This window comes from Cyprinus carpio, chromosome A12, assembly GCF_018340385.1.
Source record: "Cyprinus carpio isolate SPL01 chromosome A12, ASM1834038v1, whole genome shotgun sequence".
Lineage (NCBI taxonomy): Eukaryota > Metazoa > Chordata > Actinopteri > Cypriniformes > Cyprinidae > Cyprinus > Cyprinus carpio.
Window position 1 is genome coordinate 20,178,173 of NC_056583.1, and position 144,179 is coordinate 20,322,351.

At 36.1% G+C, this 144,179-nt stretch overlaps 5 protein-coding genes across 11 annotated transcripts in view; all 5 read left to right on the forward strand.

Annotated features, from left to right (window-relative positions):
* Positions 1–15,584: 15,584 nt before the first annotated feature.
* Positions 15,585–18,116, forward strand: LOC109086069 (60S ribosomal protein L38). Of its 2 annotated transcripts, none has more exons than XM_019100555.2 (5): positions 15,585–15,664; positions 15,844–15,869; positions 16,230–16,290; positions 17,342–17,464; positions 18,050–18,116. In XM_019100555.2, the coding sequence occupies exons 2-5, from the start codon at positions 15,867–15,869 to the stop codon at positions 18,073–18,075; spliced, it is 213 nt and encodes a 70-aa protein (XP_018956100.1). In that variant the 5' UTR covers positions 15,585–15,664; positions 15,844–15,866; the 3' UTR covers positions 18,076–18,116. The 2 variants fall into 2 exon arrangements, with proteins under 2 accessions (XP_018956100.1, XP_018956099.1); XM_019100554.2 differs by having other exon boundaries at positions 15,645–15,748.
* A 1,401-nt stretch (positions 18,117–19,517) lies between these two features.
* Positions 19,518–70,101, forward strand: LOC109065833 (protein tweety homolog 2-like). Of its 5 annotated transcripts, XM_042768025.1 has the most exons (16): positions 19,518–19,677; positions 19,759–19,983; positions 35,919–36,094; positions 48,420–48,531; positions 55,666–55,887; positions 57,109–57,203; positions 58,131–58,203; positions 60,764–60,833; positions 61,442–61,497; positions 63,303–63,407; positions 64,517–64,609; positions 64,731–64,873; positions 66,206–66,391; positions 66,664–66,742; positions 67,809–67,835; positions 68,429–70,101. In XM_042768025.1, exons 2-16 carry the CDS (start codon positions 19,855–19,857, stop codon positions 68,507–68,509), a joined length of 1,647 nt encoding a protein of 548 aa, XP_042623959.1. In that variant the 5' UTR covers positions 19,518–19,677; positions 19,759–19,854; the 3' UTR covers positions 68,510–70,101. The 5 variants fall into 5 exon arrangements, with proteins under 5 accessions (XP_042623959.1, XP_042623961.1, XP_042623960.1 ...); XM_042768027.1 differs by having other exon boundaries at positions 19,518–19,983; positions 67,821–67,835; XM_042768026.1 differs by having other exon boundaries at positions 19,519–19,983; positions 63,315–63,407.
* Positions 70,102–71,002: 901 nt separating this feature from the next.
* On the forward strand, positions 71,003–84,619 carry dnai2b (dynein, axonemal, intermediate chain 2b). The gene is made up of 13 exons (XM_042768031.1): positions 71,003–71,290; positions 78,618–78,805; positions 78,982–79,143; positions 80,298–80,425; positions 80,979–81,121; positions 81,204–81,317; positions 81,676–81,815; positions 81,928–82,050; positions 82,162–82,385; positions 82,478–82,613; positions 82,720–82,866; positions 83,344–83,568; positions 84,128–84,619. Exons 2-13 carry the CDS (start codon positions 78,623–78,625, stop codon positions 84,215–84,217), a joined length of 1,815 nt encoding a protein of 604 aa, XP_042623965.1. The 5' UTR covers positions 71,003–71,290; positions 78,618–78,622; the 3' UTR covers positions 84,218–84,619.
* Positions 84,620–85,269: 650 nt separating this feature from the next.
* LOC109071023 (kinesin-like protein KIF19) lies at positions 85,270–119,564 on the forward strand. The gene is made up of 20 exons (XM_042768032.1): positions 85,270–85,637; positions 87,668–87,748; positions 105,674–105,784; positions 105,991–106,078; positions 108,114–108,250; positions 110,342–110,467; positions 111,126–111,320; positions 111,979–112,112; positions 112,184–112,325; positions 112,544–112,700; positions 113,426–113,591; positions 113,834–114,032; positions 114,626–114,896; positions 115,087–115,208; positions 115,459–115,622; positions 115,890–115,983; positions 116,602–116,725; positions 116,958–117,343; positions 118,615–118,780; positions 118,959–119,564. The coding sequence occupies exons 1-20, from the start codon at positions 85,599–85,601 to the stop codon at positions 119,090–119,092; spliced, it is 3,036 nt and encodes a 1,011-aa protein (XP_042623966.1). The 5' UTR covers positions 85,270–85,598; the 3' UTR covers positions 119,093–119,564.
* Positions 119,565–121,396: 1,832 nt separating this feature from the next.
* LOC109071024 (cholesterol transporter ABCA5-like) overlaps positions 121,397–144,179 on the forward strand; it is a 27,494-nt gene continuing 4,711 nt past the window's right edge. Inside the window, exons 1-33 of one of the 2 annotated variants that reach the window (XM_042768033.1) lie at positions 121,397–121,567; positions 122,758–122,906; positions 127,189–127,378; positions 127,598–127,765; positions 127,946–128,043; positions 131,859–132,085; positions 132,184–132,325; positions 132,942–133,130; positions 134,256–134,403; positions 134,947–135,124; positions 135,497–135,555; positions 135,757–135,867; positions 136,009–136,184; positions 136,779–136,898; positions 136,982–137,120; positions 137,204–137,294; positions 137,442–137,581; positions 138,157–138,276; positions 138,441–138,660; positions 138,905–139,071; positions 139,171–139,298; positions 139,495–139,632; positions 139,731–139,844; positions 140,359–140,529; positions 140,660–140,773; positions 141,017–141,154; positions 141,258–141,326; positions 141,410–141,501; positions 142,159–142,282; positions 142,382–142,499; positions 142,576–142,667; positions 142,768–142,943; positions 144,177–144,179. The exon at positions 144,177–144,179 is cut by the window's right edge and continues 73 nt beyond it. In XM_042768033.1, the coding sequence (XP_042623967.1) occupies positions 121,555–121,567; positions 122,758–122,906; positions 127,189–127,378; positions 127,598–127,765; positions 127,946–128,043; positions 131,859–132,085; positions 132,184–132,325; positions 132,942–133,130; positions 134,256–134,403; positions 134,947–135,124; positions 135,497–135,555; positions 135,757–135,867; positions 136,009–136,184; positions 136,779–136,898; positions 136,982–137,120; positions 137,204–137,294; positions 137,442–137,581; positions 138,157–138,276; positions 138,441–138,660; positions 138,905–139,071; positions 139,171–139,298; positions 139,495–139,632; positions 139,731–139,844; positions 140,359–140,529; positions 140,660–140,773; positions 141,017–141,154; positions 141,258–141,326; positions 141,410–141,501; positions 142,159–142,282; positions 142,382–142,499; positions 142,576–142,667; positions 142,768–142,943; positions 144,177–144,179 (4,322 nt within the window). In that variant the 5' untranslated portion in view covers positions 121,397–121,554. The remainder of the gene's footprint in view (positions 121,568–122,757; positions 122,907–127,188; positions 127,379–127,597; positions 127,766–127,945; positions 128,044–131,858; positions 132,086–132,183; positions 132,326–132,941; positions 133,131–134,255; positions 134,404–134,946; positions 135,125–135,496; positions 135,556–135,756; positions 135,868–136,008; positions 136,185–136,778; positions 136,899–136,981; positions 137,121–137,203; positions 137,295–137,441; positions 137,582–138,156; positions 138,277–138,440; positions 138,661–138,904; positions 139,072–139,170; positions 139,299–139,494; positions 139,633–139,730; positions 139,845–140,358; positions 140,530–140,659; positions 140,774–141,016; positions 141,155–141,257; positions 141,327–141,409; positions 141,502–142,158; positions 142,283–142,381; positions 142,500–142,575; positions 142,668–142,767; positions 142,944–144,176) is intronic. The other variant, XM_042768034.1, reaches the window with a different exon arrangement.

Below are 144,179 nucleotides of genomic sequence, written 5' to 3' on the forward strand. Positions count from 1 at the left end.
AAGTGTGTGTGAGAGAGAACAAGAGAAGCTCATAGGTAAAGGAGGCATCAGTTCCACACAGTCACACCATCATCTGTTTCACAAACACAATTTCTCTGTAACAATTAAATTAAAATGATCTGCAGCATGTGCATTCCCCCCATCAAAAACTTGCAATTGGACCAATCTATTTTCTGTCGTGACTAATGCAGTTAGTAATTAATGAGTGTGAAGACAAAGTGGGCAAAGGCAGGTGTAGAATGGATGAAAGAAAATATACAAGAATATGAAATGAGACTATAAAGTTGTTCCATAATTATTATGATGCCTTTCCAAATTCCAAGGCAGCACTGTATGTATCCTTCAAAGAGATTCCCTGCATGCATTGCAACAATCTTGGAGAGATTTTTAGGTGAAATTGTCCTTTAAGGGAATAGTTCACACAATAATAATAATAATCCTGAAAATGCTCTCACCCTCAGGCCATCCAAGATAAAGAGAAGTTTGTTTCTTCATCAGAACAGATTTGGAGAAATTTAGCATTACATCACATGTTCACCAGTATATCCTGTGCAGTGAATGGGTGCCGCCAGTCCATCAATTAATGTCTTGTGTAGAGAAAATCTGTGTGTTTGTAATAAACAATTGTGATTATTGGGATGATTTTATGAGCTGTTTGGAATCTCATTCTGACGGCACCCATTCACTGCATTGGATCCATTAGTTTTGTAGTGTTAAATTTCTACAAACTCATCTACATCTTGGATGGCCTCAGAGTGAGCATATTTTCAACAAATTTTATTTTTTGAGTGCACAGCACACAAGTTTTCGAACACAGCCACACACTGACATCTAGGGTTTTACAGCTTCACTTCCAGAAGTTATGACATGACAATGAATCAGTAGTTAAAAATCCTTGAAACATTTATATTTTATAAGGCCTTTTGATTCTTCAGATAGGCATGTCTCATTGCTCTTCCTTGTGACAGGTAATATCAGAAGCCCATGCCATCCTGGGTGAAGAGTCATTTTTTGATATGTGGTTGCTTGGAGGTCAATGACAGGCTTTTGTGTTTTTACATCAAACATTGTGTCATGACCACAGAACGGCATGACTTCTGTACTAAGAGATTAATAGCCTTTACAGAGAGAGCTATTGAGCCTGTTCACCTCAGCCATGACACGACCATGACATGAGAGTCCTTCTTCATAATAGTTTCTTTTTTCTCTTTTACAAAACAGATATCACAGCAATCAGGAAACTCATTTTCTGCAGATTGGATCTGACATTTGACACGAGTATGACAAATCTAATAAATACGCTCTCTATGCATGTGACAATTTCACTTGTGCATTCAGAGCATCCAGAGGTCAGTCAGAAGAGGATGGGGAAGAAATTGATTGTGCAATGTTTCGAGAGACTTCAATGAGGCACATCACCAAAATATATATATATATATATATATATATATATATATATATATATATATATATATATATAATTTTTATGTGCTGAATTAATTGAAAAGGGAAGTGTCAGATGTGTAATAATATCATTATTTTGTTTTTGTACTGGCAGTTTGTTGCCAACATTATATATATATATATATATATATATATATATATATATATATATACATAAATTATTAGAAATAAATATATAAATGAAGAACAATATTCAGACATTTTTGATAGGATTCTAAGATTTCTATTAGATATTTAAAACATCAGTAATAGATTAAGTAAAAATTACAGTACTTTTTAATAGATATAGTCCAAATTATAAAATAGTCAAGTTTAATGTAACAATATATTTACTTTTCTGTGATTTGTAAAATGTTTTTTATTAGTTACACATGTAACTAAATAAATGCTACCTTATTCTGGTTAGAAACTATGTTTCTAGTTGGATAGTGTTGGCTGTGGTTGTTCTACAGCTTTTATTCAAGAGGTTAACCTTGATTATAAAGAACTTACGCCAAACGAGCTCCTCTCTACCGCTTAGCTTTGCCTCAAGCCAAAATCTTTTTTCTTCTCATTTCTTTTTTGGGTTGCTTTCATTTCATTTTCACAGTTTGCTGCCTCCAAGTCAGTCAGATTTCAAAATGCAGGGTATGCAAAAGCCCATGGGTTAAGCAAATAATATAAAAAATTATTTACACTTGCAATCATAGAGTTACAGTTTGCAAAAAAAAACATATAGATTGCGATGCTAAAGGAAGTCTATTAAGTCTGCTGTTGTAACACAGTGAGCTGTAGGTATATTACCAGCAGTCTTCAGAGAGACCTCGCTGTTATCAAGCCCTTTTCTCATTAAGAAAGTGATGAAAGCATAATGGCTGTTCCGTGCACACACTCCAGTGTGTGAAGAGAGGTGAGGAATATCAGATTCAGGAGCCGATGGGAATGTGAGCTGCAATGTGGCCTTTCTCTGGCTCGTTATACATAGCTAACATTCCTCCTGTTATATCTCTGTTTTCTTTTCCCCAGAACAGGACAGAAGCCATTATGTTGACACTCTCAATGGAGGTTTAATGATCGTTTGATCCTACATCGCTATGTTTTGAAATGAGAGGCCATACGGAGTGACGCTCTTTAGTACCGACCCATTGCACCATGGTGTCTTTGAGTCTATGAAAAGTAAAACACATTCAAAGACCCAGGGGAGCACTGATAAGGGAAGGGAATGTGAAAAAAAATAAAATAAATAAATAAATACAACATTCAATGTTTTTTTTTTTTTCATTTTTTTGGGCGCAGATACAGTACAGTTTTGTATGTTTGAATAAACACTGAAACTTTAGAATGTCAATCTGCCGAAAAATGTTAAGTATTGCATTTGCAACTAACTAAAAATACTATGTACTAAATTAGCAAAAAATAAAAAATAAATTCTAATAAAAATGACAAAAGCACATAAGAAAATCACTAAACCTTAAAATTAAATTAAAATAAAACTTGAGATATAAAAATAAAGAATAATAAAATTTTGTAATAAATTATATAATGTATAAATAATACTAAAACAGCACTGACTGGACTAATGAAAGTAAAGACATTTGTACATTTCCAAGTTTCTATTCTAAGAAGATATTTTGAAGAATGTTGGTAACCTATCAGTTTAGGCTAGCCACTGACTTCCATAGTGTGGAGAAGAAAAAAAAAAGAAAAACAATGGAAGTCAATGGCTACCATCAACTGATTGTTTACCAACATTCTTCTAAATATCTTCTTTTGTGTTCAACAGCTGAAAGAAATTATACAGGTTTGGAACAACTGTGTGCTAGTACGGTATGAAAATGACCTGCAAAAGGAATTGAGATCATATTGTTTTAGCTTCTGTAAAAGTCAACCAGGAAGTTAAGCATACAATATTTGAAGTGGACAGAAAAGTCAATATGATATCAGTGATTTATGAAGAAACTTTCCGAAACTCTCAGAGGTCAGTTGGAGGGGCAGGCCTATTTTGAGTGTGTTTTTACACTTCAAACATACAAAAACCACCTGCTTTCATATGCAAGCAGCGAGGTCTACAATATTGAGTTGAACATCAGTGAGCCACAGCTCCCATAATGCTCCACAACACGTTATGATTTCACACCAAAACCCTGCGGATGATTTGAGAAATGGCTCCCTCTTGCTTCTCTCCCTGAATCCACGAATGAGTTTATCACACATTAGTCAGCCTCGCTCTCACAAAACCACTGATATTTGCCTAGAAAATGCCATGCTGTGGTAATCCCTCCCTGTGTATGTAGCTGGGTAATAATCATACAGAGCCTACTAATCTGGATTTACCGTTTGAAACACTGCCACTTGTGGCGAGTCCAATCCGCGGCTGTTATTTTTCACCCAAAGCTCCTCAGAAGATATTCACCTGGCAAAGAGGGGGACAAGACAACTAAAGGGTTGCAAGCCGAGAAATGTCTGGCAGATCAGACTTTCCTGGATTGAGACGGATGGCAGGATTTAGTGAAACCTGCTCAAGGAATTATACTATTTATCCCAGCAGGTAGAGTGATGGTTTTGTGGGATAGCTACATATGACTTGCATTTCTTATAAAAATGCAATTTGCACCTTCTAAATGTGAAGTATTGGTGAAACATGCAGTAAATTTGTTTTCTTTCTATCACAGGAAGACAGCAAAATTATTAAAGTTAATTTCTTCACAAACAAGCAGAATAATGACTCTCACCATATGCTCAATTAAAATCTAATCATTTTACTTAATAGAAACTTTTAACAAAAAAAAAAAAAAATATATATATATATATATATATATAGACATCATTTTATAATGGTACTACTATTCTCTTATCAAAAGTAAGGATGTGTTTGGATTGCTAAATCAAAAAAAAAAAAAAAAATTGTGCAAGTATGTGAACAGACCAACAAGCAGTCCCTTTTGAATATACTTGAAGGTTAAGTTGCCAATTTATAATTAGCTTTGCTTTTGTATCACCAGACAGGCATCACCAAAATCAAAAGTGTTCAAGTTTTGCAAAAAATGGAAAGCCACAGCCCGTTTTCTCTTTTCTCTAGACGTGGCACCAGTTGATTTTTTTCCCCACATTTCTACTGCATAGAAAGCCAAGTTTTATTAAAAGCCCATCTTGCCAGCAGTGAGTTACCTTTTTAACATGTGGTCTTGCATCATTCTGGTAACAATTGCATTAGAAACGAACCTCAAGGGGGCGATAGAGTTACATTTAAATGTTCTTGCCTTTATTCAGGTGTTTTTTTATAAACAAACTGACTTGACTGACTAATATTGTTATGCAAGAATGAGAAATTCTTAAAAATTTCGAAAAGCAACAATACACAAAATTGAGTAGCTAGATGTACATTGATGTACATAGACTATACTTTGGGACTTATATTATTACAGGTATGTTAAGAAATAGAAATGGTTTGTCTGAACTGAAAGATATGTAGATGTTTTGTTTACAGCAATTTTTTCCCATCATCGAATCTGATGAGTCAAGTTGTGTTTCAAGAGCGCTGAAAAAACAGCGATGAGACTTTTTTCTGTATCACATCTATTGTCTGTGTTTGCACGTTCCAGTGCATTCAGTGACTCTGTATAAAGGTTACATTAACAAGAGACTGTCTTTACAAGTTATTTGAATCACTTCCTACACCAAAAACACTGTAATTCAATGTGCTGTGTCTTAGTTTGAAACAATTTTTGTTGTAACATTCTGACATTTTGTGTTTAATTCAATAGTGATTTAATACATAAATATATCAATGGTACTGTTACTTTTGGCACATATAAATGTTTCTAATACCAAAATATAACAGTTCGATTTGTAGTAGTCTGTGAGTTATGAAGCACAGTGTAAAAATTGCTTCGCCAGTCTCCTAGTTTTTTCGATCACTGTCAATGATGTGCCTGAAAAGTTTATTATCTGCCAGATAGGATATGTATCACAAATAAATAACCTCTCCTGCCTAAATCACTTCTGACTAGATTATTTCAATGTCCCTATAGTTCTGAAATCTTACCAAATTGATAGTTTGCAATAACTTACACAAGCTCAGATCTGCAGTTCAGACTTCCAACCTTCCCTCTAAACTTTCTCATCCATTTAATTCCGTTCAGATAGGTCAGGAAACCTTGCAAACTGACACATACAGGTTTGATTTCAATCACTGTACAGTGGAATGAGGAAGTTTGAAGGCTGTAGGATACAGAAGCATGGATCTCGGGGAATTAAATCAAAGTTAGAAATGAGGAAGGAAATTGAATTAGATACTTCAATTAATTTTCCATTTCTGCACTCTGTATCCTCTTACATTTAAAGTCTGCTAATGGAGTGATGGACAGATGGAGGAGACATGCACTTTCATTTGTTTCTTCTCTCCTCTTCATCCTCAATTATCTAGTATTAATGATAGAGCCGATAAAGATGTATTTAAAAAATCTTTAATTAAACTAATGTAGAATAAGATGTAGCTGATATGTATGTAATGAGGCCTGGAACCAAAAGCAGAAATATGAAATTAACAGTAAAAACGTCATCTAATTTTACTGTAATTAGAAATGACAAAAATCTCATTATCGTACAACCAACGTTGGCAGTGGCGAGTGAAGTTCTGTAAGTGTTATTTAATCAATCTATTAGATTTGCATACATTTGCAATTACATTTCCCATCCACCAATAGAATAGGCAAAAGGACATTTATATAATTCGAACTGACTTCAGATCTAAACTTTGTAAGGTTGTCTCATTTTAAAGATGATTTATCAATGAATGCATAACCAGCTGATGCAATGAATGTTGGAAAAATGTCAAATTTGCTTTGTTAAAGGCGGGGTTGACGATGTCTTTGAGATTTATTATAGAAACCAATGGAAAAAAAAAAAAAAAATTTAATAATATGTTCTAAGAAGACTTCATCACTTGCCTTACCTTTTTGAAAACATATTCTCAGTCTGTACAGTATATGCAATTGCACACAAGAGTATATGAATTCATTTAATTCACTTCTACCAAATAAATCATCACTTTCTGTTAGATTACTTGCACATATGTTCTTTAAAAAAAAAAAAAACAATCAGAAAGTTGCATATAGACAAACTCTTTCAGAGGATCTTCCCATTTCAAATTTCCACACACAGATTATTAACCATAACAATTCAAGTCCAAAACTGATATGCTGCTCTTGATAAAAGAAAGACTTACATTTTTCATTATTTTCTGTTTCAGTATTCTGAGAGAAACAGCGATACAAATAAATTCAGACACAAGAATAATCAATTGCGGAGGATTTGCCTGTTTTAAGGAAGACAGAATATTTCTGCTAGGCGCATTCTCAGAAGGGCAATCCTGCATAATATCTTCATCTAATAACTGCCATTTCTTTAATGTGTGCTCTTCCATATTAGGCTTCTCAAAAAGGGTTTGAATAACTACCTTTCGAATTACCTGAGAGAGTCGTTTCAGTAATGGCTTTTTAATCACCTTGAAAATCACTATTCCATCACAAAACTTTCTCACATGGTGCTGAAAAAAAAGGTTTCCTTTGGATTCAGTGCTCTTGGCAAAATGTCTGCCTCGTCTTTTTCTCTCAATCCCTCACTTACAGTCTTTCTCTCCCTCTTCCACCATCAATCTTCAATTTTACTCACAGACCAATCTTTTTCATTTTTGACAAATTATACTGCAACCTCATTAAAGACAAAAGTAATGAAGAGCAGGATAGATATAGTCATTTGGCGTGTGTTTTTGTTTATGGCCGTCTAACACACAATGCAAATTGAGTTAAATCCATAAATAGATGTTATTAGTCTCAGGGATCTCTAAACTTGGTGATGTGGATCCTCAGCTAAGAGAAACTAATAGCCAGTGCTCTACGCTTCACAGATCTCTCTTCTCAATTTCTTTTGTTGATAAACACTCACAATGCACAAGCACTTTAAACAGCCCACGGATAAAGAAATAAAGGGAAGAATGCTATCACTTTAGCTCACTTCCTATTTGTTATTCAGTGATTTTCGTAAGGACTAGCCATTTAATGCGGAGCTCCTGAAATTTGTGCAGATCTGAGGTTCATTTTCAATGCTCATTTGCAGTCTTTAGACTCATCAGCAGTTTTATCATGTTATGATCAAATATGCCCTCAATATCTTGCAACTATACATATTTAACAACGCAAACTCTACTAGATTCTAAAAATGCAACAACTGTGGAATGTAAATTGCTTGTTTACTCTGCGTATCTGCATAGTGAAGCACCATTAACCCTGTTCCTAGCATCTCGAAGATGATCGCAGTGCTTCTGTTTTTTAAATGAAATTCTGAAACTGAATAATTTAGTGACATTAAAGGAATAGTTTAACCAACAGGCCATCCAAGATGTAGATAAGTTTGTTTCTTCATGGGAACAGATTTGGAGAAATTTAGCATCACTTGCTCACCAGTGTACCCTCTGGAGCGAATGGGTGCCGTCAGAATGAGAGTCCACACAGCTGAAAAAAAAAAATCACAATAATCCACAAATATTTCATGACTCCAGTCCATCAGTTAACATCTAGTGAACTGTACTGTATGCTTGTAAGGAACAAAACCTTTATTAATGCCATCTATAATCCATAATAACGCTTCCACCAGTAAAAAATCCATCCCCCCTTTGTCAGCTCACATCAAAACCCACCAACAAATTTGTTTATAACTGTTTTGGACTGTTTTCAATTTTAAACAGGTCTTGATTTGTTCATATTTCTCTTCTCCTCAACACAAAGCTTTTTGCTTCACAAGATGTCAACTGATGGACTAGAGTGCGGATTACTTGTGGGTTATTGTGATGCTTTTATCAGCCGTTTGGACTCTCATTCTGACGGCACCCATTCACTGCAGAGGATCTACTGGTGAGCAAGTGATGTAATGCTAAATTTATTCAAATCTCTCTAAAGTATTTTTGGGTGAACTGTTCCTTTAACAGTTGTTCAAGATCTGCATTTTTTTATTTAAAAAAAATGATGGAACACTGTTACACTGTAACAACATTTGAAGGTTATGAACTGTAATCTGAATGAAATTTGATGAGAGAGAAATAGTTAAATAGACATCAATCATGAATCAGACTTAAGGGCCTCTTGAAATTGATTGCAATGTTATGTGTAGAGAATATTGCGAACTAATATTCCAAGCAATTAAGATTACTCATTATTGACAATATTTCAGCTGATGTTGAGATCAGTGCCTGAAGTGAACATTTTATTCCTTATAAAAGAGTTCACAAACTTAATGTTAACAGGAAAAGAATTTTGCATCTCACTTTTTTTTTGAATCCTCCCAAGTCACTGTTCACAGGATAACCTTTGAAGAATTCTTAAAGAAAATGATGCCGCCCCAGGCTCCAGCCCTCAGACCTTTGTGCAGGTGCAATTAAATTCTCAATTTTCTAAAAGTTAAATGTGTAATATATGCTCCCCCTGTGACAGTCCCCTAGTTTATTATTGTTATTTTTTAAAATAAATTAATACTTTTATGCAGCAAGAAGGTATTAAACTAAAAAGCGACAGTAAAGAAATTTACGTTTACCTTTCTTTCCAAATAAAGGCAGTTCTTTTGCATGGATTTCACGCGGGCCAGATGTGGGCCGGATCTGGGCCGAAACTGCTTGCTGTCTGGGTTTGGACTTTTCTATTAATAAAATAATTCTTTAACAATGACAATGAAGACTGCTGTAATGGCTGCTGAAAATTCAGCTTTGCCAAATTAAACTTATCATTCTAGATCACAAGTCAGCTAGCTTTGCGTACCACTAGCCGATTAGTCTGCTAATGTATCACAATGCCAATTTATTGACCTTGTATGAAACCAGGCCAAACAGATTGCAGTTCGTTTTATGCCACTAGTGGCACTGAAATTGCATTATTCTATTTGAAACAGTTCAAAGTAACTCAAATCAAGGCGTTCTCATTGGAATACTTATAGAGTTGCCAATTCAAACTACTTTTCAAACCCACGGTCATTGCTCCAGGTTGTCTTATGGAGTGCAATTCACCAAGCACTAGAAGTCAGAGACTGTGGGACTGAACATAAATATTTAATATGTTGTGCAGTAGAGTAAAACAGGGTAAAGGTTCAGCTGGGTTTGGAGATGATGTGGAGACAGAGCTCTGGATGGCTCAAAACAGCATGCAACAGCAGAATGCAGAATTACCCCATGTGTGATACGGGACACTATATCAGAGTGTCAGTGTCCACCACATCATAAGGCTGTTTTATTTACTGCAGTCCTGTCCTTCTGAACTAAACGATAAGCTTTAATAAATTGTGGATATGGTGTATTATTTTGTGTATGAGGAGACATTAATAGCAAATGTGAATCTTGACTTTTAGGGTATATGCCACATTTTATTGACAGAGATTAGTAGAGTGGACACTATTCGAGCAGACAGAGGTGTAATGGAATTAGGACATGACATGGTCTGCATTCAGATCTGCATCTGAAACACTTGAGCACAAAGGTTTAGCTTGGAGTTGTGCATTTACTACTAAGCCACAGCTCAGCTCAAATGAAAATTAATCTTTTTATTTCCCCAAACAGAGAGTAAAGAAGGCAAATTTGGACACTTTCATTTAGCATTTACCAATAATCATCAGCAGAAATATTTAAGAATTGTACAATGGCTCCAAATACTTTACTATATTTTTTTATATTATAACAGGCACAGTTGACATTAATTTTAATGCAAAATATTTTATAATAAAAACAATAATATAATATTTTAACATCTTAGGGCAAATAATAATAAAAATGACTGAACTGTCACACTCGACAGTAATTTTAATGTAATGTATATACTGTATATATAATATATATATATATATATATATATATATATATATATATATATATATATATATATATAGCATTCATTCATTTAATATTTTAACATTTTAGTGCACATAATAAAAATATCTGAACTGGCACACTTGACTGTAATTTTAATGATATATATTTTTATAATAAAAATGTTAATATAATATTAACATTTTAGGTCACATAAGAATAAAAATAAAAAAATAAAAAATGAATGAACTGTCCTCCATTTTTAAAATTATAAATATATTAATTAATATATTAGGCTCAGTTAGAGTGTTAAAATGTGATAATTATAAATTTTTCATTTGAATATCCTTGTCTTCGAAACAATGCAATTCTGAGCCCTGATATAGAACATTACATTGTGCATGTTATTACAAGGAGTAATGATCCACTATATGCTATAATGTGAATGATGGCAAATAAGAATATGTAAATATAAAAGTCTGATTAGCTAAATGGAAACCTGCTGGCTCAGCTCCTTGGTTCAGGTAATAAGAAAAACACTTAGATGGGAGACAGTGATTCAGAGAGGCAGTCAGAGAAAATTCAGGTGCCTGAATCCATTAAAGCTGCAGTTTCTCATCGGAGAACAATAACCCCAACACTTTTCATCTTTTGAAGCTCTGACTCAGCCAAATGGATGATAAAGGTGGTAAATGTGCCAAAGTCTATCATCAAATGTCTCTGCATATGTCAGTCCAGTGTGTCAGGTGTACTAATACAGTATATATTCTAGAGAGCATACTATTCAGCAGCTCAAGCAGTCCTTTTTACATTAAGTGGTGCAGGCAACAGAACGCTGCTTTCCAGCCAAGAACGGTTACAGACAGCTGAAATAGTCCGGCTGTCGACCAGGACTGACAAAGTGGGTAGAAAGCGTGGTTCTCAAAGGCTGACAGGCACATGGATGGCAGGAAAAGCCGGCAGGTGCCAGATCGGCTTCATCAGGCTGGCAAAGGGTAGACAGCTATAGCAACTTTGAGAAAAGGATGCTGACTTTCAGAAAATACTAATTTATGAAGAAGTTATGTAGGTGAAAGGAACTTTTTTTTTTCTTAAGTGAGCTGGTGCAATATGCTTTAACTTCATATCTTTCATGTCTTCATGGTTAACATTAATACCATAAAACCAAACCCCAAACGGGCATGTAACATATTATTTAGGTATATTACTCCACAAGAATGCAATCTCCACCTGTTAATATGCTGAAACCAAAAGCATCAGGGGTGGGGGGGGGGGGGGGTATTTACTTATAAAAGATTTATAAAAATAAATATAGAGGGAGAAAGATGCTTTTTGCCTTAATAATGGTTTAGTTAACTTCTAGTAATGAGGGCTAACTTTCTGAAGTCAATAACAAATTTGAATCACACAAAATTAAATGCAAACTGTCATTCTGAAGTTTGGGGTTGGTATGATTTTTTAAATGTTTTTGAAAGAAGTCTCTTTGCTCACCAAGGCTGCATTTATATGAACAAAATTATAGTAAAAACATGAAAATTCTAAAATAATATTACAAATTAAAAGAACATTCCATATCTTTTAAAATGCAATTTATTCTCATAATGGCAAAGCAGCCATTACTCAAGTCTTCGGTGTCACATGATCGTTCAGAAATCATGCTGCTTGATATTTTTGTGGAAACAGTATTTTTTTTATTTAATTATTTATTTTGTCATTTTTCGTCAGTTTAATGCATCCTTGCTGAATAAAAGTATTAATTTCTTTCTAATTTCTATTTATTTATTTACTGACTTACTTACTCACTCAATCCAATGCATATCCAGGTAAATAAATTGGATCCGGCAGTGGTTGACCAGTAATGTTCTTTAAATGGCCATTTATAATAAAGCATTGCTAAAATGATGTCCTTCACCCTGTGAAGTCAGTATGATTGCTTTCAGATAACATCTTATAATCCAGGATATAAGAATCAGTACTAGCCGATCAATGTGTGCATATAAAGATGAGGGAAAATCCCTAGTCAAAAGCAGTGTATGAATTCACCCCAGCTGTGTGACGGTTTAAATATGTTCTTGTGGAAAGAAAATGTCTGTGTGGGCCTTCGCGCTCTTTTACTTTTGGTTCAATTCCATATTCAAATGTAAAATCCTCATCAGATCCTTTGCAAACCTAACTGAAAATTTAATTTCACGTTATTTCACCAGTGCTATTTCCACTTGGGGGCTCTTGTCTTATTCCAGTTCCAGATATATACATTGCCATCCCAGTGTAGCCCTACAGGGCTACAGGTTTGAAATTAAGGATGAAATTAAGTTGAGCAAAACTAATGATGATTGGATGAACCCTGCTTCTTATTCCCATTTATGGTTCCAGCAGAATCCAAACCATGATTGATGCCGGGCCAGGACCGCACATTACTTCTGGCTATACACACAGTGAAGCTTGTGTTTGTCTCACCTGAATGGCTGAGTGATGGACTGCTTGTCATTACCCACGATGTACATTAGTCAAAATGGAGCCTGAAGACTTGGCACGCATCTATTCTAATGGCTCATAGATGGTATGTAAGGAAAGCCCTGTGCTGATGTCGTAGTCAATTGTAAAGATTGCCTACGGAGATTATTATAATTTTTTATTTTTTTTAATGTAATGATTCATTTTTGGAAATAGATTATTATTTGTATTATCATAATATATTTTTTAATAAGTCTATATAGTTTTTTATTTAGTTTTAGGTTTTAGTTGTATTTGTATTTGTTTAGTTTAAGTTATTTTAGTACATCAATTTAAATGAAACAAAAATAAGAAATATGTTGCCATGGCAACTGTTTCAGTTAATGTTTATTTCATTTAAAGTGTTTTTTTTAAATCTGTCTAATTTCTATTCGTTTTAGATTTTAGTTTTATTTACTTAGTTTTAGTTATTTTAGTACTTAAGTTTAAACTAAACAAAAATGAGAAATGTAGCCCTGGTAACTAGCTGAAATGAAATGTGAATAAATAAATATATATATATATTATAAAAAAAAAAATATATATATATATATATATATATATATATATATATATAATATATATATATATATGTATATATATATATATATAATATATATATATATATATATATATATATATATATATATATATATATATATATATATATATATATAAGTTTGTATATATATATATATATATATATATATATATATATATAGATATATATATTATATATATATATATATATAGTTCATTCATTTTTCATTTTTTTATTTTTTCCTTAATGTCCATTTTTCAAGTATTTTTTTAAATGTCTATATATTCTATTTTTAAGTTTGAGTTTTTAATTGTATTTATTTAGTACTTCAATTTAAATTCATTAATTATAACATAATTAGTCTGATTGAAAGGGTTAAGGTTAGATCATTAAAACAAGCAACTGCAACTGAAATAATGGAAATGCTGACAAATAGCTTTCTCCAGGTATTGTAATATAGCTCTCCTTTCATACTAACATATTTTATAGTTTCATGCCTTTTGAACTGAGGAATGAAGTCAGAGGACTGAAGTCAATTGCACAAAAATATAGGCTCAGTAACTGGTCAGATACTGCCCTCTCTCCTCTTTGGTGCCATGCAGTGTTTGTTTCATGTGCGTAATCTGCCATCTAGTGCCACTGCAGCGACTGCAAGTGACTGCAATAAATATGTGGAATCCTAATGTGGATTAATAAAATATAGTATGATAAAAGTCTGCCTGCACTGTAATGTAGGAGAGATGGATAGATTCGCGCCTCATCAACCATCTGAAATATGCATTTTTTAGATTTTAAGTTTTAATGCACAGCCTGCACCAAACCCACCTTCGTAACCATGTGACTGAGGTTGGACAGGCTTTGATAAATTCCCTGAAAGCTGCAAATACACAGAGCCAAATGAAGCTAATCAGCATTCTGCTCAGTGGAGGGAAGCGAGTTGTGGGATCTGCCCTATGCCTTCTACGTGGGCCGAAACGAATATGAGCCAATGAGACAGTAATTAGAGTGAGGAGGGCAGTGGTGGTGTCTACCTTTATTAGTTAAGAGCAGAGAAGCTGCAGATGTCACTCAAGAAGCCAGCAGATGAGATATACTTAATAAGAGCCAGATGTGTGAATTATTGATGAGCATGTGCGTGCTAGACAGATGTGCATATCTCGTTTGGACAAAAAAAAACAAATATCTCACAGATGCTGTCGTAAGCATCATGTATGCAAGCCTATATGGCTATTTTTCTGGAATTAGATAAAACAAATCAATGTCTTTTCATGAATGAATCACTCTTATAAATTTTCTTTTCACAGGAATAGTCAACCGGGTTATCTCTCTCTCTCTCTCTCTCTCTCTCTCTCTCTCTCTCTGTGTGTGTGCTTTTACTGGCACAGTAAGATATCATAAAGCTATATTACAGTAATGAAACTTACAGTTTAATAAGTGAGTTACGATGGTCCAGCCACTCTGATTGGTTCATTTGATTGATTGATTGATTGATTGATTTATTGATTGATTGATTGATTGATCGATCGTTTGTGCAATCAGTGCCTTGCATTATATGATTCTTCTGTGTAATAGGAGACAGGATATGCTGACAGGATATAATGATTATATTGATATAATGATCAATAATTTAAGGTTCCAATTTACATATAAGTATATGGATAAGTCATAATTTCTTTTAAACTTTTCTACCATTTTAATAATCATTTGTGTCTTTTTCTAAGTTTTTTTTTTCATTTGTCAAATGTTATAAAGATAATAAAATGTACCAATAATAACAACAATATAAAAGCAACAATAATGTCTTCACTTCTGCTGTGCTAATTATTTAAAAGTAAATATATTCGGTACCACTTTGCAATAAGGTTCATTAATTAACAGTATGTATTAGTAAACATGAACTAAGCATTTATTGATCTTAGTTAATTTCAACATTTACTAATACATTATCAAAATCAAAACATGTATTTGTAAACATCAGTTAATGCACTGTGAACTAACATGACCAAACAATGAATAACTGTATTTTCATTAACTAACATTAATTAATTAATAAATAGTAACAAACGTAGGCCTATTGTTCATTGATAGTTCATGTTAGTTAATACAATAACTAATGTTAACAAAAGTCACCTTATTGTAAAGTGTTCCCATATATTCCATAAAGCCTCCCGATTAAAATATTAATGAATGACATAATATATCCATGCCGCACCAGTAGATGTCACTGTGAGTTTAGTTTTTTTTTTCTAGCCCGGAGAGCCTCTCTTGAGCCACCGTAGCCGGTTTATATTACGCATTCACGCGGAAGTCCCGCCCCTTTTCCCCCCTCGCTCGCAGGACGTGTAAGTGTTAGCACTTTAGCTCTGTCAAACGAATCCATGTAAATCTGCATCAATCCATCAACATCCACATTTCATACATATACGGTGTGAAAGAAGAAGTATAAATGTGTCACTAATCGAAATATATGCTAGAAGCGGTGTAGAATAGCGTGGTAATAAAGTGTTTTTCTGCATTGCAGGGTCAAGTCGCTCCTGAAACAGAATGGTGAGAATGTTTATATATCTTACGTTCGCGTTTTTTATTAAATGGAGAAATATAGTGTACATCAGTCTTAGTCACGTTTGTTCTAAAACGTTAAGCTAAAAGCTACTTTAAAGTGAAATCAGGGGATAGCAGAAGGTGGCTAATGGCGGTTGAAATAGTGGATTGTCACGTTGATGGATAACCTGTTTTTATGAATAAGCTATTAGTGAATTGGTCTAAATTTGAAAATATTAAAGTCTTGACTGATAATCATAAAGAAGCAGTCTAGAAACGGTTATTTTACGATCCTGAATAAACCAGGTAACGTTACTAACGTGTAACCTCATTGTAGTGTATCTAATGTGCCGTTCGTCTTCACAGCCACGCAAGATTGAAGAAATCAAAGATTTCCTGCTTACAGCAAGGAGGAAGGATGCCAAGTGTAAGTTTGACTTCTAATAAACCAGTTATGGTTCATTTATGACTTCTTCGTGAGGTTTTTCCTTTTTAGGTTTCTCCTGTAGTGCTGTATGCTGCTTTTTATTGTGACGTGGATTGCACGCTCTTATGTGGCTTGTTTTGATTCTGTTAACTATTAAATATCAATGAAACTATTCACATTACTAAAAGCAGTGCATCTCAATCCTAGAGGACTGCACGTTTTGGATGTCTTTCATATTGGAGACACACTTCCGGTTCAGAGACTAGAAATGAGCTGATCTGTTGATGCATTCAAGTCCTCCAGGGAAGTTGGTATTTACGAGTTGACAAGTCGTAATTGCATCACCAGGTGCGTTCAAGTCACTTTGGTCAGAAGAAAATAGTGATTTCTCTTTTCAACATAATTCAACGATTATTTTAAACTCTACGTCTAAAAAATTACGAATGACGAGTGTGTGTCATTGTTTTTTTGCTTTTTTTTTCTGTTTTAATTCCGTTTATGAAGGTGATGCTGACTATTCTATGGAAATTATACAATAATATTTTGTATATGTAATTTATGTAGTTTTATTTTACACACCAAAAAAAAAAATAATAATAATAATTTAATCATGTGAGCAAATTTACCTTGAATACAGATCTCACTGACATGCCCCCAACTCGGAAACTCAAGTTTTCCACTCATAATAAACACTTTGTGATGCCGTTTATGTGCGTTTAACTCGTAAATACGATCTGTCCAACATGACTTGAACGTACCATGAGTCATGTTAAACAAGACATCCAGAATGTGTAGTATTGGGGTTTAACAGGACCAGGGTTGACGAGTCCTGGCTTAAGTTTGAACAGATTTTGTACTTTTGGTCTGACAGAATGGAATGTAGAGTATGGACTACATTGAATTGCTGAAAAATGCTACTAATGACGTTGACACATTCAGCATGTCACAAATTACAATGTTCTAAGCGTATTTAGCATCTGCATTGGCTACTGGAAAAATGTTTGCTAGTTTTGATGGAGGTTCTCCAAATTCATGCGTTGTGTTCCAACAGCTGTCAAGATCAAGAAGAACAAGGACAATGTGAAGTTCAAGGTCCGCTGCAGCAGATACCTGTACACATTGGTCATCACAGACAAAGAGAAGGCTGAGAAGCTCAAGCAGTCCCTGCCACCAGGTGAGTCCTCAAAAACACCACATGAAACGGCCGAGATTGTAACAACACAAGTGATAGTGTTATTATAAATGGCGAGAGAGAATCAAATACATGAACTGGTTGTGCATCATAATGCTTTTGCAGAAATTGTATCAACCTCAAGGATTTGTGCTAAACGTTTGGCTGTAAAAATGATGTTTTGGTTTGATTAAAAACGAAACCATCACAGATCTTGTGACGTGAAAGTAAAAAGAAATGTTAAAATTTCCATTCCTGTGAAATTGTTTTATTGATGAGGGAATAAAAAGCTTTTTTGGAGTCCTTATAAAGTGCTTACAACTGATATGAAAGTCATGGAAATACTGTGATTTTTGTGAAGTGTGCAAGATGTCCAAACACTTTGGGCCTGTCCTGTGCCCACGGTGCATTTACACGCTTGCTAGAATAATGATGGACCAAGTGCTGGGTTTCGCATCACACAGAGACTTCAGTTCCACCGGTTCACTAACACTTACAGCTGTGTCAGACCTGGACTCTGTGTCTTCAAGGATTACTGTAAATATGACCCATCTCTCTCTCTCTCTCTCTCTCTCTCTCTCGTTTCAGGTCTGGCTGTGAAGGAGCTGAAGTAGATGTCTCTCTTGTACAAAATGGAATAAAATTGGGAAAATTACGAATTGTGTTTTGTTTGTTTTTATGCTTTTTGCTATTTAGGTCCATCTCTGTGCTTATTTAGGTTAAGGTAAACACTACCTTTCAAAAGTTTGGGGTCAGTACTTTTTATGAAGTTCATTTTTTATTCAGCAAGGATGCGTGAAATTGATCAGTGAAGATTTACATGGTTTCAAAAGACTATTTCAAATGTTACATTTACTTATCTTTTCTGTTTTGAAATTAAGTGGTTCTAGAGAACTGAGGACTAGGGTAATGGCTGCTGAAAGTTCACTCTTGGCATCATAGGAATGTTACATTTTTACAATGTTAAAATAGAAAATTATTATTTTCAATTGTAATGTTTCACAATATTGTGTACTTTTTGTGAAATTTTCCTTGACCTCAAAGTTGGCTTTTTGGCCAAAATGTTTAATTTAAGAGCTTTAATGAAGTGTGTCAAAGCATTTAGTTTGCACCATATCAAATAATATCATCATAAACGTACAATTCGTGCAGAATTACTGTAGTTTTACTTGTTTAGAAAGGCCGTGATATTTATATCATAGTTTGGCAAATGTGGTATTTGGTATGAAGCCAGTCTAAACACATTTATGAAAAGTAGATGTAATAACTAATACATAATCTTATGCCTCTAATGGAGTATTTAGTATGTCTACCTTTGAAATGTAGCATTTTATCAGGTTCATTTTTCATTGGAGGGTCATTGCATGCAAATGGATGATATTCTCATTTTGTAAATTTAAAACTTCTCAAACAATGTTTAGAAATTGCTTTATGTAATCTCAAGCTAAATGAAAAATAATACTGACATTTACCAATTACTGGCATTCTGTTCAAGATCATGAAACTTAACTAAGGTGGTAGTTAAGAATTTAATGCTAATATTTCAAAGTTAGGAGAAAAAGTTTACTGTGCAAAACCATGACAACAGGATTGACAATTGAAAATCTTACAAACCTAACAAAATCAGCATGAAACCATGATCTTAAATCTAAAATAACCTCACTGTGAAAATTAATGGAGCATTTTTAAAATTAATGCAGTCTATTTTTGTTGATTTGCTAGTAAAAGTTTTAGTCAGCGTTTTTTTTTTTTTTTTTGCAGTATTTTGAAATGTTCTTTGTGCCTGTCGATCTTTTGTTGCAGTGTCTGCGTTTACTCGAGTTGCCCAATAGATGGCAGCATTGCGTTATATATTTTCATATAAATGTATGAATATTTTATTGAAACAAGTAATTTTAAGATAATTTCCAAAACCATTAATGTATATTATTTTAAATATCTGCTGAATTTCCTTTTTAATAGAACTAGGCCACCATAAAAAAAAAAAATTAATAAATAATAAAAAAAAAAAACCTGCAACTGCCCCTCATATAAACTCATTCTTCTATTCATGCGCGACCCCGTGTCCCATTCGTGCGCTCATTCAAGCTCGCTCCCGAGTTCCTCAGAGCGCACAACGCGCAGAAATGGCTGCGGCACGAGACCAGGAATTAATGCAATAATTCAACATTTCCCGTGAATTCCCACCGGCGGCGGTTTGGTGGAAGTATTCAGAGGTCTTCTTATGTCCCTTCCAGCACTTTTATTTGAGTACTCCGTCTCTCTAGTTTCTAAATCCATGGCTTTTGTTTGAGAAGACAGGACAGCGGAGAGTAACCGGGAAAGAAACACCCAAATTGTCCGACCGTCTCTATCCGGGAAAGTGATTTATTCGTCTCCTCGACTGCTGAAGGATGTCGTCTGCACGGGTTGATTATATCGCTCCTTGGTGGACCTACTGGCTTCATCAGTTTCCTCATGTGACTCTACGGTTTCAGCCGTTGGAACACACGTTTAAACCGCAAGACGAGAACTACCAGCAGGTCAGACCTCTGTTTTTGCGTTCATACAGCGGTTCATGATTCAAACACGGTCAAGACTGGCCTCGTGTACTGTACTGTCACTCTTATTTTCTGTTTGGGATTACAGGTCGTAGGTCAAAAATATAGTAAGTCGATAAAATGTTTCAGATGTCCTCAATGAGATCGTTTTCAATTTGTTTTTGGCGTACATTTTCATCATAAAGACACACTCTAGTTAGTATACTTAGATTAGTTAAATTATTTTATTGTTATTAATATAATTATTTATTTATTTTAAAATGAAGTCCAAACACAAATGCTACTATGTATTGGACAACAGTCTAACGTTACTTCAAGCAGCGAGCTTCAAATCTGTCATCTTAGTTTTGTTTAGGTAAGCTGAACATGTAAAATAATTTAAAAGGAAATCAGGTGATTAATATTTGAATTACTGTGATTATTTTTGTTCATTCACAGTTGTGGTCTCTGAAAGCCCAACCATGAAGTCTTTAAAGTGAGTCTTAGCAGAACATGAGTGTTATTTTAGTATCATTGAGGTGCTATTGTAGTTTTTATGAATATTTTGGATTAATTTAAAATTTTATATGTTTTCCTGCTTTCAAATTTTGTTGTATTTTTGTCATTTTTATTAGTTTTTGTTTGATTCATTTTAATTCAGTTTCTATTTTAATACATACAGTAAGACTGAACGAGTAAGTATTTTAATATTTTATTTCAGTTAATGTTTATTTTATAGTTTTAGTTATCTGTAATAACCCTGCTTCACACTTGCTTTAATTGCTATATTGTGTGGACGGTTCAGAATGGCTTTATTCTCTGTATTATCTCTCCTGTTTTCTGTGTGAGCTGTGAGAGACCTCAATTCCCTTAAAATGGCTTAGAAAGATTGTTGCAATTTAACACTTTTCAGAGATCCTTGATTAGAGTACCCTTTTGCAATATGAATGATGAAATGCAATACATTTTGTCTGATTGGTCTACCCATTGTTTTGCGACCCCAAAAAGAAGTCATGCTATTGTCCTGTATAACAGCCTCTTTCTGAAAAGTGCATGTCTGCTTTCTGGTTCAGCATTGTTAAACCTCAGTAATATATATCTGCTGGGTTTTGAAAGGTCTAATAACTGGCACATATTAAGTAAATTGTTTCTTTGTAGTCACTGAATGTTGAAAATCACTGTCATGTCCAAAACCACATTTCACAGCGGAACTGCATCTCATTTTGAACCAGATTTCCTAGACTGTAAGTTGCTTGAATCTGTGCTGCACCTGTCTTTGTGAGCATGATGGGGTTTTTCCGCTGAACTGTAGCAACATCATGTTGAATAGAGATGGAGTGAGGGCGAATGTGAGAGAGGATGGAGGGACAGAATGCTCATTTCTTTAGCTGTCTGTTTCTATTAAGGCAGATGGTGTAAATGGAGGCAGAGTGAGACCAGATGCTGTGGTGTGAGATCAGGCGCTCACGCTGGGTCCTCCGTCGTCTCGGAATCAACACTGGGGCGTTTTCACGTGGCCTGAGGGATCCTCCTTCATAACCCATTTTCCCCCAGTTTGTGAATCTAAATGTTCTGTTCCCGCTGACACTGCGATTTGAATCCTAATAGCTTTTCAGCAGAACAGGAAACTGGTGGGATCTCTTTCCTCGGTGGGGTTTTAGGTTTGGTCTGGGAGATTGTGCATATGAGCTCTGTGCAAAGTGGAGAGACTGTTGTGCTTCATATCTAATTGCTAACGTTCATTATGAACGCCAGACGGATGATGTGCTCTCTATAGAGACTCGCTGTGTTTAATCGTTACAGCAGTTCAGCCAACATTAAATGTTCCAAATGATTAGGAGAGAAAGATCAGTTTGGATCCATTTCTTGCAACGTTTACAACATGTTTCCTATTATTCACAATGAATTACTAAATAATAGAGATGATTAAATTTGATCGGTATGACAAAATAAATAAATAAATCCCATTGAAAACCTGAAAATGTAATATATATATTCTGGAGAGTAGAACATCAGTAACTGTTATTAAATTAATTTTATTTGATAATGTTTATTCGATTAGTTATAAATTTTAGTATTAAGTTATTTGTTTACTTATTTATATTTATGTATTTTATTTTATTTATTATGTATCTATGTAATTTTTAAGTTTTGAAAATTTATATGAAAACATTTTAGAGGATAATATGTTATTGGTTTTTTTTTTTATTTTTTATTTTTTTTCATTTCTTATTTGACACTGACCCAAGTGAAAATATTTCCGCTTTGTATTTAGACCTAGATTCCCCAATGAGCAGGCCCAGATGGAATCTGCAGACGGTCTTTGTGCATCTTCTGTGCTGATTTTGAAATGATCTGTGGAATGAATATAAATATGGTCTAAAATAATAAAACACAGCTTTCATTGTGAATGCAGATCCCTTCTGGGCTGGTCAGTAAGGATAGCGACTAAGTAGACATCAGGTCCAGAAAGGACCAATCGTCAGGTTATGCCTGAGCAAATATGTTTTTGTGTGTTAGATTGGTCAAAGGTCGTCTGTCCATATGATTCACTTATTTCCTGTGGGGATTATTGCTAACAGCTGTTTTTTTCTCCCCATCCTAGACAGAGGATACATCTGTGTAGTTCACACCATAAAGAGCTTTGTGTGCCCAGACGTTTATTTAAAGACAGCTGTAGATATTTAGTTGCTGTTTTTGTGGATAAATGTATTGTGATGTACGAAAAATGTGACAACATTTGAATAAAAACTTTGAAGCTACATTTTTACATTTTCTGAAGTGTTATGGATGCTTGATAGGGTGTTCTGTGTTGTTGTTGATAGGTGTTATTTTTAGTGGCCCATGTATATATGTGATGGTCATTAGACCTCTGAAGACGTCTCCTCATCGAGCCACTTGATTTGAGGAATTATTAATGCCTGTAGCACAAACTGTGCAAGATGAGTTAATTGCTTGTGTTTAATAGTTGAGGGTCAAGTTCAAATCACCAAGAATGAGCAATACCATTACTGAGTAATAGTTGCCTTAACAAACACCACTTAAAATGATGAGAGAGAAGGGTTATTATTTTCAGATGCAGATGGCCTCACTGAATCTTACTGAAATTCTCTGTCATCTGACTCATCTGACCCTCAGGTCATGCACTATTTAAGACTAATTTGAAATCGTACGGAAAGAACTCTATAAAATACCCAGTAGTATCACAGGCTGCATTCCATTAAATTTGGAATTTCCAACTTCCTACTGTTTGCATCAGACTTCCAACTTGGGCCGGAATTTTAAAACCTGACTTGCATGCAATAACTTTGTGTGGTGATCACTGTGTGAAATCATCGAATGATAGTCTTGAATCTTCTCCTCCAGTAAGCTGTTAACTAGAGTCTGCTTCGAGTCAGCTGATTCATGAACAAATCACTCCGACTGGTTTTGTGAATTGAATCAACCATTTTATTGAAAAGATCTACTCTTCTCAAGAATGCATCAGGGAGAGCAAATTTTGGTTTCTTCCTCACACAAAGTTATCGTTTGGCTTCAGAAGACACTTATACGTTTGCTTGCTTTTTGCTCAGAAAGCCTCAGTGTCATTTATTGCTATTGTATTTTATGTATATTATTTTATTTACAATTCCCCTTTCGTGTAACTTTCACTTCCTTGTTTCTTTCTCCCCTTTCTTTAATCTTTTTTTTGTCATGTTTTGTTTTGTTTTGTTTTACTGTTGTTCTGTTTCTTTCATTTTTAAGCATTTGTGTTTACTGCTTTTCTTATTTTCCATCCTTTCTCATCTCCTTGTTTCTTTTCACAGCCTTAAAGACCTCTTTACGTCCTCCTTAACTGAACATTAGTTGGAAGGAGCAGTTTAATGTTTGTAAGCTGTTATTTTTCTTTTTATCGTGACCATTAAGACAAGAGGTGCGTAAAAACCATCAGGCCCATTGTCTGGCTTGATTTAAACAGAAACATTCAGTAGAAACCTGCCACTTGAAAAGTCTGGTCTTTCACAGTGTCTGATTACAGCATACAGAGTTGCAAAAAACAAAAAAACACCCAGGAATATTTGAGAAATATTTGCACAAAGGCCAAAATTGACTGAGCCAGAAGTCATATGGGAGTAATAATAATAATAATAATAATAAAAATAATAATAATAAAAAAAAAAAAATCACATGCCTTATGATTTATTTTCTTTTAGTAATTATATGTGGAATTTCCCCTGTGCTCACTGATCATTACTTTCAGAAGGATGGTCAATATTTCAGTTCAGCAATGTTTGTTTTATTATATAATATATACAGCATTTCATAGCTACTCAGTAAATATATAATCAGCTGTAAGTGTTATTTGGAGAAGGGACTGTCATGCTAGGAATCATCAATCTGCTTGAATTTTTTATTTAAATACCAAATTGTTCCTTAATTTATAAAAATAAAAATTAAAAAATGGTTGCGTAGCAACGAGAGGTATGTAGAGGCCATCTTTTTCTTTTTTCAATATGACCAGTTATATTCAGTGCTTCACATTTGCCCTTTTTCCAACAGTTCTGATGTTCGGCCAATATCTCTCACCATGACTTTGGTGTCTAGCCTTTTTGTTTGCTAAAAGTCCTTATTTATTGTCTCCCTTAGGCTCTGTTTTATCACTTCAGACCTGAACCAAGGTACTTCACTTCAATTTAAGATGTAAGAGGAGAGAAAAACCCTGCTCTTGATTTATCAGTCATCTCTTCTGTTATTTTTCTTGCAGGTTTGGTTGTGCCAGCACCCTTTTAAATATTTTCTGCAGCTGATTCTGGGTGGGCCAGGTTTCTTAAAACCACAAAGAAAGTTTTCCCAATAAGGATGTGAAAGATGTGTGGTAAACCCCATCAACCTTCTAAATCAGGCCAATCAGATATATCAGAGACCCACAGTTTGTTTTGGGTAGTTTAGGACAGAAATATTTAGTTTAAATTTGACATGGTGGTACAGTAAGTCAGGAGCTCATTGGTCTTTTGCAGTGTCTTTTTTTCGAATCTTTATGTATAGCTGCAAGACAATATTTTAGCATATTTTAGATACTGTTAGTCTAATGATGATGGTGTGGTCAAATTGAGAGAAAAGACCATTTTCAGCTTGTGGTATTCGGGTCAGAACTGTTAGTAAAGAATCAGGGGTCTCAGTGAATAGTGTTATTGTACATGCAATGGAATGTATTGCATGTTCTCCAACCCACTCAGTCACTGTACCATTGCATCAGTCTTTTATTGAGATTGAGTTTGTGAAATATTTAATTATAAAGTTAAGTATTCATTTGTGTTTTTTCAGTGAGCATTTTAATATCAGTGCATTGAAGTGTGCATGTATTGCATGGTATTTTCATTTCCCAAACCGCTCAGAGCTTGGCTGTTTCATCAGTTTTGTAATCCATCACTACTTCTGTCAGTTCATGTTACTTCAGGTCCTCATGGCATTTTTGAAGGACCATTGTCTTCGCAATGGATTAGAGATGTTAAAAAAAAAGTTAATAAATTTACAGAATCTCTGAACTGAATTAACCCAGATCTGAAAGTTAATAAATATTAATGAATTTTCTAATGACATGTAGTGTTTAGATATTTCTGAGTTAATTTATTTAAATATTAATAACATTTATTGCATGATTATTAAATATAATAAATTAATGCAGTATTTTTTTTATGTCATTAGGTTTTACAAGAAGGTTTACGATAGTTCCTGTAGAACTTATTGCTTATTCTGCAAAAAGCATTGATTGATTTTCTTTTTTTCTCATCAGATTTTTTTATTTTAGTTTTTTAATTTATTTTACTACATAAGAGGCAGATACAGGTCCATTTAGGCTGCAATTTTTACAAATTTCCAGATCTATCATTTAAAGTTTCTGTGAAGCACACTGCCGTTCAAAAGTTTGGGGTCGATAAAATATTTTTGAAAGAAGTCTCTTATGCTCACCAAGGCTGCATTTATTAGATCAAAAATACATAGGCTATATTTCACAATATTACTGCAATAAGAGCAATAATATTTTGAAATATGTTTACAATTTAAATCAACTATTTCTATTTGAATAATTGTTAAATGTATTTTATTCCTATAATGGCAAAGCTGAATTTTTAGCAGCCATTATTCCAGTTTTGAGTATCACATGATCCTTCAGAAATCATTGTATGCTGAATTTCTTACTATTATTACAGTTCAAAACACTTTACTGGAATCTTAATGAGCCCAAACTTTTGAACGCTAGTGTATGGAACATGGAACATGGAGCCCGTATCATCTTTCTCTTTGTCTCTCCTTGTTTTTAATTCACCCAAAGCCCATGACCTGCTCCGCTCTGAATTAATGATGTCCCAGCTGTGAGGTTGGGGAGGCTCACTCGAGCGCACTGTGTTGGAAAAACCCCCGAGGTTGCCCCCGAACCCCTTACTCCCTTTCAAAAGCTGTTCAGGAGAGACAAGGACAGAATTGAGTGAGGTTGACTGGTCCGTTGAGGTCCTTCCTAAAGGCTTGCCTCTGCTTTGCTATAAAACCCCAGTCATCCAGGCCCCTCACGGTCTAGCCTTGATCCAATACTGGAATCTTCTTCTCAAATATGCCGGTATATTGTTCACTGAAACTATTTGCAGCTTATCGTTCACTGAGATCTTGAAAAACTCCTGGAGATTGCATTAGCATATGTTTGAAGAATTTTTTTCATTGACATTTAACGGCAGATTAAATACATAATACGATAGCTTTCCCTCAGGCTTATTACTCCCATTTCATCATGTAAAATAAGTAATTCTGTACCTCAGAGCATAAAACTGTAAAATTGTAGACTTCTGATCAGGAGGTTGATGGTGTCACTCTTCAGTGAGTGCAGATCACTCCCAGCTCCCAGCAGATGGGCGTCAGTGCGCTCCACACAGCTGTTCTCCACCTGCTGTGACCATCACTTAACTGAAGTTTGGCTCAGAACTTCCACAGAAAGAATATTCATCACTTAGCTCAACAAAATATGGCTGAATCCCAATTTGCATACTTCTACCAAGTACAGAAGTTCATATTGCACTGGCGATGACTTATAGCTAAGCTAGTATTGAGAGGTTTTGTCAATATAGTGTGAAATAACATCTTGAAGAAACATCTCAAACTTTAGACAATGTTTTATTGTGACAAATCTGAAAGGCCATTCAGACTGACAGCGTTTTGCATGAGTCGGAGATTTTCAGCCACAGTGAGTGATGGTGACCGTTGGAGATCCAAGTTGAGCGGCTTGGAAACTTAGCAACCTCTAGCACTGTCAGTGTGAACCAGGCCTGATATTTTCCTAACTAACCATGACAAGTGATGAGACATCTTGGTTTCTATTTCTGTAGAGTTGAGTAGCCTGCCTACAGTGGAATTTCATTGGTTTAAAATCTGCTCCTCGGGACTATATGTTGAGCATCAGAAATGTTCTGATTGGCAGTGATGTTGTCATATAACAAGCATTTTACCCTTCAGTGTAGACAGTTTACATGTCAGCTTGTACCTGTCTAGGACACAGCATAAGGGTTTATTACGTATAACTTTAGGTTTGTGGTGTATTCATATTTTGTAATTAATGAAAAAAAAAAATTTACATTAATGTGTCAGTAATTGTTTAAAAATGTTTTTGAAAGAAATCTCATGCTCACAAAGGCTGCATTTATATGATTAAAAATGCAATAAAATTGACATATTGCGAAATATTATTACAATTTAAGTATTTTTTATTTATTTAAATATTTTAAAATGCTACTTATTCCGAAGATGTTAAAGCTGAATTACTCAAGTCTTCAGTGTCGCATGATCCTTTAGAAATCATTCTGATATGCTGATTTGGTGCACAACAAACATTTCTTATTATTGTTGAATTCAATATTGAAAAAGGTTGTGGAAAGTGATTTCAGGAATCTTTTTTGAATATAAAGTTTAATGCTCCCTTGCTGAATAAAAGTATTTAAAAAAAATCTTACTGATACCAGACTTTTAAATAGTATATGTAAACTATTTTGCTTATAGCGTATACAATAAACTATGAGAATTTACTATAGCACAGGGAGGAAATGCTATATGATTTTGAGACACACTATTGCTAATATTGCCAGCTATAATAGGACACAATGTGGGAACTGGGATTCCTGTATTTTTCTTATAGCATGCATGCATGGTCTCTTATACTAGTGTAGATACAGTATACTGGTTTGACATCAGTCTCAATGTTGTCCTAAACCTGTAGGGCTCCTCAATCTCAGACAAACAAACAGTGTAAACTTTGAACCATTATCATGTTGGAGCAGCTTAGTTTACATTCTTACGTATTCCTGTCTTTCTGGAATTTATAGAAATTATCGACCACTTTCCCTAGAAACCTGACCTGGGATCAGTCATCTGTTTCCTCCATGTGAAATATTCTGTCAAGGCTTGTTTAAAGCTCCCAAACTCCAGTATTTGACTCTTGTTTGCATCTATAGAGATCTTCCCGCAGGCAGCAAACAGTACTTGATTCTGCCCTGTTTGTTCCTCGAAGCTTAAAGGCTTTGTCTGTGGTACTTCATTCACATCCAGTTTTACAGCCTGCTTGTTCATGAGGATGCTGTGATTGGCGCTTGAAAAGGGTGTTTTATACAGGCCGGTAGCTAGCTATGCTCAGGTTGAGCTGTATGTCAGTGACCCCCAGGGAAACTCGGTCTGTGAATGTAGTGGACACACTATGCAAACAAGCTGAAAAACAACACTGAGTAGTTTACCAAATCACTGAACTGAAATAACCCAGATCCGTATGTGCTGAAAGATATGTAAACAGCTTCTTGTGCCTGACGATTGTCGTGGTTGATGTGCCTAAATAATTTTGAAATCGGATCCATGTATCTATTTCGAAAAAGAAAACAAAGCCAAATGCGTTTCAAATTTGGCATGTATAGCATTTGAGATGGAGAAAACTGCTGTAAGATTTAAAGTGCCCCTATTATGCCATTTTAAAGGTTCCTAGTATTGTTTTGGTAGTCTCCTACAATAGGTTTGCAAGGTCAAAAAAACAACAACATAATTTTGCATTTAATGTCACCTCATTTTCCGACGATTCGTTCGAAGCAGTTCCAAGATTCAGTCTCTATAAACCCCTCCTTTCTGTGAGTTTACTCTGCTTTGATTGGTCAGGTGGCCCAGTCTGTTGTGATTGGTCTACCGCGTACAGTGCGTGTCGGAAACAACATGCCCATTGCTGTAGTTCCGTGTTTTTAATGCTTGATAGAAAATATAAACATCTATTATTTATCATACTTACAAATTGTGATTCATTTGAACCATTTGTTCCAAATAAAGTGGGTTGTGAGCCATCTTTCAAGAGCAAGCATTTTGTGAATCCTGTGTGTAACACCCCTGGGATTAGAGACGAAGTCGTTAGTAAAAGGACGGAGTAATGGCTGCTGAAAATGCAGCTTTGCCATTGCAGGAATAAATGAAGTTTTAAAATATATCAACATAAAAAAGCAGTTATTTTAAATTGTAATAATATTTCACAATATTACTGTTTTTATTATGTTTTTGATCAAATAAATGAAGCCTTAGTGAGACTTTTTTTTTCCAAAAATGTTACTGCATATAATATGAATATACATGATCTAATGTTTTCAGTGTTATTAATTTCAGGTACTATAAAGTGTTACATTTGTAAAAATCATTATTTGTATGGACGTCACACATTAGGGTCAGCTCAGCTGCTATACAGTCTTGTGAGAAAGGATGCTAAATGTACATACAGTATATATGCCACTGTCATCACATTCTAAATGAATAAGCAGTGTTTCAGCACTCATTTCCATAAGGCTTCAGTTAAACTTTATTATGTCAAACAAGATGCTGAGCAATTCATTCCAGGAGAAAGACAGCAGTTTTTGAAGAGAGGCAGTGGATGGCTGTGAGTGAGGATGTGCAGAAATTGTGTTCACATGAGCTGCGCAATGTCCTTTGTTTTCTTTCATGGAGAGTACCATGCCACTTTTTTCCCATAATCCTCTGTTTGAACCCCTTTCAACCCTCCCTTGTGTCTTTTTTCTTTCACACCATCTTCTCCACCCTCCTTCCCAGCTCCCTACTTCTGTGTTTTCCCACCTCTTTACTGTTCTTTCTTTTTTTCCCACCTATCCTTCGCTTGTCTGTCCTCTCTCTCTTTCTCTCTCTCTCTCTCTCTCTCTCTCTCTCTCTCTCTCTCTCTCTCTCTCTCTCTCTCTCTCTCTCTCTCTCTCTCTCTCTCTTTTTCTCCTAGACGTCTCTCTCTTGGATAAGATGGATGGGCTGCAGAAATTGAACGAAACAAGTATTGGAAAAACAAAAAAAGTGGAAGAGACAGGGTGGTTGCTTTTCAACCACAGCAGAGCAGAAACAGACAACATTATGGAAGACCTGTCAGCAACATTCCCCTTATTTACATTCATAGTCTTAACAAGCACAGAAAAGCATGAAGCTTTCTGAAGGGCTGCATTGTCAGACCTTGTTCATTTAGAGTCAACATGAAACACCGATCACATTTTGCATATTACATTGTATGAAATGCTTTTTTCAAAGTTGTAAATCTAACAGATTGAAATATGTTCAAGAAAATACTATTTCAGACTTAATTTCTACTCTAAAATATGCATGTTCGATTCAGTTTCTATATCAGTTGTTTTCAGTGTGCAGTTTAATGCATTTGGGAGTAACACAGGCAGTTCAATTATTATTATTTTTTTTATTATTATTATTATTATTTTTTTTTTTTTTTACAATGAATATAAATGAAAAGCCACCACAACTCCAGATAAATCATATAAGCAGATGCAAATGAATAATACAAACAAACAATCTAACAAAAAAATTATTACCAAATGCTGCTACAGATTTTAGTAACATTTTTAGTACGTTTCAGCCATGTAACCTTAATCAGGCGTTGTTTATGGTTTACGAAAAAGGTTGCATGACCTTAACATATTAAAATTTGAAATCTATAGCAATGTGCCAGATTCCTAATTTTTGTTAAATCAATGAATAAAATCTTCATAATCAAATGGAAATGTTTAGATATTTTACTAAAATATTCAGTTCTAAAAAAAATGGTTTTAAAGTTTAAAAGGGATAGTTGACCCAAAAATGAAAATTACCCCATTTACTCACCCTCAAGCCATCCTAGGTGAATAAGACATTCTTCTTTCAGACGAATACAATCGGAGTTATATTAAATAATATCCAGGCTAATCCATCCTTTATAATGGGAGTGGATGGTAGTCCGAAATTTGAAGCCCAAAAATTGCACCCATCCATTATAAAAGAAGTCCACACCCACTCCGGGGGTTATTAAAGGCCCTTTTTTGAATGTACAATCGCTTTTTAGTTTCACTGTCACTTTCTAGATTCGCGATCGCACGTACTCTATTTATACTATTGAGCGGCAGTATTTGCAACACATTTTACAAGATAATATGCTTGTCAGTGGTACTGAGGACCTGCAAATCATTCACCATCGTCCTCAGTCATCTCTCCTTACACCTTGTCTACACCGGACACAACGTGTTGTCGTGTGGCGCCGCGTCGCATCAGCAAAAGATTGTCTACACTGGACGCGACAAAGCGACCGTTGAAAATGATCAATGAATCTCTAGTATAGATCAGTGGCTCTATAGTATTTTGTCGCGTCGCACCACGCTGCACCACTCGCATCCGGTGTAGACACGGTGTTAGGAATCGTTAGTTGTTTTCCCTTACAAGGATTCACGCTTTGGGCACACCCCTTAACCAACCCCCCATCATGATGTTTCACTGTAGACATCGTCCGATGCCAGATTTGTAGACATAACCCAACCCTATTTACAACTTTATAAACCTTAATCTCTATCTTACGCTAACTGACATACATGCATTCATGAGAGAGTCTTTAAGTGGCAGCTTTATAATTCTATTAAAAATCCACAAGTCGATGCAAGTGCTATTGGAAATTCATTGGTGAAAAGGTGTGGGAACTCTGCGCTGTAGTCCTATGGACATTAGCAGTGGCTAATTGAAAAACAGCACTCAGTCTTGTTGTGTCCCGTCTGTTTGTGCGTTTGAATGACAAGGTAATAGGTGGGTGGAAATGACTTTGTGAAGAAGTGTGGGAGTGTGTAAATAATTCCTCTTTGCTTTATTTCCATAGAGGATAATGCAGGTGTTCCATTATTCATGTGTGCCTTGTATTAATGCACACCCTGTGTGTGTGTGTGTGTGTGTGTGTGTACGCGTGCGTGCATGCACATTGTATTTGTTTGACTATTATAATTATACACTCACTTTTGCTGTGTCAGTGTGTATGTTTGTGACAGAGAGAACATTGGTAAGCCCAGATAAGGCTGCAACACGGATGCTGTTTCTGCGTATTCCGAATGTATTCTGAAGCGATTCATTATATTCATAATAATGGCTCTGAATCTTTATTGCATGCTTTACTTTACTTCTCTGTCCGTTTCTCTCTTGCACACACACACAAGCAATATTTTTCTCTTCTCTTCCCTTCCAGTCCTTCTTGTTTACACTCTCTACATAATTTTGTGGGCTTCAGTTCTCCATTTCTTTACCTGTATGCAGTATCTTGTCTATACGACAGGGAGATGTCAAACAGTATTTTGCTGTACTGTGCTAGATATATTGGCTTGATTATAAGCTGGACTGCTTTGTTTGATAATATTTGTTTTATTGTATCGTGTCTTACATAATGTAGTGCTGTTTTTGCACTCATGCCAGACATAATGATTTATGACTAATTTTATCTTTGGTTTTGTATCCATCAGGCTCCAGTAAGAAAAAACAAACAAACTCTGTTATATAGAAATACACATGCAGTATATATATATGCAATGTTTTTTAGTCCCTTATGCTCACCAAGGCTGCATATATATATAAAAGCAATTTTTTTTTTGTTTTACACATTTTAGGGAAATAACCCCCAAATTACAATCTAAATAATTTATATAAATAAATTAATTTTATAAATTAATATTTTCTGTTTCATATATTCTATTTTTTATTTTATATGTAGTATTTTTAATGTAGAGTGTAATATATAATACACTTTATCGTTATAAAGCAATATTTAAACCATTTTTTATTGAAATTTCAGCCATGATACCTATAATGTGGTGTATACTGTTGCTGTTGACATGATATAGGATTGAGCATATACCACCCATGACTAATCTCTTTTCCCTGTCAGACAGAACAAGTTCCTCGTAGTTCACAAAGATCACAGGATTTAGTCAGGGTAATTCCAGCCATGTAGTCACACGCAGCTTTGTTAAAATATGTGTGTGTGTGTGTTTGTGTTTTCTCTGCTCTGGCCAAAAGCATTAAACATAATGCCAGTCTTCCTCCCCTTGTTTCCACACCAACTGCTCCCCTTGCTGATTAGCACCCACACACATATATGCCTCCCTCAACCACACACCCTCTCAGTTGAAAAACACTCTCGTTCCCTAATGTGTCCCCCTCCCCTCCCATAAGACCCCCTGCTGCTGTCTGTGTACCTCCTCCCCCCATTTCCTCATCACAGTACCTTCATCAACCCCTATTTGCCCTTAACAAAGGACTGATGGGGGAATTTTCCATCTTCAAAGGGAGGAGGGGTTTAGACACGGACTCATCTTTTTCAGACAGTGTGACTGAAATGAGACGCTGTAGGTTTCATCATGCATTTTACTTTAATATCGAATGGTTAAATTGATGCTCTACTTCACCATCGTTTAAAGTTTGGGGTCTGTAAGGCTTTAAGTTTTATGTTTTTGAAAGAAGTATTTTATGCTTAGCAAGGCTGCATTTAGTTATTGAAAACTGAAAATACAGTTAAGAGAGTAATATGAAATATTATTATAATTTAAAGCAAAATTTGAATAATTAAAAAATGTAATCTGTTCTTGTGATGCAAAACAGAATTTTCAACAGCCATAAATCTAGTCTTCAGTGTCACTTGATCCTTCATTATTTATTTATTTTATTTATTTATTTATAGGATTCTTTGATGAATAGGAAAAAATAAATAAAATTTGAATTTGAAATATAATTTTTTTCATAACCGTGTAATAGTCTTGATTAATTTAATGCATGCATCCTTCTAAATTAAAGTATTAATTTCTTTAAAAAAAAAAAAAAAAAAAAAAAAAGTTTTACTGACCCCAAACTTTTGAACAGTAGAGTATATTGGTCAATGAATAAATGATAACATTGTAAATATGGTACAAAATATGTTACATTTAATTTCAGCATTTTTTTAGGTCTCGTTTGTCAATTAATTTGTCATTAAATTTTCATAGTATTATACAGTGGTATGTGTAAAAGTCTGTTATGATCAGTTTGGGTTTTCAGTGGCCAGTGGTAATGGAGTACAGGGTGGTATATGATAGTTAAAACTGGATAAAATTGTTATTTTAAACTGGATAAAATAACCATTATTTATAATGTTTACAGGCCTTATATAATCTCAAATGAGATTTAGAGAAAAATATATTCTGTAACCTAGTTCATTATCTTTTTTTTTTTTTTTAAGCAGGTTCTTTGTCACAGTTAATGAATGCAACCACTGGAATTGTGGGTAGAGAGGTTGACTCATTAGTCTTAGAGTTATGGGAGTGAAGCAGATGGCTTAGGATGTCCCACCACCTACAGGATAAAAGAGAAAATGTTGGATGTAACCGAGAGAGACAGAAACAATGCAGGAAACAGGGACGGTGATGCAGCAAATATAGATGCTGGGCTGCTTGCTATAGCTGTCCTACTTTCTCTTCAGAGCCAAGAGCAGGATGGGATACGACATAGTGTGTGTGTACGAGTGTGATTTTGTTAAATAATTGTGCTGCCCCATTAGTTGTCATATTTATTCAAAGTCACTGCTTAAAGCCCATAGATTCCTGTCTGGATGAAGGTTTTTAGACCATTTTCAGTGCCAAAAATGAGACCATGCTCATTTTATGATGTTTTATTAACAAAGTTCAGGAGGAGCACGTTCAGATAATTAACCCAGCCACTTCATCATCAGCAATTACCCCATCTATCCTATCAGCTCGAGAGAGAACTTCTATAAATAGCCCAAGCTATCTTACCTTCATTCTCTCTACAGTATTTCAGCATCCCTCCACCACCCCGAATCCTCACCATCGGCCCGGGGGGAGCGCTCTGGGTCTGGGCTAAATGCCGAGCTCTGACCCCTCTCCCCACATACCATTCATCCTGCTTTATTATCTGTAAGGCGAACTTGTGAAACAATGGTGTGTGTACAGTAGTTCTAAGCATAGGCAGAGTGGTACCTTGTGCCCCCATTAAAGTCTGTGAGATTAAAATAGCTCTGGATCTATCACCTGGAGCTCTATGTTATATGACAGAGTGTTGCAGCCGGAAAGGACCTTTTTGTTATCAGTGTAACGCGTTGTCTGTGCTTGGAAAACATCTCAGGAGGTCATGGCTTCAAGCTTCATTAACAACAAACTTGCAAAAGTGGACAGTGAATTTTAAAAAAAAGTGAATTTTAGTTGAAGTTCAACTAAACTTTAACTGAAGTCCCCCCCCCTCCCCCATAATCCACTACACTCTGATGTACATCACAATACAGAAGAAAATATTTGTCTACTTGCTACTTCTGTTTCATTGCAACTTTATTATTCTATTTATTAATAACCTTTTTTTAAAGGGTTGCATTGATGCACCTTGATAACATTTTTATTTTATTTTTTTACTTAAAAGAACATTTATAAGTTTAGTCAAGGTTAGTCCAATTAGGAATTGATTGGATCATGAAAAACATACTTTTAGTCTTTAAATGGGCTGAGTCGACTGATAAGAGAGCTTTGTTTTATGAGTGACAAACAGACCAACGAACAAGAAATTCAAGTTTTCCTGTCACTTTTAACAAAGACACTCATATCTGATGTTTCTGTCTGTTCCAGTCGCTCATCTTCCTGGGCTGTGTAGCAGCAGCTGGGCTCGGTGTGAACCTGCTGTGTCTGGCCATCTACCTGAGCTGCCTGTGCTGCTGCCGGAAGGATGAGGAGGAAGAGGAAAGTAAGAAATCCAACTCTTGCTGTGTCACTTGGGCTGCTGTTGCTGCTGGACTCATCTGCTGGTACGTACCACCCACCGTTCTCACGCTGAGAGAATAAAGCCGCTCAAGATGCAGGCAGCATAGATGAGCACTCAAGTGTATGAGAGAACGACGTGGTTATATATTCATCATGGTTATCGTGGTCTCTGGCATGGTTGAGCAGAATTTTAAATATGTTTTCATTAAGAAGGACTTTGTTGTCATCTGTAGCACAATTTTCAGTTTTGAAATGAGTGATGGGAAAGCTTTGCATCAACATGGCAATTACTAGTGAAATCCTTTTTGGAATTAGCACATAACTTCTGGCTGACATATCTTCCTCATTATTTCCTCACCTATTTTTTATTTATTTATTTTCCATTGTGTCTCTTCCATCCATTGCTTTCTCTCTCTCTGCATCTCGCTGTCTCTAGCAAACATTCTTAGATGCACAGAGCGCTGATGAAGAGTCTTGTCATTTTAAAGCCCAGTGTCAACCAGCGAGTGAATAAACTGCAAAAACGTATTCATAACAAAAGGAAGAGTCTGAGAACACTAATGGATGAGACAGATTATATATGATGTGAAAAATGGCCTCATTTTGGAGTTTAATGGGTCGTATCATGAGGAATCAAACTGTAATTGATATTTTTAGATGAGAGTTCATTCTGCTACAAAAATTAAATTTTTAAAACCAGGTTTTAATATGAAGCCGACTGCAAACTAGCATGTGTGTTCTGCGCCTGTGTGACAGGAATTAACTGTCTATATCAGCAGCTATGAATAGTATATATTTGTCATTCAAAAGGAGAAAATGAAACAAGGATATACGAGATATACGCACATACTGTATATACGAAATGTAAACAAAGCAGCGCTTGCTTACCATGTTGAATATCAGTTATGTTGAGAGCTTTCTTCATTTTGAGCATCTCATGTTGTTTTGAAAATATTTGCACATTGGAATGCTTGGGTAAGATCACGTAACATTAGGACAGCCCTCTGTCGGTGCCGTCTTCATTTACTTACTCGTTCTTATCACTTTCGCTTTAATTCTCATGCACTGACTGGTTCACTAAACTGAAAAGCCAATCAGAGTTCTCACTTTCGCTGATTCAGAATTTCAGATGCTGATTCAACATGGTTAAACAAGCAAGCTGCCATTGATGTGAGCCCATCGAGAGCTGACGTGTGGAACACACCAGACAAACCTTTAGAATGATTTATTAGAATATCATGTGACACTGAGGACTGGAGTAATGGCTGCTGAAATTTCAGCTTTGCAGCTCAGAAATAAATGACTTTTTAAACCATAGTAGGTAACACTTTATAGTAACTTTCATTTATTAAGTTATTATAATGTTTAACAGATCATTAGTTAAAATATATATACTATATTCTATATTCTTACTACTAATGAACTTACTAAACATTACCTAATGATTAACATATGATTATTCATTTGTTGGTCTTTGTTTCTGGTGTAGACCTCTATTTACACATCTTAACAAATAATCTATTAATTCTTAATAATCTGTTAATTATTTGTTCATGTTTTTGCAGTACCCGATCTAAAGTGGAAACTATTCATCATTTGCAAATGTGTATAAATGTTTACTAATCATTAGTACCTTTATGAGTAGTCATCTCAATGGCAAAAAGTGTCCCGAAAGACCTGAATTTACCCTATTCGCACATTTTTACTAATCATTTTTTAATCATTTATTCATGTTTTTGCAGTAGCCAATCTAAAGTTGAAACTATTCATCATTTTGTAAATGTTTAAAAACGATTACTAATCATTTAATATCTTTATGGCCATTGGACTTTAACTACTGTAACAAGGTTTGTGTAAAGGGTGGCTGGTTAAGTTTAGCTAAATACTTGCTAAAGACATAACATATATTGTAATTTTGGTGCAAAAAATGTTTTTATTGCCTCAACACACATATTATTATACTACTCTTCAGTATATCATTAAACGGGATATTCCTTGAATCCTAAATAAACAGGAGAAAACAAATCATTTTTTAAAAGAAAATGCATGTTTATTTATCAAAACAAAATAGTATAAACTGATTGAACCGTGTACCCTTATAGTAATCAAATTGTCCCCAGTACACTGTTGACCCCTTAAGCAACCCTTTGCAAACTTACCGATGCCACCAAACCTGTCCCTAACCTTACCCGGATCACACCTCAGTAGCAGCAAGTGTTGTGCATTAACACAAGGTTTTAATCATTTTATAACACTTGTTAAAATCTGTTAGAAGGTTTTCAAGAAGTGCTTGATCATGTGAATTAATATGAAAGTTTAATGACATTTGTAAGCAGTTTACTTTACATGAAATATTGATTTGTTTGAACATTATGTAATATTTAATAATTGTATAAGCAAACATTAACAAGCACATTTAACAAGCTTGCTCTGCTGTGCTTGGATGCAGAGAGCGGTCTACATTCCTGTCTTAACACCGGTAGAAACACAGTTTTGTTTTGAGAGGCATTGTCCGTCAGAGGTCTGAGTTGGAGGAGGGGTTGTGGGAACGCTCAGAGTCTGACTAGTATTAAAGACTTTAACGGGGTGTTGAATAGTCTCGGACATACCGAGACGGCCCTCTGACCTCTGCTGAGACACTGTGCACTTTTTTGCCTCCGTCATCCATTAAGAACGAGAGGCATTCACTTCTAAAACAGCTTTGGGTCTTAGTGGCCATGGCTGTCAAGCTCCAAAAAGGACCCCAAAACACCATAAAAAAACTAAGAAAGCAGTCTATATGACTTGTGTGCTGTATTGGAAGTCTTCTGAAGCTATGAAATAATATTTTTGTAATAAACAAACTGAAATGTAGGTTGCAGTTCACTGAAGAGCTCCCTCTGTTGCAGCTCTTAAATCTCATTCTCCATCCTGAATTGTTGCTAATAAATTTGATAACAAATACAATTACAATGCTTTGGCAAAAGGAAAGAATATCAGTAAAGTAATTGGCCCTCACACAAAGCTATTTTATGACTGCAGAAGACTTGAAATGTATGGTTCACTTTTAAATTTTGTTTTATTTGAGGGTTTTTACAACTTTTTGATTGCAAGGACCCCAAAATTTTATGCTGTCCTTGCAAAAAAACCACCTTCGTAAAATATATTTATGTATATATTTCTTACATGTTTTAAAGACCCAATTATGGGGAAAAATCTAGACATGATTTCAAAATCAGATAGTTGGCTTTTATATATCGCCAGTGTACTAAAGTTAAGGCAAATTATTAGGATAATATTTGGAGAATATTTACTTTTTTAACTCATTTATTAATGTTAGTACTTAAATAATCACTATATAACAAATGTAGTGATTTTTTTCTTCCATATTGAGATTTATCGTATAAGAAAAAAATGATGGTGGAGTCTTGGTTCAGTGCTCCACTTTTTGATTAGAAACATGAAAATTGGAGAAATGAAACACTTGCATGGATGAATCATTCACAAAAAGATAAGTGACATGCATTTAAAAAATAGGTGTGTTTTTTTTTTAATTTTATGTTGACTTCTACTAGATTTCAAGTTAATATTACTAGATAAAATATTAAGAGTTAGAGAAATAATGCAATTGTGATTAACGTCTTGATTTCGGACCAGTCTTCAGAGAGTAAAAACAAACTGTACTAATATCAAATTTGATAAATAGCAAACAAATATTGTGTTAAACTTAATCCCAGTACTGCTATGTTTTTGCCCTTATTTAAAGCTTGACAGTCATGGTGTATTAGTCAGTTTTGGTTTCATGTTGTCATGAATTGGTCATAAAAAATAAATATCTTTGCAGACAGCCACATTCCCAGACCTTCAAGGTCTTAACTCTTGGGAGCTTCACTGCACAGAGCTTTATTAAAGGAAGTAGCTGTTACTTTGACATGCTAATAACAGAAGGGGAGTTTTTTAATCTAACTCAGTGCTCCAGTCTCCCAGCAGGCACTATCCCAGCTGTTATATCATCCCAGTGCTGCTAGAGAAATGCTGAGCCCTGAAGTGCTCCGTTGAATTAGTTTGTGTTGTGTATGAATGTGTGTATAAATGTACGTATGTTTATGAGAGCACCATCTTCTCTCTTAATCCCATGACACTCATCTGTGTTGATATTATTAAGTTAGCATTACGACTGTCTGTATTCTGAAAGCTTTTGTGGTGAAACAGAGGCCACTATGAATTGCTGATATCTTGTAACTTGGTCGTTCACTGAAGGCTGTTTGTTGGTGTTGCATTTTCTGTATATGGCCAGCTTTGGAAACTTTAAAGTTGCATTAAACTCTCCTAACCTCTCCTTCTATTATCTATGTGTTTTTGCTAAAACTGGCAGTATGTCTCAGCAAGTCTGACTTCATCTACATTAAACGTTAATGTGATTTGTAGCAGAAGTGTTTAGTGTTCAGAAGTAGGGTTGCTTGGTTAGTTGGATGGATGGATGGATGAACAAGTAGATAGACAAGTGACATTATTGCCCCAAATAAATTTTCTGTTTCAGAGAGGGTGTGGGGTCATGCAGTGTGACATGATGGAGTTCTATAGGGGTCCTAGATTGCTCTCAGGTGAGATGATAGGTATAAGAATTTAAAATTGTTCACTAATACATTTGGATTTGGTTTGAACAATTTGATATCAGATCAGTGTAAATCTTGTTTGGCCAAATCACCTGTTTTTAAATTGCATTATAAAAGGTATTTATGCAGTTTACATGTTTTATTTAAAGAGGTCATATCATGAGGAATTCAGTTGTCCTTGATCTTTTGAGATGCAATTTTGTTTTAATATCAAAATGTACTGTAACTTTCAGAACTCCAAACTAAAGCTGAAGAAAACAATGTATAGCAGTAACACAGTAAGTATTTTTTTTTGCAGGTGAAACTGACACTAATTGCAGACAGTGCTTTTCTGGATGCCACTCTAGATGTAGAGTCTCTTTGTGACTACATAATGTGAGAATCTTTCTCTCATTTTCTCCATTATGATGCTGAATGGCAGGAGTTGTGCAATAGCTTCTTTGGTATTTAAATGTTCCGTTAATCTACGGCATGTGTTGCCATGGTTGCTCTGTACTCGGATGTACTGCTCTCTTTCAAGAGTCCCTTAGATCACAACATGAAGAGCATTTTCAACTGCTTTGATTAAAGTGAAAGGAAATAAATAGAAGACAGAAAAATGTCCATTAATAGAACTTGATTAATAGAATTTAGAGTTGAGTTGTTTTCCAGTTGCTATTTTTCTGTTGTGAAAAGACAGGTCTTGCAAATGCCACGGCTGACATTGTCTCAGAACCTCCATGTGATGCATGGTCCACTTGATGACATGACCTCCACATATCTCACAGTGGCTTTCACTGACAGGTTAAAGAGGAGAGAGAAAGAGAGAGAGCTCTCTTCTGCCTGCTCTGCTTCACCTGCATGTGTGTGTACAAGGACACCAGTTGTTTTCTGCCTCACGCACACCTGCTCTCTGACATCTGTGACCTATTGTCAGCTTCCTATTTGGCGTGTGTAAGGGCTCATTCCTCACACCCACTGCTCAGCATATGGCTGATAGCGATGACTCTAGAACAGCATACTTAACCTCATCATTAATTTATTCTTTATTGACTGATGCTTAGCCCGGAGCAGTGTGTGAGTTTCATAACACCTGACATATCTTCATAAAACTTTTCATAGAATTGATTTTGTAATTATAATAGTAAGTTATTTTTTTATTTTAGTGTCTTTCCTGTGACCTCCTGTGAAAGTAACAACAAATTAAAGTGGCTGGTACTATCCTGACGTATATTAGTGACGTGACGTGACATACAGCCAAGTATGGTGACCCATACTCTGAATTCGTGCTCGGCTTTTAACCCATCCAAAGTGCACACACACAGCAGTGAACACACACACACCATGAACACACACCCGGAGCAGTGGGCAGCCATTTATGCTCGGCGCCCGGGGAGCAGTTGGGGGTTCGGTGCCTTGCTCAAGGGCACCTCAGTCGTGGTATTGAAGGTGGAGAGAGCGCTGTACATTCACTCCCCCCACCTACAATTCCTGCCGGCCCGAGACTCAAACTCACAACCCTTGGATTGCAAGGCCAAATCTCTAACCTTTAGGCCACGACTTCCCCATGAAGCCCTCTGGTGGCATGGACAAGTACCCAAAGACTGAATGACACGGTAAAGCTTCTCTTTCTTTCTCTCTTTTTATACAGTTGATAAAAGCACTAGCTCTATTTTAGCCATTATGTATGTGCCTGCTTTCAGACCTGGTTTTTGAGGCCAGAGTATGAGCTTTTATTTGGCACTGTTTTGACCACCTAAAGTCATTTACAAGCAAAACATCTTCACCCAAAAATGAAAATTATGTCATTAATGACTCACCCTCATGTCATTCCAAACCCGTGAGACCTCCGTTAATCTTCAGAACACAGTATAAGATATTTTAGATTTAGTCCGAGAGCTTTCTGTTCCTCCATTGAGAATGTATGTACGGTATACTGTCCACGTCCACAAAGGTAATAAAAACATCTTCAAAGTAGTCCATGTGACATCAGAGGGTCCGTTAGAATTTTTTGAAGCATCGAAAATACATTTTGGTCCAAAAATATCAAAAACTACGACTTTATTCAGCATTGACTTCTCTCCTGGGTCTGTTATGAGCGCGTTCACAACACTGCAGTTTAGTGATATCCGGTTCGCGATGTTCACTCGATGTAACCGGATCTTCTTGAACCAGTTCACCAAATCGAACTGAATCGTTTGAAACGGTTCGCGTCAACAATAAGCATTAATCCACAAATGACTTAAGCTGTTAACTTTTTTAACATGGCTGACACTCCCTCTGAGTTCAAATAAACCAATATCCTGGAGTAATTCATTTACTCAAACAGTACACTGACTGAACTGCTGACCGAGCCAGATAACGAACGAAACATTGACTCGTTCTCGAGTCAAGAACCGGTTGCATCGGTTTTTCGGATCACTAATAGTGATGGGAAGTTCTGTTCTTTTCCACGAACCGGTTCTTTCGGACAGTTTGATTCAATAAACCGGTTGCCAAAAACGGTTCACCAGTTCTTTTGCGCTCAACGTAATGACTTCATTGGCGATGATTGCCCTTGATTCAAGCCTTCGGTTTACCCGCGCTCATAACATTAGCACAGAATCAGTTCAGAATCAATCATCAAGAGAACCAGTTCGGGTCAGACGCGCTGTGTGTCAGTCTGCTTCACGCTGAATCACGCATGCGCAGTATCATCAGCTCCTCGGTTCTCGAACCGGACGCGTCCGACAGAAACGGTTCTTGACTCGAGAACGAGTCAATGTTTCGTTCGTTATCTGGCTCGGTTCAGTCAGTGTACTGTTTGAGTAAATGGATTACTCCGGGATATTGGTTTATTTGAACTCAGAGAGAGTGTCAGCCATGTTAAAAAAGTTAACAGCTTAAGTCATTTGTGGATTAATGCTTATTGTTGACGCGAACCGTTTCAAACGATTCAGTTCGATTTTGTGAACTGGTTCAAGAAGATCCGGTTACATCGAGTGATTCGTTCGCGAACCGGATATCACTAAACTGCAGTGTTGTGAAACGCGCTCATAACAGACCCGGAAGAGAAGTCAATGCTGAATAAAGTCGTAGTTTTTGATATTTTTGGACCAAAATGTATTTTCGATGCTTCAAAAATTCTAACGGACCCTCTGATGTCACATGGACTACTTTGAAGATGTTTTTATTACGTTTGTGGACGTGGACAGTATACCGTACATACATTCTCAATGGAGGAACAGAAAGCTCTCGGACTAAATCTAAAATATCTTATACTGTGTTCCGAAGATTAACGGAGGTCTCACGGGTTTGAAACGACATGAGGGTGAGTCATTAATGACATAATTTTCATTTTTGGGTGAACTATCCCTTTAAGGCACTGTGGTTCTTGTGGAAATGACAGCATTAGCACTTTGGTTCTATTTTAAGGGCTCTTAACTTTATTATTCTAGCTGTTACTCTAACTGTCCATATGCCATGCATGCATTTAATGGGTGAATGGTATAATTTGCAATAATTTTTTAAAGGCCGGCTTTTTTGCAGTGCACAATACTGTTCAAAAGATTGTGCTCAGTAAGAATTATTTATTTAAAGAAATTCATTTTATTCAGTGGGAATGCATTAAACTGATTACTGTAGACATTTGTAATGTTGCAAAAATAATGTTACAGAATTTATATTTCAAATAAATTATGTTAGTTAATTAAGTTATTTTAATTCACAATTTTACAGTTTATGACTGTATTTCTGACCACATAAATGCAGCCTTGCATAGAGGCGTCTTTTAAAAACAGTAAAAAAGTTCTAACAAAACTTTTGAATTGCATAATTGAATTAAATGTTAAGGTAATTTTCAGAGCCCAGTCTGTCAAGATTTTCTTGTGTAACACAAATTGTAATTTGATGGCTCAAGCACAGTTAGATCATCTTTTTTTTTTTTTTTAACACATAACTTTTTATGTTCACTTAGTGAACTTAGTTCACTTTTAAGTTCACTTAACTTTGCATAACATAAGATTGTTGGGATATATTTGTAATGTAAATGTATAATTAATTGATACATAACTAACAAAATATACATCTGAAAAGCGTGGAGGAGACAGCACAGTGATGAACTGTGAGGAGCTATTGCCTATAATCTTGGATTTTTGTTATAAAATGATGAGCATCAAAGCACATGCATTTGTGAAGTTTTTCAAACAGGCTTTTCCTCCTTATTGCCTGTCTGAAGATGAGTTTGGACTGTAGCAGAATGATTCTGATTCAGTTCTTTCCCAGCAACCGTCTACAATGTTAATAATTTGGGTAATTCATCTTGCAGAGTACAGCAAAAAGAGCTGTTCTCTCAGCTGCCCCTTCCAAACAGGTTTTGCATTTGAAGTGTTTGGTTAAACACTGAAAGATGAAAGCGCTTTGTGTCATGATTAAGTCTTTTTTTTTTTTCTTTTTTTTTTGTGAGAAGTGTGTTTTAGTTAATCCATGAAAGGATTCAAATTCTGGTGTTCTTAGTTCTTTGCAGAGACAGACATTACAGTACAGTACAGTATTGGTATAAAGTCTAATTCATTTTGTAGCTTATTTTGACCAAGACCAACATACTTGGATAGTAAAAGATCATCATAACTGACTTGAAAAACGACCAACCACAGTTTGTTTTGCTTTTGTAATTTCTACATTCAAATCACTACCCAGAAGATACATTTTTACTCTTGGATATCTAGTTAACATGCTGCTAAGCGATTTCAGCCTTTTAAAGGTTTGATGCATTAATTCCTCAGAACTGCTCATTGCAGCAGCCTAATACCATTGTGTCTGCAGAAATACTGAGAACCAAACAAACACTAGCTACGTTTAAATGCAACCAAATAATCCCTCAGTAATCGGATTGATGGCTCAGTCTGACTGAAAAGCCTTAATGTAAACACCTTGATCGAAAATGAAATTGGATTAGAAGGGGTGGTGTAGACCTTTTGTAACCTGATTGAGAGGACATGTAAACACTTGATCGGATTGAAAACTGAAACTGGAAAGTACTGCACACGTGCAGTGACGTGGAAATGGCGTAATGACGCATGATGCGTGGAACGAGCAGTTGTTTTTGTAGAACGAAGTGTCATAATTGACTGTCATGTCATGCATAATTCTCCTTCCCCTCATCATCTGTGAAGTGGAGCAGAACAGCGTCAGTCCTCACTTTGTCCACAGACGACTTGATTTGGCCACGGGAATGGGCGGTTTCACTGCTTGGTTAATATAAGCAGCACAGCACAAAGCTTCATGTGCTCATCGTCTCCTAATTGTGACCCGACCTAGATTAATATTAAGTCTGCTCTTTAAAACAAAGAAAAGAAGCAATGGCTAGAGAATAGTATGTGTAAACATAAAATCTTTTTAACAAACTCTGCATATTTGTGCAGTTATTGTATATCAAAATATCAAATCTGATATTGAAGCTTGTGACATATAAATGCGCACATCTTCAGAATCTGCCAATTTTAGTCAGTTCTTGCTAATTTTATGAGAAAGCTGGCATGCATCTCTCTTTATCTCCCTCTCCTTCCTCTCCCCAATGCAGCTCAATTTTCCCATGCACTTTTTAAATCAGAGATGGATCAGGAGAATGATGCAGTTTGGCAAGAGGCATCCAGCTAATGAGTATTCACTCTTCCCAAAATTTTAATAAAGTCCCCTGTTCCAGGCCGCACACATTCTCCCATGCGTCGTTTCGGCATAAGACTGCATGTGGCCTTAGGGCACTGTGTATTCTTTATGTGTTTGTGTTTGAGAGAGTGCCTTTATGACTCATCACCCACTCCAAAGGCAAGAAGCTTTGGACGAATCATTACACTTTTACATTTCCCCAGGAGTCCCCTCTGCAACTCCACACTGTCAGTCTGATCTAAAATCTTTCTCAATTCTTCAGCTGACACGAGACCGAGAACAGATTTTGCATTTCATTACTCTGCTCATTATGGTCCGCAAACGTCAAATTCATGTTTAACACAAAGGAGGGTCGGTCAGGAATAGACTTTAAAGGGCAGCTTATATGAACAAGGAAATGCAGGATATGACTTCACTTCCTGTATGGTGGTATTGACCTTATAGGGTCTCTGGGGGCTAATGAACCAAATACCAAGAACAGAGATGAGTCTGGCCATTTTGATGACATCATTCTTTCTATGTGAGATGCTTCCTGTTCCTATTGTTGAGACGACCGTGGCTTGGGGTGGAGGGAATGGACTCTCCCGCTAATATTCTTTGTTTTATGCCAAAAACTCATGAACTTGTTTCTCTGATATTGTAGATGGTTTATCTCAAATGGATTGTGTATGTGAGTGCAGGTACTTTTAATATAAAGCCCAAACAGTTGTAGAGGCTGTCCAAATCCTTGCCCTTGTGATACTAGAGTGTTGTGGGTGGTTAGAAGATGGTTGTTTACCATCCCAAAGTCCCTGTGACATTCTAGTATTCAGATATGTCCCCTTGAATGTATGTTTTATGAGATTTTTCCACAGAAAAAAGTAAGTTATACAGGTTTGAAACACCACAAGGGTAAATAAATGATGACAGAATTAAAACAAATTGCAAAATTTTTCTTAATCACAAGGAATCACATTTAAAGTATAATTTTGTTGCCAAAGTTGAGTATAAAGAGTTGGTTTAGAATAATTTCTTTGATGGGGATATTGTAGCCTATTAAGAATTGCAATGTAGTGATCCGGTTATTAGTGATTGTTGCTTTCATAGTGTTTGTGAGCTGTTCTCACTGGCAGAAGGCACCATCTTGTTTGTCATTTCCTCAACCCTTATGTTATTTGTGACTGGGGAACATTAGCCTCTGGCTCAGTATGGCTTCTGCTGAATATCAAAGACCTGCATGTGGCACATGTGCACTACCCATCCTACCACAGCGCCTTTATTTTCCAGTCATTTAACTTGAGATCCATTTAGAGCCTATTCATTCCAAAATGATATTTATTTGAGCTCAGGAAACATTTTCTGACATGGCTTACACAGTGACTAGCTTCAGATGGTCCCAGTTGGTGACTTGAATTCATAATAAAACTATTAAAAATCTTTTTTTGTTAGCAGAGAGTTAGACAGAGCGATGAAATGATGGATAGAGTGATGGAGCGACGGATAGATAGAAAGAATGCTGTATGGATGGATAGATGGGTGGATGGACAGAACAATGGATTGACAGATGGATGGATGGATGCTTCATTCGGGTTACGGAAGTTGTCGGCAGTGCTGATAGTTAAAGTCAATAAATTTTTTGTCCCCGTTTTATTATGTCGATGTCACAGCTTGCAGACGATTGATATGCAAAAGCTGCGCATGCTCGTGATTCTTTAGCTCCTCCAACGGCACGCCTCTAGGACCTCGATCCGTTTTTGGAGAGAAGTGGAAAAGCTGTATTTGTCTTTTATAAATGTGATAAAACTAGACTCTTCAGAGATATGAAGGATGCAATACTACTCTATAGGTGCTCAAGATTAACATGAGATTGCCAAAAAACTGTGTGTTATGTCCACTTTAACAAATTAATTTGTTGTATGTTACTTTTTTCCATGTTTTTCAGCAGTGTTGGTTAAATATGGTCAAAAGTACACACTTAGTGGTAACTAAATCCAGGCAATTTTTTTTTATAAAAATCATGCAAGGAGTGAGGCATGTGTAAAACTCTGAATGACAGGTGTTCCAGATCTGTGGAAATCTCTCTGCGGATTTCTGCACGTGCATATTCCGTGAGGGCCTGATGATTACAATGTGTGAACTAATTGTAACTTTTCACCTTGTGCCTTTTCAGTGTTGCCGTGGGAGTTGGTTTCTATGGAAACAGTGAAACCAATGATGGGGTGTACCAGCTGACCTATTCTCTCTATAATGCCAATCACACGCTGGCGGGAGTGGACAGTTTGGTAAGTACAAATATAGCAGCACTGACTATAAATAACACACTGAGACTGTTTTTGACTCCCTGACCAACTTTAGTCTTGACAGATTTTAGCTGAAATGTCCCAGTAGTCTCGCTGACTTCTCTCCAGCAAATTTACTCCCTCTAAAGGCTCTAACATTATGTCTTTTCCCTCCCTGCAAATAGTTCTGCACTTTCAATCAAAGCGTTCCTTCCAACCAAACCTCAGCCAGATGGTCCCTATATCCCGTTCAGTTAATTGCTCCTGTTAAATCTTTTTTTCTGCCAATCGGCGCTGCTAAAATTCCATGGGTTCCCCACTGAGTGCATGATTGATTTTCTGACATCCCTTTGCAATAGCAAGGACACCGCTGAAGATATATGCAGCTACATGCAACAACTCAGTCTCTCTGGAGAGATGTGAATGACAAGGGGTGTATCTGTGTGTGTTAGAAAACAGACACACCATCTAGTGTGTTTCTGTGATATGGAACGGTTGGAGAAAATACCTCAAATTGGTTTTTACAGCCTTTTATGTTTGTGCAGTTATGGAGGCCTCTTTTTCCTTTTCGTCATTGTCCCTTTCAAGGCCCTGAAGGCTGGGGCATGAATAAAACCTAATTCATGTATCTTCAGCCAGACCTATTTATATCCGTCTCCGTTTTCTGATTCAAATGCGTAGAGCTGACAGTGACACTAAGACTCTTTAATCCTGCTTCACGCACCAATTTCATGCACTCGGTAGGGCCTTTCATGCCTCTGGTTGTGAGTTTTAGGTATTTCATTGCCTGGTGGACTGAAAGACTGCAAAAGCAATGATAAGTTCACATTTTCCCACCTGGTTAAAGGTGTGTGTAAATGTGTGTGATTTCAGCTACAAAAATAATAACTGTTTTCAAACAGGTTTCCTGAATATCTATCTATCTATCTATCTATCTATCTATCTATCTATCTATCTATCTATCTATCTATCTATCTATCTATCTATCTATCTATCTATCTATCTATAATTCTGTTGCTCTAATAGTCCTTCTGTCATTCTGTTTATCTGTCTGTCTGACATTCTGTTGTTCTATCATTCTGTCTGCTGTCCATCTGTCATCTATCCATCCATTCATTCATCATTCTATTTGTCAGTCAATCATCCATCCATCCATCCATCCATCCATCCATCCATCGTTCTGTCATTCTATTTCTCTGTTCATCCAGCATTCTAACTGTCCATCCATCCATTATTCAGTCCATTCATCCATCCATCCAGCATTCAGTTCGTCTGCCCATCCATCCATCCATCCATCTGTCTGTCCATTGTTCTGTCCATCCACCCATCCATCCACTGTTCCATCGTTCGTTCTTTCTATCTATCCATCACTTCATCACTCTAGCCATCATTCCACTGCTCTGTCTACCTCTCTGTTGCTCCATCACTCTGTCTGTTGTTCCATCTATCTATCAATCCGTCTCTCCACACAGACATACAGCTGTTATTAAAAGATGTTGTATGAAGAAGACAAATTGAGAGTCATACCTGTTAGTAAAGCAGTCATAATTCCCAGATACTGTCTGTTTGAGGTCACTGGACATTATCCCAACTGTAGTGATGACATCCTTAACCCGAACCTAACCTTATATTTATTTCCAAGTGTGTAGCTGATGAAAAATGTGTTTACTTCCATATAGAAGTTTGAGTGCAAACATCTCACAAGCTATAGATCAGTAATCTACAGCTGTTCAGCTGATTTACACCTGTTGTACAAGCCTTCAGGGAAGTGTTGATGCTGTGGTTCTGAAATGAACAGAGACTGAAGGCGCTTCGAGCATCTGCCCGCTTATTCATGAGGAGTTGAGAATTAACTCCCCATCTGCACTAATGGAGATTAATGCGTCTGTTTCTGTCTCGCTCTGAATTATGAGGCACACACTTATCCGAGGTCAACTTGATTCCCTCAACACACTCTCTGAGTCATCACAAGCCAAAAGGCAGAACTGACCTAGGAACTGCACTTTTGGGGGGAAAATCTGCCTTATTTTCATTAGCAGTCTGCCTGATAGAGATAAGAGCATATTTTTGTGAAAAAAATTATGTAATGATGCTCAGGAGGACTAGAGATGTTTTTGATCTTCGGTCATGACCACAGATTAATGTCAGCTAGCTTCAAGAATCATCAATACATTTTTCTAAGCTTGCCATCAAGTAGAAGAGACCCTTCATTCTTGGATTCCTCCTTAGAGACCAGGTCGTTCAAATGGTACAAAGTGTCCACTGTTTGAAAACCTAGCATGCTATGCCCATAATTAGCCATGAACCCTGCAACAAAGGCTTTGATGAAGTCACTCGTGGAAATCTTTGACTTCCTGATTGAGGCTCTTCAATGGTTCTGCCTGCCTGAAAACAACGATTTAATTTGGCATCCATTGTACACAGATGCTCTCTCTCTCTCTCTCTCTCTCTCTCTCTCTCTCTCTCTCGCTCTCTCTCTCTCTCTCTCTCTCTCTATTACACACACACACACACACACACACATGCTCTATTTGTTTGAAAGCACTGGACTGCCCTTTCAAAGGAGTCAAGAGAAGGAATGGTAGGAGTTGTTTTTTGCAGGAGTGTTGAGCGTTGACTGCTTGGTTTTAGGGTTTATTGGTTCTGGGCCATAAGGTCTTTTGTTTACCTCCTCTCAGCACCCCTCTGTGCTTGCAAATGAACTGTGTGGCTTCCTGTGCGGGTCTGTTTTGTGTTCACAGTGGCACCTAGGGATAAACAGTAACTTAAATTTTGAGTTACAGGAGAACCATAATGCTGTAGATACATTTTAAGTGTTTTATACACTTTATAAAATGTAGATAAAAATTAATATTACTGTTTTTTTGTGAATAATAATTTACTATTTACTGCATTATAGACTTTAAAAAGTCCACAATATGAATATTAATAAATCTGGATATGTCCAAATGTTTTGTGGTGAATAAAGGAAAAGGAAATAATATTTTCAGAATTTTTAGGGTGAATATAATATTACAGAATGTCAACCCAAAGCTCCCTTGTTCTATAAATACCTCTGTTCTCTGCGCGGTGTGACATGATGCTGAGCACTGGGTTGTTTTGTACTGTCCTCTCTGCTTGTGAAGGTCACTTTTTTTAATGCTTTGACCAGAATGCGGACATTTTCTGGACTCAAGCCAGCTGCTTAACAATTACTATGTTTTCATTGAGTCTAACATTATCCAGAGTTTAGATTTTGAGTGAGAAGTAGTCAGTGAAATGTTTGAAAGCATAAATTGTTGTTCCCTTTCGAACAGTTGTATGCTAGGGTAAACTTCTGTTATGAAGCAGAGACTATCTCTCTTAATAGTTGACACTATGGACTTGGTTTATGCCTCAGCAAGCTTACAGTGTCCTATCGGAGTGAGGGCCCATTCCACCAGAGGAATGGCCTCCTCCTGGGCTTGGTCCAGTGGAATTTCAATTGGTGATATCTGTGCGGCGGCCGGCTGAATTTCACCGTCTGTCTTCACCAGATTTTATAACCTGGACGTCTCTGCACTTCAGGAACAAGCATCAGTCTCATTGCTATCAGTCGAAAGATTCTGATAAATGGCCGAGACTTGTATAACAGTCGCCAGGCTCCACCCCTTTTGGCAGGTTGAAGTGCCGTTTATTCGTGCTGCTACGAGAGCGTGAACAAATCAGGCTTTAATATCATAGTTAACAGGAGATTCTCACCCATAAGCGTATAACACAGTGCTCGTTCCCTTATCTCAGGGAACCGAGGTTACGAAAGTAACCAGAGCATTCTCTCTCTTGTTCTTTCTGATCTCTTTTTTTCTGTTTGTTTTCTTTTTCGTCTGGCAATGTGCAAATGACTGCCAAAATTCTAATATTTAGACTATATTTAATAGAGTGGAACATTTGAAGTATGTTAAAGGTGCAAGAAATGCATGTTTTTCTGATGAGTTTTGTAAGTTTTTGTTAGTGGGAAAGTTGTGGGATTCTTACCATTTCAAACAACCCAAAAACTCACTAAAAGTCTCTCCCAGGAAAATACCCACAATCCTCCTGATATTCTTCACACACATCAGTTAACTGTGAGAGAAAATTGATAGAAAGTAATAAAAACTTGTGGAGCTGAGAGCTGTTTAACCATCACCCACGAGGCAGTTAATCAAACGTTTGTTGAAGGAGAATTTGAAGATAAAGTGAGTTTGATTGTTGTGCTTGAGTTCCTGAGATTGTTTTTTCCTTTCAATGTCAGACAGTTTCTGAACCCTAAAAAGTTCAAGTTTCAACACACTACTGCTTGTAAGAGTCACATCTGATCTTTATCTTACTACTTCCTCGCAGTCTTTATTCCATTGTTAGTCTTTATATGTTCATTCATTTCTGGTTCTCCGTAACTATATTGAGAACCTCTGAACTAGTTCTACCAGCAAATCCTCATACACTCCCTCAGTCATTATTAGGAGACATGTAAGCAGTAAGGCCATCATTCCTTTTTGTTATCTCTCTTCTAATTTTTTTTTTTTTTTTTTTTTTTTTTTGTCATACATCACCCCCTCACCCCCCATACACACACAATTTTAATGGAGAAATAGACAATCATATCTGGATATAGAGCAGGCAGCAGCACTTAGTGCTTGTGTTCCATTTCACGCTTCAACTCCCCCATTCAAATTTAATTGCAGAAGCTCAGCTCATACAGAAACCAGAGACAATCAATTAGAGCCACAGCGCTGGGAGAAAAATCTCGGTCTCGTATCTTAACCACTTCCTCATATGCATTACAGTTGTGGCTTAAGAAATGCAGCTCAGATGTCTAGCATTTGTTCATTAGCTAGATTATTGGATTATGTTTAGATGAGATATTAAACCCCACTGAGGAGGTTTTCACAGTTGTGGCCACACAATAAACTTTGCTATTCCCAAGAAATATACAAAATGTTCCTCAAAATCTCTCTCAGAGCTTAAAAAAAAAAAAACATCAGGACTTTTGTATGTCATGAAGATGAAATTATTCAGGGAAGTGCTGTGCTGATGTGAGATCAAATATCTCATGAAAAATGAGTTGGGTCAAAGTAGATAACCAATAAGAAATTGAGTTTCTCACCATTTTGGGTATTAGAACACTTCACTCTCGTAATGATGTCATAACCCAAAGAAAACTGCTGGGAATTGAGTCTGAGCCAGGAATATTTGATTTCAGAATGTAGAGCATTTGCCTGGGAATCCCCTGATTCTATGCCTTTTTTTAAGCTTTTATTGAAGTGTAAATATGCTGTTTTGCATGCACCCATCTGGCCTCATCTCATCTTTTTTTTTTTTTTTTTTTTTCTAAGACACTTTATTTAATTAAGTTTTGGGTGGGTCTATGAAAAAGGATGAGGGAACACAAATCTGGTTACAAACCGAGTATATCATAGTTCTTTTTAGAGCACATTCAGCACTTTCTCACATACCTAATTTGGCTTTTTTCATTGTTAAAATAGGTAAGCACACTGTTACATCCCCTGGTGGCCTAGAGGTATGAGGAACAAGTACATAATATAATGTAAACACAACCCTATAATTTTGGTCTCTGGGGAGTGCTGGGGTAGAATGACACAAGGACAACCGACATAACAATAAGTGGTTTGCTTTATTTAAAACAGGAAATATAATTTACCAAATGAAAACACACCAACCAAAAACCTTATTTACAGCTATATACAAAGAAAAGAAAAATCATGCTAATTTGAAAAGCCTCGGAGAATAAGAAAATGAGCGGAGCTAAACAAACGAAAATAACAAAAGCAAAACATTCACTAACTAATTCTCCACCCTCTAAATTAACTGGAAACAAAACCCAAAAGTAAAGAAATCTTCAGCGTTCAACACGCCATACCTAAAGCTTCACTAACTAACAAAACAAAACTTACATGAGGTTGCACACGCCTAGTGTGTCTAACAAAGGGTAATTCTACGTGTTTGCTCAATGTAAGTCACGTGACCTACTTCCCTTTCCTTTATCTCTGGGCTGGTGAAGTTTTTGTCAGACAAGATGTTCTCTGTGTCAAACACAAACAGCAAGCAAGCGAACCACCACTAAACAGCAACATCCAACAAACTGGCACGGCCAACGAACACTCCAAGCTCCTCCTCCTCTGTTCTCCACGGCGTCTTTTATCTTGCACCAATTAATGACTGGATGTTTCACAAGGTGATAATCATGATGGACATATTACCCGACCAATCACAGCACCTAAAAACAGAGAAACAGCGGAAAGCGGGAAAACAGGAAGAAAAAATAACAAGGGAAGAAATACAGCAACCAATAACAAAAGTAGAGGGAACAACCAGAGCAAGTAACACACACTCTCAGGAAAAAAAAAAAAAAAAGTACTGAAGTTGTCATTAGATCGGTTCCGTTTCATAAGGTACACTTTCGGACCTTATTTACCAAATGCATATTGCTGCCTTAAAAGTGCATATTAATATCTAAGTGTGCATATTAGTACCTTTTGAAAGGGATATTGAATAAGAGGTTATGTTACGAAGGAAATCATGTAGGTAGGGCCCTATGATTTCCGCAATGCAGAAAATGCGTACGGAATCACGGAATCCAGTCATAAAAACGGAAATTACAGTTTAATGCGGAATGTCACAGAATTTGAAATAGTGACATGAAATAGTTTGGAAGAAGTCTGTTTTGCTCACCAATCCAAAAAACAAACAAACAAAAAAAAAACACTGTAATAAAAACTATATTATTGTGAAATATTATTGCAGTTTAAAATAACTTTTTTCTATTTGAATATATTTTAATATGCAATTTATTCCTGTGATGCCAAATTTGAATTATATGCTGATTTGTTGCCCAAGAAAAATTTCTTATTATTATCATTTAAACAAATGTGCTGCTTATTATATTTGTTAAAACCGTGATACCTTTATTTAAGGATTATATGATGAATAGGAAGTTCAGAAGAACCGCATTTATTTGAAATTGATAAATATCTTTACTGTCATCTTTGATCAAATAATGCATCCTTGTTGCTTTTTTTTTTTTTTTTTTTTTTTACCCCAGTTTTAAATGGTAGAGTATGTCATTATAAAACCATCGCTAACAGTATTTCTGTGTGTACTAACAGTGTTATTCTCTCACAGGTTACTGGTACTGTGGGAGGCATGCAGAGCGGCCTAAATGAGCACTTGTCTCGATTGGGCGAGATCTTTGCCGCACGGGGAGACTTTGTGCAGACACTGCAGTTCATGCAACAGATGTCAGACAACATCATTAAGCAGCTTCTTGGGCTTCCTGACTGGGAAAAGGCGAAAGTCGACCTGGCCGCCATAGCTGATCAGACAGCATACGTAGAGTATTACAGGTAATGATGAGAGCTGCCACCTTGAATTTTCCCACAGTGTACCTCTCCTGCAATAGATTTTCTGTGCCTTGCAGGTTTATATTCTACCCTTGTTTAGTAGCAGTCAAAAACATTATGAAATATGTCATCCTTGACTCTATATATTCTTCTAAGTGTGGTTGAGTGAAGCACCGTAGTTGTCCATCAACTGCTAATGCGTGACTGCATGTGTGTACAGTCTCTTTTATAGTTGCATTTAAAGCCATTTCCTTGTGTTAGACACTATAGATCACACGTTATTTACTGCTGCTTCACCTCGCCAGTACCGCATTTATATTCCTGTCATCATTCCACATTGCAGATGGCAGGATGATAAGCGTTGATTTCACAATTCGTTAGTTTAGGTTGCCAGAAATGTTAATCTTTGATAGGAAGCATATTGATATAGCCGACGTGATAGTGATAATGTGAATGTGGGTGTGCATGTGTCTGAGAGCAGTTTATAGGAAGAGACACGTTCATCTATTCCCCTCTGACAAGGTTTCAGTGTATGAAATATTAATACCTATAGAAGTTGTTCATCTATTATGAATTATTTCCAGAGACAAAGTGCTCTCTAGAGTGGCCTAGGCAGACACGCACGCTAACAAGAAGATCCTATCTCTTAGCGATTGCGCTTTTGTAGCTCAGCAGAGTCTAAGTCATGTTTTACTTAAATATATAACTAAAAATTCAACCTAAAATTCCTGAGGAGAAATGCAAAATTACACAAATGGAACAATTGTTGACATGAATGATGAGTATAACAGGAATGTGGATATCATAGCTCTGATAATAATTTGGTCTTTAGAGAATGATAAAATAAATATTTAATTTTTATTTATTTTTTCCTCCTTGGTATTGTGTCAGATTTGAGAACAGTTTGAGATGCTGTTAAGATATTTTTTTAAAACGAAAGATTTATTTAAGCTACTGGGATTGTTTTCCCTAGAGGAAGATCTGTGAAGCAGGTCTATGTGAAACTATGTGAATTTAAAGAGATTTTGTTTGTCATTTTTCTTTTAGATGGATACACAAACACTCTCTTATTTCTTACTCTGTTAATTAAGATATGTGTGAAATATAAACAGTTTCTAAACTTGGCAATGTATTGTGTGAATTCTCAACAGCTTCTCCAGTCACATCATTAATGTTTATTAACTGCTTATAAAGTCTTCATCTGCTGATTTTTCTTTCCTCCGAATGGTTGACGTACCTACTGATACTGATCTTGGATCTGGTCATCTGTCTTGCTGCTTGTCTGGGTCTGGCCAAACAATCCCGTTGGCTGCTCACTACGTGAGTACAAACATGACATAACTTTGTGTTACCATGAGATGTTGAATACTGGAATTAAAGGAAGAGATCTAAAAAGGAAGATCTTTGGTTGAGTGAGGTTTTAGTGCCTTTCATGGTGTCCCCAAAATTTTAAAGGGGTCATATTGCCTTGATTTTTGGAAAATGCAAATTCATTGTACTAGGTTTCCTTGAATTTTCAGAAATATACTATCCAACAATTTTTGTTAAAAATAAGCAATAACTGCAGTCTGAAAAAAAATAAAAATAAGGGTCAGATCAGGGATGAAAAAAATGTCAGTTTTGCCGCAAAAAAAAAAAAAAAAAAAAAAAAAAAGAGGGAGAGGAAATGTTATCTCAGGGAGAAACAATAAAAAATTAATACGACCCCCTTTAAAATGTTATGACATAAGATTGAATAGAAAGAAGTTAATTAAGTGAAAGATCAAAGAGAAAAGAACAGCAAATTAAAAGTTTCTCCTTCTTCAAATATTCTCCTTGTTCTCAAAGGACTGTCTTTAATGCTGTACACCTGAAAAGGACAGAATGTTTTTCATTACAGTTCTCATTCAAATGACACATTGCAAAGGAATCCAATAGCTTAAGTGTGAGTGATTGTTTAATTTATCAGCTAGATTTTACTGCATAGTATTTCCTAAAGTAGAATGTGTGTTCTGAGGGAAGTAAAGCGATTATGGTTTCAGAGAGATCCTAAATTGAGATCAGTGACGGTTTATATGGTACACACCCTTCATTTATAAAGATTCACGGGGGACACAATCAGGGGAATAAGCTCGGTTTGGTACTGTATACTCAAATTTCTCTCACACAGACAGAAGCGCAAACTGTGTTCTCATGAAAACAAGGTCACATTTCAACCCTAGAACACAGTAGCATAATTGTTTACCATTGTTTATGGTGTGTGTGCAGGATGATGATCTGCGGTGTTCTGACTCTGATACTGAGTTGGGCATCTCTCGGAGCTGATGTGGCCACTGCAGTGGTAAGTACCAGGCAACAAGCCTGTTATTCAATCAGTGATTCTGTTCGGATCATTATCCGATTCAAGACAAACCCATCAGTATTTCCATTCAGAACACTTCATGTGATTACATATCCTTTTACATTTGTATGTGACTTGGTTTTGTCTTATATCCACTTGAGGTGGGTCACAGTCAGTCCATCGCTATCAAAAGCTTGTTTATGTGACAGAGCATGACATATAATAGTCAACTGCTGGCTGCTTCCCTGAAGGAGGTGATAAACTTCCAATTTATTGCGTTTGATGTGGGTGTGTGTGCAATCAAAAACACTGGTTTATGTGTTTATTGGGAAAAGAGTTAAATGAGGCAGATTTCAGTAAACCACATCAATGAAGAAGGAGGAAATAAAAGAAAAGGCAAGCATTGTAAAACCACTGTTGGAATTCTCTGGTCTCTGATCTTTTCCAGTTTTTTTTAGTATAAACCAAACCATCTAACCTTTTTTTTTTCTGTTTTCATATTGTACACTAATAGTGGTCTCAGTAATACCAAGGGAGAGAACTCAGCTGGTTTGTCCTTTTGGATACAATTTAGAAACTCAAACTATGAGCTCCTTAAAACTGAGCTTCTCAAGAGCACTGTCCAAGGTTTTTTTTTTTTTTTTTTTTGCAATGCTTAATATGTCAACATGTATATTAAGCAGGAATGGAGGACCACCTTCAGTTAAAAAGACCCAATGGCTTTTTTGATTTGCCATTACGTCCACAAGATTTTGTTGAGAGTCTAGATGAGAGTTTAGTGCATTGCAATCAAATTAATTCAGATTAAATAAAATTAATTGCATTTAATATATTTTTAGGCTCAGAATTTTAATTGAGTTTAGAGAGCTTCCATTTAGAGTCTTAGGAAAATCAGTTTTTGGCAAAGTTTTATAGATGAGTGTGATTCATTTAACTTTTATACCCCCTCTATATTCTCTTTCAAACTATTCCACTCACTCACCCACTTATTCTCCTACTCATAACTGTAACTGGCAGGTTATGAATGCAGTTTAACAGCTACCCACATACCAATTATATCCATCAAAAAAACAACCGCAAACAGTATAGAAGAATCAATAGAGTCTGTCAGTGGAACTTGTTGCTAGTGCTGTGTTTGTGTGAGAAATTACTGTTCATGCATTACTTACAAATCTATTTCCAAATACACAAGTGTTTTTCACACAGCTGTTCTCCCACAGCTGAATGGACACAGTCCACTGCAAAAACAAAATAAAAAGAAATAATAAAAAAAGGACTCAAACTCACAAACTTGCTATGGAAACTTGTTTCAGCTCATTAAGAGAGAAATGTAGATGTGCCACCTCTTCAGCATCAGTGGACACGCTCAGTTCTCTGTAATGAACTCATCTTTCCTGCAGGCGTTAGACACACACACATACAGGGCTTTGATCCTGTCTTCACGGCTAATGAATTAATGCATAACACAAGGTATTGAGCCTCAGGAGTTCAACAGGATGTGGTCATGACTTTAAACTTGCTTGCTCTGAGACCAGATGAGGGGAATGTTTAAAGTTGATAGACATGTATCACCGCAGAAAAAAATGCTCCTAATGGGTCGCCATGTAATAAAGGCTGAGAAGTTACAAATATTGAAGTAGAATAATTGACTTGTGGTGGACTTCTGAAATGAGGAGACAAAGTCTGAGTTAGTTGTTAAAATTACCACTTGTTTTTTATTTATTTATTTATTTTATTTATTGGTATATTGTATTATTTTTCAACACTTTTCTATGCTGTCAATTGTATTCGCATCTGAATTGTTTTGAGTCTTTCTTGCTTTGTGAGAGAAATTGCTCCTGTTCGAATGGAACAATGATGTCATCATTTAATGCAAATGTATTGTTGACAGAAATATGTGTTCCTTTCACAGCCTGGGGAGACTATATGTGAGAGTGTGTGCGCTGTGTTTCTGCATGACTGTTTTTTTCCTTAGACAATCATGTAAGGGATAATGTACATCTAGCCGGTTGTTATCTCAGAATAAACCCCGACAGGGTGATCAGGACATTGTATCAGACTGAAGGGGTTTATTCTGAGATAACAACCAGCTGGATGTACATTATCCCGCTTATTACATGGCTAAAAAGATTTGTTTTTACCATATATATGTTGAAATTAATGCTGAAGTCTTCAATTGTAACATGCGGTGGTTAAGTGTTTTCAGTCAAAAAATGGCGAGGAAAAATATTAAGCAACTACAGCATATTGGAATTATTTCTAAACGAACATGTGACACTGAAGACTGGAGTTATGATGCTGAAATCCATCATTGGAATAAAATCCATTTAAAAAAATATTCAAAAATAGAAAAGAGATATTGTAAATTGTAATAATATTTAACAATAGTACTGTATTTACTGTATGCTTAATCTAATAAATGTAGCCGTGGCGAACATAAGACACTTAAAAAACATTAAAAACATTACAGACATCAGACTTTTGAATGGTAGTGTATATATTTTATATTTATATTTAATTTATTGCAGGTTTTTAACTTTATGTGTGTTTTATGGTCTAGGGCACAAGTGATTTCTGTGTTGCACCAGACAAATTTCTGATGAACCAAACAAAAGATATAATCAGCTCAGGTGAGTGTATCTCTTGTTTTGAATGCATGTACTGTATGTAGGGAGAAAAACAGACATGGACACTTATGCACGTGCGCGCACACACACACAAAGTCATGGCCGGCTCATTTAATCTCATATTATGAATGGGGATTATGCTTCTTCAGTTAACAAATTTGCAATGAAATGGCATTTTTACACTATCAAGTGCTTGAATAGTTTAAAGGGTTAATCTGAGAGACCTTTAATCCTGCTCCATAATCACTGTGACTGAATACATCTGTAAAATGGCCATTCCTGTGATTATGTAACTTTAATCCTGTTCTCAGCCATAATATGTTTCTGCACTACCAGACAGACAGAAGCTCCCTCAGGTGCTTGAGGATGGAGCTTCCCGCCCAGAGGAAAATTTCATTCCTCAGAGGCTGCTTTTTCATAGCACGCAAGACTTAATGGTTAAAAATGGCTTCTCCACATCTGTTTAGTATAGTGGATATCATGCATCACAAGATTCATTTAATCTTAAAGATGACCAGATTTTAAAGTTGTTTTTTTTTTTTGTTAGTTTTTTTGTGGTCTGTATGTCATGGTGTTCATAATGCACTCTTTATTGTTTTTTTCTTTTCTAGATATTGTGCATTATTACTTATACTGCAGCCAGACGCTCCCCAACCCATTTCAGCAGGTACTATGTTTAATAGAAATTATCACTTGCACTTTGTTCTTTAATTTCCTACTAAAAATGGTCTTCAGTGGGGATGTGAATCATAAGGAATCTAAGGATGCTATTTTTAATCTAGATTTACTTAAAAGGATACTCCATCCCAAAATTCAAATTTTGTCATTAATCACTTACGCCCATGTCGTTCCAAACCCGTAAAAGCTTCGTTTGTCTTCAGAACACAATTTAAGATATTTTGGATGAAAGCCTGGAGGCTTGTGACTGTCCCATAGACTGCCAAATAAATAACAGTGTCAATGCAATATAAAGATGCATATTTATTTTCTTTTGTATTGTTACATTATCACATTCTTTTCAGACTGCAAGCTTACAATTCATCATTTATATTTTCATGGTGTTATTGATTCAGTAACAGCATCCTAACCTCATAAGTGACTAATTGGGGATTTATGCATAAAAATGCATAAAACAAACACATATTGAGTAAAATATTGGGTAAAAAAAATGTTTTAACATTTTTTTTTTTTTTCGATTTGAATGAGTTAAGTACATTTGTACATTAACTCTCACTTTTTCTTCTATCTAGGATGGGTTATTTTACTTGACCCATCACAATGCATTATAGGATTGTCTTCTCTGCAAAGCATAAATGCAAATGCAGACTTAAAGTTTGACCAAATATATAGACTGCCATAAAATGCTCTTTACAGTATGTAGGTTGCTCAGTAGGTTTTAAAATGACCAACATGAAACCTTTCTAAATGCCCAAATCTACCTTCCAGACTTATCAGTCTCCCTCTCTACCTACTTTACTCTTTTCCTGACTCTGTCTTCCTCTCTCACTTCTCCTGTCTCTCTGCATCTCTCAGGGTTTTTAGGTCAGGCAGTAAAAGGCCAGTGTCCTATATCTCAGCTTGCTGCTGTTCAGCTACAGAGTAACTGTAGACATCTCTCTCAGATCAATAGAGTTGTCACAAAGATAGAGAAACAAACATGTTTGTAACAAGACATCAGTTGCATGTCCTTTACTCACTCACACACACACACACACACAAAATCAGCTTTTTTAATTCATGACAATATTCTTGTAATGAGATGGATGTCTTTTTTTTATCATATTCCCTTCTCATGTTCTGTTCTTGGTCTCATCTTTCTTTAATTTCTATTCACTGTTTTATTCAGACTCACACAGTCTATAAATCTCTTGTTCTGTCACTCCTTTTTTGTTTTCTTGCCTCTCTTTTTTATGTGTGGTATAGAGATGCATTTTCCTTTCCACAGTGAATGAATTCACTCTCTTATCAAGATGAGGGTAAAAATTGTACAAACAAAGTGGATTAATTTAATCAGGTTTTAGATGTAATTATCTGCTGTTCTACTTGCTGGTGAATCTTGCAACAAACAAAAGCCTGGGTCATATTTCATCACAAAATGTGAATATATAAATACATTAATAGGAGAATATATAGATATATTAAATTAGGAAGTCATTTTCATTCAACATTATTGTAATACAAAGAATATCATCCCTAGAAAATATACTAACAAAATCGACATCTCCAGACACTGTTTGAATTTATTTTTGGGGATTTGTTTTTACTCTGCTTTCTGACATAGTCATTTACATAGATTTGAGAGCTGACAGTGTTGCCAGGTGTGTTTATCTGTGGATGGTGCAGTTTCTCTCTCTGCTGGTAGAGATTGAAACTGCACACGAGTCCCTTTCAGGATGAACCGTATCTGTGATGTGTAAACTATGGATGTTATGTTTGTTAGCCCTTAAACATAAGCAGCTGATCCTGAATTAGTTTGTTTTGCAGTCCCTGACTGTCTTCCAGAGATCACTGACCACCATGCAGATCCAGATCCAAGGTCTCCTGCAGTTTGCTGTGCCTCTGTTCCCCACAGCTGAGGTGAGTGTGCATTTGGATTTGATTTGAATGTAGAAAATGAATTTGAATATACAGATTTGAATATACAAAATGAATTTAAACATTAATATTGACTGAATTTCTCATATATATGTGTGAAATTCACTATACAGGTATATATAACCACTGACATTTTTACGACAATCTAGCACACATTGGGCCCTATTTTAACGATCAAAGTTCATGGTCTTAAGCGCAGGGCGCAGGTGCACTCAGGGTGTGTCCGAATCCACTTTTGCTAGTTTAATGACTGAAAAAACGGTTGGCGTGCCTGGCGCATGGTCTAAATGGGTTGTCCCTATTCTCTTCCTATACTAACGTGCTCTTTAAATAACAAAGAAAAAACATTGCGCCAGACTTTAGAGCAGGTTTGAGTTAGTCTATGGCACAGTCTATTTTCAGTTCCTCAAAATAGCAACACGCCAGCCATGCGCCTGAACACACCTCGTTTTCAGACCAGCACGCCCATGAGATGAGAACTGCGTCAGGCTGAAACTAGCAAAAAACACTTGCGCCACATTGCACCTGGTGTATAAAAGGGCCCATATAGATATTTATATTCTTATTATTGCCATGTAAAATTATTCATTTTAATTAGACAACATAAAAGCAGTAAAAAATGCATACAAAATGCATGTTATTTTTTTATTATTATTTAGTTCTGACCTGAACAACATATTTCACATAAAACACGTTTACATATAATCCACTTGATTGTTTTTTTTTTTTTTTTTGTGATAGATGTTGATGAGTCCCTTGTTTGTCCAGAACAGTTAAACTGCCCACTGTTCTTCAGGTCCCACAAATTCTTTGGTTTTCCTGCATCTTTTGCATATTTAAACCCTTTGCAACAATGACTGATTCATCTTTTCACACTGAGGACAACTGAGGGACTCGTTTGCAACTATTACAAAAAGTTCAAACGCTCACTCATGCTCCAGACGGAAATATTATTTCACTTCTTTCTTGTTGAATAAAAAGGCTCTATGAATAAATGCATTTTATTGTATTGTGTTTAATGATTGTTTTAATTTTTTTGGTCAGTTCTATTTTTTATTTGTTTCATAGCTATTGTGTGTGGTTCTTTTCAGAGGGATTTATTGAGTGTTCAGCATTTATTGAATAATTCAGAGGCCAGTTTACATCAGCTCACTGCACTTCTAGACTGCCGAGGACTCAATAAGGTACCGAGCACACATACATGTCCCACCTGCTTCTGACTAATATGATGCTCTGAGATTAGTGAGATTTTAGCAATTAGTAAAATGCATCTTAATCTCTTGTGGGGTGTGTGTGTGTTTGCAGGACTACCTGGACGCTTTGATAGGTGTGTGTTATGATGGTGTGGAGGGGTTGCTGTATCTCTGTCTGTTCTCTCTGCTGGCGGCCTGTGCCTTCTCTGTCATGCTGTGTGCCATCCCGAGAGCGTGGCGACAGATTGCCAACAGGTACAGTACACACACACACAATGCATTTAGATCACTCACATTTGACTATAGTGCATTTAACTTTAATCAAACATCCATAAACTAGTTAATTAAGTTCTTCGGGAGTCAGTTGAGAAATACAGCCAGGTCTGTTAGAGCCTTTGCATGAAGCAAGCATGCTGAAACCTGCTACCTGTCATTACAAGCATGACCTGAGGGTGCTTGCAGAGTTTTGGCATGGTGCCACCTACTAGTCAAGAAATACGAGAAACTGCTATTTTTGCTAATAATTTCTGAATAGTTTAACGAAAATTCAAGAGACCCCTCTGTTTAGATTATGTGTCACGCTGTATCCGGTTTTCATATGTCAGCCATTTTGGGCATCTGCCATTGTGAATTTTGTTGTAAAATGCATTGGCGTATGTTTATGAGCATATGTATCTTTAGCACCATAACCTGAAGCGACCTTTGAAGCTTTGGGCCGATGCCATGTAGTGGTCTAAAGAGATAACACAATGTGAGATAACACGAATATGCTTACATTGTTTTCTCACCTCTTTCTGAAACTATTTTTGTATTACTCTTTGTCAAATTTGATGGCATGATGCCAAACTGGATCTAACCACACCAGATCAATTTGGTGGCAGCGCCACCTGTTGGTCAAAAGTGATAAGCAATAATATTTATGGGTTTTCTTCCATTTTGCTTAAAATCACAAACAACTACTTAAATACAATTTTTCTATAATCAGTAATAGTATTTAATTTAATTTAATATTTTTTTTCCATTTAATCTGACACTCCCTGCCATGCTTGTGTAACGGATGCCAGCTGGTAGGTGCTGTGCAGGTAAACCTCACTCCCTTGATCTCAAGAGGTGTACTAGCGACTGATGCTACAAGCTGTGGTCTTTAACCTCCATGTCAGTGACCCGGGTTTGAGTCCCGTTCCAAGCGGGTGCAAGTAGTAAGATCTGGGGGGGTTACAGTTGCTGAGCTTCTTATTTTTTGCCTCTGTTGTGCTTGACTGCTTAAAGGGATAGGTTACGCAAAAAATCATTTACTCACCCTCAAGTTGCACCTCTATGAGTTTCTTTCTTCTGTTGAACATAAAAGATATTTTGAAGCGTGTAAGAAACCAAACAGGTGCTGGTCAAATGACAATTTTTTTTTGTGGGTGAACTATCCCTTTAATTCTAGAATTTTTAATTCTGATGGTGCTGTATTTGTAAATTGCACTTTAGTTCTGTATTTTTAGTAATATAAATGCAGCCTTGGTTAGCAAAGGAGAAAAATCTTACCGGACCCAAACTTTTGAATGATAGTGTAAACTATGCTTCTCTTTCTTTCCACAGAGATAGAGATTATGACGACATTGATGACGGGGACCCGTTTAACCCTCAGAGCCGGCGAATGACATCCCACCATTCACACCCGGGCAACATGCACAGCTTCTGCAGCTACAGCAGCAGCATGGGAAGCCAAACCAGCCTGCACCTTCCAACACAGGCTGTGACCAACGCACCTCTGTCAGAATATATGTAAGAGTCAACCTTAAACATGATTTATTCTTTTTCATATTCTGTGATATCCTGTTTTCAGATTGTTGTGTGACAGCTCAATTCAGTAACTTTTGGGTGTAATAGAGGGGAGCTGATGTTGATGTTGATTGATTTTCCTTTCTTGAGGAATATTAGATGAAGTTCACTTACTGTATTATTTCTAAAATACTTACACTATATTCTTTCTCCTTCCTCACTTGAACTCTCGCCCTCATTTTCTCTTTTCATTTATCACTGTATTATTTTGACAGGAACCAGTCTGCGCTGTTTGGAGGAAACCCGCGCCATGAGAACGTGCCACTGATTGGGAGGGGATCTCCACCTCCTTCGGTGCGTTGGGCTCCAGAGGCCAAGTCCTTCTCATGACCACACATACACTCATGTTGACACAATGACAGTAATTCGCACCAAAGATTTTTAACCTTTTTTCATAATCATTTTAAGGGTCAATATGAAATCAAAATTGGCCATATGTACACTACTGTTCAAAAGTATGTATTCTATTTAAAGGAGATATATATATATATATATATATATATATATATATATATATATATATATATATATATATATATATATATATATATATAGAAAGGAAACATCAAATTAATCAAAAGTGGTAGTGAAGACATTTACAAAAGATTTCTATTCCAAAATAGTGTGGTTTCTAATATCAAAGACTCTTAAAAAATATAATTGTTTCTACAAAAATATAAAGCAAACTTACTGTTTTCAGCATTGATAATAATGCATGTTTCTTGAGCATCAAATCAGCATATTAGAATGATTACTGAAGGATCATGTGACTCTGAAGACTGGAGTAATAATGCTGAAAATTCAGCTTTAATAATAATAATAATAATAAATTTTATTTATAGTGCGCCTTTATTTCCCATCAAAAGAATAAATTATGTTTAGAAATTTGTTAAAATAGAAAAGTAATTTTATTAAGAATAATATTTCACAATATTACTGTTTTAACTCTATTTTTGCTGTTAAATGCAGCCTTGGTGAGCATAAGAGGCTTTTTTTAAAAACATAAAAAAAATATATACCAAACCCAACTTTTGAACAGTAATGCACTTATTTATTTAGTACTTATTTTTTATGTTAATGTGCACAATTCATCTGTGCTCATCATAATAAAAATTAGACCATGTATGAAGAGAGTAAATTGGCAAAATTTTGATTATATGTTGACTTTAAACACTTGCCATGATTATTTCTACCCTTAATCTTCTATTTATCCTTTGATAGCCAGTGGCTTTCTACTGTCTTCTGCTAATAGCTTCTTTTACGGTTTTTCTTTGTTTGTTCGTATGTTTCTCTGTTTGTATGTTTCTGTTCTTTTTTTTTTCTTCCTTATTTTAACCAAAAAATAAAATTCTTTTTGGAGCTTTACTCTCAGCCATATAGAAACCGCGTAAGTTGCTGTATGATTACAGTATTGTTGTCCCTCTCCCTTTGTTCTCTTCTATCTTTCCTTGTTTTTCCTTTTATTTCATCCCTTGTTTTTATCCTATGAGTCTGAATAAATTTTGTGTGGGTGATCCCCCCCCCCCCCCCCCACTTCACTCCTGGCATGGAATGGATCCTCATAGACATACCCACATATGTTGTATGTTAGGCACAGGTGAGCTACGTAGAGCACGCCCCCTATTGGTAGGATGTCAGAATGCATTTACAAGAGCATTTTTCTGTGGGATTGTAGTTGTCTGGCCCCTAGCATGCCTTACAAACCCTTTTGATAGCTAATAACTTTATACAGGTTTAGAGCAACATGAGGGTGAGTAAATGACGACAGGATTTTCTTTTCTTTTTTAATACAATCTTTTAGATATTAACTAGCTAAAAAAACTGTCTTGGCATCATCAGTAAACTTCAGTAGTCCACACCGAACACAAAAAGTGTAGTTCATTTTCATTTCACTCCTGAAAAATCATTCTTGTTTGCTTGAATGGTTTTAGTGATCTGTATGTTATCAGTTTGTGACTTCTGTGTTAATGTGTTTCACAGTACTCTCCAACCATGAGAGCCACCTACCTCTCCATGACCGAAGACCAGATCAGACACTTTGGGGAGGATTTCAGAGCGTAGAACTGATCTGTTGTCCTCTGGTCTGAGTCTTTACACGTTGGAAATATGGACACATGGAAAACTCTCACGCCAGCATGTCTGCGCTTAAAGGAGCACAGTCTGAGAGGAGAACGTCATTTTAAGAGCACTCTGTGTGTGTGTCCATGCAGGTGCTTGCATGTCTGTGTGTGTTTGTCCATTATTCTGATGGTGGGATGCTTCTTTTCTCTCACTACTGACACATTTGTGAGGTGCTGAAATATCCTCTCTCTAATAACGGTATGTTTACACAATATTTTCATTAAATAGACTGTTGGTCTTCCCTATTGCCTTTTCAGCTGCAGAAACTGTTTGACGTGGGTGGCAAAAACTTTTTTGAACCAACTTTATATTAAGTGTCTTTAACTACCATGTAATAACATTTAATTTTTTCATTTGATGCAGTGCACTTATTGTGTATATGTCTTTACCTGTACTTATAATAAAAAAAAACCTGCATGTAATTCCATCTGTAAATCATTTCTATAATTGCATCTGCTATGCAACTAACCATCCCATGAAACCTGTCACTCACCTTACTGCATCCAACCCCCCCCCCCCCCCCACCACCACCACCAATTTTTTTTTTTTTTTTTTGATCTTATGTAATTTAATTTCAGCTTCATTTCAATTACTGAAAATTATTTTTAATGAATTTTAGTTAACAATAACAACCCTGACAACTATTTTTTTTTTTCATAAGTACATAGTAGTGAAAGACAACTAATATAAATATAGTGGGACCTCTATTTTTTAGGCATAAAAATTGAGCTTTTTTTTTCTAACTGGAGTACATAACCTTATAAAAGTTACCATTTGTCATTTTAAAGATTTTGTACATGTAAGTGTGGACACTGGTTGAAGTATTAATATTCTGTTCATTGGACATTTAGTCCTACATAGTGTACAGCATTGCTAGTATCAGCGTAGTAGGTTTGCTAGGTACTTTTCTAAGCAGTTGTTCATGAACAAATGTTTTTTTTTTTTTTAGCTACTGTGCAGTGTGGGCTTCATGGACATGTCATCACTTTTTATGATGGCTAACTGTACAGATACTAATGCATCATCTTATTTTGAAGTGAAGATTCTTTTGTTTTCTAAATGTGTTTTGTGCCAAGAATGGAAGCATGTTTTGTGCCTCTAAAGCCTTAGTTTTCTTTCCCTTTCATTGCTTTATTCAGTGAGCGCCCGCTGATGTGTATCTATGGGAGAGGGGAATACACTCTTTTCTGTTTCTGTTTTGCATGTAGAGGCATTTTAAGCACAACATGATCTCTTGAAGTTTAAAGTGACCGAACATACAGTAGATTTGTTCCACAAATTGTGTTTCTGGCATCCTGAGAGATGTTCACCTCATTTCCAGCAGGCACAAATGATGCACTTGGAACATAAAATCTTCTCATATCAACTTGAAAGAGCACACTGAGCCATCTTCTTCCCACATAGTAAATGCATATGCTTTGTAAATAACCTGTATGATAACTGATGTTGTGTGATGATTTGTATTTCTTTCTTTGCTCCATTCCTGTGTGGCACTTTCAGTTTATTGTTTGATAAAATCAGCTACTTGGACAGATGCTTGCACAGTGTGTTCTCATTTAAGATTTATGGTTGCATCCGTTTGGTTTATTGCTAGATAGTTTCAATTAAAAAAAAAAAAATGTAAACTGATTTTAATACTTTGGGTGCATGAATAGCACTGTTGCAGACACTGAAGGTGGTGCTTTATTTCTGTCTAACTTAGAGGACAGAAACATGGATATAGTAAAACCATTTTGAATTGAAGTAAGACCTACGAGTGTAACAGTTATTTTTGAAAGTTATAGGCACATAACCTTTATGTATAGGCACTTTACTAATAGCCAGTAGCTGGGCATGTTTTTACACCATATGTAAATTGGCTGATAATCCTGCCATAAAACTTTTTACTTTGACTGCAACAAAATCTAAACCTTAAAACAATTATGAAATTGCAAAAATGTAAAGAGTCGTGTAAAAATAAATAGCAAATTGTTTGACTAAAAAGTGTTGTTAAACTTTAATATTTACATAACAACCTGCCCCAACCTGACGCTTATAATCCTAATCCTGTGAAAACAGTTTAACTGTATGGTGACGATCTAACTGCTATTGCAGAAATATGACGATTTATCATGATGGGTTTATTTTGGAGAGGGGACGCAAGGATGCGTTAATGATGATGAAATAATAAACTGAAATGAAACTTAATTCAACCATTTTATATTCCTTATAATGCCTGAAAAATGACATTTGATCATCTGGTGTTAAAATGTGGTTTTTATATAGATGAACAGATTACAAATTAAATTTACCATTTATTATTGTATTTGTATTATGTTTTAAAGTAGAACTTTTAATCAGTATACACAATCTTGTTAAGTCTTTTTTTATCTGTCATAAAAGATGTTTAAAAGTATATTGTAATCAACAGCCGCTCTGTGAGAATAGCGCGCTCTACTGGCGCTGTTGTCTAGCATTGGCAAAAAAAAAAAAGAGAGTGGAAAGCCTGAGGTAAAACCAATAGTTTAATCTGAATGAAACACTATAAAATAACGCGTATATATCTATACGTATAATTCTAAGCACGACTCATTGCTTTTGGTATTTAGTACTATTAACATTATCCCTTTTAAAAAGTAAAAGTTTGTCTGAGAAGGTGACGTCACAGGCGCCGCGCTGCTAGGATACAGTAAACTCCTGCAGGCACTAAAGCCAGCAAAACCCACAAAGCGACACAAAAAGGTAAGATTAATAACGTGTCTGATTTTGAAAGAGCTTAATATTAAACGGGTTCCTGCTGTAGACTGACACATGCCTTGGAATGCTTCAGTGCAGTCCTTCCAAAACTAATTTTGACAGCATTCTGTTTTGGATTTTAAACTGCTCAAATAAATGTCCGTAATAATTATATTAAATCATAGTTCGACCTTATAATATCGGTGTTTTTGACAAGGAGCTAGAAGCAGACAGTTTTATGAAAAGTCTTTGTTATTATTTGGTGCTGCTACCATAAACGAAGCCGGTGTTCAGAATTTGTTAGCTAAAGTTTTTGACAAGGAGCAAGAAGCAGACAGTTTTATGAAAAGTCTTTGTTATGGCAGGTAACCGGTTTAGTCGGTGTTATAATCTATTATAATGTTACTGAAACGTTGAAACGTTTATGAAAAAAAAAAAAAATGTGTATATATATATATATATATATATATATATATATATATATATATATATATATATATATATATATATAATTACAAAAATATGTTTTCAGACGTGATCTATAACTGCAGTGTGTCACTCAATCATCCTAAAAATCACAAATTTCAAATAAAGTGTGTGTGATATTCTGCTATAATTCCTCTAAATATATAAATATATAAACTTTTATGATTTCAGTCATTTAGGGGATATATTACATATTTGTATTTTAAAAAAAATAATTATAATATAAATCATTTAAAAATGTAATAAAAGATTGCCCATACTTAGTCACCAGTTTGATTTCAGTAGTGAGAGAGTGTGAAATGCTATAATTCTTCTAGGGCTGGTCCAAATACCATTTTTGAGCTTCGAAGCTTCGATAGTAATCAACAGCGAATATTCGAAGCTGCGGAGGTTGAACATGTTCTTCTTTAACACCATGTCTACACCGGACGCGAGCGGCGCGGCGCGACAAAATACAATAGAACCTTATGCTGTCTACTATCGCAAGCCGTTTTAGCATTTAAAACTTGGTTTGACTATCCATAAATATAATTTCGGATAGTCACAATTCTAATTCGGATAGTCATAATTATAATTCGACTAGTCACAATGACAATTAGAGATATCTGCAATTATAATTGCACTAGTAAAAAATCGGATTAAAGATATCTCTAAATACATAATGACTAGTCAAAACTCCATTTAAGATATCTGTAATTACTTTATAGATATCTTCAATAGACGCGTCATACATCCACAAATGTAATTAGAGATATCTCTAATTCAGTTTCGACTAGTCACAATTATAGTTTAAGATATCTGAATTGCAATTGCTCCTAGTCGAAATGCTGTTGTGTGACGTCAGAATAAATTTACTCAGCTCCTATCCGCCTACTCCTCTAATTGCTAACAACATAATAAAAGTCTGCTTTTGTTGTCACGGAGAGAAAAGATACCGGATGAAGTGCTTCGTGGATTATTAAATAAATCTGGATGCAGCCTTGTGTGGTAAAAGGTCTCCAGCGTGCATGTAGCGCTGTGTTTTTAACTGAATCATGTTGCAAAACAGACCAAATGCAGTACAATGTTCAATAAAGGCAGAAAATCACAAACTGCTCGTCTGAATTTATTTATTATATATTTAGACAATGAAAAACAATGTTTATTTATTTATTTATTTATTTATTTAAAGAAAGATAGGCCTACCTTTAAAAAAATGAAGGTAGGCCTAATTTGCAGATTTTATCTTACCATTCAGATAAGACTGACTTTTTTTCCTCAGAATTGCGATAGCTATATAGACAATGCGAGACTATATATATATATATATATATATATATATATATATATATATATATATATATATATATAACTGAGATAAAAAGTAGCTATTTCTTTATTTCTTTATTAATTAATTTATTAATTAATTTCTTTATGTAGTGGCGGAAACGAGCTTCCATAAATAGCCCACAAGGTGGGAGTATTGTATTGTATTTTAGCAAGAGGTCCATGATGATGATATTCTGCTGTGTGTTCAGTGATGAGCGCCAATGTATTCTTTTATGCAGCGGCTATTTGCACTAGGTGTAAATAGCATATTTTCTTAGCGATAGATGCTATTTACACTAAGTGAAAATAGCAATGGATTCTAGAAAATAGCAGTATTTTTTTAACGATGTGCCATTTACACTAAGTGCAAATAATTATAGATTATATTTACACTATGTTAAAATAGCAAGATTTTCTGCTATTTATACTACTTATTTCAAATAATGGCAATTATCTGCACCTCAGTATTGTAGTACATTATAAAACAGTACACAATAATAACTTGGTGAGTGTAAATTATCATTTTAATTCAATTTTTTAAATAGATGCAACCTTACTGGGACAATAACGCCCTCCCTACACCTACCCTAACCCTACCAAATATTTATTTTCAACCTTTTAATTATTTCCTTAATTTTTATTGAAAATAAATGCCTTTCCGATACGATATGAGATTTGAAAAAGGACAAAAAATATTTGGCAAAAGGCGGACGCGAACTCGGGTCGATTGCGTCAAAAAGCACACACCTTAACTACTAATCCATTTCAACTGATACTGAGTCTGCGTCGTTTATGAGTATTGACCATTCAAATCACATGTTGGTGGGCGATAGTGTAACTAGCCTCTGACAACAAGGCAGGATTGCACTTAGTGTAAATAGACACTGATTCTTTTAACATTATATTAAATGTTGCAACGGCTGACATGTGTTGGTTTGTAAATAAAGACTAACAAAATTTAATCCATAGCACACACGTCTCAACATTACGATATAAAACAGGTTCAAAAGCCTATTCAAGTCCTCTCTGTATAGCCTACCACTTTTACACATGCTCCAGCTAAATTTTTATTTCCATACTTTTGAATTACTTCTGTATAAAACAGTTTAAAATCACCCAAAGACGCAGGACTTTTATTATACAACTCTTAGACAAAACTGCGGATGACAACAGTCAGTTTCCAAGCCTGGATTGGTTAAATAAAACGTATAAGGTGGAGCTCAACAAAAATGTGCATGCACATTGTAGATATCTATAAACGTATTTTGACTAGTCAAATTGTTAATTCCAGATATCTACATTGCAATTACGCCTAGTCACAAAGCTAAATGCAGATATCTCTAAATACAGTTCTTCCTAGTCAAAAATCTGATTTGGATATCCATAATTAAATTGCAGATATCTTTAAATGGGTTTTGAATAGTCATAATTCCAATTCAAGATATCTTTAAATATGATTTGCCTAGTCAAAATTCCAATTCAAGATATCTACAACTGTAATTTGACTAGTCATAAATGAATAGCAGATATCTACAAATGTATTTTGGATATCTTTAAATTTTTTGAATTAAAGATATCTTAAATTGTTTTTGACTAGTCAAATCATATTTAAAGATATCTTGAATTGGGATTACGACTAGTCAAAAACTCATTTGAAGATATCTCTAATTGAATTATCACTAGTCAAATTGTAGTTTGAGATATCTTTAATTAGAGTTTTGACTAGGCAAATCATATTTAAAGATATCTTGAATTGGGATTATGACTAGACAAAACTAATTTGAAGATATCTGCAAATATTTTTCAATGGAAGTCAATGGAAGATTATGACTAGTCGTAATAACATTGTAGATATCTGGAATGTGTATTGTGACTAGTCAAAATGACATTGTAGCAGTAGTGTAGCCAGAAAAGAGACTCTGGGTGTGCATATGAAAATCTGGGTGTGCCACTTTTATTGTCAGATTATTGTGCAAAATTATTAACCATAACCATGCCCCACATAACCATAAAACCTATATAAAATAATATAGCTGCAAGCAGCAATACGGGGCCAAGCTCTGCAAGGCACAGCAAGCAGACCAGTATGGCGCACATCAAGTACAGCAGCGCAGCAAGCATTTAAGCAACAAGAGCAGTGCAAAGCCTGAAGAACAAAACATCAGAAATCGGGGACAGTACTTTTATGCGGCTCGCCCCGAAGATCATTTGAGCGAAAAAAACGGAACACTGTACTTTTCAAAATGGCTACTACTGTAATGGGGGAGTCTTAATGTATGATATTGTTTGTGATCAGCATGATGAAAGCAATCAGGTGTACTATGTCTCATTGTCTCATAGAGCTGCCATAGACTCCCATTTGCGGAAAGAATAATATACATTACACTCAGGATCGCCAATGACATAGTCATAACATAGTGCCTGTTAGCTGCACTGTAAAACCTGATGAGTTTGTTCAACTCAAACCGTTTGAGGAAACCGATTGCATAAAAAAAAATTATTTGTGTCCAAGTAACTCAGTAACTTATTGTTAAGATAACTTGGGTAAATAAAGTTAATAGTACTAAGTCCATTCAATTAATATAACTCAAATCTATGAAGTACACTGTAAACCCGAATAAGTAAGCAGAACTAGCAGATTTTTATTTGTATTTAAACATTTTCAAGTTACAATTAAAATGTATGAGTACATTAATTCATACAATTAACTTAAAACTTTCAATTGATCTCAATGTGAACACTTTTATTAGTATAAACTCAGTTAGCTTTTTAAAAGCTAATCTGCTTACATACTAATTGCTAACATATTAACAATAGTGTTATACAGAAGCTGTATGAGCGTAACAATATAAAGGGATCATTTGCTCTCAAATCAAGCTGCATTTACCACTTGTCACCATAAAGCCAACATTAACAGAAATTCTTCTAAATTAGCATAACATAAATTTGCAAAACATTAATCACTGCTAAATCTCACACTTAACATTAATCTTACACACACACACACACACACAAAAACTTATATTACACTTAATTTTAGCATTTACTCTCCCTTTTGAGTGCCATCGGCAAAGCATGCTGGGAAATAGACATCAAAGCCGTTTCAGTTAAACTTAAGTTTGTCTAAATTAAAATAAATAATTTCATAAAACTCAAAACAATGAAACAGTTAAGTTTACTTAAAATATATCAGTTATGTGAACTTGAAAGAAAAACAAAGTGCTAAATACTCATAAAGTTAATTTCACTGAACGTTTAAGTTTTTCCTACTCAAACCAATTAATTATTTTGAGCGTTAGGGTTTACAGTGATGCTTAAAGGGCGAGACGGCGTGGCCGTTTTGAGCATTATGACACCATATATTGGATTTTTATTTCTGTGTCCCTGAGAGTATGATTTAGAATGTTCAGTGGCGCCACAGAACTCTCAGATTCAAACTGCTTTCGCGCGTTGGCTGGCGCTGAGCCAGAGACGGAAGCGCTTAGCGCTTGTCATATATCAACAATTATCATATAACTAATATGCAGTGTTTTCAACCACATAATGTTTATTTTAGGTTTCATACATTTAAATATACATAATCACTAGTAAAACAATGCATTGGTAGTTTGTAAAATACACACTGCTGTCTATGGAAGCAGTAAAAACTATATATTAAAATGTAATTTGCCTATGTGTTTTATTCATATATCAGACACACATAGCAGAACAATAAAGTTTACTCTATTCTCACAGTTCAACAGTCACTTACTTTCATGTATTTCGGGAGAAACTGGGGAATTCAAGTGCTGTACCAGAGACAGTTTGGCTGTACGTTAAATCCGACTGACAGGACTCTGAACTGCAGCGCTCATCTCGTTAGATCAAGATAATTTATAAAGGTTTTTTAAACGAAGAATCGGAATTTCAAATAGTTGACATGGTAAGCGTGTCAATGTTTGAGAATATTTTTTAATAAAAAATGAAAAACGAAATAAAACGAATAGCGATACATCTGTTAGTTATTGTGGCCGCGGTGTGTCACGTGACAATCATGACCCGTCGTCATGGAAACAAGGGGTCAGTTAAAATATTTGTAACTTATGCGTGAAAGGGTTGATTTTAAAAAATATATTTTCTAAGTAAACAACAATAGCCCAAGTTTAGTCAACATTTTTTATTGAGACTATAAAAAATGATTCTGCATCTATTTTTAAGTGTGCCAGCTGACACTGTGGGTGGCACCAGCACACCCTGGCACACCCGTGGCTACGCCAGATATCTTCAATGCATATTACGGCTAGTCATAATCACATTGTAGATATCTTAATTCCAATTACGACGAGTCATAATTGCAATATAGATATCTGGAATTACAATTGTGACTATACGAAATTATATTTATGGATAGTAAAAAACAAGCCTCAAAACACAAAACTCAAATCAATATCCTACACTGGATGCAGCGCGCGCAGACTGCTGCTGCATTCTATTTATGACGTAGGCCTCCTGACACAAATTTCAAATGATTTTCAACGGTCGCTTTGTCAGGTCTGGTGGTGTAGACACGGTGTCATGAAGGCAGGAATATCTTTGTGTCTGTCTGTTTGCATTTTTATTATATCGAGACCCGTCATCCAATCGACTTCACGCATGGCGGGTGTGTTGCTGCAGACCCAAGGGAGTGTAGTGCAGTGTCGCATTTTGGTGTGATATGGACACGCGACACGATCAGAATGAATAAACTTTTAATAATCTATAGAACAGCGCGAGCCAGAAGCAGCGCGCCTCATGCGGGCAGGGATTATATGCTCTGAAATAGTCATACAAAACACATACTTTTAATATAGACAAATTATTATAAGGCTGGGCTACTGTACGTTTTTTTTATGACTGCCATATATGCAAGTATTTTCCAAGCAAATTAAGTGCACGTTTTTATCATGTGTAAAATTACTGATTAACATGCCGGATAAAAGCAGTTTTTGTTGTTTGTTTGTTTGTTTGTTTCACACCAAAAATATACTATAGGCCTACTACTTACAGAACTCAGGTGATTTTTCAAACTTGATATGCTGTTGTGGTAGGCCAGTTTCAAATCGCATATTTGGCACACTGCCTTTCTTGTCCTCACTTAATTTAAAGTGCTCTCACACAGCTGAGGTCTTGGCATTTTTGTCTTCTCTTCCAGATGAACTGAATCATGACGTGCACTCATGGGCGATTCATATTCGAGGGCAAATGAGAACCGTTTCGCGGGGAATGCCAGATGTTAGAATATTCCAATCTCAAAATAAAAAAAAAAATAACAACAAACCAAACAAATATTAGTTCGATTAATCAAATAATCTGGTCCAGCCCTAAATTCCTCTAAAACTATTTTAAACAAAATTTTGTTCACAAACTGTTCTGAGCAAGCTTACAAAAATGTATGTATAATAATTATAGAAACATTTATGACCTCATTAATTGAGGGAATATGGCATATTTTATTTTATGTATGTATGTGTAAAATCAAGAACTGTTTACACCATCCTCTTTTAATATTTCTTACCTTTAGCTAAAATGGAGATTGTGTACGTGTACACAAAAAAGCGCAGTGAGTTTGGGCGCCAGTGTAACTTTTCAGACCGTCCAGCTGAGCTGCATGTGGACATTCTGCCTGACATTTCCCTCGCTGCAAACTTCACAGTGAGAGATCCATGTAATGTGACCGTTCAGTGCGCAGAGGAAATGTCTGAGCATGAGGTGAGGCCAGCATTAACACAGCAAAAAATAAATAAAGAAATCCATTAACGTGCAATTTGCAAACAACTATACGTTCATAAAATATCATGAAATGTATTATTATACTTTCGTATAATATGAGTTAGTTTGCATCATAGACTGAATTTGAAAATTCAAGAAATTCTTGTCGTGTTCAGGTGAACACAGAGCGCTTTGAATCAGAGTCACGAGGAATAAACCATGTGGAAGGAGGGTGGCCGAAAGATCTCAATCCAGAGGACATGGAGGTGACCATACGCTACAGGAAGAAAGTGGAGAAGGACGAACACTACCAGAACACCATTATGCAGATTGCTGGTGTGAGTGCCTTAAACTACACTGAACAAAATTATAAACGCAGCACTTTTGTTTTTGCCCCCATTTTTCATGAGCTGAACTCAAAGATCTAAGACATTTCTATGTACACAAAAGGCCTATTTCTCTCAAATATTGTTCACAAATCTGTGTTAGTGAGCACTTCTCCTTTGCCGAGATAATCCATCTACCTCACAGGTGTGGCATATCAAGATGCTGATTAGACAGCATGATTATTGCACAGGTGTGCCTTAGGCTTGTGTGACCACCATTTGCCTCACGCAATGCAACACATCTCTTTCGCATAGAGTTGATCAAGTTGTTGATTGTGGCCTGTGGAATGTTGGTACACTCCTCTTCAGTGGCTGTGTGAAGTTCAATCTACAATGCTGACATCAGCAAACCGCTCACCCACACAACGCTGTGCACGCTGTCTGCCATCTGCCCTGTACAGTGAAAACCGTGATTCATCCGTGAAGAGAACACCTCTCCAAAGTGCCAGACGCCATCGAATGTGAGCATTTGCCCACTCAAGTCGGTTACGACGTCGAACTGGACTGGTGTGGTTACACGTGGTCTGCGGTTGTGAGGCCGGTTGGATGTACTGCCAAATTCTCTGAAACACCTTTGGAGACGGCTTATGGTAGAGAAATGAACATTCAATTCACGGGCAACAGCTCTGGTGGACATTCCTGCAGTCAGCATGCCAATTGCACGTTCCCTTAAAACTTGCAACATCTGTGGCATTGTGCTGTGTGATAAAACTGCACATTTCAGAGTGGCCTTTTATTGTGGTCAGCCTAAGGCACACCTGTGCAATAATCATGCTGTCTAATCAGCATCTTGATATGCCACACCTGTGAGGTGGATAGATTATCTCGGCAAAGGAGAAGTGCTCACAAACACAGATTTAGACAGATTTGTGAAATATTTGAGAGAAATAGGCCTTTTGTGTACATAGTAAAAGTCTTAGATCTTTGAGTTCAGCTCATGAAAAATGGGGGCAAAAACAAAAGTGTTGCTTTTATAATTTTGTTCAGTATATTAACCATAAAGTATTATGCAAGCAGTATATGAGATGAGACTTCAATTCCAGAACATCAGAAGACATCCTTTTGATTTCCTTATTGAAAAACAAGCCCAAATTTGCCCATTGCAGCTTATGGAACACTGTTGCAAGCAGAACAATGCCACTGACATCTACCAGGAGTTTTTTGAGGAAGAGGATGATGAGGTAGTGGAGGAATCGGAGGAACAGCCATCAGCGAAGACAATCAACGTCTTCAGGTGAGCGCACTTAACTGTAATAATAGGGCAATATATCAACAAGGTCAGTTTTTTTTTTATTTTATTTTATTTTATTTTATTTTTTTTAATAATTTCACTTTTCAATTTTTTAAGACATTTTGGATAAATATTGTGTTCATTTGAATTCAGTCATTTTTTTTACAAATATATAATTTTAATATTTTTTTCTATCATATATGCATACATTACATGCAAAAGTTTGGAATCAGTAAGATTTGTTTTGTTGTTTTTTAGAGAAATTAATTTAGCAAGGATGCATTAAATTGATCAAAAGCAACAGTTAAAACATTTATAATGTTTACATTTCAAATAAATGCTGTTCTTTTGAACTATTTTAATTATTTGAACTATACAAACTATTTGAATGAACAATTTCTTAATATTATCAATAATCAAAAAATGATTAACCCCTATTTACAAGTACACATTAGGATGGACTTCTTCTAATAAAAAAAATCAAATTAGTATTATTTTTTTTTTCAGACATATTTACATGAATAGAACTTTTGAATCATATAATTGTTTTTTCTAGAGACCCGAATGAAGTGAAGCGCACAGCCACCAGTTTGTGCTGGCACCCCGATGGCAACCATAAACTTGCTGTTGCCTATTCTTCCCTTGAGTTTCAAAGAGCACCCAATGACATGAGCTTCGACTCCTACATATGGGACATTGGTATAACATAAGAACAGCGCTTTTTTGTGATATAACAAAAAAGTCATGTGCCACAAAAATGTTTTTTTTTTTTTACTTTCAGAAAATCCCAATAAACCTGAAATGACACTGAAACCTGTATCTCCACTTGTTTGTCTGGAGTACAACCCAAAAGATTCACACATTCTAGTGGGGGGAAGCTACAATGGACAAATCGGTGGGTTTTATCACCTGAGCGCTTATTCCAGCAACCACAACACTTATGACCATCTGAACTCTTTTAGTGGTGTAATAAAATTGGCGTCAGTCACTCTGTGCATTTTTAGTTCTCAATAAATTATGTTTAATGGAGGATGGAAAAGTACTTTTGATCTTGTCTGAATAGCATTTGCTAGATAAAACAGATGTGGCTCTTTGTAAAGTCTAATTGCTTGACTAATAGTCTATGGCAATGAATGCAAACATGAAATGAGTATGTACTTTGGAATGGCATCTGTAGATGAATTTGTTATATATTTTTAGAATATATTTTTATTAATAATGCATGACCACCTAGTTATTTAACCCATTTCCAGCATATTGGGACACTCGTAAGGGCAGCCAGCCAGCAGAGATGTCCACCATCGAACACAGCCATAGAGATCCTGTCTACAAAGTCATCTGGCTGCAGTCGAAGACAGGCACAGACATCTTCTCGGCTTCTACAGATGGCCAGGTCTGTGTGCAATGACACAAAAGTCTAAAACTAAAGAAATAAACCACACCATATTTCAATGAGATTTCATTGAGTTATCAGAGATAAAAGACACTCATGCATCTGACACCAGGTACTGTGGTGGGACATTCGTAAGATGAGTGAGCCCTTTGAGAGACTCGTACTGGACCCTAGTAAAAAGGGGAATCTTGACAATGCCCTTGGTGCAGTCTCGCTGGAGTTTGAGACCACTATGGTAAGAGCTATCCCTAGTTTTTTTTTTTTTTTTTTTTGGCTCACTGCAAGAAGAACCTTTGTAGACATAGATGTTGAGAACTTAAACATCCTTTGTTTTTGATTACACAAGCCCACTAAGTTCATGGTGGGCACAGAGCAGGGTCTTGTGGTTTCATGCAATCGCAAAGCAAAAACCCCTGCTGAGAAGATTGTATGCACATACAGCGGACACCACGGCCCCATTTACGCCCTGCAGAGGAACCCGTTTTTTCCAAAGAACTTCCTGACTGTGGCTGACTGGACCGCCCGCATCTGGTCAGAGGATATCAAGGAGTCCTCCATCATGTGGACCAAGTAACTGCTCAAATATAGCATTATAAAAGTTATCAAAAACATTTAACATTCTTACCAGCCCTAAACTGTTAAATGGTAATCTGTTTCCACAGGTATCACATGGCCCATCTGTTAGATGGCTGTTGGAGTCCAGTCAGACCCTCGGTTTTCTTTACAGTAAAGATGGACGGCACCTTGGACGTGTGGGACATCTTGTTTAAACAGAATGACCCCACTCTCAGCCTCAAAGTTGGTCCTTAATGCCTCCTCCTTGTACTGAAAATCTCACAGTCCAGTATCTCAGCGTTATCTGTTTAAAGAAATATTCACAATGTGTGTGTGTTTTTCTTCACAGGTTTGTGATGAAGCCCTGTGCAGCATCCGGGTGCAAGATAACGGCCGCTTCCTGGGCTGTGGCTCTCAGCTGGGAACCACCACACTGCTGGAGGTTTCAGCAGGCCTGTGCACACTGCAGAAGAACGAGAAGGCCATGGTCTCAGAGGTCAGACACAAACATGAACATGATCATGATTTCTTTATAGTCCATATTAAAGCATACATTATATGACACTGTTCAAAAGTGACCAAGGCTGGATTTATTTGAACAGAAATGCTGTAAAAACAGTATATATTATTGCAATTTAAAATAAGTAATATATTTGAATACATTTTAAAACATAGTTTTCTAAATTTTCAGCATCATTACTCCAGCCTTCAAATCATTCTAATATGCTGATTTGGTGCACAAAAAATATTTCTACTTATTGTCAGTGTTGAAAACAGTTGTGTGTTTTTAAATATTACGATCTGTAATATAAAACTAGAATATTTTAAGCAGTTTTAAAATCATACTAAGGAAAAGAAAAGTTCACCTAACTGAAGAATCACCCTTTTACATCCAAATGGATCTAAAAATAACTTTGTATGTAGTTTGTATGTACATCCATCTGTCATACACTGAACTTGTGTATTTTTGCAGATGTTTGAACGCGAGACCAAGCGGGAGAAGATTCTGGAAGCTCGGCACAGAGAGATGCGTCTGAAGGAGCGCAGCCGCTCCGAGCAGAGCCGAGAGGACGAGGGCAAAGAGGCAGACGGGGAGGAGAGCACAGAAGAGCTGGTGGCCCGTGCAGAGAGGGAGTTCTTCGACATCATGGAAGCCGAGAAGAAGAAAGAGTGGAACGAGGAGAGACAACGAGAGAAGGTGAAGGATGTTCTGCTTCTAGAGTTAAGATGTTTACTCTAATGTTTTGAACATCAGGGTTTTTAACCACACGTCTGTGTGTTTTGATGGGTGTTGTTTCAGAACAGCCTGTCAAATGAAATTGCCCCCCTTTGTGGAGCTTTAACAAATTGCACCCCATGTTTGGACTGTTGCTCCAATAAGATAAGGGCCCCGAGCTCTATATATAACCCTGAGAGCTGGGTTGAAAAAGCTCTATTGTGAAAGACAAAGAAAGAAAAATCAATAAAGTCTACTTCGTCTATACCCATGATGCTTTATGCTCCTCTGTGATTGGTGAGGAGGCATTTGAGCTCGCGTGAGCATCAGAAGTGTATTGCTGTAGGCCTGTCTACTCAAAGGCTCATGCGATTAATGCTTCTGGCCTTTTCAAGGACCTAAGTTATTTGAAAATAAAGAGGGGGTTTATAATTAGGTTTGTTTTATGTGTCTCACATGATTTTTATAGGCAATTAATTGGACAAAAACGTTGCTTGTATGGTCTCATAGTTTTTGATCTGTCTTTTCTTATTCCCTTCAGGAGAAAGGTGTGTGTGAAGAGAAAGATTTCCAGGAGGAGCATGAAACTAATGGTGTTTCTTCCTTTACAAGAAGAGAAATCTCTCTGTAGATTGCCAACGCCGAGCTGGTCTCATACTCAGATCATGTTCGCAATCCATTTTACTTCCATAATTTGATGTATTTCTGAGTGAAATGGGATATTCAGTGAGAAAACTTTTATTTATCATGAACAAATTGGATTGTGTAAAGTGGGCATTAAATACCAGAAGTGGACTGGAGTTTCACACTATGACCACAAACTCTGTAAAGCTGCTTTGAAACAAGATGTATTGTGAAAAGTGCTATACAAATAAACTTGACTTGACCAGGAATGTGCATTAAGAAAGTAGACCGGTGATTTCATGTTGACTTCAAGGAATAAATGCAACTGACTGTTTTTGTCGTTCTTATGTTATGCCATGTAAGTGACTAATTAAATAAAATACTTTTAGCATTTTTAATTATGTGTGATTATTGCAATTAGTCTCACAGTTGTCAGGCAGACTTTCACTCATCTTTCAAATTCTCAAACTGTTCTTAACAGCTAACTGTAAATATTCACTATTGTTTGATTATATTTGTCATTATATCCTTCCACATGTGTCTTAAGATCTCAAAATACTGGTATTGTGTGAATGGGTCAAAAGCATGAAAATAATAATAATAAACCAGTTCATGCAGAAAATGGACCCTGAGCAGACCTCTAATATTATGAATTTTTTTTTTTTTTTTTTTTTAGTTTTTGAATGAGTATTTGTTTGTTTGTAATTTTAGGGGCATACGAACATCATGGCTTTCTAATGATAAAATTCTTATTAAAAGGCTAAAATTCTTGAAAATAAAATTATTTTCAAAAAAATCTTTAAATTGACTTTTTATTATTGTTTATTTAAAGAAAAACAACCCAAAAATTGTATTTGTTTATATCAGTATATAATAATTGAAATATATAATACACAATAATTAATACACTTACTATTATTGATTCAAAAATTATAATATTTAATATATATACATATATAGGGGAATTATAAAGCAGGACTAACGAATGAAAACTGCAGTACAGTTCATGGCCAGTAGGTTTCGCTGCTGTCTCAGAGCCTGAGAATTTCTGTGCACCTGAGTGGAAGAATCATCAGCGGCCAAGTTGGTCTAACTGCAGTGCGCACTGCACTACTGCTCATCTCTAGGGACATCACAAACACAACAGACACACACACTCACTCACTCACTCACTCACTCACTCACGGGTTTACTGTGGGTGGAGAAACACACATCCCGCTCAGACATGGACCTGAAGGAGCGTGTGATCGCTCAGTGTGTTTTATAATCTTAAGCGCAGGTGAATTGTTCCGTGAATCATGACCGTGCTGCGTCTGTTGTGTTCTCTTCACGTGACGCGCATGTTTTAGTTTACTAACAGCCGTGAAAACGTCCCGCAAAACATTACGATGAAGGACACTGGCGAATCAAAGGATCATCAACTGACTGTAAGTACACTGACTTATTATATTTACCTGCACTTAGTGTCTTCAGAGTCTGTAGACTGTTCAGCCAAATATGTGTAAGTTAGGCTATTCGTGTGAATTGAAGACTGTATATATTTGTTTGTGTGTATCATCAAATATATAGCTTATATCCCTGTAGCTGGACACTTTGTTTCAACCAATAATAATTTATGCTATGTCTACTATTATATACTATTATAACGTTACATTTATATGCATTCTGCTGTGCTTGTGTAATTAGAGTTTGCATGTATACAGTATTTGTATTATGAAATATAGTTAGGTTATATTTTATCTGCATGTCTTGCATCTTTACAGTTTTTTTTTTTTATTTATTTTTATTTTTTTACAGACTGTTTGTAGTTAATAACTGTATATGCATAAAACTTTTTATGTATGTGGGTATAGTTGTGGCGGACATGCTAAACTTTATCTAAACTTACATTTAAAATTAATTTCGTACACCGCAGAACCATTTAAAATGATCTAGTCAGGCAAAAAGATGGTTAACAGTTCTGAAAGATGTAATAGATTATGGGGATCAGTTATAGAATCTATATGAATACATTTTCAGTTATTCAGTCTTAATCTAAATATGGACACATTATCCATCAATTATGCATGTGTATGTATAAGTGTATTTATTGAGGTGATTTCTGCATACTACACGCACATGTCAGAATTTTTTATATGCAAATATGTGGTAGAAATACACAAGTTAATATAAATAAATGTTTATATATAGAAATAAAAAAGTGGATTTTATTCACTTCTGTAGTCAGATTTCATTCCCTGACAGCTTGCCTACTTAAAATCCCAGGACAGATTTCAGTCTGACAGTCTACACTTGTTATATTTGGATTCTCTGGGAGCTTAATACTTGTTTTCTTGTGATCTTTTGCCCCCTCTCAATAATTCACAGCGGCAGTTTAAGTTCCTTTTCTCTTCTTCCAGTGTAAGACATCATTCCAGTGCTTGAGCTAAAGGAAATGTGAGACAGTCATGTACTCTTTCTAGGCGATTTTCTATATGATTATAAAATTGAAAATAATGACAAAAATATTGCTCTGTGAATCTGTAGCCCATCTGCAGTGACTTTATGCGAGTATTGGCTGTGAGCAGCATAACAGAACTGATTTAGCCACATCTCATTAAGCATATTAAATGTTTGGAAAGCATTTGTTGCTATTGCTATGAGCAATAATACCCTCCAGCTATAATATTCATACTGCATAAATAACTACCTAGATTGCAGAGCTGCATCGCTGCACTGTGACCTGTCAATGTTTATTTCTACACAAAAAACTGTGGTTATGTGCAAATCAATTCTCCTGCAGGCCAAACGGAAATGCCCTTTAAATACAAATTGGTGAGGGTACTGTGCTTATATTTGAGAAATGTAACCTGCTGCTGTCTTTTATTTCCCCAAAATAGAGCAACCACTGCCCATTAGTGATTGTATATCACTAAATATTCTTGAATCTGTCTAAACATGTCACCTTCTTATTCAATCAAGTTCTGATTACAAAAGGAGCTTTATTTTTTTTTTGTTATTTTTTAAGGGCCTCTCATTAGTGAAGATATAATCTAAAATATATTATATTATATATTACTGTAATAATATATAATACAGTACCGTGATAATTAAGCCACATGCATTTGTATGAATTTCACTGCATTCAATAAAAAACTTTTAGAAAGTATCCTCATAGTTTTAAGACTTAATTTGAACACTATATCAATTATTTTAGCATTTAAAACAAGAAAAAAAGAAAACGATATAGTTACAAAAAAAAACAAAAAAAAAACAATGTTAAAATAAAAATGTTTTTGTAAAATATTTTTCTTGAAAAATGTGATTGTGCTGTTGTGTTGTTTTTTTCTTTTAAATAAATGCCATTTCGTTTAATATTTTATTTAATGCAATGACATTCATGCTTGTTGTTAAATATATAGTAGGGTCCAAATACTCTTTGAGAATAGTGCATTACTTTTTTTTTATTGTTTTCCAGGTGGCCCTGCGGATTCGGCCACTGAGTGATGCTGAACTGGAGGAAGGAGCCACTATTATAGCCCACAAAGTGGATGACCAGGTCAGACCAAACAGTTATTGTGTCAGCTATTGCGTGTGTGTGTCTGGCGCAGAGTCAGCACTACATTCTGCTTTAGCCTTCTCAATGAAGAATGCATGTGCATAACTGCCTTAAAAAGGAGATTGCAGAATCTCAATGTATATCGCTGTATATCTGTAATCTTCATTAAGTGCATTTTGTGCACTCAGACTATATTTGCTTTGTGTTCTTTTTGTGTTCATTGTAGTGGATCTCTGTTGTTTTCAGTCTAAGGTCTAAGCAGGTGACTCAGGCCATTAAAGTCAGCCAGGCTCAGAATAAAGCATTACTTTAATGAGGACAGCACTCACATTATTCAGAGAAAAATGCTTAAACTGGTTACAGGTATTCATGTTTTGTAGGTCAAGCAGTTTCTTCCTGTGCAAGTGGGTGGTTATTGGCCAGAATATGACTTTATGCTATTACTCAAAAGTCAGCTATGCAAATGTCAGCTTCCATAGTATAACCTGTTTCAGCCACAGAATAATAAAACAAATTAAAAAGCTACCTGCAACTCACAATTCTGATTATTTTTATTGCAATTCTGAGTGTCTCACAATTCTATTTTTTTTTTCTCGTAATTCAGAATTGTGAGATACTAACTATAAATTGCAATTCTGAGAAAAAAAAAGTCTGAATTATGAGATGATATCTTGCAAGAAATATAAACTCAAAAGTCAGAATATGCAAACAGGATGCCACTGATGCATTTGTGGATTTTAAAATGTAAAGTTTATGTTTTATATATGTACTCATAAAAAGGAGTTAGATGGTGAGGAACGTGTCCATTTATCTCCATTGTCTAATTGTCTAAAGTCTTGCTTTAAAATAGTTTGGAAAAAATCATATGACGACATTAATCACAGGCTAGTTTAAGTGTCTCTAGAGCTCTCATTGGCTGTAATAACCAGATGCTAACTAGTCCCAGTGTTAGTGAATGAGGCGAGTGTGGTCAGATCTTCTGTCTCAAGGGTCTGAGTCACAAAGACAATTAGCCAATACTGTGAGACCTCGGCACGGCATGACATCATTTCATTTCCATGCGTCTGCAACAGCAGGCAGTCATTATAATTATTTTCACCCCTTTCAATCTGATCTTGGATTGATTAATTGTTGTAATTATAGCTGTATTTGCTGGCATGTATCAGACAGGGTGACGCTCATGTGATTTATACTTATAACAGAACAAAACAAAAGTACTACTTCTGAAATTCAAATTATAGACTGTGTTGCTAGCAATACCAAGGTCTGATACATTTGTTGTTTTCGGATGCTAGATGCTAACTTGAAAGAGTCTTCTTCTGCAGTTACTAGTTTTCAGTTAGTTACTGTATATGTTGTTGAATGGCTAATGTTGACTTCAGGCCCATGGACGGTCAGCTGAGGTGGTCATGTTTACAATCGAGCACTGGGACATAACAATGCGAACTGGTTCTACAAGGGCTGATGGGATTAGTAGCATGTACAGAAAGGTTTTGACGTTGTGATTGTTTGTGCAGTCATCCCCATGAATAGAGAAAGAGAACAAGACTGCCAGTACCAACATATAATGAGCTTGTGTAAGTGTAGAAAAATATATAAACACACGCTCAAAAACAGGCACGCATGTTTGCTGGTGAATAGCAAGACCAGTTCGTGCTGGTCTAAGCTAGTAAGTAATTACCCAGATTCGCTGACAAGCCAAACTAAGCACCTTTCTTATCTGTTTGTTCTCAACGTGCCATATGGCAGCACTATCTACTCGTAGACTGTTTTTATTAGTTAGTGGTGTCCGTGGTGTCCCGATGGCAGACACTAATGGAGGAGTAAACCTTAAGAAGATGAGCTCACCGACAGGGCTTTGGGTGGCTTAGACAGCAGCCACCTGCTCTTCTGTAGTTCCAACCACCTGACGGCTGGAGGATCATGCCAGCGTTGGTGCAGCATGCAACATGTCTTTCAAAGCTAAATCTGATGGCCGCATATATATACACACATATATAATATTATTTTTTTAAAGGGATTGAATAGCATGTGCATGTGCATTTAGTCAAAATCCAAAGTTTGTGGATTTCTTGTGCAAATCCTGCACTAATTCTTTATTTCAACATTAGCCATGGACAAATTGGTTTTCGTTAACCTCTCCACATTAGTGTGTTTTAGTGTTAATTTCATTAATGAAAACTTGACTTCCATGGCGAAGACGAGACGACACTTACGTTACTAAACACTGTTACTATATCAACATCCAATATCATTATTGAAAAAATTAGACGAAAATGTAGTTTAATAAATAAAAACTCTCTTTATCCAAAATCCAAAATACTTTCTTCAACAATAAAAAGAGGAAAAAATATAGACCACCACAATTTTTTATTCTTAGGGTTGCCAGATGTCAAATTTAAATTAGAGCTTTTCTCTTTAAATAACATATTTTCTGCCCAGTGTTTTACTTTATCTTCACAATCTGGCAACCACACACACACCCTCTAGTCTCTACAGGGCAAAAAAACACTGATGATGATCTGAAAACATTGACAACATATAGCCTAAGTTGGTGTGTGTTTGGGGAACTCCATTGAGATGTTCTGCTTAAATGAAAGTGTAATACATCCAGTCTTTTTGCTGCGTAAATCTGCCATCAAATCTTCTCATCTACTCAGAACTGTAATAAATCCAAACATGGATCTCGACTATATTGTTTGTGATTATGGTTGAATAAATGCACTCACTTACACAAACTCTGTGCCACAGTACAAAGTCATTTTTGACGTTTTTCGACGACTGGCTAAAACTAGACTGAAATTTATAGACTTTTAGTCTTCTAAAACTTGACTAAACAAACAAACAAAGAAAAACAGGATAGGTTGACTAAACATGATAAAAACCAAAAAGGACATTTGACACGGGACTTGACACAGGACACACTCAAAAACACGCACTCACACACCCACACACACACACACACTGTCAGAATTAACACTAGTGTGTGGTTTAACTAATTTACCAAGACAAACACACCCAGACCTCACTGTTCTCCTTAAGGTAAGCTGCTCGTGATGAAGCACGTGTGTTTCCAAGACATACACTGTATAGCGATTGGTTCTCTCATACATACATAAGCACATGCTGAGGAGGCTGAACCGTGCTGTCACCTCTCCTTACCCATGTGTCATTATAGATTGATGATACATATGAGGCAACTCGCAGGCCTAGAGCCACTTCTTTTCAGTAGCATTTCACACAGGCAAATATATATATAATATATATATATATATATATATATATAATATAATATAATATAATGGTGATATCAATAATATTATTATTATTATTATTATTATTATCTATTTTTTTTTAAAGCGGATGCATGTTAATGTTAGTCAAAGAATCCTCCACTAAACCTCCGATAAACATTGACGACCGTCCGTGACAAGAGCCATAACTCTCGTATAATCAGATAAGCTCATTATGGAACATAAGCAATTAAAGCTCTGTCTTCAGCTTCATTGTTTGACTACTTGTTATTGTTGAGACAGTTTTGTAGTTGTGTGATTAGAGTGTAATGGATAAAATGACCGCACGTGAACTGTATTTTTTGGTCTTTTTTTTTTTTTGAATAGAAGTTTTAATGTAAAATTGTAAAGTTTGATGTTTTGAAATGGATTCATTGTGAATTAATTGTTTAAACATTGATAATAGTAAGAAATGGTTCCTGAACACCAAATCAGCATATTTAAATAATTTCTGAAGGATCGTGTGACACTGAAAACTGCTGGAAATTTTGCTTTCCTGTCATCACAGGAATAAAAAAAAAAAAAAAAAAAAAAAAAAATTAAGTGTTAGATTTACTAGCAGTTTCTGAGTGAAAATGGTTTCTTCACCAAATGTTTTTTTTTAGTGTATGTATATAAATATTCATGTCTATGTATATTATTGATATATTGTTGAATACAAGTGATTAAATATAATTCTTCCTTGTGCCCATATCAATAAACAGCTGATCACAGCCCTACTTTTCATCACTTAAAACTCTCAGCATCGTTCATAAATTCTGCTGTTCTGAATAGTCATATAAAAGTAATTGTGCATAACCGAAAGAGACTGGCAGCAGGAAGTGTTACAGGAAGTCAAGATAATCACTGTGGCCGTAATTACACACTCAGTATGTTCTTGACAACATATTGGCAGGGAATGAGATTTGGATGTGGTGGAGGTGTCTCCTGTTGCTTTTAAAGGCTGTTAACTGTTCTGCTCACTAGCGTGTCTGTTTTCCCCCTCTCTCTCACAAACAGTGGGCTGTGCCCTGTTGTCATGACAACCCACAGACAAGGTCAGGGCCATTGTTCGTTTTCGTTTTCTCGTCCCCCTTCATGAAACTACATAAGAAATTAAAATATGCAAGGTTTTCTTACTGTAGCTCCCAAAGGATGCTTGCTTACAAAAGCATCTAGTTATCCTGATCAGACTCACTTTGGATTATTATTTAAATAGATTAATGCGCATTACCCATTGCATTCATAGTACAATATTTAGCCATGATGCATCTCTGTTAGGTTAGCACAGGTGGTTTGGACACCGCTCTTTCTACAAAGAAAAACGTGAAAGGAAGAATACACCTCAGAGTTTCCTTTTAAAGACCTGGTGGGTAAACAAAGCCCTGCATTCATCCGAGCTCGAGTCGTACCTGATAACGTGGCAAATTCCCTCCCTTCAGCAGAACAAAGACAAGAGTGGGGGTGTGATGTATTGTGGCGAGTCAGCTGCCTCCTCCCTGATAATCACCGGCACCCCGTCCTAAATCGCCGCCCTTCACCAGGCTCCCGATAGGAGTGGGTGTGGGAGAGAGGAGGGGCGCTGGACGAGTCAGGGCTGGCGGCGTGTGATGGGGCACACCTGAAGGAAATGGAGCCTCATCACCGCCGCTGTTTAAAAGCCCAACGCGCCTCTCCTCGAGAGACCGGTCTCTTCCCCGTGCATGCACACTGGTGTCCTCGTGGGTCCAGGAAGGGTGCGTTGAGGGACTCCACGCGCCACCAGAGACGTGAGCTGCCGGACCCGCGGTCCGGTCGAGAACCGCACCCGTCTACACGGCCGTCGGGCCAGGATGCCGGGCCGTCCATCCCCTGCAAGCGCCGCGGCCAGCGAGGAGGATGAAGCCGCTAGAAGAAGCCGCCGCCCCTCGCGCCCCGGACCGAAGAGGGGAGCGCGTGCGGCCGCCGGACTCCGCCCCTTACCTGGACCCTTCCTCCATGAACACTGCCAGACCCCCCACGAACCCCGCAGCACGACGAGGACACCAGATTCCCTGTTGTTTTGGACACTGTTCCCCTTTTGGACACTTTATTCCCCCTTGTTTTGGTTAAATAAAAACCTCTCCGAGGCCTGACGCCACGCCCACTTTCAAATTCCTCTCACCTTCACTCCAAAGTATTCAGTTTCTGCCATCTTTCTCCTCCTTGTGTGTCCGTGAGGACATTCAAATTGCTCTCACCTTGAGTCCAATAACAGAGAGTGAATTAGCTGAACGAGCCTCCCTCATGCATCGCTCCTGCCACCCCACCGCTCCACACGGATCAAAGATATTCATCTCCGGTATAATTATGGTTATGGGCTTTCAAAGCGCTCACCGCTCCCTGGGTCTTTTCTCTTAGTGTTCTCAAGGTTTGCACTCGGCGGCCCGGCTGTTGTTTTCTAGGCTTATTTTGGAGGGAGGATAATAACTTCAGGCCCACGAGGGCTGAGGGAAGAGTCTCACAGAAGAGTGTTTGGTGTCTTTTACAGGCGTTCTGTTTGAATAGGCTCAGAGCTGGGCCGAGAAAGAGTTCCCCAAACAAAACCAGCCTTCAAGAGACAAGATTTAGGTGCAGCGCTGCTGGAGTAAATGCCAGCTGTTAGACTCAGCTCTTTTACAGGTTGACTCTCTGCATTTGTGTTTTATGGTGTACGCACCCTGGCCTGCTCTGTAAATGTCCATCACTGGAATACAGTGCCATTGGCCACATACAGAGGGCCACCACGGCCCATATAGTAGTTTTCCACTCGCAGGTTTTTATTAAGACTCTTATCTTTATCCATTACAAAGTCTTTCTTTTATAATGTTCTTTCTTCATATAAACAGTAAGAATAACAAGTTTATTTTTAAGTTTTATGATGTCAAATGAATCAGTTAATTTTCTGTTAAATTGCTTTTCAGCCCAAACAACCTCATGAAATCGTTTAACAAACACAGATTTCTCACTGCATAAGAAAGATTTGCTTCTTGCTAATTCTAGGCAGAGGTAGGTGGCATTAGGGGGAGGGACATCCTCATTCTAGCGAGCATTTGATTGGATAAAAATGTTATGATTCAAAAATAATCAACAATAATTTGAATTTTAAAAGAAAGCTGTTCGTATAAGCTATGCAAACAGTTAATTTAAATGTATAAAACTTGTAGGAGTATGCTAGCATATAGATGGCCTTATAGTTAATAAACATTGACAAAATGTTTCTGGCCAGAAACCCCAATTTTTAATTCATCAGGTTGGGTCGTTATAAGTTGAAGGTTCAAAAACTGTAAAAATAAATAAATAAATAAATTGTTAACTGTAATAGGTCATGGCAACATAGTTTTTTAAAATAAACAGTTGAACCAAACTTAATTTTATGAGTTATGTGAGTTATACGAGTCAATTTTTTAAATCTGTCTAAAATACAGTACTTTAGGTTGAAATAACTTGACTGAAATGAGCCAGGTTGATTATAATTAAAATTTAAGGCAGCAACTGAACTTTAAAATTTGGTGGACATTTTTTACAATGTATTGAGAAACTCTTTCTTGCTTTCAGGTGAACGGTGAAAAACCATCAACCAAATTAGCCAAGTTGTTGGCCTATTAGAAGTGTTGACACTCTGAAGTGTGTTTAAAAAATATGCTATTGTTTACAATGCGAGCTGAGAAGTTAAGTGGATGTGTAATGCCACACTAAAAAAAAAGCTCTTCCTGGTGACGTGGGGTTTCTTTAAGTGGTTCTTTACTCATGCATACAGACCCAGCTTATTCTGGACTGTCTGATCTTCCTCTCTCTTTCTTCTTTCCTCCCCTCTTAATCGGGTGAGGTGGGCTCTGTTGACAAGTCTTGAGCTTGAAGAGGATTCCAGTGTGTTGAAGGGTTCTCTAGCAGCATGTGAGACCTTCTCGCTGCTGTCTTGATTGCCTTAATGTAGACAATTAATGTAGAGCTCACGGATTCAAGCTGATGCATAAGGATGGTGTTTAACGTGGCTTTAGGCTAGAATGCAGGAAACACAAATCAGAACTGACTGATTCATTGGCAAATAAAAGTTTACCTTACAACAGGATTGTGCACCATTCACAACTGAATTGAGAGGGCCTTTTAAATTACATGACATAGTTTAAATTCAATTAAAAATTAGGTAGCAAAAACTGAATTTGAATTTAAACCTAAGGAAGTGGAATTTAAATGAATTAAAATTCAAAGAAATCCATATACCTGTAACTGTAATTTTGTCACTAGAAAAGCGGACTGTTGCCTTGATAAATCCTTATTTGAAATTGGAGTTTGTAGGCCTAAAAGACATGGGTGGAAGATCACTTTCCCAAAATGCATTGCCTGTGTTGAATTTCTTTGAATTGCAATTCAGTAGATTCCTCTTTCTGTTTTTCTATCTCAAATTACAAATCATCTTTCTGTGCATTTGAACAGTTCAGTTCAAATTCACTCTAAACTCTTAATATATAACCATTCAATATACAGAATTGGCTGTATATGCAAGTACTCCAGTTTTCCGATTTTATGTATTTTGATATGGAATCAATAAATGATAAAAATGTATTCTGTGCATGTTCTCCCTGTAAATGTTCTATTCCGCTGGACTTTGTCCAGTTCTCCTGCTTTTGGGCAGCCGGTGATATGTAGCTGGATCTGTCTTATCCCGTGTGGCACTCAATACCTGTTACACAAGCTATGCTTCAACTTTAACCCTACCTGAGCTCTCATTCTCTGGACAGGCAATAGGCAGTCACCCACATGGATCATGAAGTTGGTCTTAGCGGCCTATAAGTTGCATTTGTATTGCATTTGATTTATATACGATAGATAGATAGATAGATAGATAGATAGATAGATAGATAGATAGATAGATAGATAGATAGATAGATAGATAGATAGATAGATAGATAGATAGATAGATAGGAACTCAGTTTAAGAGGGACACGAGGAGCTCTCAGGTTGCATTGAGCTTCTCTGTTCTCAGAAGTGCACTCAGCGGCTTTAGTCACTGCTATCTGAGGTAAAAAAGAGCTTTTTTGAAGCACTCTGTGGTCTTAGAGGGCTTATTATGGGCTGTTATTTGGTATTATCTTGCGCTGAACTCAGTCCCACTGCACCTTCCTGCTGACCTGCATGCTGATTCATAATGAGGCTCATGTTGGTTTCACACTTTTGCACTTGTTAGCTAAAATTGGCGTGAGGTAGATTACTTGTTTTTTTTTCTTATCATTTGTGTCCTATAGGGAGGAAGCATGTTGTTTCTCCTGCTGATGAGTGCTGATGAAAGGTGCGTGCATGAGGCTGTGCTTGGTGCATGTGAGTGATCATCAAGGTCGGATATCCTGGTTTGGAGAGGTTATACTTTGGTGTCTTTCCGCACGTGAAAGATGATACTCAGCAGTAAGACTTGTGAGGAATTGCTGCCAATGTCATTTTTCATTTGCTTCTGGATAAGTTTCTCACAAGAACTGTTATGTAAGGTCATACTGACCCAAGCAGATAGGACAATACATCGGTGATGGTATCATTTTGTACCTGTTCAGCCAAGCACAGTAACTCAACATGTTCCAGATTATACGTGATCGGATTCCAGAGAAACCACAGCTGGAAACTTCCAGCTCAGCGTGAAGCCCCACTGAAGTTTTCTTTTTGTACTGAGTTCAATGAACTTGCAGTGCATTTCCCTTCTATTGAAATATTTAATCAGCAAGTCGTTTTCTGTTTGCCAATGGATTATTTTTCTGTAATCAAATTTAATAATAATATAACAATAAATATATATAATAATATAAACGTTTATATATTTTGTTTTTATTTAAAATAGCAGCAACAGCAAGTTGATAAAGCCTTGTAATTTATTTTATAAATATATATTATTATTATTATTACTATTATTTTTTTTATTTATATATATATTATCAATTGTTGTTGTATTCATTTACTGTAATTGCAATAATGTTTAATGTTATTATTATTATTATTATCTTTTTTTTTTTTATTATTATTATTATTATCTTTTTTTTTTTTAAATAAAGCATTTCCAAGTATAGAAAAATTGCATTTTGATGCCTTGTCTTTCTCACTGTAAGCATTTGCATTTAAGCCCTATAGCACTTAACTAAATTTATTACTAAAAATTCACCATTAATTAAAACTTGAAATGAAAAATTAAAGAGGGGTTACTTTCACCCCAAACTCACATAATTTGTTAAAATTGCATTTTTGTCTTGCTTAAACAAACAGAGCAATGTTTTGGTGCTGATCTGCACGTCTGAAACACATGCACCAACGACACGGATCAAAATGTTTTCGTGTTTTGACTGAGCAGGACTAATCCTAGGGGAGAACAGGGTGAGCCTCCTAATGAATAAAACTACTCTATCCGACAGGTAAACAGAGGAAGAGGGAGAAAAACAAGGCAGAGAAAATGAAAGAGAAAGATGAGCTACTGACTGCATACTGAGTGGTTACATGAAGCCAGTGATGAAGATAAAGATATGAGGAGGTGTCAGATTGACCCACAATTATGCAACAACTTGACAGAGGCAGACAGAGTGATACGATCTGTTCATATTACTGATCCAGGCATTGTGATGTGTGTAGACTCAGCCATGTTTTTTCATAAGAGAGTTCGGCTAAGGCATCACATATGAGTCACTGATAAAGCTGTGATGTAACACGAGCCATATGATGCTACCCTGGGAAATAAAACCCAAAGCGGCAAATCCACTGAAGTCAGCCTGACTCGAGCAGCTCAAGGGATATGAACCCGCCAGCCTGGCACTACTGAAACATGCACACGAGAAATGAAAGCATTATTCTTATGATGTGGAAATTACGGAGAAACTGAAAGTGTGGAAAATCCAAGGATCATTTAATTGTTCACATTGCACATAAAGCTAAAATTGTTGATGAAGATGCCTAGGCTATATTTAAGCAAAAGAAAGATAAATAAATAAATACTGTGTGTGTATACAGTATAAATTATTACAGTATAAATTATTATTAAATATATACACACACACACACACACATATGCTAGTTGTCATGGCAGAGAAGCGGGTGTGGATCGACTCAGACACCTGTTGCTATTAGCCTGATGGAGAATGGCGGTGAGAGGGGGGGCAGCTGTAGAAGAGGGGCCTCACTGGGGGAAAGAGACACACACACATACAATCAGCCAGGGTTGTAACTCACTGTAACACTGTCACACACACATTGCAAGCAATATATCATTGACAGATGGCTATTCTGCTCCAATGGTTAGTGTGAGAGGAAAATAGACCTTTAATCATAGCAAGAAGAGGTGAAGAGAGAGATGAAACGAGCAGAAGAGATGCATTCGTTATCTTCAACAAAGTGCATCTTCTGTCTTGTCCCATTCAATCTATAATAAAAACAAACACAAAATTTAAAATTACTATTACATTGACATATATATGTTCCAAACCTGTATGCTTTCATTTATTGCTGAAACACTAAAACATAAATTCACAAATGTTGTTTTTTAAAGTTCTTTCTTTAAGGGCTAAAAAAAAAAAAAAAAAAAAAGAAACAAAACAAAATAATAAAAAACATTATTATCATTATATAAGTTAAAAACTACTTGATATTTTTGTGCAAAATGTGATTTATTATTTTTTTTAATTCTTTGATTAATAGAAAGTTCACAAGAACAGTATTTATTTGAAATAGAAATATTTTGCAACATTAAACTGTAAATGTCTTTACCTGTTACTTTTGATACATTTAATGCATTCTTGCTCAAAAAAAAAACCTCTTTAAGGAAAAAAAAAATCTTATTGACCCCAAACTTTTGAATGGTATTGTAAATTTAAATCTGTTTCTTGCATAAGCTATCATATGGCTTCCAAAGACTCTTGAGTACATGATAATTACAGTTGTTATTTATTTTTTTAATCATTAAAGCAAATAGAAACTGCATGCTTTTATTTTTCTTGAAAAAGTCATATGAGTTAGAAATAAAACAAGTACAAATAACAAAACTTTGTTTTATAAAACATTGGCTTGACATAATTACATTTTTCTCTGTTTGTGTTCCACAGAAAAAGTCATATGAGTTTGAAACAACATAAGGGCGAGTAACAGAATTCTCACTTTTAGGACTAAAATAAGTATCATTCATTCAATAAGTAGACACCCTGATGGGACCTTTAGGATCTTCACATGGCGCGCACACACACACACATAGACAAATGTGTCAAATATCCTTCATGACCCTTAATGAGTTTGGTCACAGCAACTGCAGGTGTGATGCCACATTATATTAGGCAGATCAATTTCACACTTCTGAGTCTGAGTCAGAGACAGAGGGAATTATCCTTTCTGAGGATACTACAAGACAAATGAACCTTTCTGAATGAATGAATGAAAATAAAATAGCCTGTTATCAGTGTGATGAATAAAGGTATAGTTGATCTTTCCTGAAAAAAAAAAACATTAACCTTTTTGTTGTTCCTTAGCAGAAGAATCAACAGTTATCTCTTTAACCTTCATCAAGAAACTCTGTGTAACAAGGCAAGCATCCATGACACCTGTCTGAACACGAGGTTTCCTCTCCATGCTGTGCTCTGGAGATACGACAGGCGATTCACAGAGCCGTCCACTCTGCATGCGTGACGTCTGCAGGCCTGACGTACAAGGCAGCATCAAACAATAGGTCCAAACACAAACCTTCCAACTCCGAGTCTTGAAAAGGCTGTGACCTTTGAATGGCCCTTTCAAAGCCAAGAGCTGTGCTTTGAGAAGGTGAAAGCTATCTGATGGGCCAGCCACCCCCTTCATTCCACTCTTTCATTTCATCATCCCTTCTTTCCTTCTCCGACACAGTACCCCAACAATGGTGTCTCCCCTTACAAGGGCCTTAAGTGGCTCCTCTGTTCTAGTGCTGCCAACCTGATACATGCTACTTGGAGATGCTTGTTCCTTTACTTTTTTAACATCACCATTCTTTAGGCCACTCTGTGCTAGTCTATGCAAGGCCAAGCTAACTGGCTGTAAACATACTTGGCGTGCCTGCAACACAGTAGGAAAAAAAGCCCCAAGTCAAATAAGTCAGGTGTCCGAATACTTCAGTTTCAAAAAACACTAGTGAATAATATCTGGATCCTAGTGAATGTACTGCATCCTTCTGAAGAGTGCAAGAGGAACCACTTTTGTGGTTAAATTGTTCTTTTTTTAACAACATTTGGGTAAATTCAACATAGTGTCATTGTAAAAACATTTTTAATCTATACATACAGTTCACTGTCATTTCCAGAACTCATGAACATAAGTTGCAGTAAAACACCAACAACTTTTTTTTTACGATTATGATTACAGGAGCAAATTATCGATTAATAAGAACTTATGTCCCTATGGTTCCTTGCACAATGCTACGTTATGACCTCAAATACGAATTTACCATAGTGCATGATTTGTATACTAGGCTAATACATTTTGATGTTTGCATCACATAATCAGCTGCATGTGTACGGCTTTTCTGGTGTAGTTAAATTGCTTGGTAGCTCACCCGGTACAGAAATGCGGTGCAAAGTCCCATAAACCACATGCCACTATAAAAGAGCAATAATCTGAACGATAATTTGACAAAGTCATAATTGTGCCTAAATCTAGAGACAAAGGCAAAAGCAATAACAGCAGCTTTTCCAGTAAAACACAAACCAGTTGTGCAATATTGGACTATTTGTCAAAATGCAAAGGGATTTGAATGGAGTCTTGGTTTTATGTTAGTCTTGGCTTTGGCCGTGTGGTTGCATTTACATTGTCCTTGGTTTAAGTATGGTTTCCTGGCAACTTGGTCAAAACACTATAAAGATGGAGTCCATAACACTCTTTTAATCTCAATACCATCTCAATATTATTGGCACTGACTCAAAAATCAAGATCATGCACTGAAGAAGTTCTTGCTATACTTGTGTGTCAACATTTGAGTTACACACCAATGCATCAGGTCACATCAAGGCGGAAAAACATCACCAAATTAACAGGCCCTGACATGCCTGGGAATGAGCAGGGGAGTCACCGATACAATCCGAGCAGAGATTAAACCGGAGGTAAAATTTCACAAACTTAATGATCTCAGACAAACAATAAATCCTTGTTGGTATCAGAAGGATAACAGCCCAATATTTTTAGAGTCTCAAGCTGATCTGCATTCTCACTGATGGGCTTTAGAGTTAATACAGTGAAAGGAGGTTAAACACAACCGGACACACGTACAAGTGGCATCCTGTACTACTGTACTTGTTTTCCTGAGATTACATTGGCATTTGTACAGCTTCACAGCTGGGACGATCGGCATCCACCCACCGCAGAATGAGGTCAGAGGCCACTTTCAGGTCAAGACATGGAGGTCAGCATTGCACAACAAAGCGGGACATGACCGATGGCTCAGACCATATGTCAGAGATTTGCACCCTGAGGTCTAGCCAGTTTAAGTGTATTGTCAACAAACTTTTGTACAGAGTGCAGTAAAAGACAAAAACAACAGTGCAGGCTGTACTAACACCGAAGGAGAACATTTCCACACAGCACTGTACAACTGGCAGTTAAGGAATTCAAACCTATCATACATTGGATACATAACGGCTACAAAATGAATAATAATGGTAATTACTTAAAAAACTGACAATTCTGTGACCATACTATATATGACGTAAAGATGTTACTGAGAAATTAAGAAGTATGATGAAGAAAGGTATAGGCACTAACAACGCCAAGATTATAGGTTCAATTCCCAGTAAATACATGAACTGAAATGTGTGTGTGTGTGTGTGTGTGTGTGTGTGTGTGTGTGTGTATATATATATATGTCACAATATATATATATATATATATATATATATATATATATATATATATATATATATATATATGTATGTATGTATGTGTATATATATATATATATATATATATATATATATATGTATATGTATATGTGTATTGCTATATTTGGATTAATTTCATTATTATCTTTCTTTCTTTCTTCCTTCCTTATCTAACCTGTTTGTTGTCTATTTTAATTAGCTTTTATGAGTTAGAAATGCTCAGTAAGACATGTTGAAGAGATTCTGATATTTACTGTATAATCATGTCTTTTGAAAAACACTAAATAATAGGAAGCGTTTATTTTCAGAGCAGAAAAAAAAAATGTCAACACGAGCCTCACGTTTAGTATGATGCTACTTTACATAAATGTCTTCTGCTTTTATGGAGTGAATCTGACTGAATCTCATCTCAGATTTTTTGGCAATGGAGTCAACAATAGTTCAGTGAGTCCATCCTGCGGGAGTCGACGCAACCCCTCCACCTCCTTTCTGATACATTATGACCACTGCTGTGTTTTAATAAGCTGGATAGATCCCAATATTCACCTCCCTTTGCTGCTAATCTTCACCTCGTGGTTAATTGGTAACTCCATCCGCCTGGATGACTTGGACTGTCACCCCCAACGACTGTGCCATTCTTTGTGCTTATTTAAATAACACCATATTGCTAATTGATTTCATGTCGGTGCATTAGCAGGCTGTTGCACAGACCCTGGCTGATCTTTGATGCCATTTAATATTTCACGACTATGCTCCGCTTTTAATTTTAGCACCCTTTATTCATGCATGGCTTGTTTTGTTTTTGTGCACAGAGGAGATGAAATTGTTGCAGATAGGTGTGCATTAGCATGGCATTGGCGAATCATTTGATTGGCATTTCATAAAGTATTGTGCAGTGTAATGATGCCTAAAGGCTCTCATGTCACCTTTATGAACGTATGAATTAGTCAGTGGACTAGTGGAGCAGTTCGCGTCTGGCCAGGTGAATGCCCTCCGTCCTTTATGCAGGTGGAAACCAAAGATGGCTTTCCCGAATAGCCTGCAGCCCTTTAATGGGGCCTCTTTTGCCCTCTCCTTTGTGGCAGTGAGACTGAGAGGGGAGACCTCAGAAACAGCTGGTTTCAGATGGTTGACCAGTGATTCTTATCGGACAGACAGGCTTGTGTTTTCACCAGCGTTGGACAGCATTGCTGTATTTTGAAAGGATTATTTGAGATGAAATCTCCCAAATTGTATTGCTCTTAGGTTGCTTTTTAATTATTTAGGAGATGTATCCGAGTTATGAATTATGTTTTTAATGTTTTAGACATAAAATTTGTTTAAAAATACTTTGTTTTCATGTTAATGTTAACAAGTTAATGTTTTCATTCTTTTTTTATTATCCATATATGCAAATATTGAATATTTGAGAGTTCCCCCTCCCCCAAATGGGTGCATATATATATATATATATATATATATATATATATATATATATATATATATATATATATATATATATATATATATAATTTATTTATTTATTTGTTTCAGTTTGTTTCTGTATATATCAGCATCAGATCAGCATATTAGAATGATTTCTGAAGGATCATGTGACCCTTAAGACTGGAGTAATGGCTGATGAAAATTCAGCTTTTGTGATCATAATATTCTTTCAAAAACATTTTAAAAATCTTACCGACCCCACATGATATAAAACTGAAGTCTCAAAATCTAAAATATAAACTATTTGTAAATTAATTGTATGATTTCTTAATATTTAAAATATAAGAATTTTTTTTTCATCATTAAACTTGTGAAAATTTTATTGAATGTGGAAGCACAGTCATGGTCAAACCTCTTATACATCCACTCTAATAGACCCTCTGTCCAGCTGTGGCATTACACAAGAACATACAGTAGGTGTACAGTATTGGCCTTTATCAAGAGCAGGGATCATTTCAGGTGAGTGAAAACTGATCAGTGACCCAGTACTGATTACAATGTGTCATTCTCTCGTGCCACGTAAACTATACTGGCACTGGTGTCTTAAGAACATTAGGACTGGCCAAACTGCCACTCTACAGCTGTCACTGTGTGAATGGTGAGAAAACATAAACTCACACACCATATGGCTTAGAGCACGAAAACTGCATTTACTCGAAGTAAATAAACCCCTCACAAACATCCAAACATGTGCATGAGACATATCTGACTCATGTGCATTAATATTCCTGATAAGGAAGATGTTTCTTTAAGTGAGTGACAAGCATGTATACAATGTCAGCTACCATACTACTATTTTTCCATGTTTTCTGAAAGAAATCTCTTATGCTCAGCAAGGCTGCACTTATTTTATCAAAAAATACAGTAAAACAGTAATATTGGGAAATAAAATTACAATTTGAAATAGTTGTTTTCTGTTTTCATTTTTTTAATGTATTTTTTTCCTGTGAAGGCAAAGCTGACTTCTCAGCAGCCATTACTCTTATATAACTCTTACATAAAACTGCTTGATAAAACCATGATACATTTATTTCAGGATCCTTTGATCAATGGAAAGTTCAAAAGAGTAGCATTTATTTGAAATATAAATATTTTTATAACATTATAAATGTATTTTGCATAACTTTTAGTCCATTTAATGCATCCTTACTGAATAAAGGTTTTAAAGTGCCCCTATTATGCCATTGAAAAGTTCATAATTTGGTTTTGGGAGTCCCACAAACCTTGAATGTCTCATGCATGCAAGGTCAAATTTAATTTTGCGTAATTTGGTGACTCTCAAATGATTCATTCGAAGACTCATCTTTCCAAACCTTTCAGCTTTACAACTTTGCAGACTGTTTACATTCAGATACAACTATATTACACACTACATGAAATGTAATTTTCAAAAATCCATAATAGGGACACTTTAATAAAAAATAAAAAAACAAAAAAATCATATAGACCACAAACTTTTGAACAGTAGTCTCTCTCCCCATGTTTGTCTTTGCAATAAGTGAGGCTTGTCAAATACATTTAAAAAAATGCATTAACATTTTGTCCATTCCCGTTGTAGAAATGCAGTGAGGCATGTTCTTTTTGTCCTTTTCACCTTGTCCCCACCTTTCTGTCAATCGGTTCCTTACCCAGTCTTTTCTCTTCCTCTGTTTGCGAAGAACGTCTTTATGTTTGCATTGTGCCGTTATAATTGGCCTCTTTTAAAAGTCAGATCTCCTCTGCTGTATTTCAATTGAGAGGCTTCAAAGAGAAAGCTGTTTTTGTGTGTCTATACGGGTCATCAAACCATTTGGATCTGTTTTCATGAGCCCTGACTAACTTGAATATTGGCTCTGAATCCCGAGGTCCTTCAGAACAAGTGGTGCTCTTGATACAACCAGATTCAGCCTCATTGTTACATTTGGAGCCATCAGAGCCACTAATGGGCTCCTTAAATGATGCTGACCTCCATCAGGATCATTTTCTAAAATGCAGATGTAAAAATAGAAGCTAAATTAGGCTTGGTGTCTTCCGTCATGATGCACTCACCTTTTGCTTTTAAACCACACTAGCTGCGTCTTTCATGTGGAACCATTATGATATTTCTGTTTAGAAGTGTTGTTATGACACTCTGTGTCACTGTAACTGAGGTAAATGGCCTTTGTAGTTAATGTTAGCTGATAGCTAGCTGCGATTACCAGTAAAGCCTATTGTCAGGTAGCGAGTAAAAGGCGAAAATGGTTTTGAGATACACTCTGCGCATAAATGCAGTGCATATAAAAACTATAAATTGGAACCAAATGTACTATTATTCATGCTTTTCCTTCCCTCATTTTCAGATGGTGGTGTTGATGGACCCCATGGAGGATCCAGATGATATTCTACGAGCTCATCGATCCAGAGAGAAGACTTACATGTTTGATGTGGCCTTCGATTATTCAGCCACACAGGCAAGTCCATTCTGTGTTTGTGTCTGTGTATGTGTGTAAAGGTGGATTTGAAGCATGTGCATATACAAAAGTTAACATGCTTTCAAAAAGATCACATTTATGATTTTTTTTTTGTCTGTTCTTTTAAATGCATATGTGTTTACTGTGTGTCTTTAAATGAAACAGATGAAAATACACACAACATGTTTTGTATGTGCCTTCCTTAGGACGAGGTGTACAGATCCACCACTAAAGGCTTGATTGAAGGTCTCATATCAGGGTACAATGCCACTGTTTTTGCCTACGGACCCACAGGTCAGTACAGACACACAGGCACATTCATAACAAGGTCTGGGCAATATGTCAGTTTTTTTTTTTTTTATATATACCAGATTTAGAAACCATGATAATTTCACTGAAGAAATAAAAATTTTTTTTGGATATTAAGTCAAGAATTAAGATTTGTAATACAGCTCCTGATTTTTTGATTGATTTTGCAATTGTGTTATATCTTGGTAATTGTGTTACAGTCTTGTAATAGTGCCTTTGATTTAAACTTAAATTACTAAAAAAAAATGCTTAGAGCTAGTAAAAAATTTTATCATTACAAGCAATGTTGCCCAGTCATACTCGCACAGAAACAGTTGCACAACAAAGCGTATTTGTGAGAGAAAATCAAATCAGTAGGGTTTTAGATTCAGTAAAGTATATTTAAATAATATGCAAAACCACAGCCATGGCATAAACACATTTTGTTTGCTTGATAAATGTGTGTTGGTAGATCCTTTGTGTCTTTACGTCTGACAATTAAATTGGCCTCATGCAGGTCTGGTTAATTTAACTCTTAAAGGCATACCTTGGGTCTTTAGCGAGCTGGGACATCATTCACTACCCTCCCCCTCCTTCATTTTTAAAAGTTAGACATCAGCTTTTTTAGTATTCCTCAATCTATTCATTATAAACAATATAACAAGAAAATATTATTTTTTTTGTAAAAACTGTATAGGGTCACTAGCGTCCCAAGGTAGCCTATTTAATAGTGCAAGTATATTTTTCCTGCGCAACAGTAATTAAATATCTTATGACTCAGTAAGTGCAGTTCACCTTTATTCCTCAAGTTACTGTTTGGTAGACAGTGGTGATGTGATGTTTCATTCATAATTACCACAGGCATAAAACAAAAGAATATCATTAGCAAATTTAACTGGCTTAAATGGCTTTACTGCAGAGCAATTATTGTACGCAATGAAATAAAAGTGTCACTGTCTTTTGAGGGTGAATATGGTGAATAAGCTAACAGCGATCAAAATATTGATTTTGAAGTCATTGAAAACGATTGAGAATATGGTTAAGATTGTGAATATGAGCCAGATGCTGAATGTGCTGGGACAGTGACGGTAAAATCATCTGCTCAAAATAAGCCCTTACCAAAGGTAACGAAATATGCTTTTTTTTTTTTATGCTATTGCAACAGTTAGAGATTAATCTGTGATGGAAATGTCCGGGTCGCTAAAGACCCAAATATGTAATTATGATTGTCAAAACATGATATTTAAGGGTTCAGAAAAAGTACCCATTATTTATTTATGTATGTATGTTCTTACACTGAATTGCCATCTGCAGTGGCCATATGTCCAAAATAGTAAACATCACAGACAAACTGGGCACTACTAGGATTAAGGATTAAGCCTTATCAACCTGATCTTCTTTCGTTGTGTGTATGGAACAGGTTCATTCACCAAAGTCAAATGCACTGATTAAAAAAAAAAAAAAAAAACCTTCCTTTAAAATATGATTTAAATATTTCATATTTTAACCCAGCTCACTGAATTCCATCTGTCAGGAACCCATTATCTGGTAATAAATGCCTTAATTAAAGACCTGTTTTTATGTTGCTTTGAATTGAATAAAAGTTTGTTCCTGGAAAGCAGATGTCTGTGTAGCTCCTGTGTCCTCGCGTGCTCTAATCTGTCCTCAGAGTGACTTTTACTGACTGTTCCTGTCTGTGGCCGTGGCTATATAAAGCTTAGATCTGTGCTCAGCCTGACGGGATAAAAGCCACCTGTAAACATTATGTATCACTCACTATGACTCACCTCACACCTGTGCCTTCTGTTTATGCCATGCTGATGAACATACGATTCATTATCTATAATTATTTAACATTTATGATAAGAGGTAGCACTGGTAAGCATGTTCTGTATCACAGGCAGCAGGAATGATGCTAAATGCAACAAATAAAATGTAAATAATTAAAAATGGTATTTTATTTTAATATGGCATTGTGTGATGTCAGGCAATAAAATGAGGTTAAATTCTGGTCCGGATAAGCAGATGTGTGTGTCTGCAGGTTGTGGGAAGACTTACACTATGCTGGGAACAGACAGAGAACCTGGTATCTACGTTCGCACATTAAATGACCTATTCAAAGCCATTGAAGAAACCAGCGATGACATGCAGTACAGTGTCTCCATGTCCTACTTGGAGGTGAGATATTAATTTGAAACTTTTTGTTTTTCCACATATAACCTGGAGATTTGATATATAGAGCTTGTAAAGATACTGTCACCCTTCCGTCATGCACACAGTAAAGTAAATTGCCCTCATTCAGTTTTAAACAATTTAAAAAAAGGTAACCGCTTAAGTGTTATGTGATGAGATAATCATCAGGCCCGTGCGGAGTGACCGATGGCATATCTGTTTATCAGCTCTGTTTGCGTGAGGGAGGGGTAATCTTGTCGGCTTAGTGACTATCTCAGCATCTTTGATTACAGTGATGTTGTATTGATACTAGGAAGCTTGTTTCCCCACTGAGTTGTGATGGACTTGTCCAAAGTTTGCATGCAACCCTGATCCCCTACTGCGTTAGCCTAGAAACAAATCACTATGCTTTTATGTGACAGGCCAAATTACACAGCCCTGCATCTTGAGAGAAAAATACCTGCTGACTTGCAAGGCCTAATATTATATAATAAAACACTTTATTTGATATTTTTGAGCGGAGCTCGGGTACCTCCTTTAGTGTGTCTTTGGGATTTTTTCACGTTTTATCTCCCAGGCCTTCAAACTCAATAGCTCTGTCCTGTTTTTGACAGTTGATTCGTGTGCATTTGAGATCACATTTGTGAGCTGACAACAGCAACTTCAATTCTCTCAGTGTCTTTTTTTTCTCTCTCTGTCTCACATTCTTTCTCGACAGTCTCATTGCCCGTTTTGTCAATCATAGTCAGTTCAGCAGCATTTAGTGACTGTCGCTTGACAATGTGTTATTACTCCTTTACCATGGTGAAAGTGCTGCAATACCCGTGCAAACTGTGTTCAGGCATCATCTCAGGTCTTTGGTAGAAACCCAGACAGTCCTTTCCTTTTTATGCATGTACTTGAACCTTAAATTTTAATTATTTAATCATATATTAAAATTTGTTAATAATTCTATATAGTTACAGAGTGTGTGTGTGTGTATATATATATATATATGTAAAAAACTTTTAATTATTATTACCATTATAATTTTATTAGAAATATCTTTTTAATAAACCTGTGTGCACTTGCTAACACACACTGAGTATGCTCAAGCACCATAACATACACATAGACATCTTTAGGTTAAAGGGGGTGTTTGGGATGTGCAGACCTATGAGTAAGTCACTCCGTCCACAAACGGAAAAAACAACCTTCAGTAAAGAGCACAATGCTCTCCTGTCCACTGCTTTTCTTACACCTTCACATTAAAACTCCTGTTTACATTGGGCCGTCCAAATGCTCAAGGGGCACGCTTCCCTGGAGAGAAAGCATTTTTATTCTCGGCTTCTGTGGTTTAGCTTCAGACCTCCCGGTTTATCCTCCCGTTTTTTTCTCTTTCCATCCATCTATTTCTTTAGTAGGCCTTCTACTCTTTCTCTGTCAATGGATTCTTTTCATACTGTCAGCATCACCCTAAAATTATCACATGCTTACAGCACATCACAGTGACCTCACTGACAGTGATGAAATATTACGTTCAAGACGACTTAAATTGAGAGCTTTTGAGGTGACCACCGATGGCGCTCAGGATGTGGTCTTGTTCTAAACCAGGTTGAATGAATCCTATTGAAATACTCTAAAATATTAAATGCAACATTCATCTCTCCACACGAGCACCGTGAAAATACTGCATAGGACAGTACAGATTCTGGATTTTGATTGGTTGAAATTCCAAGGTGTTGATTACTTTATGCAATCAATTTATCATTGATGCCAAGCAATAGTTGAGTATTTGGGGCATGAAAACATGAAAAGTGTTGTGAGATGAAGTGTCATTGTTGCAGTGTGCGCTAAATACTCAATAATTCAATGGTGTGTTGTGTTGTCCCTTTCATATTTCACAAATTACAGCATTTGTCCATGTGCTCCACTGGTAGAGCATGCTACTAATAATGGAAAGGTCACAGATTGCACATTCTGATATTTATGCACTGAAAGCCACATCAGATAAAAGAGTCTGTCAGAAGAATGAATGTAAATGTCAAATGCATAAACAATGATGGTTATCTTGAAATCTGAGCATGGTCTTTAATCGGTTTAATTATTGTGTTTCAGATCTATAATGAGATGATAAGAGACCTGCTGAATCCATCATCTGGGTTTCTGGACCTGAGAGAGGACTCGAAGGGGGAAATTCAGGTCACAGGAATCACAGAGGTCTCCACCATTAATGCACGAGAGGTCAGTATTTAGGCCCATGTTACTTGACAAGAATTATTTTAAAACAATGTTTTTTTTTTCTTAAAGTAAATAAGTACTTTTACAGTAGTCATTGTTCATGATCATTTTAAAAACATCAAAAATCATGATACTTCATTGAAAAAAATAGTGGTGTATATTTAAATAAGAATTTAACCTTAATTCAACAGTTAAAATTATAAAAAGATAAAAATTAAAATATAAAATTAAAAAAATAATTCTAATCTATACAAATATACAAAAATAAAAAAAAAATTGTCACAGTTTCCATAAAAATATTAAGCAGCACAGTTGATAATTATTAATAAGAAATGTTTCTTAAGCACCAAATCAGTATATAAGAATGATTTCTGAAGATCATGTGACACTGAAGACTGGAGTAATAATGCTGAAAATTTAGCTTAGCATCACAGGAATAAATAACATTTTAAAACATTTTAAAAAACAGTTATTTTAAATTATAATAATATTTCACATTGCCATTTACTGTATTTTTGAACAAATAAATGCTGCCATGGTGAGCATAAGAGACTTCCTTCAAAAAAAAAAAAAAATTAAATAACAATTAAAAATCTGATCAACCTCAGACTTATGAATGGTAGTGTGGAGCTGGATGTTTTCTGTTTTCTCTCTCTCTCAGGTCATGGAGTTGTTAATGAAAGGAAACAAGCAGAGAACTCAAGAGCCGACAGCAGCCAATCAGACGTCTTCTCGCTCTCACGCTGTGCTGCAGGTGGGCGTGCGGCAACAGAGCCGATGTCGAGACATCCTGCAGGAAGTGCGATTCGCACGTCTCTTCATGATCGATCTGGCAGGGTCTGAACGGGCTTCACAGGTATGATGATGTGTGAGGCGAGATATTTGTAGGTGTGAAACATAGAGGTCTGTTCCACTTTTAGTTTAGTTAGAACATAAAAGCACAGTGGGTGAGCTCAGACGGATGTCTATAAAGTTGGTAATCATTAATATCAGAGCTATCAATCTTTCTTTTTAAATAAAAGCTGGCACAGTTGGCGCCAGATATATACAGAATCATATATCAGCCAGTGACCACGGAGGGGAAAAGGAGCCATCTGAGATGAAAATATTTGTTGATTATTAAATACATTATGATGCATGAGACACCTCCACAAGTCCAGTGAGGTGTTTTTAATGAAAGACATGTGAATCATTTTTAATATTAAAGTGTATTTCCACTCACTCCATGAGATGGGAAGATATGAGAGGACACATTTAGAGCGCATCCCATGTATTCGCCATGGAAACGGTTAAAAATGTTGACCACTCAGACCCCCCTTGGGTTTAAACATGCATGTGACAGACACAAAAGCAGATCACGTTGTTTCTGGTTATGGGCTATTGTTGCTCAGAAACATGAGTGCTTGTTTGTTCTCTATTCAGAAAATGAGACATACAAGAGCGCCCCCTGCTGGAATAGACTTCCTAACATAGACTGACAGTGACTGTGCAATAACTACTTTTTCTACTTTCAGACGCAGAACAGAGGTCAGAGGTTAAAAGAGGGAGCTCATATCAACCGCTCTCTTCTCGCACTGGGGAACTGCATCAATGCTTTGAGCGAAAAGAATGGCAACAAATATGTCAACTATAGAGACAGCACAAAGATGTTTATGGAATCTTTTTTTTTTTAGACTGACGTTGATGATTTTTTTTTTTTGATTGTGGTTGTCTTACTAGGGTTTTCTCATGTTTGCAGGATTCTCTAGGAGGAAACAGTCGGACGGTGATGATTGCCCATATAAGCCCTGCATCTCTGGCCTTCGAGGATTCACGGAATACCTTGACTTATGCCGACCGTGCCAAAAGCATCCGCACACGGGTTAGTTTAACACGACTAATCAATGGACAACCTAGTTACCCACCTACTTAGTAACCTATCTATTACTGTTCAAAAGTTTGGGTCAGTAAGATTTTCTTTTCTTTGTCAGTGAGATTGTTGCAGTATTTTTGTGACCGTCTCTCAACATAAATGTTTTGTGAAGAGTTTGGTCACTGTTGTATCTTACCACACTGTACTCTGTTATTCTTCCTGTGCAGGTAAAGAGAAATCTGTTGAATGTGTCCTATCACATCGCCCAGTACACCAGCATCATCTCTGACCTGCGCAGCGAGATTCAGCGGCTGAAGAAAAAGATAGCAGACCAGGCCAGTAGACCACTCAACCCGGACAGAACAGACATCCGCCATGTTCAAGGTAACATCCTACAGTATCTGCAAGAACTGAAGTGATGTGTACAATTGATACCTCCTCAATTTCACTTTGAATTCCCAACTTCTATTCTATTCTATTCTGTTCTATTCTATTCTATTCTAATAAGTTATTTTCTGCTTCATTAGATTATTTTCCATTTGAGTAGATTATTTTCTAAATTATTCTGTTCTATTAAATTATTCTATTTCTATTCTATTCTAATAAATAATTTTCAGTTTGATCTGGTTATTTTCCTAATAGATTCTGTTCGGTTATATTCTATTCTTATCTATTTCTTCTGTTAGTTTGATTATTATCAATTATGATAATTGATTCTATTCTATTCTATTCTATTCTATTCTATTCTATTGTGTTTTCTGTTTGATTAGATTATTTTCTAAATGATTCTTTTCTGAGATGTACTGTACTGTTCTAATAGATTATTTTCTGTCTGGTTAGTTTCTTTTCTAATTTGCTGTATTATGTTCTATTCTGTTATATTCTATTCTTTTCTGTTTGATTAGAATATCATTTTAATTGAATCTGTTCTATTATATTATTAAATTTTTAAAGATGTATTTAATATATTGTTTTGACTATATTGTTTCATTAGATTATTTTCTAAATTTTCACTGATAGTTTTCTGCATGGATTATTTTCTATTCTATTCTGTTCTGTTCTCACTCAGATGTGTATCATAACATCATTTTTTGTGTGTTTGCCTCTAGCGGAGGTGCAGGCTCACTCTACTCGGGCTGAGATGGACCAACTGCGGGAGCAGCTGATCGATGCGTTTAGACAGCAGATGGACATCAGGAAGCGTCTTATGGAGCTGGACAACAGCAACATGGAGATCCAGATTGACACATCTAAACACCTGCTGACAATCGCAGAGTGAGTCTTCATTCTGCACACAAACCAAAACAAAATTTCAGCTAAATACACAGTGACCCTAAAGCTGTTTAGACATTTAAGTCAGAAGGTGGCCAAATACTTATAATAACAGAGGTGTCAGTTGTTTCATCATTTCAGACTGAACAAACTTCTTTTATGAAATGTTTTATTTGAAACTTTTGCTTGCTATCTTTCTTTTGAATAAATGCTTAGTTGTTGAAATATTGTCTGTCTCCATCTAGCTGGGAGCAAGAACGCTTCAGGAGAAGAAAGAAGTGGCAGGGCGAGAGGAGGAAGGAGAGTTTTAATAAGGATGAAAGTGAGAAAGACTCAGACTCACCTGAATCTTTGTCTGACAGCACAGAGATACAAGAGGTGGCCATCGCCAGAGAGAACCTCGTCACACTCATGGCTGAGCAGAAGAAAATACAAAAACAGAAGGTAATCTTCTTACTAGCCACTAGAGGGTGGAACAACACCTCAAAAAACTCACAGTTCTGTCCTGGAGCCATAGCCTTGATGTCTGATTCCTTTTAGCAAAGTTCAATCAGTTCATTTCAGTGAACTTGTTATAGTAATTCATTTTCTAGTTATATAAATGATACAACTTTCTTGTTTATAACTATGTTACAAAACAAAACAGTTCCTACAATCCAGTAATGTTCATATACTTGATGAATCTCTTTAATCAAATCATGATTCATAATATATATACATGCTGTAGTCAAGATAAAACTACTGTATCAGATACTTATTACTGAAATGGATGAAAATATTAAAAAGACATTAGCTCTGTTCCAAAACCTGGTAAACTGGCAACATAGGCATCTGTGCTTTAAGGCAACATCCTAAATAAATGACACCAAATTGGAACACTCTGCATAGGCAGTGCGCATAACCTTCTTCTTCAGTGCATATTTCCTTTTGCTTTTAGACTGAGCCTCCTTATAAGCAAAGATAATTTGTACATGACTTGCAATGTTAAGAAAGTGACTCATCACATTAATTAACCATAGTTCTGCAATTTTTTTTAGGCTGGATTAGAGCAGCGCCTGGCAGAGCTCAGAGAGAAAGCACGACGTCTTGAAGAGCTTCTCCCCCGCCGCGTGAGCTCTGAGGAGCAGAGGGAAGTGCTTTGCCTCCTCTGCAAGGTTCACGAGCTGGAGATCGAGAACGCAGAGATGCAGTCCAGCGCACTGCTTAAGGACAACGTGATCCGACAGAAAAACGTAGTAGTGCAGCGTTTCGAACAGCACAGACACCTCTGCCATGAGATCATCCAGCAGCAGCGGAAATTTATTGATGGTGAGTCATTCACAGGAATAAGAAATGGCACAGAAATCTCAACCAGAGATGAATCAGGCCAAACTGTCGCAGTAAAGTTTTGCAAGTGATGCAGTATAAGGGTTCAGTTCAGGTTGAAAATAAATAAATATATTCTTGTTAAAAAAAGAAATGTTATAAGAAATTATGGTGAATGATGTTGTTTTTGCAGATCACAGTCTCCTGGTTCCTCCTCATCTTCAAGAGCTTTATGAGATGTATATGAAGGAAATGGATGAGAAGAACTTGGACAGAGTCGTGGCCCTGGATAAGTTCACCATTCGTACTCTTAAGGTACGTCAACATGAAATCAAAACAGACTCTGTTTACTTTGTGAATACACAGTACTGTGCATATTTTGCACAAAACATCAATGCACATTATTCCAAAGAAACAAAATCCTGCCTAACATTTTCCTTCGCTTGGAATTGCATCACGTTGAGTTTCATGATGACTTTAAACACTCTTCAAGAGAGGGACATGACAAAATCATAAAGGAACAGAGTGATCATGTTCACATATTTTCTGACATATATCTCTGTAGGACGGTTCCCTGCCCAAGATCACCCTCCCCAGTAGAGGTCGTGACCCCTTGCAGGAGATGGATTCAGACCAAGAGAGTGTTCACACACTGGGTTCGGACAACAGGGAAGGGCGGACAAAATTGAGGAGACACACGCTGCCTCCGATTCTCCCAGAGCCTGATGGGTAAGAAGAGCTCAAAGCAACTTCATTTCATATTTCATTCTTGAGCTAAATTAATATATTTAATTTTAACATTTAATGGCCAAAAAATTTGGAATTTTGTAAATATGAAAATAAAAAGAGCAAGGAACATTATGCATTCACAAGTGCACTGCGGACATAAAGAGAACTGTAATATACTGTAACTACCTCCACATTTTGTCCTAAAGGGGTCCGAGTTTGTTTGCATGCTTTTACTTATAATTTAAAATTTTTCTCCTGCCCTTACAGAGACCGAGTGTTTAAGAGTAGTCACAAACAGATGAAGAACTCTGTAGTAATGACTCCTCCACCCATTCACATCAGTGGCCAGGGCAACAGAGAGGTGAGCTTCTGGGAGTCTACATTTGCCGCTTAGTGTAATATAGTTTTTTGTTTGTTTGTTTGTTTTTTGATTATACAATAATGTGCAAAAGTTTGGCGTCAGTAAGTACTGCAATCAGTAAGTATGTAACAAAATGATTTCTATTAAAAAAAATAATAATAATATTTTACACCAAAAGAGCTCCAAATCAACATATCAGAATGATTTCTGAAGGATCATGTGACACTGAAGACTGGAGTTATGATGCTGAAAATTCAGCTATGCCATCACAGGAATAAATTACACTTTAAAATGTATTAAAAGATAAAAGAATTGTAATAATATTTCACCATATTACTATTTTTAGTGTATTTTTTATTAAGTAAATGCAGCTTTGGTGAGTATAAGAGATGTATTTGAAAAACATTTTAAAAATGTACTGACTCTTTTAAAATGAAAAAATATATATATATATATATATATATATATATATATATATATATATATATATATATATATATATTCACGGAAAGTGTGAATATTCTGTTTAATCTACATTTTAATTGGATTCTCTGTTTTTTAATTGAGTGTACTGAATAAATGAGTGCATCTGACACAATGCTGACTGTATCTCTGCAGCTGTTGCCATCTGTCCTGGATGACGCTCTGAGATACAGCCATCTCAGTCACAGTATGAGCAGCCATCTGGACTCCTCACCCGAGAGCAGCGAGAATGGCACAGATGCCCCTCTGACTCCTAAAGGTAAGAGTTCCTCTGCTCTTTCATCTTTGTGCTTGTTACACAGCTCTCTGAAACACTTGATGCTGATTGGTCAGTTGAGGCATTCTGCGGGTTATTTTTATACAGTGCATGCTAAACTATAGCAACCAAGTTCCTGCATGACTTCTTCTTGTAGAATGCATTAATACCAGCTTACATAATGTCTATTTAATTAGTCATAATTTCAAAATCCCCTGAACTATTTTCCCTCCAGAGAGACTCCAGATTCTAAGAGGCGTGCAGAACATCGCGGTCAAGGCTGCTCGACGCCGCTCTAAGGTGCTAGAAGTAGATGCCCTGCGATTGCCCCCACCACCTTCACCCCTAGATCCCAAGAAGCACAAGAGTAACCTGTCTCTGATTGAGGCGCGCCCTAAAGGCCTGGTGCTATGGCGTGGAAGACAGCCCAGCCCAGAGCTACGCCACGCCACCTCTGATGACAACCTGTCCAGCAGCACGGGAGAGGGACCCGCACCCAACAGCACATGGACTCGGCCGCGGAACCGGCAGGCTGTTAAGAACCTCGCTCCACGAGAGCAGGACTTTGATGGTCGCAGACGCAAGAGGAGATCTCGATCGTTTGAAGTCACAGGCCAAGCAGTGAGTTTTTAGACAAAGGAGCTTTGGTGTTAACATATCGGGGCTAATAGATGAATCTCACAAAACTTGTTCAGGTCATAATTGACCCCAAAAGTAGGAGAAGTTGTATTTTGCATAATTCAAATTAAAAGCATTTTTAGGATAATTTATTTTCATGACAGTTAAGCATATTGTGTTAATGTAAGGGGCAATGCAGAATTTTCAGCAGTCATTACTCTAGCCTTTAAAAGGTACTCCACCCCAAAATGAAAATTTTGTCACTTTACCCCCATGTCGTTCCAAACCCGCAAAAGCTTCTTTCGTCTTCAGAACACAATTTAAGATATTTTGGATGAAAACTGGGAGGCTTGTGACTGTCCCATAGACTGCCAAATAAATAACAGTGTCAAGGTCCAGGAAAGTATGAAAGACTTCGTCAGAATAGTCCATCTGCCATCAGTGGTTCAACCGTAACGTTATGAAGCAAAGAGAATACTTTTTGTACGTGAATAAAAAAAAAGAATGACTTTATTTAACAATTTGTCTCATTTGTGGCACTCCGCATCACCGTAGCGCCATTTTAGAGAATATGAGCTGAACGCAGGCAGCTTATGTTCTTCTGTGTCAGCCACGCCACAAGGATACGTTTTCTACATATATTTATGCTTTGATTTGAAAGAAAACAGCGCATCCTTGTGGCGCGGCTTTTACAAGGTTTGGAATGACATGGGGGTAAGTGATTAATGACAAAATTTTCATTTTGGGGTGGAGAATCCCTTTAAGATTACTTCCAAATTAAAAATAACCCTCATATAAACCTTAAAATGTTTATAAATAAAATAAATAAAAATTAAAAAAAAAAAAAAAATTTAATCAGATTAATTTTTTTATATATTATGAATGGGTTTACTAGTACTTTTGTCAATTTAATGCCTAAAGGCTGAATAAAATATTCATTTCTTTCAAACCAATATTTTTGGCCCCTAACGTATGAATGGTAGTTTATAAATATTTTACAGTTTAAATAATAGGCCATTAATATGTAGGAATAAAAGACAGTTGTGCTTAACTGTTGTGAAAATACTATTAGAATGCAAAAAATTATATTGCTTCAAAAACGGACTTTAAAATATAATATTCTTATATTACTTTCCTTTGATTTTAAGGTAAAATATGACCCAGGCATTATGTTGACACTCAGTTTTATTTACATTTTATTAAATATATTCAATTTATTTATTTATTTAATTCAGATTATTTGCAACAAACTCAATATTTTCTCCTCTCCATAGCTGTCTCAGGCTAAGAACACCAGCCAGCGATTTCGTCCCCTGGACAGCACTTCTGATCCCCACCTGCACATAAACGGTCATCCCCCGGCCCCACTTCTGCGCCCCCAACACAGAGCCCAGCCTCAGCTTACAAAAATTCGACCCTCTCACAATATCCACCAAACAGGTCTGATATCACAATTAATACATTTCTTAATTTATTCCAGGATAAACCTGTCATTTATTTCATCCAACTTGTCTTCAGTAAAGACCAATGCGATTTTATTTATTTTTTTGCACAGATGTGTTGTGTTCAATTTTGAGTCAGTTTTGATTTCCTGTTGACCTTTATTAATTTTCCATAGGATCAACAGCAGATGTCACTTCCTCCAACCTGCCCTCCCACCTCATCAAGCGTGGCCCTCAAACCAGGCAACTTCAGCCCCTCCTGTACGTCACAACCACTGGAACAGGGGGCCAGCGCACCCGCAAACACTGAAGAGGCCCAAAAGCCCAGGCCTAAGCATAGACTGTCTCCTCCCGACCCCAGCATCAGCACTATGAAACCAGTAAAACATATAGAGACCAAGTAGAAGGTTTCTTCCTGTATCCAAATGGAAGAGCTGCACCATGAAAAACAAAAAAAAATTAATGAAATGTATCCGATCACATCAAAACTGGGGGGGCAAAGCCTATTGTGCTACCTGGTTTTTTGCTCAATTTCTCCTAGCCTTTCTCTGAAGACGTCAGCTTTTAATTTTTTGAATCCATTGGCTTATGTAAGTTGCAAAAAAATGATTGTCATTAAATTCAATGGCCTTGACTTGTGTAAAAACTTTAACACAATGACATGCAAACATACTTTAAAGCCGAGCCAATGCGACAGTGAATAAAACCTGCCACAGATGCCTTCCGATTGAATATGTATATCAGGCCTTATAGTGACAACTGATATTCATTAAGCAGTTCCCATAAACATATTTAAATCTGCAGAACAGAAACGGTGTTGCTTGTTTATGCGACTGAGGAATCAAATATACCCATCTCATTCCCCAAGGAGCAATATATATTTCACAGCTTCCCTGGCTGTGAATGTATTGCTCCCTCAGGCCTTGCACAAATGAATGTACTGTCACATTGCTTATGATTCATATGTCTGGCTCCTGTGACCATTCCATTTACTGATGTCATTTTGTGTTTACTGGTAATAATCAATGTAAATTTGCCTTCAATGTCATGCAGGTTTCAGCGTAGCCGTTTTCTCTAAAATCCTTTTGGGTTTGTGTTAGTTCTTAGTACCAGACAAGGTGGTATACTGTATTTAACATAGTTCATACCCTCAGTGGAATGTTTTTAATCAAAAAAGGGGGGTAAAAAGAGACTGTATTGAAAAATACTGTATTTTTGTTTTGTTTTTCAGAATTATACATGCATAGGGATTTTTTTCTACTCTTAATTTTATACCTTTTTTGTAACCAAATAAATTTGACTGACAAAGTGATTGCAGTAGTGTATGCATTGTACATATACACCTACATTATATACATTTTTGTCAAGGTCAGTTTTAAGGATGTCATATTGTGAAGAAAGGTCTTCTCTGCCTTGCAAAATAATGCTCAGGAGGCAGAGTTTCAGAAGTCAAAATTAGACTGTACTAAAAGAAGACAACAAAGCTGAGATGCCTCCTTTCTCTGTCCATACTACTATCTTTGTAGTTATTGGTCACTGTCCAATGAGCATACAGACCTTTCTTTGAATATTTAATTCCCATTACTTTCCACAATTGTTTATTATTTTTCATAACACTTGCTTTCATTGTAGAAAACCAACTGCTAAGTCTGTTTTTCAAAAGTTAACTTCTCTTATCTACCACTTTCCAGGTGCCCAAGCTTGCAGAGCCATATACATTTTAGGATTTTAATGAGCTGTCAGAATTTTAATAAGTATTCTTCCTGAGTTTTCACTTTAATGAGATCTCATCTGGCTGTGGCATCTCGCATCTCCGGTACTTCCTTCTGTATTCTCCATTCATAAGCACAGTCACGTAGGCCACGAGGCCTACACAGTGCACTCAGTCAGTTTGGCCTTGGGGCCTTGAAATGCACCCAGCTCACATATGAGGCAAACTAACTTTCACAAACATGCAAAGTAATTTCTTCAGTTGTTTTCTATAGGATAAATAAAAAAAATTCATCAGTCAGAGTACACAAATGTTTCCTTTTAGGAACAGTTCAGAAGAATATGATCACTCAAAATATTGTATCCCATACACTTTAAACAACAGTACTGACTGCGGTCCTGTACTGTCAGCACAATGCAGCATGCATCATATCATGTTTTCTTTTTGGCACCATCTCAGTGGATATCAGGACTACATGTCAATATTTCAGTGTAAACAATTTATCTTGTTTCCAATGACCAAGCAAAACAATGCAAGCATAGCAAAATATCTAGCACAGTGGGTATTGCATCATCAAGTGCTACTGAGAAACTGCAAGGTGTTGCTGTCTAAACTGGGTATACAATTTAAAAGTACTGTAAAAATAAATTGGTAAAACATTATTTATAGAGCACAGATGTATAATATATATTAAAATATACATCTGTGCTCTATAGTTAATAATATAATTAATATGATATAATATAATTCAGACCTGTAGGTCAACGGCAGGTGGGGTCGGAGGTATGTTGATGACGTCAAACACACACTACACAACCAATCAGCGAAGTCCTACAAGTTCTGAGGCTCGTGATTGGTTTGCTTGACTCCGACGAATCACGAGTCTCGTAACTTGTAGCGCTGCGCTGATTGGTTGAATGACTGGTCGGTCCAGCTGATAGCAGAGGCGCAAGTAGTGTTGACAACGTCGTCTTGGATCTCTTCCCTATTTATTTATTTCCTAAAGGATATTTATTTGGAAAGAATCAAGCGAATTTGGAGGAAAGGAAAGACATGCCTTAATGTATTTCATACGTAAGTGCACTTCCTTGTTTAAGCTTGAGGGAAAGCTGTTAGCTAGTTAGCGTTAGCCATCAGTGTTTACTCTCCGACCGCAGCGAATAAAAATCATTATTTCATCGGGAGTTTTCACATTTGGTTCTAGTATTTCATGTACATTAGAAAAACACATATATATTCTATTTTAAAGAAAAAAGAAGAGGGAGCGAAAGCCCAACCCATTCGTTATTGACCTGCACCGCGCGAGCACGCGCTACATGTCGGGTGCACGCGACCTCCTGCACGAGCAGTGACATTTTGCGTTAAAAAATTTTTACAAAAAAAATTATTTATTTATTTATTGTTTGTTTTCTGTTTTACAGGTAGTTGGCAGTACACTGTCAGGCTTTACAGGCTGCTTTCTCTAATGTATTCTTATCTGCGGTCACCTTACTCGCGTTTCCTTTTCTCTCTGCTTCAAAACAGCTTGAAGGTGTTCTCAGTCTTGACATGGGAAGCTTTGCGGACAATGTTTAAAAAAGTGCTGAATAAAAGGACCAGCGATTGCTTGTGTCTACTATGGAAGCCCGTTTCAGCAATGGAATTAAATTAAGAAAAAAAGGGGTAATTGCGACCTTTTTATCTCACAATTCGGACTTTGTTTCTCGCAATTCTGAGAACAAAATTCAGAGAAAAAAAGTCAGTTGCTAGATGACTTTATTTAGAATTATGAGCAAAATCTTAAAATTATGTGGAAAAGTCAGAATTATTATTATATATGATGATTACCTTTTGTATTTCTTTATTTTTTTCTTTAATCAGTTGCGAAAGCGGGCTTCCGTAGTCTCCTGCGTGTTAAATATCGGATGGTTAATACAGTAATAAATAAAGCATGATGTTCAATGACATTCAAGTTATTAATTCTGATCAGTCAATTTCAACATTTTAATGTCATTACCTTAAGATTGATTATAGAAGTGTGAATATGGATGCAATGCACTTAACTGACAAAGAAAATTCAGATTATAATATGGGATCATTTCAAAAAGAGACATAGAGAGACATTCTCACATGCTGTCATATCTTACCTTAGCTTGGCTTGTTGAACAATATGAACCATGAGTTGTGAAGAAACACCCTGAAGTTGGTCTGACAAATTCAAAGCAATTTTTTTCATTCATCTTAATCATTCTTGAACAATGAGAAGGTTATGTGTTGTTTTGCAGCTGTGTCTGATCCATGTGCCAGTCAGCTGAAGCATGCTGGAAGAATGCAGCCTATAACCAGAAGAGATGCCGGAGTCTGGCATCAGACGAGGAGCCTGCTCTACAAAAACCTGCTGATCAAATGGAGGACCAAACAACAGAGTCTCCAGGTGCCTTTCATCTGTCACTCACATGCTTTCTTCGCCCCTCCAAATCTCTTGCACTATTCTATGTGCGTGTATTGAGCTCCTTCTGAAGTTTGTACAGCATATGCTTCTCAAGGAATTCTTGGAAGTGACCATTTCAATCCAGGGGTTTTGCAGGTTTTATAAGGTCTTAATTCACCCTTTCACAAATCAAGGTGTTAAATCATAGCAGAAAGTCTTAAATTCATAAAATCATGGCATTAAATGCTGCATGCGTTGTAAAAATTAATATCTTCTTCAGTATTTTTGTCTTGTTTTCGACTGCAAATGTCTGAAGATTCTTAAATTAATATGCCTTTACTTGAGATGCAAAATTAAGAAATGAAGTCTTGTTTCCTTAGAAATTCTAAGAAAAATTTGTTATGAAAACTTGTTTTCTCATAGATTTAAGTTGGTTTTTCAGAGCCCATTGGCAGATTTGTAAAAAAAACAAAAATTCTTATTCATAAACTCACTTCATTTTGATCAGGTTCACAGAAATGAAGACTTCTTATCATATGCACTTTTGCTTCTCAAATAAATGTCTTGATTTAAGAATCTTTTGCACTCGAAAACAAGACAAAAATACGGAGGAAGAACATCACTTTCAAACATCAGTTATTTCCATATTCTTGCAGTTGGGTGCAGAGCTATTCAAACATCATATAAATACTAATAAAATATAATATAATATAAAATATATATATATATATATATATATATATATATTATATTATATTATATTACATTTGCATTGTAAGTTTTACTTTATATTATATTATATAAAATTCTCTGAGGTTCACATATAATGTTGATTTTTATCAAACAAACATCATAATTTAGAAGTAATGGGCTATTTTTCTGTGTTTTAAGCCTCTCTGCAGAACGGTCTAACTATGCTATGATTGGCTAACTGTTTAGCTTATTAAAATGACAAATGGATGCTGTGACGTACTCTGAAAACAACATGGGTCATTTGAGTTAAAAACATATAAATGCTATTATATATCAAACGGTCTGGAATAGACAATGCAGTAGTGGTTAAAACACATTTACTCACGTGTTGCGACATTACTGTTGGATCCACTCTAGTCAGACTCAGCGCTACATCATTGTTTACTTTCAGTCTCTGAAAAGCCTGCATCATACTGTCTTGTTTAAAAATGAATCTGTAGTAAAGTAAAGCAAGCAAACACACAAAGTGTCACTGATGCAATCTGGAGCTCTTTCCTAATTTTACCCTGTGTGTACACCGGACATGAGCGTCGCAACGCGACTATAGACAACAATAATTGGCAATTCTGTCTATACTGGTCTATACCGGCATGGATTGACGCAATAAATCCCTGACAGTAAACTGATGTAGAAGTAGGGGTTGATCCTCTCCTGCAGAGGTGGACTTTTGCTGCACTATTGCGTCAGCAGCACATTCCAAAACAAGCTGTTTTCTGAGTTTGGTTTCAATAAAAGCCGTTTTTAAACTAATAAGAAAGTTTAGAATTTTTAAACTTACATGATGTGTTTGTAGTATCATTGACCTGTTATGTCAAAAGGTCAAGGGAAATTGTTTTTCTCAGTTCATGACCCCTTTAATAGATGAACAGAAGCAGAAATCATAATCTCAATTAAAATACAAGTTATTGTGCAGCCCTGTTTCTTCATTTCTTTACTTTGTCTTAAAGACCTGCAGAAACCCTTTCAGTCTGTTCAAAGATCCCTGACCTTTCAAAATGTGGCCTTGATCACAACCCTTTTCCTCCAGAAAGATTTTTTCTTCCAGAAGTGATTTTATGTCCATAGAAAGCACGTTAAATGTAAGTAAACTGTCTACTTTTAAGGTTTCAAATACATTTTTGGAGGATAAAATGTCAAAATTTGGTTGAAATAATGTTACATTGTCATACAGTGAAACACAATATTTATGTAAAAATTCAAACAACATGCTTATTCTGACATGTACATATTAAAATATATAAAAGAATAAGGGAGCATAGGGATGTAACGATTCAGTCAATTCATGATTCGATTCATGATTTTTATTTTTAAACAAAATTATATTTAAGACAAATGATGAATTAAATGTGTCCTTTTACTATTGTTTGGATAAAATGCTGTACATTTCTTTCTGAAATTATAATATAACTATAATATACTAATATAGCACTTATTACATATTATTGCACTCTTGTTGGTTCTGATTGCTTCTATTGTACTCAATTGTACTCATTTTAGATAAAAGCGTCTGGTAAATGACAAAATTTAAATAGAATGTAAATGTAAATAACAAAACTAAATTGACATTTTAAAACAAGTCCCAAATCAAATAAATAAGTAACATAAATAAAATAAATCTTCTTATTTAAACAAAGTAAGGCTTTGTCTGTGCTCTATCCATTTAAAATTAGAGGCAAACACTGCATTTTAATCCCGATCCAAACAAAGATGCTGCATACATGCAACATGATCAGTTTTTAATTTAATTTGTATAATTAAAAAATTTGGAAGCAAATACAGAATGGTTTGACTTTAGTTTTGTGAAACTATACATAAAAATACCTGAATGAAACAGCAGACTGAATGAGACTCAGATTCACTCTCTGCCAACAGGCAGCAATTAAAGCTTTTCCTTGGTTTCTGCTCCAAACGAAGCAGTGCTGCACTTGAAGTTAAATGAAGTTTAATATGCATTATACAGAGGCAAGATGAAAAGAAAAAATACCATCTAAACTTTTCTAAAGACACTAAGTTCCCCTCAGACATGCATACATATAAACTCCTACACCTAAATGAATCGCAAATTGTTTAGCATCTCAACCGAATTGAATCGTCACACTTTCAAATCGATTTTCAACCGGCTCGCAGTTAATTGTTACATCCCTAAGGGAGCATATAAAATTTTATTGTGTTTTAAAAAATTCTTACTGACCAATGGGCAAAACCTAGGATAGTGGCAGATTTTAAAAATGTAAAATTACACCTAATTAGTATTTGGGGTGAAAGTAATTAGTCTTTTTAATGTCATAAATTGATTTTTGTTATAAATATGCCTGACAAGACTGTTACACTGAATGACATTTTAGTGGGTCTCTTCTGTAAATATTTGCTCAAAAAAAAAAAAAAAATTTTTGCAATGTACGACACGTCTGGTCAAAGGTAATTGAGCAGTGCAAAATTACAGTTACCTAGACTGCTTTATAAATCACAAGACTTAGCAGTCTTAATACTACTGATCTGTTGTAATTCCCCTGCATCTGGATGAAATCATCTTCCTTCCACTCTGTTGACTCTTTACTGCCCAGCAGGTTGTTTATTCTCTGCTTCCACTCAGAAAGAGAAAAGAAAAAATCCTCCAAGTCATTTCCCTTTTTTCTTCTGTTCATCTGGTCATGTATTTTTTATGTAAGGTAACTTTTTTAATGTATTTTTAATGGCTCTCTGCTTCCTGTTTGTTTTGTTAAGAGCCATATAAGAGTCTTTCAGAATTAAAAGGCTGTTAATGGGTGGGTGTTCCACTAGTTCATATCAGTACTTGACATCAATACTAAAGTACTTTTAAACCGACATTGTAAAGGGGAAATTATCATGATACATTATGGAAAGCGGTTGGAAATGGAACAAAATGAATTGCATTATGAAGTAGGCATGGTTGGGATTTTTGCCAACGATTGTCATCTCTGTATTGATTTTCTTGGAGGTGGAGATGGTGAAGCAAGTTGTATTGTTCGGAGTTCTTGGTTATAGTGACGTATGTGAATACTTTTTTTTTTTTTTTACATTTATAATAGTATAGTCTTGAGTTTAAGGGAGACATTATCATTTTTTTAAACAATCAGTATCCAGTATTGAAATTCTGTAATCATGAAATCAGTGACTTTCTTTAGTGTGGTCTTAAAATGAATTTGCCTGAACTTTTTGCAACAAACATTGTAGTGCACATCCTCCAGGCACATTAAAAGCTAAACTCATGTCATGGTCTAGCAAATAAACCCAGAGGGATGATTGGAAACCCTCACTGGCACTCTTGTGTTTATGGCCTCACTAAGGCAGTAAATCAAGAGCTGTAGCTTTGAGAACACGACAATATGGATTTACTGTGGTATACAAAATATATCTTTACAATATTTTGGAAGGTATTGAAAAATATATATATATATAATATATATCATTTTATAAATAGTTAATTTTATTAATATATATCATTTTAAATATGGTTTATTTTTACTATTTAACATTCTATTTTATATATATATATATATATATATTGCAGGAGCTGATCTTGCCTTTGCTGCTCCTGGGCCTCCTCATCCTCATTAGCACCCTCAACCCTCATGTCTCATACGGCAGTATCAGCACTAAGGAGCTGGAGTATGAACGGGACCTGTCAATCAAAGGTCTTGGCTACACCCCCATCAACAATGTCACCAATCACATCATGGAAGAGGTGGCACGGGAACTGTGTAAGTCAGAACATTTCACTGATCTGTAAAGTTTATGCGTATTTCAAATTTTTCTGTTCATCATTTAAAGCAAACAACACAATATTATTGCATGGTGTATTTTGTATGTAACTGAATGCTTTGCTAATTAATGGTGAGGTAGCATTGATTCTGATGGTTTTTAAAGTAGACTCACTGTGTGCTTTTCTTTTTATTTGTTTGTGGGTATTGAATCCTCAGCTATGAATGAGCGATTAGAGATGTTCTCCACTGAGAAAGATTTGGAGAATGCCAGTCTCTATGAACCTGATGGCTTTGTAGGAGTGGTCTTCTTGGATTCAGTGTCGTACCGTCTGCGATTCCCATACAACCAGCTCCCTCTGCCTAGTGACTTCACCGAATCCATAAGTGAGAATCACTCAGTGCTGATGTCATCAAGCCACAGCAGCTGTGGCACCTGATTTAGCTTCTTCTTTGGTTAATTGGAGACATACTTTTTAATGCAAATGACATTCACTTTGCAACTGTTTGATCTGTAATGAAAGGAACTTGTATGACGGGTATTTTTTTTTTTTCTCTGTTCCACAGCAAGCTGTTACACAAACTATGTCAACTGCCGTGCCGCCAACTACTGGTATTCTGGATTCATACGGCTGCAGTCTCTCATTGATGCTGCCATTATACAGGTTTGAAATGGCATGAATGAATAATTTATTAGGATTTAAGCATTGTAGCTGTTAATATGCAGTGTATACATCTGCCTGCTGAAGTCTGGGCATAAACTTGCTTGTAGTCGACTGATATATCAGCCAGTATTTGACATTTTTCAAATATCAGCATCGGCCGATAAGTTTTTCTTTTTGGTTGATGCGTTCGAGGCGGGACTTTTATTTTGACAGCACTGAGAACGGCAGCGTCTGAACACACAGTGCTCACATTCTCCCTCTTGTTCGCCATCATCCTAAACAGTTCTGTCTAATACGGATAGAAGTCTGTCTAATAATCCAATAGAACTGTTAAACAGAGAGTTAAAATATATACGAATGTTATGACGATTAGTTTTATATTATTAGTAATAGAAAGGCAAACATTATAATACTTTCTCGTTTGCCATCAGCATTCAGCAAATACACATTTACATAATTTAAGCAAATTTAGTTTTTGTAACATGGGAAATATGATTTTCAAAAGACAAGTTGCTGTCTAATATAACACCCAGATTTTTGACTGTAGAGGAAGTAACAGTACATCCGTCTAGTTGCAAATTGTAATCTAAGAGATTCTGTGTACTGTTTTTTTGGTCCAATAAGTAATATCTCTGTCTTCTCCAAATTTAATAGGAGAAAATTATTGTTCATCCAGTCTTTTACATGTTTAACACTCTGTTAACTTAGATAATTTAGAAGTTTCATCTGGTCTTGTTGAGATATATAGTTGAGTATCATCAGCATAACAGTGGAAACGAATTATTAGAAACCGTATTTTCCAATAATATTACCAAGGGGCAACATGTATATTAAAAATAGCAGAGGACCTAGGACAGATCCTTGTGGCACTCCATATTTTACTGGTGATAATTGAGATGACTCCCCATTTAAATAAACAAAGGGGTAGTGATCGGACAGGAAGGATCTAAACCATCTTAGAGCCTGGCCTTGAGTACTTGTATAGTTTTGATGCAGTTTCTGTGCTATGGTGGGGCCTGAAATTCTTCATAGAGATCATTTTTTTGCAGGAAGGAGCACAATTGAGCAGACACAACTTTTCTAATATTTTTACATAAATGGAAGATTTTGCCTTTATCTTTGGGTGCGATGAATGAAGCTGAAGTATTAGACGCTGTAGAATCCACATTTGTTATTGTATTTCTGATGTTATCTATTTTATCAGTGAAGAAATTCATAAAGTCATTACTGTTAAACTGTGAGGGAATATTTAGATTGGTTGGCGTCTGGTTATTTGTTAATCTAGCCACTGTGCTAAATAAAAACCTTGAATTGTTTTGGTTATTTTCTATGAGTTTGTGGATATGCTCGGCCCTGGCAGTTTTTAGAGCCTGTCTATAGCTAGACATACTGTTTTTCCACGCAATTCTAAAAACTTCCAGGTTAGTTTTTCTCCATTTTTGCTCTAGACTATGAGTTTCTTCCTTGAGAGAGTGGGTATTACTGTTGTATCATGGCACAGTATGTTTTTCTCTAACCTTTTTCAATTTGATGGGGGCAACAGCTTCTGATGTATTAGAGAAGATAGTGCCTGTGTTGCTAGTCATTTTGTCTGTTTCATATGTGTTTATGGGTACACAGAGCAGGTTATTTGTGAATCTGTCTTTGGTGGCTGGAACAATAGTTCTGCCCGGATGATAATGCAGAGCCAAGTTATTATCAGTAATATGCAGTATGCATGATACAAGGAAATGGTCAGTAACATTATCACTTTGAGGTACGATATCTATATCAGTAAGATCGATTCCATGTGATATAATATATAGTGCAAAATAGTGCTAGTGCAGAGAAAACATGGCTGATTTCATCAGAGATTGCAGAGAGAATAGTCACTTGCGTCCAGATGTCATTAAATTATTCTGTTCAGCATGTTTTTGGCTTAAAAACAAGAGTCTTTTATAATAGATGCTGGCTGAAGGTGATCAGAGGTTTAGCGATTCTGAATGGATCCATAATATAGTAAGTTTAGTGGTCTTTGGCGTCTCCCTGTGGTCCTGTTTGGTATTGTAGGTTGACTTGTGATAATTTGTATTGAAAACTCTTTTTAATTATTGATTGATTGTGGCACAATACATACATTGTGAATTATTAAAAAGTACTTATTTATTTAATATAAAGAAATAAATGGGGGGGGGGGTACCGGCACTTATTTTTTTCCACTTTAAGCACTGCTTTAAACCTTAAATTTGTAAAGAATACTAAGTGCTCTGTTAGTTACAGTTTACTTCCTTTTTAATTGTATTTTTATTAAATATTTATTTTATCTGTGACAAATAATTTGTCATAAGTATGTTTATGTTACAAATGATTTTTTAAATACATTTTCAAATTATTTAAAATTTCTTAAATATTAATTAAAATAAATATAATTATATCGGCTTTATATTGACCATCAGCCACCCTGCTTTCCAAGATAACGGCATTGCTGTCAAAAAACAAATATCGGTCGACCACTAATACTAGCATTTAAAAGTTTATGGTCAGTAAAAATATTTTGAAAGCAGCCATAACTCCAGTCTTTACATGATCATATGATCCTTTAGAAGTCATTCTATGCTGATTTACAGCTTACTTTTTTTATTACTATCAATGTTGAAAAGTCGTGTAGAGTCGTGATGCATGTTTTTTTGCGAGAGAAAGTTAAAAAGAATAACATTTATTTGGATTTTTGCCAATATTCGATATGCCGATATTTTTCAACTTATTTTGGCCGATGCCGATACCAATATATTTCCTTTTGTTTGGAAACAACACCAAGTCTCTTCCGTACAGAGATTATAAACACAATATTTAACAAAAACTTTCTTTTGAGGATTAAATAATTGACATTGAAAGCTTTGAAAATAACTACAAAGCAATCCTTAACATTTTATTTGAATATTTAACATTTGTAGATGGTCTAAAGCAAGAGTTGTACAAATTCAGAAAACCTTTTAAAAGCTCCTTAAGTTTCATAAAAAAAAGCATATTACACATTAATGAATAAATCTCTTTCTCTCTTTCTCTCTCTCTCTCTCTCTCTCTCTCTCTATATATATATATATATATATATATATATATATATATATATATATATATTAGTATGTATATATGTGTATATGTATATGTGTGTGTGTGTATGAAACATTATTTAATTTACAAGTGTCATGTAAACTATACCTTCTGATCTTTAAATCAATTCATACTCATGATTTTATGACATCAATTACTGCTTTATTTCATCAGAAACACAATCTTAATGTTATTTGTGTACAGTATTTTACTTTCATTTTATTACAAGTAGGCCAACAGTGCCCCCTAAGTAAATAAAAGGCCTTACCGGATGGGCATTAGAACCCGGAGGAGGGTGCCACTGCTGCACGCACTAGGAACTGTTGACTCTGTTGCACACTGGACGCGTCATTCTGTACTCGCATTCTCAGATTAAATGCTCAAGACAGTAAATCGAATCATTATTCAGGAAAGAAATTGCTTCAAGAATGACCGCACTGCTGACTGATCTTATCTCTATCACACCCTGAGCACATGTGAGTTACTCATCTTATCGGCAAAGCATATCGGCATAATTTTTCATATCGGGCCGATGCCGATATTTGCATTTTAAGCCATTATCAGCCGATTTCAATAACCTTACGATAATTTCATGCATCCCTATTTGAAATTACAATCTTTTATAATATTAAATTTTTACAGTTCATTTATGGTAATAGTAAGTCACTGCTGAGTTCTTTTGACATGATTTTTGCTTCTATAATATTGCCTTCATTGCTCTGCAGATGAAGACCAAACGTCCGGTGTGGAATGAATTAAAAGTGCGTGCAGTGATGATGGGACATCCAGGTTCAGTGGAGGTCCAGAAGTTCCCTCACGCCCTGATCTCCATATACCTAGTGCTGGCGTTTACACCCTTTGTCTCCTTCCTCATCGTCAATGTGGCAGCTGAAAAAGAGCAGCGTCTGAAAGACACCATGGGCATGATGGGATTGTATGACTCTGCCTTTTGGTGAGTGTGCTCTCTATAGGATCTGTTGTTTATCATAGCCAATTTAAATGTAAAAAATGGTCTGTTTGTAAACTTTTTTTTTCTTTTGCTTTCTTTAGGCTTTCATGGGGCCTTCTCTATGCTGCACTAGTGACGACCATGTCCATTCTCATGGCTGTTATAGCAACCTGCACACCCCTGTTCTCCAACAGCAACTTCTTTGTCATCTTCCTCCTCATTTTCCTCTATGGAATATCCTCTGTAAGTCCTAGCAACCCTCCAGTCACAACCTGAACAATAGTGACTCAAAGCTTTAGAGAGTGCAAAGCAATTTAAATGGCTGTGCACTCATTTGGCCTCAGGTCTCGATTTCTGCCTACAGTGAGAGTAGACATGTGAGTGACAGACTAATCTGAGTTCATTATGAATATGTTATGAATTTTCATTTTCTAAGGCTAAATAGCTTTTTGTTGTGTTGGATTTCTTTTGCCTCAGCAGGGTGTGACTGTAATGGTAAAATATCTGACAGAATGCAAGGTTTTTGTTTTTTTTTTTCTCCAAAGAAAGCATTAGCTACAAAGTTGTCAGCAGTAAAGTGTATTTTTCTTCAAGAAATGAAACTGCATTTGCAAGTTATTTCCATAATGTGATATTTCTGAATGCAGCAGGATATTCAACGAGAACAAAATGCAGAACAGGTCTTGGTTTTATCCATTGGGAATTAATTGTATTGTGAAAAGTGGTGTCTGTGTGACAGATTAAAATATAAGGGTTTTCTTTCCCTCTCTCTCTCTCTCTCTCATTGATGAATCAATTACGATGAAACCAGGAATGTTACATTTTAATTGGTTGACCTCAAGACTTCATTTTCCCACAGATTTTCTTCTCCTTCATGTTGACCCCTTTGTTTAAGAAGCCCAAGTTTGCAAGTACAGTTGGCTCCATGCTGACAGTGGTGTTTGGATGCCTGTCTCTTTTCACTGTGCTGATGAGAGATTTCCCCCAGTCAGCCGTGTGGCTCCTCTGCCTTCTGTCTCCCAGCGCTTTCTCTATCGGCATCGCCCAGGTAACACACTTTGCCACAAACGCAGTCCATGGTCTCCATGGTTTAATGGCAGTAACCTAGGTTATAGGACCGTTTGCCAAGAAAAACACATGACAACAGTGATCAGTAGTATCAGTAGTAGTTTAGCCTAGAATGTTTTTCACACATACGTATTCAGTTTATTTTATGTACACTTCTGTTTTGTTTTTGTTTCGTTTTTTTTTTTTTTTTTTTTTTTTTAGAAATTAATACTTTTATTCAGCAAGGATGCGTTAAAGTTTTCAAAAGTGACAGTAACAATGTGTATAATGCTACAGAAGATTTTTATTTCAAATGTGACCCTGGACCACAAAACCAGTCTTAAGTGTCAATTTTTTGAAATTGAGATTTATACATTATATGCTTTATTAGGACAATCTTTGGCCGAGATACGACCATTTGAAAATTTTGAATCTGAGGGTGCAAAAAAAAAAATTCTAAATATTGAGAAAATCACCTTTTAAAGTTGTCCAAATGAATTTTTAGCAATCCATTTTACTAATCAAAAATTACATTTTGACACATTTACGCTTGGAAATTTACAAAATATCTCCATGGAACATGATTTTTACTTAATAGCCTAATGATTTTTGGCATAAAAAAAAAATCTATAATTATGACCCATGCAATGTATTTTTGGCTATTTCTACAAATATACCCCAGCGACTTAAGACTGGTTTTGTGGTCAGTGGTCACACATATGTTGTTGTTTATAACTTTTTTTTTTTTTTTTTTTTTTTTTTTTTTAATCAAAGCAACCTGAGAAAAAAGAAATAAAAAAAAAAAACAGCACAATTAATTTCAGCATAGATAATCAGAAATGTTTTTCATATTAGAAAAATTTTTGGAAGGATCATGTGACACTGAAATGTAAAATGTGATAAAATAGAAAACAGTTACATTGTTAAATTGGAAAATTTTCATTACATTTTTGATCAAATAAATGCAGCCTTGGTAAGCACATTAAATCATTAACATTAAAAAACATTATTTTTGGAAAAAAAAAATCATATAGTACCATTAAGTCTGTGTTCAGTATGTAGTAAGTCAAAGATCCCATATATGAAATAGAATGTATATTCTGGCACTGTTTGTGTGTCTGTGTAGGTGGTGTATCTGGAAGCTCAAGGGGACGGCGCAGTGTTTTCCTCTCTGGGCAACGGTCCTCACGCCCTCTATGTTCCTATGGTCATGCTGTTTTTGGACTGCATTCTCTATCTGCTTTTAGCCATTTACCTGGACCAAGTGTTACCAGGTGACAACTAGAGTCAAAGCATTTTGCATGAACAGTTTAGCTCCACAGAAATCATCTTTGTGTTTTTAGTAGAGTTCCGCTTCTTAACAGTGTTTATATTCAGGCATCGTATACAAATTTATTCATAATGCAAATTCATTTGCTCAGCCTGGAACCTAAACTGTTTGGTCACAGTCCATGTAATGTGGCTCCAAAAAAAACAATTTTGATGATGCTTGAGATGATACTTTTTCTTTTCTTTTTTTTTTTTTTTTTTTTTTTTATTTATTTATTTTGTTTTTTAATTGACCACAAAATATTAATAATTTTCTTAAAAGGAAGATTGCACTAGCACTCCTTTGTAGCTGAACACTTGAAAAATGTGTTCGGTTATACCGTGAATGCGATAGTCTGTTCTCTGAAAAGGTTTAAAAGCATTTGCAGATTCCATAAAAAAATATTATGTTGCTGCAGTAAAGAATACACACACAAATCTGTGTTATTACTTAACTGGGATGGAGGCGTTTGTGACCTTCCTACATAAATGACCATTTCTTCCTTCAGGCGAATTTGGCACAAGGCGCTCAGTGCTGTACTTCCTACAGCCATCCTATTGGTCAAGGCGGAGGAAGCGTTATGTGGAGGTGAGCTCTGTGTACGAGGGCGAGGTCAACGGAACCCCTGTGAATGATGAATCTGTGGAGGCGGTTTCTCCTGAGTTTAGAGGCAAAGAGGTTATCAGGTGCGGATTTGACAAAAAAAAAAAAAAAAAAAGATCAGTGGTCCACAATTATTTGCACAACATCATTTAATTATTTTACAAAAAAAAAAAAAAGTTAAAAAATTCATGCACACACCCTCTCATAAATTCTATTGTATTCTATTCTATTCTCAAAGTATCTTTATCTACAAACTACAAAAGCTTGTCAGTATTTGCAGACCAGTGAAGTGATTTAGGCTGCAGTTTGGGGAGAGGGAGCAATGTTTTTAGAGCTGATTTATGTTAAAATCCTTCAAAGCCTGGATATATTTGGTCTTGAAGAGAGTTGGCATGCAGCCAGAACAACCATTTAATATAAATTTCCTTGTTTATTTATTTATTTACTCTTGTTAGGATCTGCAATATCCATAAAATCTACAGAGAGAAAGACACCAAAGTGGAAGCTTTGAGAGGTGAGACTTCCCACCTGTGTCCAAATCGGGACATTTCCTTGTTTGTGTGTTACAAATAGTGTATGCATCCTCTTGCTTAGCATTTAGAACTGAATTACTTCTTGTATACTTTAGATAAAATGCTTATAATCAGCACAAAATGAAACTTCTGGCTCTGATATGTTGCTGAATGTTTTGTCTTCTGTCTGTTTGTGATCTGAGGTTTGACTTTTGACATCTATGAGGGTCAGATCACTGCCCTGCTGGGTCACAGTGGAGCAGGAAAATCCACCCTCATGAACATCCTGTGTGGCATCTGCCCCCCTACAGAAGGTCAGACATGTGATGCATAGATGCTAATTTTGAAAATGTTTGGGAACACCTCTACCTCTTACTGGGTCTCAATACCTTGCAAAAACTGTAGTTGTACTGCTCCTACACTCACAGTTCTGTTATTTTGTGTTTTATGCATAGGCACAGCAACCATCTATGGCTCGCCTGTGGCGGAGATAGCAGAAGGGGCTGAGATGAAACAGCTGGTTGGTATATGTCCCCAGTTCAACATCATCTTTGATGTGCTCACTGTAGAAGAACACCTGAGGATCTTTGCTGCCATCAAAGGGATCCTGCCTTCTGATATTGACAGTGAGGTAGGAACTCCCAGAGGATCTAGAGACCACATCAGCTGACTGCATGTTGACTCTTTGTATGGGAAATTCAAACGCAAACCTCACAATATAATGCATCAAAAGAGCTCCACTCTATGTGTTTAATTACATTCATTATACAATGCAACAGTGACCTCAAACTTCTAGAAGTATATATATATATATATATAAATTTTTTTTTTTTTTTTTTTTTTTTTATGTCTCTGCTGATATGGAATGTATTTTATATATTTATTTATTAATGTTCGTGAAAGGAGTCTCTTATGCTCACCAAGACTGCATTTCTTTGATTAAAAAAGAAACAATTTAAAATAAGTTTTCTATTTTAATTTATTTTAAAATGTAATGTATTCCTGTGATGGTAAAGCAGACATTACTTCAGTCTTCTGTGTGACATGATCCTTCAAAAATCATTCTAATATGCTGATTTGTTTTGAAATTCGTGTTACATTTCTTTCAGGATTCTTTGAATAGAAAATTCAAAAGAAAAGCGTTTAGTTGAAATCTAAATCTTGTGTATCGATGTAAAAGTTTTGTTTTGTTGTCATTTCTATTCTAAAATATCTCTGTTTTTAAGTGAGAAAAGTTTTAAGGGATCTGGATTTAGAAAAGATTATGGACGCCCAGGCAAAGAACCTGAGTGGAGGCCAAAAGAGGAAGCTCTCTGTGGGCATAGCAATTCTTGGAGACCCAAAGGTAAATGTCTGACGGCTTATACCTTTGACTTTTTGTTTGCTTATTTATCCCCCTCCCTCAGTGTCCTTTTGCTTATGAATCAGATCCTTCTTCTGGATGAGCCCACGGCTGGTATGGACCCAGTGTCTCGGCACCAGGTCTGGTCCTTACTGAAGAGCCGTAGAGCAGGCAGAGTTACTGTACTCAGTACTCATTACATGGATGAGGCAGATATACTTGCAGGTACTTTTATCATTTTTCACTTTTCTTCCATCAGTCATCTATGTCTCAATCTTACACACCTCTGTTCATTTTCTGTCATGCAGATCGTAAAGCTGTCATCTCTCAAGGACAACTGAAATGTGTTGGTTCCTCTTTGTACCTGAAGACCAAGTGTGGGGTTGGCTACCATCTTAGGTGAAATCTTATGTACTATAAATAGTGCACAATATATGTACTATTTTTTTTTTTTTTTTTTTTTTTTTTTTTTTTTACTATACTTTCTTCCTTCCTGTCACACATTGCTGCTGCTACATTAACATTTACATTCTAAACCTCCTCTAGAATGTCTGTAACTGAAGGCTGTGAAGTGGAGAACATCACATCACTGGTCAAGCAGCATGTTCCCAAGGCTCAGTTGTCAAGGAAGCAAGAGGCTGAGCTTACGTTCACATTGCCTTTCGAGAGCATGGACACTTTCCCAGGTCTCGCTTCTATTTGCCCTCGTGTCACCATCTGTTATGTACCACATTGCCATATGTCCTGCGGAGCAACAGATTGTTTCATGCTTTCACCAGGACTGCGGTGGTGTTTTATTGGGGCGGTTTTAATTTTTGATTTATTATCTGTAGTCTTGTTATATGAAGTCTATGATATTGGTGGAGTGTTAACTTCACTCCTACAGTTTGAGTTATTCACTTTCATATCATTCCAAACCTGTATGACTTGGGTTTTTTCACTCATCGAATGGAAAAGAATAACCTAAATATATTATTCAAAAATCCCTTTTATTCCATTGACGGACACAATCATATGGGTTTGGAACAACATAAGGGTTAGTAAATGATGACAGATGTATAGTATTAATTTATTTGTGTGTGTGTGTGTGTGTGTGTGTGTGTGTGTGTGTGTGTGTGTGTGTATGAACTTTGATTCTTTTAGGAATGCTTTTGTTGTGTGTGTGTGTGGTTAGTTTTCTTGTTTCTTGCAATCCAAAAATATACCGTACATTTCTATGGTTACTAAACTCTTCTAGCCTCTCACTCACATTGCACTCCAGGGCTGTTTGCGGAGCTGGACTGTCGACCTGACTTGGGTATCATTAACTATGGTGTCTCCATGACAACGTTAGAGGATGTATTCTTGCGTCTGGAGGCAGAGGCAGAGGTGGATCAGGCTGGTAAGATGGGCACCTACCTAAACTGGCTCAAAGCATCTCTGTTCAAAATATGTTTTAAGATCAGCTATTTAATATCTTACTGTTTGACATAAACTATGTGAAACTAATCAGTATTACAGTAAACCAGCATAGTGAATTGCTCAAGAGGTATAACACCCACTCAGGTTTTCCTTCATTGGTAGACTACAGTGTGTTTAACCAAGAAAAGCTGGAAGACGAGGGAGACGTGTCCTCTATTGATGAGACAGACCAGCGGCTGCTGACGTTTTCAGACAACAGGCAGGATGCAGTGACTGGAGGTGCCCTCTGGAGGCAGCAGTTTAGTACGGTGGCCTGGCTGCACATGCTCAACCTACAGCGAGAGAGAAAACCTTTCATTTACAAGTAAGCAAATGTTTGGAAGTACTAGTTGATCATGTTTGCCTTTCAGTAGTACACAGTACACACATACTATTCAAAAACATTTAAAAATCTTTCAGACCCAAAATTATATTTATATTTATATTGAATAAGACCCAGGCCATACTCAGCGTCATAGAGGAAAAGGATGCAGTATCTTAATAATCCATATGATTCATGTGTTATACAAAGCTCTAAGTCATACTTTTTTCTCCTCTCTTTTACCTAGTTTGACACTGTTCCTGGTTTTCTTGTCTGCAATGCTGATTCTGTCTGTGGCCACGGGAAACATTCAGATTCATTCTCCTGAAAGACTGTTTTCACCTATATACCTGCTGCATCGCAACGAGGCTCCTCGCAAATACACCACCAGCCTGCTTGTGCAAAACTCCACCGGTCAGTGATAATACTTGTATATATTGTATTGACAATTGTTGAAAATTCACATTTACCAATTCAAAACTTGGTTAATGTAAAATCTATGTGTTGTGGTAGATTCTGACCTGTCAGGGTTCATCCACAATCTGGCGTCTCAGGATATTAAAGTGGAAATGATGAAAAAACCGGACTACATGTCTGCTGCACCTGTCAGCGCCGCCATCAATGTGACAGGATCCAGTAAAGTGAGCCTTCCAGTACAATTGGCTAACCTCTCTACACTTTTACACTCCACAGTTTGAGTTTTAGAAATAAACTTCTCAACAATGGATTGTTCTGAAATGATTGTATTTTTATGTTCAAAAATAATTTAAACTCTTGCTATTCTTTGAAAACTTTATTCAACCCCTCCTGTCCACCCTCGTTGTTTCTCAATTCCAGGATTTTAGCTACATTTTAGCTTTTAACAGTACCACCGTGCATTCCTTGCCTATGGTTGTCAATGTGCTCAGTAACGCCCTCCTGAGGGGCTTTAATGGCACTGAACACATTAAAACATGGACTAAACCCTTCGACTATGTGAGTGTAGTGCATTAATACACTGAAGTCACTGTACATAAATACTGCTATTGTTGTTACTTGTAAGTGTCAACAGCTATATTCTTTCTGCATTTTAGCAAATCCCTGATAAGACGTCCTATGCACTGGTTTACATTGAGGCTGTGATTCTTGGGATGCTGGCTGCTGGGATGCCAGCCTATTTTGCAATGGACCACACAAGAGACAAAGAGGTATATATTTGTGCTGTAATGATGGTTTGAATTTTTATTTTAGCCAATTTTTTATTTTAACTTTTTTTTTTAAATATTTTCTGCAAGAATGCATTAAATTGATAAAACACTTTCTACATTGTTACAAAAAAAATACATATTTTAAATAAATGCAGTTCTTTTGAACTTTCCTGATAAAAGCAAGTCAGTATATTAGAATGATTTCTGAAGAATCATGTGAAAATTCAGCTTTGCATCACAGGAAATAATTTTCTATTTTAATACATTTTAAAATGTAGTTATTTTATACTGTAATGATATTTCATAATATTACTGTATTTTTGATGCAGCCTTGGTGAGCATAAGATACCTTTTTCAAAAACATTACAGAAATCTTATTGAACCCTTTCCGCAGGGGTCACCAGCTGTAAAAGCTTGATTTTATCAGAATGTCTCTTCAATAATATTTCAGTGTTTTTACATTGAATGCAACCTCTCTATCTTCACTTTTTTTTTTTTTTTTTTTTTTTATCAGTTGACGTGTCGCTCGACCATGAGGATCTCTGGTCTTGTTCCTTCGGCGTACTGGTGCGGTCAGGCAGCTATTGATGTCCCTTTCTTTTATCTTATCTTAATCTGTATGACCAGCACCCTGTTTGCCTTCCATTCTACAAACCTGCTCACCTCCTATAATATCATGTCTGTGGTAAGAAAACGCTTCTCCCAGCTTCCATTACATTTTTCTAAAATAGAAGTTATTTAAGCTTAAAGAGCAGAGCAGATATTAGCATTAGCATATAACAACAGCTCAACTGCTATCTTTATTCTATTTTCAGGCTCTGTGTCTGATTGGCTTCGCTCCAGCCATGGTTCTCTTCACATACTGCGTATCCTTCATGTTTGTCAAAGTCCAGAGCAATAGGGACTTCTTCTCAGTGGTCTCCATGATGGTGAGTCTTCAAGAAACTTTCCCACAACCCTCAAATAATCTTAATAATAACAATAAAACAGGGTTCCTGTACAAAAACTGGAAAAGAATTGACTAAAAAAATAATGGAAAAAATCAGGAAAAGGTCTAGCTAGTTTCTAGCTCCAAAAGTCATTGTTCCAGTGGCGTGGAAACACGGAAAATTATCTTTCAAATTCAATTATATCTGTAGGAAGGTATTAAAGCTTGTTCTTTTTGTCCATAGTTGTGTGTGGTTTCTGCATCCATAGTCCAGATGGCTCTTGTGAATGAGAATGCTGGTATGGCTCGTCTCCTACACAATGCACTGTGTTTCTTCAGTCCACTCTACCCTCTTATGGGCTGCCTTAACTGCATTACCATGGTAATATTTTACTACTTACAGGACTCTATCTATTCAATGTCTGATAACATAGATGAAATATCCCTAATGTAATTGAACCTAATACAAGTCTTTTTCATTCTAGGCCACCTTCCTTCAGTCTCCTCATGAAGAGGATTTCCCGTGGAAGAACCTCTTCATCTCTGTTGTGTCTGTAAGTTATTGTAAATATCATTTTATTGTCTCTCAGTGTTTTATAATGTCTTCTTTTACACTGAATCTTTGTGTCTTCCGTAGCCATATATCCAGTGTATTCTGATGCTCTTCACCCTGAGATGGCTTGAGATTAGATATGGAGGGAAGACCATGAAAAATGACCAGATCTGCAGGTCTGTTGTAATAAACTAAATACCAGACTTCATTTTTACCTAAAGCCTCAGATCAGGAGTAACGATGGCAGACAAGTTGAACTACATCTGAGCTCATGTTTTGCCTGATTCGCTTCGATTCTTTATTTGTATAAAGAATGGAAGTGAATCAGGGAGAATCTTTATCAGCAAATCAGCATATTATAATTATCTCTGAAGGATCATGTGACACTGTAGAAAGAGAAAATTCAGCTTTCTCATCAGAGGAATAAATTACATTGTTACATTAAAATAGAAAAGTTATTTTAAATTATAATAATACGTTATAATATATTATTGCTTTTATTGTATTTTAAACTTTTCAACTGTAACAGAAAACGTATAAATTGCACATAATTTTAACATTACCCATAAGTTCAACCCAATGCACAACTTTTCAGCAGTGCTTCCTGCACAAATTTGAAAACTGCTTAAAAGAGCAATAAAGGTATCATATTAATTGAATAAGAGTTAATTTATGTGGTTTTACTTACACCGTGTCCATGCCGGATGCGATTGTTGCATCGTGCTGTGCCGATTGCGTCTAGTGTAGACTCTGTGTTAATGTGAGCTTTCTGTTAGTTTTATGAACCCAGATCACTAAGAAATGGAGCTTGATCTCTGATCTTTGTTTTCCAGGATTTCCTCCCAAGCAAAGAGCAAAGCTCAGAGAAACCCAGAGGAGAGCATGAGTGAAGATGAGGATGTTCAGATGGAGAGAGCTCAAGTGAAAGAGGCCTTGACTTGTCAGTGCTGTGAGGAGGTATAGCCCCACTTTTCTCTAAATCGTAGAGTCTTAAGAGTCTCAAATCACGTTATTGTCCAATAACCTTTTTAATATGGAAAAATAAAACTTTTACAGAAACCAGTGGTAGTGGTGAGTAACCTCAGGAAACAGTACAAAGGCAAGAGGGAGGGCTTTTCATTCAGCAAGAAAAGGAAAGTGGCCACTAAGAACATCTCCTTTTGTGTTCGCAAAGGTACAGTCTGCCTCTGATTGGATGTACTGTAAGTAATGATTTTATTAAAAGTTAATGAAAAATGACCTGTTCTCAGGTGAGGTTTTGGGTCTGCTGGGACCAAATGGAGCAGGAAAGAGCACCATCATGCACATGCTGTCTGGAGAAACTGAACCCACTGCTGGAGAGGTTTGGGCTCAGTCTCTCAGTTTCTTGCTGGTTATGAGTTCATTTGAACATATGAGACATGTTCATTGTGTTCTGACTAAAGTTTGATATTTATTTCTAGATTCTGATGGGAGATTATGGCACAGACTTCCAACCAGTGGAAAACCCCTTGGAGCATGTAGGGTACTGTCCTCAGTTGAACCCTCTGTGGCCTAGAATCACTCTACAGGAGCACCTAGAGATCTATGCTGCTATCAAGGGGCTACATCAGCGTGATATCCCAAACATCATTAAGCGGTACCAAATCTCTTTAAAAAAATAAATAAATAAAAATACATTTTACATTTACACTACCATTCAAAGGCTTGCTGTCAGTAAGATAGATTTGTTTTTTTTTGTTTTTTTATATTTTGTCTTAAATGATGTTGAGCTCTTAGTATGTAATATATTTTATTAAATTTAATATTGAATTATCAGCAACCATTACTCTTTGATAAATAATCATTTTAAATGTTATTACTGTCACATTTAATCAATTTACTAGTATCTTTTATCTTTAAAAGAAAAAGAAAATCTAAAAATGTAATTAATTTCATTTAAAAAATAATTCTGTCTTACTGACCCCCAGTGTTGGGTAAGTTACTCTGAAAATGTAACCTGATTACTGATTACTGATTGCTCCTTTTAAAAGTAAACACGTTACTGTTCTGATTACTTTATTTCAAAAGTAATTAGTAATTAGTTACATTACTAGTTACGTTACTTTTTTTCTCCATGAAATTAATGAAATCCCAGCATACACGCTCCCGATAATATTTGTTATTAAAACATCAACATTTACAGAACACTGTTATTTTTAACTAAAGCAAGCATAGGCTGTGTGCATGGTTTGGTTTTGGCAGAATGCCAGCAAAGAGTGCTGTATTTATAATCTCTAAAAGACATCTCAGTTCATCGCAATCTCACAAATCTCTTTTATAAAACAATAAATATATGCATGATGAATCTTTCATAATGTCTACAATTCGTGTTTTATAATGAGAGGATTCGTGAGCACACCAATTTCAGCACTGCCTTGCACAACGAAGCAAACACAGGTTATAACCGTTTATATTTTATATTAGTTCATGTTGCTTTTGTAAAATGGATGAATAACAATTTATTTGTTTTAGATATTTTATGTTTAGATATTTCCATTTTGAAAGCAAGTAATCAAATTACTGTAACACGTTACTAAGCTTGTAATGCGTTACTGCCCAACACTGCTGACCCCTTAATTTTGAATGGTAGTGTTCTCCAGAAAATCCACAAATGAGGGTTTTAAACACTGCATATATTATTTTATTAATAAACCACAACAGCTGCTTTTTGGAATTGTAGTAGTAGTAGTAGTAGTAGTACTTAAGGTTATACAATTTTTTGGCAACTAAATAAAATTATTTTTCACGTGAATAGATTTTCTACATTACAGTATGACCACCAAAACAATGTTCAAGGTTTAAATATTTTGTGTGTGTGTGTCTTTTACAGTGT

Bases quoted from the DNA above. Each gene is read 5' to 3' on its own strand.
- LOC109086069 (XM_019100555.2), top strand. The intron at 16,291-17,341 runs GTAAGTTTGACT...GTGTTCCAACAG, and splicing joins AAGGAGGAAGGATGCCAAGT to CTGTCAAGATCAAGAAGAAC. The intron at 17,465-18,049 runs GTGAGTCCTCAA...CTCTCGTTTCAG, and splicing joins CAAGCAGTCCCTGCCACCAG to GTCTGGCTGTGAAGGAGCTG.
- LOC109071023 (XM_042768032.1), top strand. From the start codon at position 85,599: ATGAAGGACACTGGCGAATCAAAGGATCATCAACTGACT. The intron at 105,785-105,990 runs GCAAGTCCATTC...TGCCTTCCTTAG, and splicing joins TCGATTATTCAGCCACACAG to GACGAGGTGTACAGATCCAC. The intron at 106,079-108,113 runs GTCAGTACAGAC...GTGTGTCTGCAG, and splicing joins TTTTGCCTACGGACCCACAG to GTTGTGGGAAGACTTACACT.
- LOC109065833 (XM_042768025.1), top strand. From the start codon at position 19,855: ATGTCGTCTGCACGGGTTGATTATATCGCTCCTTGGTGGACCTACTGG. The intron at 55,888-57,108 runs TAATGATGAGAG...CTTTCCTCCGAA, and splicing joins CATACGTAGAGTATTACAGG to TGGTTGACGTACCTACTGAT. The intron at 67,836-68,428 runs GTAAGTTGCTGT...TGTGTTTCACAG, and splicing joins CTCAGCCATATAGAAACCGC to TACTCTCCAACCATGAGAGC.
- dnai2b (XM_042768031.1), top strand. From the start codon at position 78,623: ATGGAGATTGTGTACGTGTACACAAAAAAGCGCAGTGAGTTTGGGCGC. The intron at 81,318-81,675 runs GTGGGTTTTATC...ACCCATTTCCAG, and splicing joins AAGCTACAATGGACAAATCG to CATATTGGGACACTCGTAAG. The intron at 82,386-82,477 runs GTAACTGCTCAA...CTGTTTCCACAG, and splicing joins TCCTCCATCATGTGGACCAA to GTATCACATGGCCCATCTGT.